Below are 119,682 nucleotides of genomic sequence, written 5' to 3' on the forward strand. Positions count from 1 at the left end.
ATTGTTCCCTCTGCACCTGGAGCAGTAATTTAGGCAGCCCACACAGAAGTAAGACCCTCTGCAGCCACATTAGGGCTAACTACTTTTACTCAACACCGCATTATGGGCAAATTCATGGCCCCAATGCACAGCCCAAATATCATTAATGGAAAAGAGGAGTCTTTGTGGCGGCTGCAGTAATACTATGTATGGGTATCTATATCTGGTGGGGGCATGAAATCATGACCTTTCTTTTCCATCACTGAAAAACCTCCTTCTCTGGAAGCCCCAGCAGAGTGTTGCTATATAATATATATTGGGTATAGGCCTCTGCTCCCTATGTCTCTTATCAGCTTTTGTTCCTATGTTACATCCTAATTGTAGAGAAGCACCTAGGTATTGAATATTACCAAGTGTGGTGAGACCCTCTGTCTAGACAAGGGGTGGGCAAACTATGGCCCAGGGGCCGCATCCGGCCCTTCAGACGTTTTAATCCGGCCCTCGAGCTCCCGCTGGGGAGCGGGGTCCATGGCTTGTCCCACTCCAGCGCTCCAGACAGGGAGCAGTGTTGGTGGCTTGCTCCACTCTGCACGTGCCATGGCTCCGCACAGCTCCCGGAAGCAGCGTCATGTCCCTCCCTCCGGCTCCTATGCATAGGGGCAGCCAGGGGGCTCTGCACAGTGCCCCCACCCCAAGTGCTGCCCCCGCAGCTCCCATTGGCTGGGAACTGCGGCCAATGGAAGCTGCAGGGGAGGCACCTGTGGACAGGGCAATGCGCAGAGCCGCCTGGCTGTGCCTCCGCATAGGAGCCGGAGGGGGGGGGGGACATGACGCTGCTTCCGGGAACTGCTTGAGGTAAGCACCACCCCGAGCCTGCACCCTGACTCCCTCCCATGCTCCAACCGCTGCCCCAGTCCTGATCCCCCTCCTGCCCTCCGAACCCCTTGGTCCCAGCCGGGAGTACCCCCCTGCACCCCAACCCCTCATCCCCAGCCCCATTCCACCGCCAACACCCACAGCCAGAGCTCTCAACCCCCCTTGCACCCCAAACCTCTGCCCGGAGCCCCCTCCCACATCCAGAACTCCTTATTTCTGGCCCCACCCCCGAGCCCGCTCCCCCAGACAGAACCCTCACCCCCTCCCATACCCCAACCTCCAATTTTGTGAGCGTTCATGGCCCGCCATACAATTTCCATACCCAGATGTGGCCCTCGGGCCAAAATGTTTGTCTAGACTCTAGGCCAGGGGTGGGCAAACTTTTTGGCCCAGGGCCACATTGAGGTTGCAAAACTGTATGGAGGGCCGGGTAGGGAAGGCTGTGCCTCCCCAAACAGCCTGGCCCCTGCCCCCTATCCGCCCCCACCCCCTGACTGCCCCCCTCAGAACCCCCGACCCATCCAACCCCCCCTGCTCCTTGTCTCCTAACCACCCCTCCCAGGACCCCCCACCCCTAACCCCATCCCCTATCCAACCCCTCCTGCTCCCTGTCCCCTGACTGCCCTGACCCCTATCCACACCCCTGCCCCAACAGGCCCCCTGGGACCCCACCCCCATCCAACCTCCCTGCTCCCAGTCCCCTGACTGCCCTGACCCCTATCCACACCCCCTGCCCCCTGACAGGGCCCCCGGGACTCCCACGCCTATCCAATGCCCCCGGTTCCCTGACCCCTATCCACACTCCCACCCCCTGACAGCCCCCACCCCTGGGACTCCCACGCTTATCCAACCCCCCCCATTCCCCGTCCCCTGACCGCTCCCCCGAACCTCCGCCCCATCCAACCGTCCCCTACTCCCTGTCCCGACTGCCCCCCGGGATCCCCCACCCCTTATCCAACCTCCCGGCCCCCTTACCATGCCGCTCAGAGCAGCATGTCTAGCAGCCACGCTGCCCCGCCGGGGCCAGACATGCTGCCGCGCTGCTCAGCAGGAGCGCGCAACCCCGCCGCCCAGAGCGCTGCCCACGCGGCGGCGTAGCTGCAGGGGAGTGGGGACAGCGAGGGAGGGGCCAGGGGCTAGCCTTTCCAGCCGGGAGCTCAAGGGCCGAGCAGGATGGTCCCGCAGGCCGGATGTGGCCCGTGCCAGTAGTTTGCCCACCTCTGGTCTAGGCTGTGCTCTGGGTTTTTTGTGTATGCAAAATTCCCACTTACTTTATATAGGCAACAAACAAATGTTCAGACCATATAAGTACTGTAAATACATAGGTGCAACGGGAGCTGGTCTATCTGAACTAAAGATGTTGTGCAGGTAGATTGAACATGTTTTATTGGTCTAACTTGTAATTATTTTGATTATTGAAAGATGATTGACTCTACCATGCATTAAAGTCTGCAATAGACTTACAACTGTAAGAGTAAATTACAGACATGCACCATAGCCTTTCAAAAAGGTGTGGTAGTTGTGAGCTATTCAGGCAAAATAGATCATGATAGGCAGAGGATTATTGTTCTGGGGATTATTGCATAACTAACTTGTGTTTTGAGAAATACTTGTAAAATGGGACAGAGAAAGCAAATTGGTTGGCTGAGGACAAATCCAAGTCATGAACCTAACCAGAGTATAAATCCTTAGGTGTGTATGGTCCAGAAATATCAGTAATACACTTGCATTTATTTACTATGTATTCATAGCCAAAGGTGTGTGAGTGCCTTAACAAAAGATTAACTAAAAATAATGAGGAAAAAAGCAAAATGGCCCCAAACAAATCCTAGAACTCCTGTCAAGTCTACACTAAATTGTAGCACAGCCAACGAGTGAAGCTTGTGAAACCTTGATTTTTGCACTTCCCACCTTGTTGTGATTTGAATTGTGCATTTTCAATGTTGCGCTTATATGTATATATATATTTGCATTTTATTTATATTAATTTAAAACTGATTATGAGGTCAAATGACAAGGGTTCAAACCATTTTAGTTTAAAATATGACAAAATATAGCATTATTTAATATACTGTTAAAAGTAAAATATGCCATTCAATAAATGGGTCAGCATTCTCCAAACAAATATTCCTGCACTTGTTAAGTCAGTCAAAGCATGTGGCTATGCTATGTCTTTCTGATTTCACTGTAACTTTATTCCAACACCACTTCCATTAACTATGTATTGCCCAACACTTATCCTGTGAAGAGACAGTGGTTTCCTTTTTAAAAAACTAACACCTAACCCAAACCTTGGCATGTTTGCAAATGCTATAGTAAAGGGCAGCCAGCTACCTCCCTGTTGCTGACTCAGATCATGTTTTTATGGGAACCACCCACAAGATCAGAGCGGATTATTAAAGAACAATGGGCTAATCCTTCTCTCCCTTACACATATTACCCTGGTGTAACTCCACTGAAGTTAATGAAGTTACTCCTGATTTGCAAGGATGTGAAAGGAGAATCAGGCCTGCTGGACTTGATTCATCCCTGCACTAGCACAGGCTTGACCAGTTGAAAGGGAATGTATTCTGGGAATACCAGGAGTTGGTACAACACCATGTACAGGCCGGAGCTCTGTGGGCTGCCCTAACTTGCATCCCTGCTTCAATGGCTCCTGTCGGATATCAGGAACTCAGAATTACCAGGATACAGTATGCCCCAAATCCACCCTTGCTCTGTACTTATGTCTCTGCTGTCCTCTTGTGCATGCCAGCCTGTCCTGGAATACCCCTCCACTGGAGTGGGTGCTGTAGAGGTCGCACAGAGCCTCCTCTACGCACAGTATACCAGCCTCCTCACTGGTGATTCACTGTGGGAGGAGGGCTTGTGCCCGTCCTATGGCCTATATTTGCCCTGTTAGCTATTATAAAAAGTGTGTCTGTGCTTTGAGCTGGAGGTGTAAATTCCAGCTTAAGGAGACACACCTGCACTAGCTCTCATCAAGCTAGCATACTAAAAATAGCATAGCCATGGGAAAGGCTAGCTGCCCTATGTATCGATGGTCCAGATGGGATTGTACAGGGGTGGCTAGTCCTTCCCACTACTCACACCATCAAGGCTACCCTCTATTCAGAACTAACACAGGTATATCTCCTTAAACTGGAATTTTCACCTCCAGCTCAAAGTGTAGAAAATACCCAAAGGGGCTATTGAGCATTGATTAATCAGGCCTGATGTCTCTAATCAACAATACTTACTGATGGGTTACCAACAGCTGAGAGTGTCTCCGTTATCAGTAAAGGCCCAGGCATGGGAGCCAGGAATTCCTGCATTCTGGTCACACTGCTGACACTAACTCCATCTGTGACCCTAAGCAAGCTCCTTATCTATGTTTCATTTGTAAAATGGGTATAACAACACTTACAGAATTTATATTCCTGGATGTGCATTTGAGGATCAAGGCCCCAGTCCTGTAAAGTGCTATACACCTCCAAGGTTTTACAAACATATTGATTAGCACCTTATGCCACTGATGTTAGTAGGGCTATTTGAGGAGTAAGGTAATACTCAACACAAGTAAGAGTATCAGAATGTGGCCATTGTAAAGAGCTTAGAAAATTTTAATGACAGTTATATAAATCTTCAATGATATGATATTATATTTGTATAGTATACAGTACTCTCACCAGGGTGGCATAACGTGCTACTATTAAATCAGGCAGTAACCAGTCAGAGCAAAAATAGTCTTAGAACTGTGTAGTTCAAATGTTACTGGTGGAGTAAAACCCTCTTTGATGTATAATCTTACTGGGCACTTTTTTCTTGAAGCACAGTTTAGTTTGGTATTCATGGTACAGATTAATGGAACAAATCTGTTCCCAGTGTGTTTAATGTTCCCTTTTGGTGCACTGGACATCTATTCTTTTGACAGGTTTTATCCTAATGAGCATGGATTACAAACTCATTCTCTGAAGACTGGAGAGGACTGAATTATATTTTCAATTAGGATCCATAGATCTAGGCCAGTGGCTTTCAATCTTTTTTCATTTGTGGATCCCTAAAAAATTTCAAATGGAGGTTCTAACCCCTTTGGAAATCTTAGACATAGTCTGTGGACTGCCAGGGTCCACCATTAATTCAAAGATAAAGTGTAAAATATAGCCCGGAGATGGTAAACAACATGTTAACTAATAATATTATACTGTTCTATTCAGCATCATTCAATAAAAGCAGTGGTACTGGACACCTTTAGAACTATCCTGAAGGGAAGCCCAGCTGTGGTTTGTTTCTTTCCTCCCGGCTGATGGGGAACTCATTTGGAGGGTGAGCTCAAGCTGAGTCAGAAAGAGAAAAAATATTAACAGTTCTACTGTTTACAACTGAATTAAAATGTGACAAATGTATGTTGGGGGGAGGGAGGGGGAAGCAGGGTGCTGGTTGCTGTATGCACTACTGCATCCAGCTACAGTAGATAGGGACAACAGCTAGATATTTCTGCTCAAATGATCAACAATGAGATGTCTAGCATTGTTGGCATTTAGATCATACTCGTTATGCTTCAGAGTAAACTCCCAGTTGGAAAAGATGGAGACACTTTACACCTGTGAGAGGTATTCTTAGAGGCTATCCGTCTACAAACCCAGGAAGATATCACAGCTTTGATTTCACATTTGAAAGGATCATTTTGCAATCAGAGGTTTACAAGCTTGGCTTAACACAAAGAAATCACACCTGGCCCTACTCCCTGCAAGCCCATGTTTGCTGAGGTCAGGATGTTGCACCAGAGCTGAGTTGCACACCACACAAGATATGCATACTTGCTGCTCAAATCCCAGTCCCCATTGCTGTACATTGGCACATCTCTCATTTTGCTGCCAGGGACTCCTCTGGGCAGGGGCAGGATTTGCCCTTCCATACAGCTTGCATTACTCTAATTTAGTGATCAATACAGGCAGGAGCGGCCCCAGGGTTTTTGCCGCCCTAGGCAGCAGCGCTTCTCCTCTGAGCATTCGGTGGCGGGTGTCCTTCCGCTCCGCGTCTTCGGGGCACTTTGGCGGAGGGTCCCGGAGCGAGTGAAGGACCCGCCGCCGAATTTCCGCTGAAGACCCGGAGCGGAAGGACCCCCCGCCGCCGAATTTCCGCCGAGGACGGCAAAATGCCTCCCCCCAAATCCTGCCGCCCTAGGCGACCACCTAGGGTCGCCTAGCAGAAGCGCCGGCCCTGAATACAGCATTAGTCTCCTTATCCCTTTGCATGATCCCGAATGCCGTCTCAATCAGGACTGTTGTCCTCACTAGAAATTTATGTTGTGATATAACTGGTCAAATGTTTTGATCTACTAAAACTCCATCATCCACTTTGTGGGTTATTATAGAAAATGATAAAAGCTTATGTGAGCAATTTGACTGTGATTTATAACCAAAGGTTTTAAGATAGAAATTGCATAGGCAGTGTACATCAGTTATTAACACCAAGTTTTCACCAAGTATCACAGGTGTGTGCTCCCCTTGTGGGATAAAAATACCCACTCTACAGATAATTATGCAATAAATTTCCCTGCCTCATGTAATCGTGACATTCTCTCTTTCCATATAGATCTATTTGCATGCCAACAGTCACTAAATACTTAGAATTCCAGCTAAAGCAGCAACCCAACAGGAACACTTACCATGCACTCACTCCCTCAAATTCAAACTTCCAAGCAAGACCTTGTGCACTACCCAGCAGCAAGGTAGCTTGGTTTCTGTGGCACACCAGTTCTAAATGCTGCAACATCCTGAAAATCAAGAGACAACCCCCCACCCCCACCCCCCCGAATGGAGCATTTAAGTTAATATGAAAATGACTGCTAGCCAGTGCATTATTCCTTCTGCTATCTATTTTTATAATAAACTAAACTTAGATTATCCCCAACTTTTCAGTATTGCAGATTTTCACTTTAACAACAAGTTAAAGATGCTCTGGGGAAGCTGGAGGTTTTGACAGCTGAGTAGGGGATAACTGGGGCTTTTGGAACCTGGGAGGTTTGCTTTTTCCTCATCCAGGAAAGAGTGGACATTCTTGACATTGGTGAGCAGGCACATCATCTTCCCTGCCCCTCTGGAGCAGGGCAAGATGACATGACATTTTTATTTCATAGATAGCTAACGATATAAAATTTAAGCCCATAGCATAGTTACCCCTACAAAGAAGAGGCATACTCAATGTAAGTTACATTTTATCAACTGAGTTCTAATTGAATTTATCCTTTTAAATGCATAGAGTTCGAATCGATCTAAAACATTTATTATCCTGTCTGTTCAAGTATGGAGAACATGAATAGCTTGTGATAATGAGGTCTTACTGTAGGTCAAATCAAATAATTTCTGGCAAATTAAAGGAAAATTACCTTTTGGCTGACATATGATTTAATCTTTGGCTCCCAACAGTTTCAAAATAATTAATGTCTGATCATTTATATGTTCAGAATACCCAAATTTTATGTAGTGTGCATATTTTATATATGATATATAACTCACATAGACAAATAATTCAGTGAGGGAATTTCAGTAGCAAGTCACCACATCATTTAAATCTAAGATTAAAAAAAAGAAAGTTAGGCTTCTGGTTTTTGTTTTATTTTAGGGAAAGGAAAACCAAGATATAGTGGAAGAACTCTAACTTGTGCCAGTTCTCATTGCTAGGGAAGATTTCATTGTCATTTCATTCTTAAAACAAGCAAACAAACAAAACCCCAGTTGGTAGGATGTTTTCTCTAGTGGCAATAATATAGTATATTTGAAAACACTGAAAAGTTGCATGATTGTGACCAGTTAGTTGTTCCCTTCTTAAAATTCTTCTAAAATCTCTGCATATTAATGGAGGAATATGGAATATTATAGGATTTCTGCATTGACAAGATGTCTTAAAGACATCTAGAGTGTAACAAATGCACATGAAAACTTCACTGAAATCAATTAAGTTGCACCAATGTACATGGGGGTAGAATTTGGCTCACTAGTTAGAAATCAGAGGTAAAATCCTGGCCCCACTGAGAAAATTCTCATTGATTTCAAGGGGGGCAGGATTTCACCCTAGATTTCTATGTTAGTTTTAGCTGATGAGTAATTAGGTTTGTAGTTAATTGATTTCATACTAAAATACATTTAAGAATAAATGTTTAAAGGAGACTTGCAAACTCTCTTTTAAAACCCCAGCAACTTCAGTAGCTAGATTCTGAATATACTCAAAAATCCAGGCTAAGTGAAATAGCACATTATTAGTTTAATACATGATTTTTGGTCCCTTGCTATACCTGACCACACTGACCACTGACTTTCCCCACTCCAACTGAAGCCCCAGCATGCACTATTTTATGATGTCACACTGATCATTAAACCCTGCTGCATGACGGAGCCAGCATACACAGGTAAGGAAATGCCTATGCTTTAAGTATAAAATCGTGTTTTTAAAGAGATCTTCTAGATGTGTAGTTTCAGCTGGATACAGGATTCTTCCACTTCATGTTTTAAATGTGTGTGTGCTGTTGAACGCTAGCCTTGCTTTGTCTTCAGAGGTTGCTCAATACTTCAGTAGAGAGCAGATGATATACAGGGGTGGCCTATCTTTGAAAAATTAAACAAAGTTCATAGAATGTTTTGCATTCATACACAAATGGATTACAAGTGGTCCAATAACCAGTTAGAAAAACCTACTTTCATCAGGTTTAATAACTATTTAAGGTTTAACCAGTTCTTTATGAACTTACTTTATGAACTTGTTTTTTGCCAATGTCGATGTAGACAAGCTGAAATGGTTCAACTGGTCCTGTCATTACTGTATGACAATGCGCTAGAGCAGGGGTTCTCAAACTTCATTGCATCGACAATAAAAATTACTACATGACCCCAGGAGGGGGGACCAAAGCCTGAGCCAGACCAAGCCCCAAATGGGGGGAGGCCAAAGCCGAAGCCCAAGGGCTTCAGTCCCAGGCAGGGGCCTGTAATCTGAGTCCCGATAACCAGGGCTAAAGCCCTCAGGCTTCGTCCCCGGACGGTGGTGCTTGGGCTTCAGCTTTGGCCCTAGCAAATCTAAGCCAGCCCTGGTGACCCCATTAACATGGGGTCCCGACCCACAGTTTGAGAACCACTGTACTAGAGGCTTTTAAAAATCTCCCAGAATGCACTGTTCCAGCAGACAACCCAGGAATTTTGGGATAGATGTCCAGACACATTGCAAATGAAAAGATTTAAGATGGGATCACTGTGAATGCAAAACTTAAACTCATTCAGCCTGGCTAGCATGGACAATTAACTGTTTGTGCTTATTCCAGTACAGTTACAAGCAATTCAATTCTCTAATTAAACAACTAATACTTAACACACCCCTTATATATTCGTACATAGTTTTCTAGAATAGACAGGGTCATACTGTGTATGAGTCCATTCCAAAAACCCTGACTTACCTGAGTAGTCTTTATTTACGGGGAATAGTTTGCAGAATACATTAGACAAGTGCTTAGAATCCATTTGGATGAAAAAGAGGCTAAATGAAAATTGATTCAGAAGAAGTGAAAATGATCTAAACTCATTCAGTCCAAACTATTACACATTTTCTGGATGATGTAATTGGACTTCACTTGACATACAGAATCATGTATCGTTGTGGGACCTTCTGGTAATGTACAAGGAGAATAATTGCAATTACTGCACTCAAGGAGTCTTACTTCAAAAATTAACAGAAGCCATCTTTCTATACAGAACTTGTAGACAACTATTTTTTTTACAGCTGTTTGATATTAAAAGTCCCTGAATACATATCAGTTTATCTCCTAAATGTGACATATGAAGAGGAATAAAAATAATTAGGCAGAAATCTCAGATTCAGTACTATTAACCTGCTAATAGAAGCATAGTAAAATGTTATGTTTGCTTACACTACATATAGCTAAAAGAGAAAAAAACACATGCTAATTATACAAAATTAAAAAGTAACAGGACCATGCCTTATGACTTTTTATTTTGATGTTTAACTTCTAAATTATGGTACCATAAAAAAATTTCTGCAAATATCAGCTGCTGTCTACTGTCAACAGTTTATATACAGGTACAAAATACGGAAACTATATTTATCAATGTAAATATTAAACATACAGATACATCTTGCATCCTTAGCTTTCCACTATTTTTTCATCCTCAGAGAAACATATATCTTATAAACACATCAAAATGATCACATTTCAACACATTTGTAGACTCTAGTAGTAACAAGAGGGAGTATTTCACCATTTACATTCTGTTTAGATTTTACTAACACATGAAAATAGTAGAAAACTAATCTCTAAAATGTATATCAACATATTTGGTTTTTAAAATTTTTTTTACAAGAGCTTTTGCTCGTGGCCTCTTAAGGGGAAAAAAACCAGAATTCTTGCAAACTCAGTAGTAATTCCCCTCCTCTATCCCCCAAAATATGTATGCAATTTTTCTGAATTTAAAAATCAGAGTGGCTAACTTTGTCAAAAAATCACTATAAAGTAAATTAAACATTTCTTTCCAATTTATAATTCCATTTAATAAAAATAAAAATCCAAAGTGGTCTGCTATTTTCTACAGTCTATACACAAAGCCTATAATGACTTCTGTTCTTTTCCCCCCAAAGGCGTTCAAAATTAGGCTTCCTTCCACTACGTGGTGGGGGAAAATATATTTGACTAAAATTAATTTGATTGTGGTATCTATAACTTCAAGACTCAGTTAAGATTAGCAGGATTGTACAGCAAATTTATAAGTAATAAAACACTAATGTTAGTTTGCAATGGATTCATCAATCCATATTTGAAAATGACTGTTTGTTAAGAGTCAAGGGTGAAATCCTGGCCTCACTGAATTCATTGGGAATTTTGCCATTGATTTCAATGGAGGCAGGAATTCACCCAAATCTTTAGTCCTGCACACAGTAATAGGCTGTGACTTGTCCAGTCACCTCACTGTAGAGCTCAGCTTTGCTGCACATAGCAGGTGAAAACCTCCTGCCTGCCATCCAATCAAACCTCCTGCCTGCCATCCAATCAAACCTCCTGCCTGGTGTCCAGGCATCCAGGCTGTGCTTCTTTCTGCAATGGAACTGCACAAACCCCACTGAGACAGGGTCCTCCACACCTGCAGGTGGTGGGGCAGGATTTGCTCTTAAATGATGCTATCTAATTTGACCCAAGTGTTTTTAAACTTCCAAAGAATGGGGCAACTGTAAGAATTTTGCTTTCAGTACAATCCAAGGCACAATCTATACAAATCTTCTGTAGTTGTTTCTATGCTTTCAGATCATTCACACACTTTTTAGAATTAACTAAGATCCTTGTGACATTTTGAGCTTGTGGCATTCACTTTGAGTTTAGCAGAAAAATTACAGTGAAAAATAGCTGAAGAGCTTTACATTAGTAGAAATAAAGCTCCATCATAAATACTGGTGTAGGTATCTGCCTCATTCTATTGTTTTGTACCACAGTTATGAAGTGTGCTGGATTCTGCTGCCAATGATTACATTTAAATATGATTAAACTACTCAGATACCTGTTGAGAATCATATCAAAACCCAGCAGTTAAGATTAAAATGAACAAACACAGAACTGAGAAAGTTCCACTTACAGAAAGGTTTTTGACAGCTATGGACAGCTAGAACTATTATTACACCCTGATTAACACCCAATGCAACCCCAAATCAATGGGATCGGACAGAGTGCAGTTTAGACTCCAGATTAGTAAATTTGGCACAGGTAGCCAAACAGGACCTCCTTTGTTATTATTTACAGTGGCAAGCTTTGGAGGTATTCAAATTTTATTTTGCTTATGAGGAATTGCTGTCTGGAAGCAGTAGGGGTCTCTCACATGAAGATATACCTAAATTATCATTGCAAGAGAAGGAACTTCATGCTGTTTGTCTTCAGACAAATGTGGCCAGATGCATTATAGGGTGTCTGTAGTTAGAATTATGCTTAATATAACATGAGGTTAAAATGAATATTTATCCCATTCACTAGGATTTTCAGTACTGGGAACTTCAAAATAACCAATACACATTTGTCTTGTGGCTGCCCAATACAAAGATGTGCAGATGGCCAGTCACTCACTGCCTACTGTAACTTTCTATACTCCAAATGGATGTGAAGCACATTTTTATGGGGAAACTTGGAGTTTACATACTTTCTACAACAAGCACAAACTCTATTAGGGCTGTCCTCAGGCCCAATAGTGCCCTACACAAAGACAAGATTTGGTGACCCTTTCTCCATCACTCTCTACATCCTTTCTCCCACCAACCCATCCAGGAAGATGATAGGAGATTCATTTTCCACTGCATCATTCTATAGAGGTATATAGGATTTTTAAAAATTATATAAGTGATATGGTTCACCATGGCCTTATTTGTGAGACATCGTAGCCTGCTTGTCAAGGATAGAATTAAAAAAAAATAGAAATAATTACCCTAGCTCTGGATAGGCTAGCAAGAAGCTTCACTTACTGCATCTGTTGCAATGTTCACCCCTCACAGGCTGCAGCATTCTAAAACAGAGTATTCCTAAATCAAGTTCCTGACACTGCAATGAACTCAATGTGGGAAACACGTAGGGAACAGGAATTTTATCTTCCACAAAATCAGACAGAACTAAGACCATTTAAAAGAAACTAAGTCTGAAGACAGGTTTCCACAAAAAACTATTAACCTTGAAATGGACATCAGGAAATCCAAAAAACATATGTGTCCTATAGCCTTGCATTGTACCATCCTGGAGTTGAAATGACAGAATGGCACAATATGTTTCCCTTACATGGGTGTCAAAATATGGATAGAGATGGAGCTGTGCGGGATAGGACACATGCTTTTACCTTCCACTGGAATGCACTGGACTAGATAAACTTTTTGGAGGGACAGGGTTGAAAAAAATGCTTAAATGTTTGCTAAAGGAATATTTGTCTAATGGAGATTTACTAGGTCTGGCCTTTGGCATTTTATGACCATGACTCCTGTCACAAAAATCCCACTGATCATCACTAAAATACTCATACTATCAAATATTTCAGCATTTAAAACCAGAATTTCTGCTGCAAAACATGCTGTGCCATTGAGATGGTTAACGATCCAAGCCAAAAGTGACTAGTTATTGTATGTTCAGTCAAAAATATTTCTAATAAAAACATCAGAAGTGATTTTTGATTTTGATATCTGTAAAGAGTATAATTTCAACATGCAATTTAAGATGGTAATTTCAAAGTGTATCTTCATCTTTTTCAATGCTACATTTTCAGATCAGAAAAGAGTCTATAAAGAGATTTACAGGTAATCGTCTACTGGCCACAAATTCCCTTAGGAATAACAGATATCCTTCAAGGAAGCATTTGTTCCTTCAAGAAGTTTTAGCAGTTGGGGTGATGTGATGGTTAACACACAAACAGAGCCTATTGATAAAGTGGCAATGCTTAACAATCTTGTAAGACATTATAAAGGTGCAATTGCCTGTAGTTCATCGGTATGGATGTGGCAATGAAGTTCTGCTTTACATATTCCAGGGACTAGGCATTTTGTAGCAGTGAGCACAGGGGGTTCTTCTTCTCCTGGGAAAGAAAAAAAAAAGGGCATTTTATTTTTTGAACAGTGATTATTTTATTTGTACAACGGTCAACTGTATGTTGAAAAGAACACAACCAGATGATATCATAATGCATTATCCTCAGGCCATATCACTATGATCAGAAATAAAGAACTAATGCAAACCTTTCCTCATGGTGGTCTACTCAGAGAAGTTCTCACTGATGAATGGGCTAACATTATGTCAGGCCCAATGAAGGAGGTTAGAGAGCTAAGTGAGTTTGAAGCTTAGTGCATCCACCCTAATTCAATGGCCTGTTTGAGAGGCTACTCTTGCGGAACAGTATTCTGTCAGGATGAAAAGTGTTATCAGATCAAACTACTATGAGATGAAAGTGGATACTACTTTAAAGGAGAAAGGAAAGGTTTGTCCTGAAATATGCACAGACATTTGATAACTGCATGAAGATTTACCATTAGTCTCAACTTATGTGACTTAAAAATCTAAGTATCCAGGATAGAAACCTTATACAGATTATGTAGTCTCCTCATATGATGATGATAACATTCTTTCCATTCTAGTAGTATCTCTGGAGAATGTTAAACAGCAGCTACTAAAGTTAGACATTTTAAAATCAGCAGGTCCAGATAACTTGCATCTAAGAGTTTTAAAAAAGCTGGAAGAGAAGCTCACTGGATCATCAATGTTGATTTTCAGGAAGTCTTGGAGCACTGAGGAAGTTCTAGAAGACTTGAAGAAAGCTAATGTTGTGCCAATTTTTAAAAAGGGTGAACAGGATAACCTGGGTAATAACAGGCCTGACCGCCTGACATTGATCCTGGACAATATAATGGAGGGGCTCTTACGGGTCTCGATTAATAAAGAACTAAAGGAGGATAATGTAATTATTTAATGCAAATTAACACGTGTTTATGGAAAATATGTCCTATCAAACTAATTTTATATATTTTGATGATGTTACAAGTTTAATTGATAAAGGTAATTGTGTTGACGTAATATACTTAGACTTCTGTAAGGCATTTGACTTGGTACTGCACAACATTTGTGATAAAAAAAACAGAGTGATATAAAATTAACATATTAAATGGATTAAGAACTGGCTAACTGACAGGTCTCAAAATGTGGTTGTTAACGAGGAATCATCAAGCAGGTCTGTTTCCTGTGAATCCTGCAGAGATGAGTTCTTGGTCCTACCCAAGTTAACATTTTTATCAATGACCTTGAAGAAAACATAAAATCATCACTGATAAAGTTTACAGATGACACAAAAATTGGTGGAGTAGTAAATAATGAAGAGGACAGATCACTGATACACAACGATCTGGATCTCTTGGTAAACTGGGCATAAGCAAACAATATGCATCTTAATACAGCTAAAAGTAAATGTATACATCTAGGAATAAAAAATGTAGGACATACTTACAGGATGGGGGACTCTATCCTGGGAAGAAGTGTCTTTAAAAAAATATTTGGGGGTTGTGGTAGATAATCAGCTGAACATGAGCTCCCAGTGTGATGCTGTGGCCAAAAGAGCTAATGAGATCCTGGGATGCATTTCAAGTATGAGTAAAGAGGTTATTTTACCTCTGTTATTTATCACTGGTGTGACTGTTGCTGTGTCCAGTTCTGGTGCCCATAATTCAAGAAGGATGTTGATAAATTCAGAGAAGAGCCATGAGAATGATTAAAGGATTAGACAATATGCCTTATAATGACAGACTTAAGGAGCTCAATCTATTTAGCTTAACAAACACAACGTTAAGGGATGACTTGATTACAGTCTATAAATACCTGCAAGGTGAACAAATATTTAATAATTGGCTCTTCAATCTAGCGGAGAAAGGTATAACACAATCCAATTGCTGGAACATGAAGCTAGACAAATTCAGATTCAAAATAATGTATACATTTTTAACTGTGAGAGTAAATTAACCATTGGAACAGTTCACCAAGGGTCATAGCAGATTCTCCATCACTGACAATTTTAAAATCAAGATTGGATCTTTTTCTAAAAGATATGCTCCGGGTATTATTTTGGGGAAATTCTATGGCCTGTGTTACACAGGAGGTCAGACTAGATGATCATAATGGTCTCTTCTGACCTTAGAATCTATGAACCTAGGTATTTATTGATTCAAAATGTAGAGGTTGTTATAACTGCTCCTAAATCCCATACTCAGTACATGATGTTGGCTTACAATGCATGTATAAATATCATGGGTATGTGGGATAATTAGGAGAAAGTACAAGTTGCAGTGTATTTAGTAGGCACATAATGCTCAACTCTAGATTTCTCTCTTCCAACTTACCCGGGGCCTACTGGAGATTGTGGCTTAGAAGAGGAGAGGTGGCTGAGACCCTAGCCATACATGACCAACGTGGTTTGGGAGAAGTAATTGAAAAAAGTAGCAAGGGTTATTTGGGGTCATTTGATTGGGTGAGTATGCCCATTGTTTGTAACATAACCTTGGAACTCTTCCGTAGGGTTCACCTCTATCAGCTCACACATGTTAAAATACAATTTGCCCGATTGATACTAGAGCTTTAAAATGTGTTAGTTAAAACGTATTAGCTATGTGACTTCAGAACTAAATTACTGGAGAGATTGCCTCTCTCCTCTAGTAATTCCTGGACAGCAGAGATGCTTCAGCTGACAGCCCGGTGGTTCAAACAGGAGGGGGACTGCTGGACAGGCATTCTCCTAGTGGGCTCCTTAACTCTGAAACTGACATCCCAGCTTGGTCTAACAGCCTGAAGTCTAGCAGCATGCAAGGTTTTTCCAGGCCTGTGAGGAAGGGATGGATTAGCAGTGTTGAGGGAGTTAAAGAGAACTACATGTGTGAATTCTGAATGAATGACTGGGTGAGGTGGTGTTCATGGCTTACTCAATAAAACTGGTAAATCTGTATTTTCCCCACGTTTTGCATTTCAGATTTTATATGTTTTCTCCAACAGGTCTGCTACTCAACTCTTCCATATCTACTGTCATCTCCACATCCACCTTGTAGCAAACAGTACCTATGACTTTGGGTATGTCTACACTACGAAATTAGGTCGAATTAATAGAAGCCGGTTTTATAGAAATCGGTTGTATACAGCCGATTGTGTGTGTCCCCACATAAAATGCTCTAAGTGCATTAAGTCAGCGGACCGCGTCCACAGTACCGAGGCTAGCGTCGACTTCCGGTGCATTGCACTATGGGTAGCTATCCCACAGTTCCCGCAGTCTCCGCCGCCCATTGGAATTCTGGGTTGAGATCCCAATGCCCGAATGATGCAAAACAGTGTCGCGGGGGGTTCTGGGTACATGTCGTCAGGCCCCTCCCCCTCCGTCAGAGCAACGGCAGACAATAGATTCGCGCCTTTTTACCTGGGTTACCTGTGCAGACAACATACCACGGCAAGCATGGAGCCCGCTCAGCTCAGCTCACCGTCACCATATGTCATCTGGGTGCCGGCAGACGTGGAACTGCATTGCTACACAGCAGCAGCAGCTAACTGCCTTTTGGCGGTAGACGGTGCAGCATGACTGGTAGCCTTCATCGGCGATCTGGGTGCTGGCAGCTGTGGGGCTGGCAGCCGTAGGGCTGCATTGCACCAGCCCCTTACCTTTTGCCTTTTGGCAGTAGATGGTGTATTACGACTGGTAACCGTCGTCATCGTACAGCAGTGGCTGGAACTCCGTATGTCCCCCAGTCCCCCATCCCCCCAGTCATATTCTGCTGCCTTCACAATGACGATGATGGCTATCAGTCGTAGTATGCCATTTTCTGCCAAGCGCCCTGTTGGATCATCGCACATTAGCAGAGTCTTCCCTGAGCAGCAGATCGTGCAATAGGCCTGAAGGCCATCGTCATCATAACTGCCAAGCGCCCAGTATTTGCTGCCAAGCACCCAGAAGATGCCGAGGGCTATCAGTCATGCTGCACTGTCGTCTTAAGATGTAAAAAATAGATTTGTTCTGTATTCATTTGCTTCCCCCTCCCTCCGTCAAATCAACGGCCTGCTAAACCCAGGCTTTTGAGTTCAATCTTTGGGGGGGGCCATTCTGTGTGACAGTTGTTTGTGTTTCTCCCTGATGCACAGCCACCTTTGTTGATTTTAATTCCCTGTACCTGTACGCCATGTCATCACTCGCCCCTCCCTACCTCCCTCCCTCCCTCCCCTGGTCCGTCAGATACTAGTTTCGCGCTTTTTTCCAGACCAGACGCCATAGCTAGCACTGGGATCATGGAGCCCACTCAGATCACCGCGGCAATTATGAGCACTATGAACACCACGCGCATTGTCCTGGAGTATATGCAGAGCCAGAACATGCCAAAGCAAAACCAGGACCAGCCGAGGAGGCGATTGCAGCGCGACGATGAGAGTGATGAGGAAATTGACATGGACATAGACCTCTCACAAGGCACAGGCCCCAGCAATGTGGAAATCATGGTGTTACTGGGGCAGGTTCATGCTGTGGAACGCCGATTCTGGGCCTGGGAAACAAGCACAGACTGGTGGGACCGCATCGTGCTGCAGGTGTGGGACGATTCCCAGTTGCTGCGAAACTTTCGCATGCGTAAGGGCATTTTCATGGAACTTTCTGACTTGCTTTCCCCTGCCCTGAAGCGCCAGAATACCAGGATGAGAGCAGCCCTCACAGTTGAGAAGTGAGTGGCGATAGCCCTGTGGAAGCTTGCAACGCCAGACAGCTACCGGTCAGTCGGGAATCAATTTGGAGTGGGCAAATCTACTGTGGGGGCTGCTGTGATCCAAGTTGCCAGGGCAATGAAAGACCTGGTGATATCAAGGGTAGTGACTCTGGGAAACGTGCAGGCCATAGTGGATGGCTTTGCTGCAATGGGATTCCCAAACTGTGGTGGGGCCATAGACGGAACCCATATCCCTATCTAGTCACCGGAGGACCAAGCCACCGAGTACATAAACTGCAAGGGGTACTTTTCAATGCTGCTGCAAGCCCTGGTGGATCACAAGGGACATTTCACCAACATCAACGTGGGCTGGCCGGGAAGGGTACATGATGCTCGTGTCTTCAGGCACTCTGCTCTGTTTCGAAAGCTGGAGGAAGGGACTTTCTTCCCGGACCAGAAAATAACCGTTGGGGATGTTGAAATGCCTATCGTGATCCTTGGGGACCCAGCCTACCCCTTAATGCCATGGTTCATGAAGCCGTACACAGGCAGCCTGGACAGGAGTCAGGACCTGTTCAACTACAGGCTGAGCAAGTGCCGAATGGTGGTGGAATGTGCATTTGGACGTTTAAAAGCGCGCTGGCGCAGCTTACTGACTCGCTCAGACCTTAGCGAAAAGAATATCCCCATTGTTATTGCTGCTTGCTGTGCGCTCCACAATATCTGTGAGAGTAAGGGGGAGACATTTATGGCGGGGTGGGAGGTTGAGGCAAATCGCCTGGCCGCTGATTACGCGCAGCCAGACAACAGGGCGTTTAGAGGAGCACAGCAGGGCGCGGTGCGCATCAGAGAAGCTTTGAAAATGAGTTTTGTGACTGGCCAGGCTACGGTGTGAAACTTCTGTTTGTTTCTCCTTGATGAACCCTCCGCCCCCCCCCCCACCCGGTTCACTCTACTTCCCTGTAAGCCAACCACCACACCCTCCTCTTCCCCCTTCGAGCACCGCTTGCAGAGGCAATAAAGTCATTGTTACTTCACATTCATGCATTCTTTATTAATTCATCACACAACTAGGGGGATAATTGCAAAGGTAGCCCGGGATGGGTGGGGGAGGAGGGAAGGAAAAGGACACACTGCAGTTTAAAACTTTAACTCTTATTGAAGGCCAGCCTTCTGATGCTAGGGCAATCATCTGGGGTGGAGTGACTGGGTGGCCGGAGGCCCCCCCACCGTGTTCTTGGGCGTCTGGGTGAGGAGGCTATGGAACTTGGGGAGGAGGGCTGTTGGTTACACAGGGGCTGTAGCGGCGGTCTCTGCTCCTGCTGCCTTTCCTGCAGCTCAACCATACGCTGGAGCATATCAGTTTGATGCTCCAGCAGCCGGAGCATCGACTCTTGCCTTCTGTTTGCAAGCTGACGCCATCTATCATCTTCAGCCCGTAACTTGCTCTGTTCATCCCGCGATTCAGCACGCCACCTCTCCTCTCGTTCATATTGGGCTTTTCTGTAATCAGTCATTGACTGCCTCCACGCATTCTGCTGTGCTCTGTCAGCGTGGGAGGACATCTGTAACTCTGTAAACATGTCATCACACGTCCTACGTTTTCTCTTTCTAATCTTCACTAGCCTCTGTGAAGGAGAAACATTTGCAGCTGGTGGAGGAGAAGGGAGAGGTGGTTAAAAAAGACACATTTTAGAGAACAATGGGTACACTCTTTCACGTTAAATTTTGCTGTTCACATTACACAGCACATGTGCTTTCGTTACAAGGTCGCATTTTTCCTCTTATATTGAGGGCCTGCCGGTTTGGTGTGAGAGATCACTCACGCAGTGCCAGGCCACAGATTTCAGCTTGCAGGCAGCCATGGTAAGACACAGTCTTTTGGCTTTTTTAACCTTCTTAACATGTGGGAATGGTTTCAAACAGTAGTGCTCTCATTTCCCATACCAAGCACCCGTTGGGTTGGCCATTTAAAATGGGTTTGCAATGTAAAAGGAGGGGCTGCGGTTTCAGGGTTAACATGCAGCACAAACCCAACTAACTCCCCTCCCCCACACACCCAATTCTCTGGGATGATCACTTCACCCCTCCCCCCCCCCACCGCGTGGCTAACAGCGGGGAATATTTCTGTTCAGCAGAGCAGGAACGGGCACCTCTGAATGTCCCCTTAATAAAATTGCCCCATTTCAACCAGGTGACCGTGAATGATATCACTCTCCTGAGGATAACAAAGAGCGATAAGGAATGGATGTTGTCTGCATGCCAGCAAACACCGGGACCATACACTGCCATGCTTTGTTATGCAATGATTCCAGACTACGTGCTACTGGCCTGGCGTGGTAAAGTGTCCTACCATGGCAGACGGGATAAGGCAGCCCTCCCCAGAAACCTTTTGCAAAGGCTTTGGGAGTACATGAAGGAGAGCTTTCTGGAGATGTCCCTGGAGGATTTCCGCTCCATCCCCATACACGTTAACAGACTTTTCCAGTAGCTGTACTGGCCGCGATTGCCAGGGCAAATTAATCATTAATCATTAAACACGCTTGCTTTTAAACCATGTGTAATATTTACAAAGGTACACTCACCAGAGGTCCCCTGTGTGCCCTCAGGGTCTTCGGTGAGTTCGGGGATTACTGGTTCCAGGTCCAGGGTGACAAACATACCCTGGCTGTTGGGGAAACCGGTTTCTCCGCTTCCTTGCGGCTGTGAGCTTTCTACATTTTCTCCATCCTCCTCTTCCGAACCCTCTTCCCTGTGTGTTTCTCCAGTGAGGGAGTCATAGCACACGGTTGGGGTAGTGGTGGCTGCACCCCCTAGAATGGCATGGAGCTCCGCGTAGAAGCGGCATGTTTGCGGCTCAGCCCCGGACCTTCCGTTTGCTTCTCTGGCTTTGTGGTAGGCTTGCCTTAGCTCCTTAATTTTCACGCGGCACTGCTGTGCGTCCCTGTTATGGCCTCTGTCCTTCATGGCCTTGGAGACCTTTTCTAATATTTTGCCATTTCGTTTACTGCTTCGGAGTTCAGCCAGCACTGATTCATCTCCCCATATGGCGAGCAGATCCCGTACCTCCCGTTCTGTCCATGCTGGAGCTCTTTTGCGATCCTGGGACTCCATCACGGTTACCTGTGCTGATGAGCTCTGCGTGGTCACCTGTGCTCTCCACGCTGAGCAAACAGGAAATGAAATTCAAACGTTCGCGGGGCTTTTCCTGTCTACCTGGCCAGTGCATCTGAGTTGAGAGTGCTGTCCAGAGCGGTCACAATAAAGCACTGTGGGATAGCTCCCGGAGGCCAATAACGTCGAATTCCGTCCACACTACCCCAATTCCGACCCCCTAAGGCCGATTTTATCGCTAATCCCCTCGTCGGAGGTGGAGTAAAGAAACCGGTTTAAAGGGCCCTTTAAGTCGAAAGAAAGGGCTTCGTCGTGTGAACGTGTCCAGGCTTAATTTGATTTAACGCGGCTAAAGTCGACCTAAACTCGTAGTGTAGACCAGGCCTAAGAGTCTGAACTTTAATATCCACCAAGGTAAATTCAGTTTCTTAAAAGACAAGACTTAAAAGACTCAGCATATATTGAGCAAACAGTGAATCATTCAACCTTATGACCCTCTAAATAGAAAGTTTGACTGTTCAGTTTGCTTAGGGAAGAGCTGAAAGTCAGTAGATCACACTTTAATTACAATAAATACAATGCTGAATAGTATTTTTCCCCAGTTCTTAAACCACATTCAATACATCATGGTCACTAAGACAACAGCAGCAGGTAATGTTTATATAGCATATGTTATAAAAAGTCTAATATCTTGTGTGTGTTTGAGCTTTTAATTACCTGCAGTACAGTAATGACTCTCGATCAGCTAGGGGAAGACACCATTTTATATTCTATTAGAGCTACATGCAAATTGAAACATTTTTAAAAAGTTTCAAGACTTTTTAAAAAAATTTCAATAAGCTTAGAGAATGATCAAAATTTAAAACTTTGATGAATATTTTTTACCACCAACTAAAAAAATAAATTTTTTTTGCCTTTTTTGACTAGCTCTATATTTTAACTAGCTTTCTCTCCAGCTTCTTATATGGTCCCTTATTCCATGGTACTTATGTACTCAATGTTTAGTTTTATGTTGCTAAAGGTATTACAGCAACATGTGAATATTTTGTATTAATGCAATTTAGAAAAACTACTGCATCTTACCTAAACCCGAAGATGAAGAGACACTCTCCGTAATGGAAGAGGTTTCAGTTTGGTCTGTCAAAAGTCCTTCCATTAAAGGTAGAGATAACTCAGATGAAGGAACAGAAGAATCATAGATTCCTGAATCCCGGGGCATATCTGGAAGATTGGCAGCTTTTACAACATGCAACAATGGCTGAAGAACAGAGCTACCAACTTGAATGTCCTGAGTCTCTGCATCTTCTCCAAGGTTAAAGTGCTGAATTATACAGTGAGAGTCTGAATTTACAGCAGGGATAATATTTACATCTGTTTTCAGGTAGAAATCCCCATCAGTCACCTGTTTACTCACTAAGTCATTTAAAACCAAGCCTGAGTCAAATTTTTCCATCACAGGTTCTTGGTAATGTAAAGGAGGTTGAGGAAAAGGAATGAGTTGTTTCTCAAACCAGTCAGGCTCCTGATCAATGAATTGGTGCATATTGCAAATGGCAACATAAAGGGACCGGCCAGATTTGCTCCTGAAGTAGTTTCTTTTGCTAATATTTACAGGGTACAACTTTGAATCCTGAAGGCTCAGATCTCTGGAGTGTAAGTGAGAGTAAAGCTGAGGGAGGTTATCCATGAGCTTGTACTTTGTACTTAGATCCACAATGCCAGGAATGTCACCCTCACAGGAGTAGTCAAAGTAGACTGCAATGAACTTGCAGAGGTCATCTGAATTCTGCTTTGCCTGACGCAGCTTCTCTGCGATGATAGATATGGCAAGCAGAAAGAGTTCTCCTTTCTCAGCATCTCTGGTTGCTCCCTTGTGCTTCCAGTTCTTTTTTTCCACAAAGTATTTCATTCCCTTGGAACATACAATGATGATAAATTGGGACTCGTTGATTTTTTGAATAAGCCACTCTTTCTGCCCTTCCTTACAATTTTTTAAATCTTCCCATATATCCAGTGCAACCTGGAAAAGAAGAGAGCATCTTGGTTAACATTCAATGCTGGATTTAGCAACTGAACAAAGGCTAGATGTGTTGTAAATGCTCAATGAACCCACTTGTATTTATTAAGCAGATCTGAATCAAAGATACGGAAGACTAAGGTCCGTCCATGCTGTGAATGGAAACTATTTTCAAACAGAAATAAGTAATACATTTTAAGAGTAGTTAACAAAGAGGTAAACTGTGTGACTCTTGCTCACTTGGGTAAGCACTTACTGACATGAAGAGTCATACTGAAGTCAATGGAACTACTTGTGTCGGTAAGTGCTCGTCAAAGTGAGTAAGGGTTGTACATTTGGCATGGGAACTACGTATTTTCAATGGGTTACAGAAACCTGCAAGCCCTGTGGGCAAGAAGGCTAACTTTCACAACTGTTCTATTGAAAATGTTAGTTATAATGTGCTTTTGGTGCCTAAGTATTGTTTAAGAAACAATATACCTACATTCCTGTATTACTTGTACATAGGGCCCTATCAATTTCACAGCCATGAAAAACGCGACTGTGAAATAAGCCCCTCCCCATGAAATCCGATCTCCCCTTGTTCCTAGGACTGCCCCAGTAAAGGGGGCTCCTAGCTCCATCCCCCTGCACAGCTGCTCTGGGACAGGGGGAGGGGAGAAAGAGACCAGACCCACCTCCGGGTGCCTCCCCCTGCTGCAGGTTGCTCTGCCCCCGAGGTTCCTGCAGCTGGAGGAGACTTGAGGAGTTGGGTCCAATCTTCCCTGTGCTGCTGGGAGTGCCTCAGCAGGGGGCTCCTAGCTACTAGTCCGGGCATGGCTGGGACAGGACAGGACTTGCTCTTTCCCTGCAGAGCTGCTCTTGGTTATCTCTCCCAGCTGCAGATAGCTCCACACCCCCTCCTCCCAACTCGCTTCCTGTCCCCCTCCCTTTGCAGCTGCCAGGGGAGGGGACATTGTACAGGGAACTGCCCCCCCTTCCACATGCAATTATTAGCTTATTTCAATAAAAATAAAAAGGTGAAGCACTTGACAGAATTTTTTGATTGACACTTTACAGCAGCAAATCACACTCAGAGCTCAACTCACTGATGTGGTAGATATAGACATTGGGGAGGTTTTGTAGTGTAGTGATCTCAATTGACTGCCTACAAGAAGACATGTGTAATTACTGTAAAATGAGTGTCCAAAATAAATAAAAATCTCAAAAATGATTACTGCAGCGGATTGTGTGAAAGAATTTGGAAGCCTAATTCTACACGCCAATGGTGACAAACTATTTTGTACAAGCTGCAATGTTTCATTGGATCACACATGTCAGGCAACAGTTGAGTGCCACTTAGACTCGGAAATCCATCAAAGCAGAAAGAAGGATGCAGATACTGCGTTGCTGGTAAACAAAAAGTTAAAAAAACAAAAAACAATTTATTCTCTTTTTCAGAAGATGACAGCGAGCTCTGAAACCAGTCATTTAGCTAGAATGGAACTTGTGGATGCATTTGTAAGTGCTAATATACCACTGGAAAAACTTGATCACCCAAAGCTGCATGAGTTCATTCGACAGAATGTACAAAATGCCGGTTGCTTACTAAGTGCAAATAAGCTATGACAGGCCTACCTTCTAAAGGTTTTTGCTACACATTTTGAGGAGATCAAGTCTCAAATTAACTCATGTGAGTCTTCTGAAATTATTTAGGATGAGTCCACAGATGAGCAAGACAACTATGTACTGTATGTTCTGTTTGATTTCATTACTGACAAGGCCAAAGATGGGACAGACAGGAAACTAACAACAGTGTTCCTGTTGCTTAACGCAATTCCTGGCTCTGATAATTGTAGGCTGGAGATACCTGCTTACAAAAATATTGCAAAAGAAGTGGACAGTAGTTTGCCCAGGCTGCAGTTTTGGAACTCAGTGGAAGGCTGAATTCCCTATCTTGCAAGGCTAGCTCGCCGCTGCCTGACAATTCCAACAAACTCCATGGATGCAGAGAGAGCAGTTTCTAAACACGGACAGGTGTCTTCAGCACAGAGACAGGAAATGAAGAAAGACACAGTTGCTGGATGCTCCATGCTGACATTTAATTAATGACATTTGAAACCAGAACATTTTTTTCACTTGTTTTTGTTAACTTAGGGCTTTGGTTCTCAAGTTTGAGGCTACCAATTGTAGGCTACCCTACAAAACTGTCTCAGATGCCCATATCTACCAATCAGGGAGTTGAGCCCTGAGTGTTATTTGCTGCTGTAAAGTGTCAATCAATAAATCCTGTCAAGTTCACATGATCTTTTTTATTTTACTGAAACAAGCTAATAATTGCATCTTGAAGGGGGCGCACCCTGTACAGTGACCCCTCCTCTTGCAGCTGTGGAGCGATGGGGGCAAAAGTGAGTGTGTGGGGTAGGGGTGGAGCGTTGCGGAGCTTTCTGAAGCCAGGAGAGGTACCCAAGAGCAGCCATGCAGAGGAAGAGCAAGCCAGGACTAGCAGCTAGGAGCCCCTGGCTGGGGCGCTCCCAGCAGCACAGGGGCAATCAGACCGACTTCCACCTCCACCTCTGGGAACCTCCTGGGGCTGCAGGAAGCTTCGCGGTTGCTGCCTTCAGAGTCCAGCTCTGAAGGCAGCACATAAGTGAGGGTGGCAATCCCATGACCCCCCTACAACAGGTTTGTGATCCCAACCCCCTCCCATTTTGGGTCAGGACTCCCATGGTTACAACACCATGAAATTTCAGATTTAAACATCCGAAAACGTGAAATTTACCAATTTTCAAATCCTATGGCCATGAAATTGACCATGATGGACCTTGAATTTGGTAGGACCCTACTTATAAAGCACCAAATCTACAAATAACAGTACAAGGCCAAACAATTATGTGTTTGCTGGGTAGCTGCTTCCAAAGCAGGGGGTAAAAAACACTGCAGTGTCGGTGCTTGTGAAGAAGAAACAAAGCCGGAAAATTTTTCAAGAGTGGTCCCAAGTGACTGAGCATTTATCTACCTAGTTAAAGAGGGAAATGAACCCACTCTGAACACTCCACTCTATGTGCTACATGCAATTCTTAGTTATTGTACACTTGTGTGATTAACATGTTGAATCTGCTGTAAATACACATATCTCCCAGTATGATTCTACTATGGTAGCAACAATGTGCATGTCTAAAACTAAATATTTTATATATATATAATATATAGGAAGCTACTGCACAGAATCATGATCCCAAGGATGCATAAGAACTTTGAAGATAGGTGGTGAGTCCAGTGTCATTTTACAGCTGGGATATATGTTGCCTTGATAAATGTGGGGGGGCAGTTGTCAGTGAGAGTCCAGGAATTGTGTTTTCACTATGTGTACTTATGAACAAGGCTTTTTAATTTTAGCATAATTAGGTTAGCATTTTAAACAGCAATAAATCCCATTGCCCCTTTGCTTTATAAGACAATAATCCAATTCCGTAGGCCAAAGATACAGATACCTTCATTGTCATCTTTTGAACTTTGTTTTTTATATTAAACATGACTGCTACATATTCTATCTTTATCTAGGTCTCGTTGTCCTTTGTTTACCAAATAATGAATGACCCTGGAGGTGTTATGCAAAAAGCACTTGGCTTTAACTCCATTCCACGTAGCTGTGGAGATGCTGTGCTATCATCACAACTGAAAAAAAAGGAATTCAGACAAGCTAAATATAAGACATCTTATTCTGACTGTTTTAAGTCTGAGTAAATTAATAATATAAAAATAAAATAACAGAAGCACAATAATGAAAACAAGCAATGATTTTAAATAATGTATTCTACCACTAGGGGACACACTTGCTATATGACTGAATACTAATATTTGAATTCATACATAATACTAACTGGACTTTGATTGGATTAAAGTTTAACAAAAGAAATAAATGTTTTCTGTAAACTAATAATTGTTTTGCCTTTTAAAAAGTGAACTATTGGTTACATTTTCTCTCAGGTTTAGAAAAAAGCCAGAGAACTTGAACCTAGTCAATCAAATTGTCATTTTGATATTTTTCTGATATCATTTTGAATCGAAGTAAGACAGTAAAAAAAAAAAAGATACAGGCCTAGGCCATGCTTTTATATGCCATTAAAAATGCTGTTTGATGTTTTCATATAGCATCAAAAGAATGAAAAATTTACTGAATAAGCCATCGAGGATGATAAAGAATTTCAGGGGTTAATCCAAATTAGCAAGGTTTTATTATGTATAATGTGTGTGTTGCACAAATCCTTCTTCTGGACAAGATTTATGATTGATTCAAATGTGCATGCATGAGATCACTGCTTCAATACCATGGCATAAGAGGTGCCTTAGAAATACTAAACTAGATTAGATAGATTGTAGAGCTTCTTTGTGTCTGTAATCTACAGAAGATATAAATTCTGATAACTAGACAAGCATAATGTGTGCATATGCTTCTGGTAGTTAATATATAAAGAGCTAAGGATGACTGAATGAGAGAATTAGGACTGACACAAATTATCTACAATACTGTGTCATGCATTATTTGGTTTGCTTTTTTTCTCTAAATGGAGAAAATTCACATAGGTAAAATTAATGTAGGCAGTTTCCACTAACACTAATGGAAGCTACTCTCTTTAGCAAAGAGAGATTAGAATATCTCTGTCTAGGTGAAATATTTTCAAGGGCTAGGCTATCACGAGTTTTGGGGGCAATGTTTTGAATAAGGTAATTCCAAACATTAAAAGAAGAAGTGGTGATCTTACCTCACAGCCACAGAAGTCCTGAAGGAAATAAGCGAAGCACTGAATGACATTTATGTGTTTCTGGCAATCTTTACTGGAATAGCAGATGAACACTTTTGGCCGGGGATGGAGCCTTTCCACATGGAGTGCTGCAGCATATGTAGAAGATTCCGAGCTCTCCTCATCTAAATGGGAATATATATTTTCTAAATTGGAAGGGAAAAAAAACAAAAACACAAAAATCTTCACTCTATCCAAGATCAAAAATTTTCTTTAACATTGACAGATTCATTATTCAAGTACATAGTAAAAGGCTCTTCATCCCAAGACATTCCTTTTTCCCTCCCTTCTTCCTCTTCTATTTTATCAGCCTGTGAGGTGAAAGATGTTACTGATTGGATAGTTACTGCCTGTGCAAAGACATGTCTAGAAAGGTTTGCTCTGTGAACAGAAGAAATTAGACAGTTTCACCTCCATCCACCCTACGAAATTACCACAGTACTGTTATAGGAACCTCACCTCTTTGTTCAGAAATCAGAAACTTCAAACATACTTCTCTGTGAGAGTTTCCTGCTTAGCAATGCAATGGGCTCCTTTTAAAACAGTGATACTGGTAGGGAAGAGAATGAAACTCCAGGGGGCCTGATACCCTTCAGAAACATGTGCAATCTCTCTGTGGCATGCCCATATTCTTTAGTGTTCATCTGAGTTTTTGCTGGAGTCATGCTATGATGTCATAAAGGGCCAGAAGGGAAAAGGACTCAGCCCAGATAACTTCTGCAAGCTGTAGAATCCCTCATCCCCAAGATCCAGGGAGATATCACAGATCTGTGAGGCTTGGGGGCTGAAACCCCATCTTCTATAGGGGAGAAACCCAATCACTCCCTGGAACCGTAGTATTGACTAATTCCTGATAAATCAGTGTGGCAGGTATGGCTTGCAAGCTCCACCCTAGATATAAGGGAGGCAGAAGTGAACAGTGGTTGCTTGAATCTAAGTTAGGAAGTGTCTGCAGGGAAACCTTATGAATAGTCAAATGTAAGGAGAAGGATTAGGCTGAGATTTAAGGGATTTTGTTGTTATCTGAATTCTGAATAAAGCCAACCAGGAAGGGGGAGTAAGTTTGGACTAATTCTAGTGGGTGCAGATTCATGGAGACTGGGAATTACACCTGCTTACATGCACGCTTCAGGGTTTTACTTTCCTTCCACTATGATTCATCAGTTAAATAATTCTGTATTGAAAGAGGAAATAGTCTAAAATATATCATCTTCAGGATCTCTTCACTCTCTGCATAGTCTTATCATCTCCCCTCTACTACTTTCACTAATAGACATTAAAAAAATAAAATAAAATAAGTTTTCACCTCACACAACCCATCTTGTCCTTCTGCTGGATTTTGCAGTGAAGTCATAATGCAGGACATATGACACAATATTTTCCAGGGTAACAAATTAACACCAAACACTGGATTTTAAGATTTTGCTGCAAGTTCCAGCAGATGCAGAGGTTTGGGGGTGGGTTCGGGGGTAGGGAGAGTGAAAAGGAAAGCTCTTATGATAAAGAAATTTGTGTTTTGAATAAATCTATTTTCCTTTCAGATTTGCTCTGACAAGCAAACTCTCCTTCAAATGAAACAACATGCCAAATAAACACCATACCTTGTTGTTTTTTACGGCACATCACTGTGAAAAGCGTTGCAAATGCTGAGATGACAACTAAGGGAACGGTAATGGCAATGGCCCTTATTGGTCCAGCCCACGGGGAATGTACTTGAAAAAATAAAGCAGAATTAGCACTGTGCAAGTAAGTTATGGTATCATTATCTAATCTCATCTTCATATTTGGTACTGACAACCACTGCAGCACAATATCATCAAGTAATTCTCAAATATACAAAATGTAAAGCTAAGATCTGAGCGCCTTCCAATAATGCATTAAGTGAGGTGACTAACATCTCTTGCCTGTGGTTTGTTCCATCTCATTCTCTCCCCAGGGAAAGAATTATGTGTGTAGTGCAGTTTTGTTTTGGTTGGGTTCTGTTTATTTTTTAAATGTACTGCTCTGTGTTTATGTTAGAGAAGGCAGGTTGAAGAAATGCGCCTTGCACTTGGAACGAAGTTGGTGAGGTTTCTGATGGTCCTTGGTGCCTGGGGGAATTTGGTCCGCGGTCTCAAACTGCCCCCAGAGAAAGCTCTGTCTCCTGCACAGATAAGTCTACCCTTATGGTCAAAAGTTCCATAGTGCTTGAGGAGCAAGTTGTCACTCACAGTCTTCATCCCATCATGGGATCTTTGTGATAATCGATTGAAAGGTAACTACTGTAGAACTTTATTTAGGGTGTGATTACATTAGTGTAACATTAGGCTGCTTACATATTTGCATTACATTATTTCCACACTCTGCTTGCAGGCTACTACTTGAATGTGACTAAGATGCAGTCTCAACAATTTTTAAACTGATTTTTCACATTAGTGTATATAGCAAAAATTAGTTTCCGGTAAGGATTCTTAGTTCTACAATATTTTGATGTAAAACCACTAACAGTCAAAATCATCTTTATACTTAATTTTATCTTGCACAATTTGCCTTTGCAATTCTTTACAAGCACAAAATGGAAGTAAAAATCACAGATGTACAAAAGCAATATTATTTTTTGTCAAAAAGATCACAAGACTGCATTTAAAAGCATGGTCAAACCCCATTAGTCCTGTCATTATTATTCTGGCAAATGATCTTCAACACAAATTATCACTACAAATGAGTACATGTTGACTTTAAAAGGAAAATTCTTACCTGGTTTTAGTGCATAGTGCATTGTTTTCCTTGTTGTGTTAGTGTCATCAACCAGCTTTAAAAAAGAAAATTCTCATTTTAAATACTGAAAAAGATACAGAAAAATCATTTTTGCAATGTGAAAAACACTTCAATTACCCCGAGGACCAGAACTGAAGGAAGCTACCATTACAAATGACTGATGAGAAGTACCTAGAATTAGTCATTTCTCGATAGGATCAGGGATGAGTAGAATACAAATCATATTGCGGTAAAACTGGAATACTATCCTCAAACAAAACCTGCCTATTAAAAAAAGGAAACAATCCAACCTAATTGATGTCCAAGACAAAGGAAAAGGGGGGTAAGAGGGAGGGAGGAGGAATGGGAGTGGGATGTAGGAGATAAAATTCTCGTGAATAGGCTCTATATTCTTTGAATCCTCTCTATTAATAAAAAGTGAAGATGGTCAAATTTTTTCACAATCAGCAAAAATACACAAAACATTTTCAATGAAAATTTTCATGAACATTTTTTGCCTTTTCTTCCCCAACTCAAATAAAAGCACCTAATAGACTTTTACTCAATGGGTCCAAAGTCCCCAACACCATTATTTTATGTTGTTGGATAATCATAATACAGCAGTAACTCAGTCAGTTTTTTGTCATTTGCATCTGAGCAGGAGGTTGCAACTTTTTCTTTTGGATGCCGACCTCTCTACTCTTATCCATGCCTTTGTTACCTTAAGATTAGAATATTAAAAGGCGCTCTACATGGGGCTACACCTTAAAGCCATTTGAAGACTGAGTTGGTGCAGAACGCAGCAGCTTGCTTACTGAGTAGGGGATCTCGCTGGTAGCATATTGTACAAGGTATTCCAGAATCTGCATTGGCTGCTTACTGGTCCCTGGGTAGAGTTTAAGATGTTGGTTATGATCTCTAAAGTCCTAAATGGTCTGGGACCTGCCTGCCTGAGAAGCCAACCACAAAAGATCCCCTGACATACTGCAAAGTTGTGGTCAGCAGAGATGCTTGAGCTGGATCCCCCTTGTTATAAAAGACAGGGAGAAACTGGCAGGACAAGGCATTCCCTGTGAGCGGCCCAGGACTCTGCAACCCACTCCCTTCCCTGGTCTAAAGTAGCCAGAATTTAGGGACTTTCCAGGCATGCTGCAAAAGCCATCTGTCTGACAGGATTTAGCAGAGGATTGAGGGTTTGTTAGTGGAATGATGGCATGGTGGGGTAAGAAGGAGCTTTTTTTTAAGCTGCCTGCCTGAGTGAGCTGGGCTGGCTGAGTTGCACTATTTTTCCTTGTCTGAATGTTTGTTTTTTTTAATGCTGCCTGGGTAGTTTGTTATGTCAAGCCACCTAGAGTCTTTGTATAGGAGTTTTCTTTACAGTAGAATCTCAGAATTAAGAACACCTGGGTAATGCAGGTTGTTCTGAACTCTGAAATGTTCGTAAGTCTGAACAAAACGTTATGGTTGTTCTTTCAAAAGTTTACAACTGAACATTAACTTAATACAGCTTTGAAATTTTACTATGCAGAAGAAAAATTCTTCTTTCCCTTTTTTTTTTTTAGTAGTTTACATTTAACACAGTACTGTACTGTATTTGGTTCTTTTTTTGGGGGGGGGGGGGGGAGGGGTGTCTCTGCTGCTGCCTGATAGTGTACTTCTGGTTCCAAATGAGGTGTGTGGTTGACTGGTCAGTTTATAACTACTGTATTATTATTTAAATCTAAATAAATAAGCAACATTTACAATATAATTAAGATGGGTCCAAGCGCCAAAATTCTGAATAGGATTTTGGTTTGGCGCACAGCAGGGGATGCAGCAGTGAGCAGTGCTTGGGAAAGCAGAGAGATTGCAATTGTGCTTGGCTTCTGCATGAGGGAGGTGCAAGACAGGGAGGCTTTTTGCTCTTTTTCCACTACTGCACAGCCATGCAAGGCCCAAGTATGATCTGACCTAAAAATGCTAATTTGCCCCCACTGAATTCAGTGAGGGTGTACAAGGCTGTAAATTACAGCAGAATGTGGCCCACAGTATTTTATTTGCAATTAATTTATTTATCATACTTCTTTAGCTGCATTTAATTAACTCTTCACAAATATTACCTCAATGATGTAATCCCCTGGAGCTATATTCTGAAGAACACAACTTGTGATATCCGTGTTTTGTTCCTGCAAAGAAAAGGAAGGAAATTATTGTACAAGTAGTTCACATGCTTTACAAAGCTAACGGTAAATGCATTTACAGCTAATGTTATTGAGTTGAAACTTCACATTTCCACCATGTACTCAGGCACCTTCCATCAAACAAAATCCAATTCAATACTGATAAAGAAATACAACCTCTCTACTCAAATATCCAAGGACTGGAATCTCCGGCCACCAAAGGCCTATGAAAGTTTGAGATAACAAGTAAGTTTTACACTATACCCTGACGCTCCTTAATCTCAAGCTCTGGTGGACTGAACAACCTGTCAGCTGCCATGGAGTATTTAACTCAACAAAACGAAAATGAAAAACACCCCCTGAGCGACGTAAGTTACATCGACAGAAGCGCCAGCGTAGACAGTGCTATGTTGGCAGGAGAGCTTCTCCTGCTGGCCTAGCTACCCACCGCTGGTGGAGGTGGTTTTATTATGTCAACAGAACAGGGCTCTCCCGTTGACATACAGTGGCTACATGAGCAATCTTACAGCGGCGCAGCTGCATCGGTACAGCTGGGCTGCTGTAAGCTCCCTAGTGTAGACCAGCCCTAAATAATAGTTACTAGCAGTACCAGTAGGAAAGATGAAACATTACCCAAATGTATGGAGTTGTTGTGTTCAGCAAAATAAACCCATATTATTGCCACCAGTCTATGGTACACACTTCCCGTAAAGCGTTGGCCTTTATTATTTTATTTTTGGTTAACTCTGATTTTAGCATTTAGATTTCTCACCAGAACTCTAAAGGGCATAGCTCACAGTATTTTAAGTTTGTCCTCATACATTCCTTTCCCCGAAAGCTTCCAGCACAGTCAGACTTTTTTTCTAACAATATCAGAAGCTATTTACTAAACACTGCATTATTTTTGAACATCCAAACTTTTCCCATTTCAGGTGAATTGCTCAGGACAAGACCCCCCTGGGTTTGGATGGGCATTGTACTGGGCCCACAGAGAGCACTAGCTATAATTTTCCCACTCACCACTGCCATCTCATCCCTCTTTTAAACACGAAGGGAAGTTTAACTAAATGCTCAAAGAAAGGACTACCTTGGGGAGTTATTTCAGATGGACAAAATTTAAGGAGTTGAAATTCTGTTCAGAAGGAGCATATGAAAAGAGGAAAATATTAATTATAATTATAAATAAAAATACAATTAAAACTACTAATGAGAGCGTAGCCCCTTTGGGGCAAGGACAATATCTTGCTATGTATTTATACAGTACCTAGCACAATGGGGCCCCAATCCTGGTTTGGGCCTTTGTTTACTACCAAAATAGAAATAATATAAAAGTCCTTTACATTTTTTAAACATGTGAAAAGCTAAGGTCATCTAGAATTTTTAACGGTTACCACAAATCTTTAAAACAACGGTCGCGAAACCCAGTAACGTACTTGTCTGCAGGTCTTTTGTTTAAAGGATCCTTCATCCTTAAGTTTGTAGTGAAGATAGTAATATTTAAAGCCAAAGTTGTGAGGTGCGTGATCAAAAGACACTTGCATGTTAAAACCTTGCTGGGTAATATTCAGATTCCTGGGCTTCCAGACTGTCAGAGGAGAGATATTTATGAATTGGAAAATTACTATTTCAAGAACAATGATATTTTTGTAACATGAATGAATGGAAAATACTATATTTTACTTACAAGGTTTGCAGGCAAGGTTTTCTGGCTGTAGCAACAATTCACACGCTACGAACACATACACAAAAGGAACATTAATAATAAAGATTAGGTTTTCCAACTGCTATACTCCATAAAGAGAAAGAAGGGGGAAAAGAAGGCAGAAAAATGCAAGCTATTTCACCATTTTTGTTTATCCAGGGCCTCCCCAAATAGTACAGAATGAACAGATTTTGCCATATTTAGCAAGCTCAGCATCCTTGTCATTGCTCATATCACTCTCCACCTCTACACACGAAAAACAGCCTACTCAGTTTGTTTGAAATAATGTTACTTATTGAAATAAGCAATATGTGAGTAAGGATGACAGAAGCTAACTTATAACAAACACATTTATATGACTATATTTAAAATGTTACTTTAGTCAGCATTACCAGAGTGGACTGGAAATACCAAATCAATTCAGAAAAATTATTTACTCTAAACTATTTTTAAAACATTTTAGAGAGAAGAAAATCCCGAAGAGTGGAGGTTCTTAGCGGGGGTGGGGGTGGGGTGGGGAAAGAAGATTGATTGCCAAAATTTAAAAAAAACAGCGTACCTAAAGTTATGTGCCTGTGCCCATATATAGGCACCTAGGGCTTATCCTCATACGGAAAATGGACCATCATGGCTATTCCAGAATAGGTATTCTGGAATAACTCCCTATGTGTACATTCTATTCTAGAATAAAAATGACTTGATTCTGGAATAATAAATAATTGTAGATTTAGGAGTCTATCTTTAGGAATCCATTTTAAAATCTTGACCTTGAGACAAACTGCCTTGGAAGGTTGTGGAAGCTCCTTCACTGCAGGTTTTCAAAAGGAGGCTAGATAGCCATCTGTCTTGGATGATTTAGACACAACAAAACCTGTATCTTGGCCGGGGTTAGACTAGATGACCCTTGTGGTCCCTTCTAACCCTATGATTCTATGGTCTGTGTAAGCTTTCCCATACTGTCCTGCCACTGACACTATTCATTAAGAAGGAAGATGTAGTTCAGTCTCCATAGGAACATGATTGTCAGGCTAGATCAGACCTGAGTCTGTCTAATCCAGTATTCTGCCTCCAACAGTGGCCAACACCAAATGGTTCAGGGGAAAATGCAAGAAACCCCACAGTAGGCAGATGTGGGGTAATCTGCTGTCCATGGTGGCCAGCCCTAGGCCTCTGCTACACAGAGACTATTACTTTTGCCAATTTCTCTGTAGTGGTTAGGGGTGCTGGAATAATTTTTATAGTGGGGGTATTGAGAGTCATTGACCCAAGCTGTAAATCTTGTATATAATGGAAACCACTTCAAGCTAGGAGGTGCTGCAGCACCCCTAGTTCAAGCACCTATGGTAGTGGTTTTATAATTTGAAGTTTTGTCCACTACAGACCAATCTGTGGTCTATAAACTAATTTCATTTAGGACTCTGCCTGGATGTGAACCTCATCCCTAAGATCACAGCAGGTGCTTCCTCTCCTCAGCCACCCATCCCCTTAAACTCTGCCTTTTCTGTTTTCCTGACTGAGGCCAGATCTACAATAGGAAATTAGGTCAGTATAACTACGTCGCTCAGGGGTGTGAAAAATCCACACCCCTGAGAGATGCAGAGAAACCAACCTAACCCCTGCTGTAGACAGTGCTAGGCCAATGGGAGAATTCTTCTGTCAACCTAGCTACCGCCTCTTGGGGAGGTGGAGAACCTACACTAATGGGAGAAGCATGCGCCGCCGCTGCAGCATTTTAAGCGTAGACAAGTCCTAAGGAAAGAAAAAAAAAGGAGGGGGAGGTAAGGAGGGAGAAGATAATATGTACGATACTTACGTCGAGTTCTGAAGAAAAATGGGTGGTAATTACTTTCATTTTTAATGGAAGGAAAAGGAACAATCTTTACAAAATAATCAGTTTCAAATTTCAGATTCAAAAAAGGCTGAGATTCCATTCCCTAAAAACATAAACATAAATAAAGAGATTTTGATATACTCTTAAGTCATCTGCCATGTCCATTTAAGAGTATATTGTTTTAAAAGAAGCCCACAATTCTCCTGGACATGAACAAAAATTAAGTGCTTTAGGAATCCTATGGCCTCATCCCTCTCTTGCCACCTGTGCACTACCATGCAGGGAGCCCCATAGAGACGGGTTCTGCACTGCTAAAGGGATGCTCAACTGCTGCACAGTTCCTCAGATTAACGTCCCGTCATTGCAGTGAAGTTGCTGGTTCCACCAAGAAGGGAGCCTCAGTAGACAGGGAGTGAGGGCTAGATTTGCCCCTAAATTAAAAATATTATAACTAAAAATGTTTAATTATTTAGCAAGCAAATTGCTGGCTAGTCAGCAGCACGTTTTAAAAAAAAGTTTAATAAAACATAAATGTCTCTTTCAAGCCCACATGCAGGATCAAACCAATAATGAATTTTTCCCTAAAGCATATCACTTACAGTTCTTTTAAAACCAGAGTTGAGCTGCTTTGGGTCTTTTAAAACCATTTGCTGACACTGTCTTCCCTCTGATTTTAACTCCTCAAGTATTACTCGAAATCCTTTCAGGAATTCAATCCCTGCAAACATTTAATTAAAATCCAGACAAATATTTCAAAAACACATTTCACTGTGTGTGATGCAGTTTTAAAGCACTACACTTGTTAAAAAATAATGCCTAACCACCATTGTTATCCCCGCTGCATAAGATGTTTGTTAGCTGGGTGTCAGTAATAATTCTTCCTTTCTCTCAACATTTTTCTGACTTGTTAAATTCTATCTAGAATTTAAGTTCCTCTGCTCAGACCATCACTCTTTATCTGTACAGTGCTTAGCTCAATGGGGGCTTCACCCCAATTGGTCCTTTGGGTTTTACCATACTACAAATAAATAAAATAATCATAAGCAGCAGCTTTGGTAATACACTGTATTTGTTCAATTTTGCCACTATTAGCGGTAAACAATTTTGTAACATTTTTGTTCACAAAGAATGGAAACACTGCATCCATATTGTGTTCCTGTCATTTATGAGACCACTGGACTACAGTGGCTGGATGCAGTAGTTATGATTTTGTTTAGTTCTAATATTGCAGAACAGCAGAAGAATTAGGTTAAGTAGAATTATTCCTTAACTATAGTTATGTATAAGTGAGACTGAAATTACACCCATTTTGCTCAAGAGACTCACACAATAGACTCTCAGCAAAATGTTGTGACATTGCTTGCTAATGTTCTCACCATGGTATTGCACCAGGACATTACACTGAGTCATGATGACGCAAATGTCACAATGCTAGAGTTGTGCTTCGATTATGTTGTGGATCAGATGTCAAAGATGCTGCCCAGTTCTTCAAGCCCCACTACCATCACCACTGAGCTATCTAATTACAAGTTTTCTACATATGTCAGAATATAATGTTTACCAAAGTCACCACTGCAGTTAACATAAGCTAACGATTACATAAACCAAAATGGATTAATGCCACTTAACATTATATGTTTATCTAGATTTGTGTGTTTCCATGAGCCTCTTCTATTTCTCCAGTTTTAAAAAATGTTTTATAATCTTGTAGAAGAGAAAGAGCCATGACCTGCCCAATGTGTTCTTAATAATAAGTGGAACAAAAGCACTGTTTGTGCTAACATGCAGACCATGAAAGAGAAGTGTCAGTCTCCCTGTCACCTGAGACCCTTCAACTGCAGTTCTGTACTGATACTTTCAAAAGGATTAACCTCTGATCATTACAAGAGAGAATACCAAGTTTTGAATCCCCTGGAGATTTGATTTATCCAATCTGCAGCTGTAGATTACCAAATTCACTAACAGTATGCTACTGAAAGCATTAGGTATCATCCACATTCTCTCTTAATATCCAATAACAAACTTAATCACTATTTTCTGTTACAAATTTAGCTGTTATCAAATGTGATTATGCAAACATTATTTACAAATGGACCAAATGTGACAGAGAAGCTCTAGGAAATTTTTCTTCTCTTTCTAGAACATTTTCAGGGAACATTTTCGCGGCTCCGGGAGCGGGGAATGCTGGGGCCACAGCTGGGGGCAGGCATGGGGCCGGCCCCACGCCCAGGACTCCACTCCTGGCCGCCGGCCCCATGCCCGCACCCAGCTGTGGCCCCAGCATTCCCCCCTCCCAGAGCCGCAGTCCCCTCTCCCAGCCCTGGCTCCTGGGGTTGGGGGGGCATGAACGGGGTGTGAGGTAAAAAGTTTGGGGACCACTGCTTTACATAAAGAAAACAAATATTCAACTTTTCAAGAGATTGGTTGTTTTTAAATTGCACATGTTCAAGAATAGAAGTTTAAGTGTTCTGAATGCTTTGTACTCAGTTTGCAAAATCTTTATCCATAATGAAGAGTGCATTTCTTTTAAAAGAAAACAGTGTTAAGTGGCTGAGATATCAATGTCTGAACTGTAGCATTGCAAACGTGGAGTAACTACTATCCTAACGTTTTGAATAGACCTGATCTACACTGGAAAATGAAGTCAGCTTAACTATGTCGCTCGGGGGTGTGAAAAATCCACACCTCTGAGTGGTATAGTTAAGCTGACCAGTGTAGACAGTGTTAGGTCAACAGAAGAATTTTTCTGTCCACCTAGCTACCATCTTTCAGGGAGGTGGATTACCTATGGTAATGGGAGAACCCCTCAGATTGCCGTAGGTGGTGTCTACACTGAAGCCCTGCAGGAGTGAAGCTGTGCCACTGTGGCATTTCAAGTGTAAACAAACCTATACATATTTATATTAACACTGCAGCAATTCATTATATGGACAAAATACCAAATACCTATTCACTCTACAGAACTAAATTACACCAAAAGGAACTGTAGTTCATTTTTTTCTGTATAAAATCTATAAATATTTATTTATGTTATTACTCCAATCTGCATTTAGGGTCTAGTCCTTAAGTAGATAAACAGCTTCAGTTCTAAATGTTTAAAATTGTGAGAAATAAACTTTTTCTAGCAGTGACAATATGAGGCAGTATAAACTAATAAATGCAAAGAAATTCAAAGTTGAGACTCTGATGGAAGAGCAGAGGGATAATTTTTCTTTGTGTGTATAACAACCTTCATATTTTTTTAAACTATAATTGTTTAAAAGGTACAGAACGGTTTTTAATGCTATGTTTTGTGTGTTGGAGTGTGAGAATATTTAAAAAAATAAAACTGTAGCCTTTTTGTTTCCTGAATATAGATTCCAATAAAATATATGCTTCGGTGTATAACGAAGTTACTTTGATCAGGCCTTAATTAGTATGAGAGGAAAAGACAAGTTATTTTAAATTAATATGATCATTGAGAGATTGTTACAAAAGACAAGATGATTTAAACCAGACGTGGGCAAACTACGGCCTGCGGGCAACATCCGGCCTGTGGGACCGTCCTGCCCGGCCCCTGAGCTCCCGGCCAGGGAGCCTAGTCCCCGGCCCCTCTCCTGCTCTCCCCCCTTCCCCGCAGCCACGCCGCCGCGCGGGCTGCACTCTGGCCCACCGCTCCCGCTGGGCAGCGTGGGGAGCGCAGCTGGCTCTGGCCGGGTGTCGCAGCTGCGAGCTCCTGCTGCTGGTAAGGGGGTGGGGAGTAGGGGGGTTGGGTAAGGGAGCGGGGGTCCTGGGGGGCAGTCAGGGAGGAGGGGGCGGTTGGATGGGGCGGAGGTTCTGGGGGGGCCGTCGGGCGATGGGGAACAGGGAGGGTTGGGAGTGGGAGTCCTGGGGGGCCTGTCGGGGGCGGGGATGTGGATAGGGGTCGGGAGGGCAGTCAGGGGACAGGGAGCAGGGGATGGGATCCTGGGGTGCAGTTAGGGGTGGGGGGTCCCAGGAGGGGATGGTCAGGGGACGAGGAGCAGAGGGCAGTTGGATAGGGGGTGGAAGTCCCGGGAGGGTTGTCAAGAGGTGGGGGTGTGGATAGGGGTCGGGGCAGTCAGGGGACAGGGAGCAGGGGGGTTGGATAGGGACGAGGGTCCCGGGAGGGGGCAGTCAGGGGACAAGGAGTGGGGGGGGGGTTGGAGGGGTTGAGGTTCTGAGGGAGGCAGTCAGTGGGGCGGGAAGTGGGAGGGGGCGGATAGGGGGCAGGGGCCAGGCTGTTTTGGGAGGCACAGCCTTCCCTACCCGGCCTTCCATACAGTTGCGCAACCCTGATGTGGCCCTCGGGCCAAAAAGTTTGCCCACCCCTGATTTAAACTGTTTTGTTCTCTAATACTTACCAAGTAGATTTGCTGTCCAAATTATTGTCACTGCAACTTGTTCGGAACATGCATACTGGCTGATTGTTATATTTTGCACATCTCCAATCACGTGTTTTCCCACTGAATTCAAATAAGGAGTGCAATCTAAAACATTGAGAAACAAATCACTTAAATAAAACATAAAAATTGTCTTGTGCAGGACCAAATAAGTCACAAACTGACACAAGACAAAATCTGGAAAGCCTTGTTCATGCTAGTAGTGCCAATAATGCTATTCATGTGAGTAAAGTGAGCAAGATTTAGTTTATTCCTTAACATTTTTAGAAAAATAATCAAATTTAAAAATAGGTACTTCAAATACCTCAATTATTGTATTGTTATATCTACTGCACATTAAGTCTACAATGGGGCTTTAGTGCCAGGATAATTAAAAACAATGCAGGCACTGTAATCCCTGTTTGGATGAATGTACTACTGAACCATTCCAGGAGATCAAACTTTAATTTATTAATTTACATAAAGCAGCCTGGTTTCATTTTCTTTTTTCATTATTGTTTTTATGTGCAATTATTAATATCAATCCCACTACTTCTCAGTTATCCAGCTACCAGGCCTACAGATAGCTTGCTCCCACCACCTCAGACAAAGAGAGACAGACAGACACACAGAAAACGGCTTACTTTCACAAAATGAGATTCAATAACACTAGTAATTAAACCACAAAATAAATCACACCTGACTGATTCCTTAACACACCAAATATTTTGGTCATCTGGTAATAATACCACATACAGTACAGGTGAACCGGATGGCTCCAGAGGGCAGGACATCTATAATGGAGGCTGCAGTTTCCAAAGGGAAGCAAAATTCTTTACTCCCCAGTACAGCAAGAGCACAAGAAAAGGGTTTGTTTTTTTAATTTTTTTTTCAAATCTTCTTCCGTGTCCCCTCTACATATTCTCCTAAAACATCACACGCAAACAGACTGCAAATCATGGATTCTAGACACCATTAACTACAACTACTTTCACCAGGTCTGTGATAACATCCTTGGACCTAGTCCATGTTGTTCAAACAGCTCAGCAAGTTGTACCGCCATGGCACCATGTACCACAGGAATATCAGTACAAACGACAAACTTCCGAAGATCCCAACAGCCACTGTTCTCACTAGTTACCAAGACCTCAGTCCAGATACATAACACTGTCTGCTAACTTACCATAGTGCAGCTCATCTTCTGAAATAAAGATACAGATTGATTCCAGTCCATAAAGCAGACTTGGCCATTGCAGCATTCACTCACTAAATCCATCTCCTCTCACCTCTGTTGTGAAGACCTTTAGTCTCCAATCTATTCAACAACCACACAGCTCCAATACCCCATCTATCTGCCACTAGGGCCCACTGAGAACTCTAATGTCGATAAATCTCATTATTTTATTGTGAGTTTCACAATATTTGATGTTATTAAAGCCTCAGCTCCTAGAATCATATGATTATGTGAGATCTCAGTTTTCATTTAAAAAAAATATATATAGTTACTGAGAAAAGCCTGAGAATGTGAACCATAAAGACTCAAAAATCAGAAGTCAAATAAAACTATTCCAAAGTTTATTTTTTAACCTCTCACGATTTTTAGGCCAATCTCATTAAATTTGTGTGTGTGTGTGTGTGTGTGTGTGTGTGTGTGTGTGTGTGTGTGTGTGTGTGTGTGTAATCATGATTTTTGAATGCTTGGATTTGGTAATACCTGCACTGTGTGTGGGTGGCATAGTACTATAATTCTCTACTTGCAAAATCTACTAAATTTACAAAAAAAAAATGTTGGACTGATGTTCTAAGTGTATAGTGCCAAATTTTAATAATCAGTTATTCAAAATCTGATGCTAGGTACTAGGCTGTACTATGCTTGCAAATGAAGTTGACTGATATTATCAAGCCAATGCAGAAAATAAGAATTTAAATCAAATACACTCCCTTGAAAACTACAAATGAAAAATTATTAATCACACAAACTGAATCTTTGAAATGGGCGTTTTACCATAAATGACAAGGGTGAGCTGTTTGGCTCCTTTAGGTAACTGTTGCACAATTCAGAACAATATATTTTGTACTATATTAAGTTTTATGAAAATTGAGCAATTAGTCCTCAGTTATTGTAAGTGGAATTTGTTGCTAAAAGTCAACCGAGTGACAGCATGAATTTCCTCTTAGGAGAATAGAAATATCTCTTTCAATGGAAAGTTTGGAGTAACAGCTTCTTGCAAGGTCTGGATCCAATTAACAGCCTTGCCTAAGATTTTGGATCCTAGTTACTAAAATGCTATGTTGAAATAACAATTTGCCAAAATGCAATACACAAAATGTCTCAGGGTTGAATGTGAGTTCCTGATTTAAAATGTTTAAAAAGAACACAGCAGTGAAGAATTTGCAGGCTTTACAGGGAGGCATTTCTTCTGTTAAATCCAAGTTAAATACGAAACTGGATAAACATTTATTTTCTCACTTTGAACAAATTATTTAACCCCTACTATGAAGTGTCTTAGCCCATGGACAGGCTATGCAACAAAATAAATGCCTTTTAAATCAGAGCCAGGTAGCCAAATTTTTATTTCTATTGGCTCTTCTTTATCAGTATATGTTTCTGTATTATGTAAAATCTTCAGCCTTGGTATAAGGGACCTCCTTGCAGTACTGCCAAACTTAAATAACCCCCTTAGGCAGGGAGTTTGGAGCAGCATTTTAAATTAACATTTGTCATTGGTTAACCCCAGCTCCTGATGCAAGAATTAATGGTAAAAAACATGACAGTTATTAGGGTTTAAACAGGCTCCACTGTGTGAACCTACCAGTGGGTATCACTGCTCTGATTGCTATTTCCTGCTTTTCTTTATTCAGGTAAGAAATTATTACCCTCTTCTAGTGACCATTTATTCCATGTAGGATTTGATAGGCATAAATTATGCTGGCGTTCTTTAAATACTAATGTGAGGTTAGACATAGAACAGGAATTCACAATAAAGGATTGATATTTCAGAAATTATCATATAAACAGTGGGCTCATATGAAATTGTGACCAAGGATAAACTAAGATACATCAGAATGAAACAAAAGGATTTCCTTCAGTGTTTCCAGTAAGTATACTAGGTTTTAATACATAAGGACTTTACTCCAACTCCAGCAACCAGTCAGTGATGTAGTTGTAAAGGTGCACACACCAAATGTAGACAAGGAAAGCTGTTATTTGCACTGATGCAATTTATTTTAGCTCCACTGCTGCAAAATCGGGGCTTTCCTAGTCTACACATTAAGTTTACACTGGTGCAACTATACTGGTGGCAGACCCCTGATTGCCAAAACAGGGTAAATTCCCAATGCAGATATGGCCCTCGTATACCCAACAGATATCTGAGTATGTGTTAGCATATCCTGAGCCAAGATATGCAAGTCAGATTATAGTTCATGAGAGAACAAACTAAAACTCAGATATTTAACATTAATCATTGGAAAGAAACCTATTTCTAGTATATTCCCTTTACATGAGAGCAAATTAAATTTATTTTCTACTTAAAGGAACACAACTCCGTTTACCCTCAAAATTTAGCTTTCAGAAAAACAAGCTTCTACAAAGCTGAAAACAAACACATTTTTTCTCATGAATTTAGAAGCTGGGAACGGGCGACGGGATGGATCACTTGATGATTACCTGATCTGTTCATTCCCTCTGGGGCACCTGGCTTTGGCCACTGTCGGAAGACAGGATACTGGGCTAGATGGACCTTTGGTCTGACCCAGTATGGCTGTTCTTATGTTCTTAAGTAAATGAAACACACAAAGGATAGAAACTATACTAGATTTTTAAACTTTTTTGGTATTAAATAATCTACATTGTTATTACTAGTATATGTAAGGAAAACCTTTTAAAACCATATAAACCTTACAGACAATTTCCTTTTAAAATCAACATTAGCTAATTTTAGAATGTAAATATGTCTTCCTTTTAAAGAGACCAAAGAAAAATTAAGCAATGTAAAACTTGGCATAATGGAATCCTGCTTTACATGGCATAAATTTTGGTAAGCGTGAGTGAAGTGACTGCCTATTTTTGGCAGCTGCTGCCTCCTGTATGGAGGTTTACTTTTGAATGACAGACATTGGATGGGCTCAGAATGCATAACAGACAGTAGAAATGTGGGGAAGATTATTATTTAGTAAAAATATCTCACCAAAAGCATTTTTCAATCATCTTTGTTTACATAAACCTGCAGTTCACAAACTTACAAGAATTGTGAGAATTATTTTTTTTTAAAAGTCATGTTGCTATATAAGAGTAAGAGTTGGGCTTTTTGTTTTTGAGAGAAGTTGAGTTTTTTATCTGTTGTAGGTGATTAACTTACTGTCATATTTAAAGGTGATATTAAGCATTCCACCGTTCTTGCTGACTGGTGGCAGCACCTACAGAGAAACAACAGAAAAATATAGTGAATAAAAATGACTTTGCTTTGAGTTTACACAAACATTTTAATTTTAGGTGTTTCAATTTGGCATCACACACTAAAAGAAAAGTCTCACATGGAAATCCGTGGTGAGTTATATTGTCTTCAACCTGTCAGGCAGGCAATGTGAATACAACCAATGCAAGAACAGATTGCAGCATTCCTGAAATTCTATATTTTCTCCTGCCAGTAGCTTTCAAATACACACAGGCATCAAATCACAAAGAAACAAATTTCAACACCAAGGAAAAATCTGCAGTTTTAAGGAGGATGACCTGATCAGTATATCTGAATAATAAAAAAATATTATGTTTTTTTGTGTTGGAAGGTACTGGTGTCCCCAAATCCATTATTCTGAACTGATTGGATCTGTACAGATATACTCCATCAGCCCAGGGATTGGAAAGTCAAAAAGTGACTCAAACTTATCTTTAGAGAGGAAATAAAGTGTGACTGCAAGCAGCATCTAATAAGGCTCAAAACCACTAAGCTACAAGCTGTCAAACAAACGTACATGAGCAAGAAAATGCCAGTCTCTTCTGAGGCTGAGCCCATTTCCTCAGACCTAATGACAAGGAAGCCTGAACAACTAAGAAGAAAAAAAATGTCATTCCTAAATATAAAGGGAAATACAGAAGAGCACCAGGGCATTGCACAGAAGAGTGATCATGGCACCTTAGTTCTGTTTTCTTAGCAACTTCCAGGACAGAAATCAAAACCACAAAAGAGAAAAACCATCAAAACCACAAAAGAGAAATTCCCCATTGTGCTAATCAACTGAGGGTGAGTAGGTGCATGAAGGGCGAGATGGATTTTGTCCATCTGCTTGACCATCAGGCACATATGGCCAAGTTTTCAGCATGTTCAGAATTTGCCTGCAGATAAATCAGACTGCCTTTTAAAAATGTTTAACTCTATTCAGTGCTTATGAAAGGTGTTGGAGTCATACCTACAGAGATCAAAGTGTAACCAAAGAACAGGTATAACAGGATACCAGGAGGCCTCGGGAGTAGCTCACTCCCCCGTCCCCGTGACCCTAGGGCTGGGAGGAGTTCTGTGCCCCTGACGATTATTGGGGGGGGGGGGCCGTGCCCTTGTTTGCCCCTCCTTGTGCACAACCCTGTGTCCACTGAAGGCAGGACAAGGAGCAAGCAGATTAATCTGCAGCAAAGAAGATTTAGGTTACATATTAGGAAAAACGTTCTAGCTATAAGGATAGTTAAGCACTGGTAAAGGTTACCCGGTGAGGATGTGGAATCTCCGTCATTGGGAGGTTTCTAATAATAGGTAAGATAAACACTTGGGATGGTCTAGGTATACTTGGTCCTGCCTCAGCACAAGGGGATCGACTCACTAGATGACCTCTCAAGGTCTCTTCCAGTCTACATTTCTGTGATTTTATGTTTAGCCTTAACATAGGTTTTTGCATCTGACATCAGAATTGTGTAGATTTCATACTTGTAAGTGCTTTATGGATTTAAGAGTGATTTATCGTTTTCATTATCTGTTTATATTACAGTAACATCTTATTTGCTTATATTACAGTAACACCTAGAGGCCCCAATCAATATTGAGGGTCCATCATGCTATGCTCTGTACAAACACATATTAAGAGGCAGTCTTCGCCAAGAAGAACATACACTCTTATTAGACAAGAAAAACAGCACAGAAAGTTCATTTAAATTCTCCGCTCTTTATTGGTTGGTTGGCTAAAATCAACAAACAGTTAGCAAGGTTGCCAACTGGAGCAACTCCAGTTGGAACAGGTTTTGTATCCTAAAACTTTTCTACTAGAGGAACAAGTTGTAAATATACAGTAAAGTACATTAGATACCAATTTTTAAAATGCAAGAATCTATAGTTTCTCATTCTGTTTCAGAGTGTGTTATATTTCAACAGAAATCATGTTTACTTTTATGCTTGAGACACCTATAATTGTTCATTAAAATGTTTTAAGACTTAATAATTGCCTTTAGGCTATGTTACCAGTTAGCCATCTCTACTCCTAACACAGGAACTATTTCTTCAGCAAATTGCTGCTTTAATTATTGAGTTAACAATTGTACAGATTTACCTTCAAGTTCACTGCCTTTTTGCCTAGTATGTTGCACTTTGGCTTTATATATGGCAGCTAAAAAGCAGCTTTTACTTTCAAATATTAATGTTTTTTCCACAAGTAGTACAAATGATTGTTACATTTGTCTCTTGATATTTTAGAGTTGTATTACATTTTATGGGATAAATCTATCTGCATTCAAATATACATTTAAAGTATCCCCCAAAACTACTGAGGGAAGGATCAAAGCGATGAGGTCTGATCCTACTATTGCTAAAGACAACAAGAGTTTTGCCACTGATTTCAAAGGGAGCAGCCCCATGTGTTATCATATATGTCACAGGAGCTATTTAATCCAAGATTACAAAATTGAGTTGCAATATAATACATCGATGTTGTTCACATTATATGACTATCTCTGTGCAGGGGTAAATGACTGCAAAAGGTGCAAAGCAGTGGAGAAGCAGGCTCTATGGTATCTATAGGGAGTCTATATGGACACACACACCTATGTATACATATGTATTTATAAATTATATCTACAATATATCATATATTCATGATCATGCACCTGCAGTAGTATGTTATCAGTGTCTTTAAGCACTTGGCTTGCATGCAACATTAAAGCAGCACTGTCAAACAGCACTAAAATTTGACTTATTTGCAGGGCCGGCTCCAGGGTTTTGGCAGCCCCAAGAAGCCAAACAAAAAACAAAAACAAAAGCCGCGATCGCGATCTGCGGCGGCAATTAGGCGGGAGGTCCTTCGCTCCGAGTAGGAGTGAGGGACTGTCCGCCGAATTGCCGCCGAACAGCTGGACGTGCCGCCCCTCTCCGAAGTGGCCGCCCCAAGCACCTGCTTGGTAAGCTGGTGCCTGGAGCCGGCCCTGCTTATTTGAATATGGTATAATCTGGTTCAGGGATAGGGAAAGATCTTACAGATTCTGAACAAACATTTAAGAAACTCACCTTTGTATTGCAAAGGAGCTAGTGGAACAAGGTTGATTTACAGTTATCTAAATAGGTATGGCCTACACAAAAAAGGTGCAGTTAATTACCTGACACTTTTCTCAGAGCTGTGCTAATATCATTGATGATACTGTGGAATGAACAAGGAAATAACTAAAATGAATTCAGTACAGTTTATTATTTCGTATTTGCCTTTTTCAAAACTTGCCTGGAGGGTTTTTCTAAAGCTCACAGCTCTAATATTGATCTAATAATTGAGGAAAAATAAATCAATGTATTGTTTTCTATTTTATTGGTAAAATTTACCCACTCTCTCCTAAGGGGTTACACCACAATTGAACTCGGTCCTGTAACTCAATTATTAAAATCAGGTTTCTTGTTTGTTACAGGTGGCTTTACATTATGTGTGAATTTATTCCTGAAACATCTGTTGCTTTCATTCACTCTTCCCAGAAATTACCTCATTTTTTGACATTGTAGAAGGATTATCTAATAACAGTAGATGCACTGCTAACAATGCCTAAAGCAACAGGAGATGGCTAAGACCTGTAAGCATCATGTTTGAAATATCTAGACTCCTTGGAGACACATCATCAAATCACACTGTGCGTGATTCTTCAGCAGCTGACCAACTCTTACCATGCAATTGGCTGTGTGGCAGTCTTGTGGATGAGACCGTTACAAGTAAAGTCCTATCTTTTCAGGGTCCTATTTAAGGCCCTATTATACATTTGGGGGGGAAAAAGCAAGGATTTGCCCCTTCCCTCAGTTTTCTTGGCTAAAATGTTTCTTTTCCATCACTGTTGGGCATTTTGTTGTGAGTCAATTGTTGCCCCAATCCAACTCTGAGATATAGAACAATCCACTTGAATGTTTTCAACCAGGAAGCATCAATGAACTGCTAAAAAAATATATCCATATTTTAGGTTCCTATTTCTCTAGCGTGATCAGTCCCTTACAACCTGTAATTTATAGCTAATAACCAGAGCTATCAGCAGGGCCGGCTCTAGGTTTTTTGCTGCCCCAAGCAAAAAAATTTTTGGCTGCCCCCCACCCCAGCCCTGGGCTCTCCCCCTCCCCCCCTAACTGCACCCTCCTGCTGCTCCAGCCCTGGGTCACGGGTAACTGTCTCCCAGGGCGGGTCATTCAGCAGGAATTTTGGATGTGCACAGAACACAGACAGGATTGGTTCCCATATGGTTACAGGACTGCAGTAAAGTGGAACAATTTTCAGCTTGTGTGACTGGAGGATATCTGAATGCATATTATAAGACTGTCCTACATAAATGAGGAAAAGTTGAGGTGCTTTTAATATACTTTTGTTCCATTCTTTGTTTCTATGGGGAATTTGCCAATGCAATATCACGGTCTTCCTTTTAAACAAATAAAACTAAAACTAAAAAAAAAAAAATTGCTGTTGAAAATAGCAATTCCAGTCCTAATAACCACTGGGAAGCATTTCTTGCTCAATTTATTCTACTTTTTCTACAGCAAGTTACAGTGGATCAGTATATTTGATTTGGGAGAAATGAAGTAACAACTGCCCAAATTGAGCTTGAGCACTCCTGAATTTTGAGGGTGTTCAAATCTGGAAAAGAAAAGTCAATTTCTGCTTCCATGGCTCAGAAGTGGAAATCCTCCTACGTGCCTGGTACTGTATCTAAAGCAGCCCAGTCTAGTAGAGCCTCCCCTCCCTTACTTTTCATTTTAAATTCTAGTGGGATCCACGTACCTCCCTTGCTAGGCTTCAGATAGAGAGGTGCACTGTCCATTTAGTCCACCCAATTCTTTCTTTGGGGCAGAGCCCAGGGCTGGGGTGGCAGGAGGTGCGGGTGGGGGGAGAGCCCAGGGCTGGGGCGGCAGGAGGTGCGGGTGGGGGCCAGAGCTGGGGTGGCAGGGGGTGCGGGTGTGTGTGTGGGGGGAAGAGCCCAGGGCTGGGGTGGCAGGAGGTGCGGGTGGGGGGAGAGCCCAGGGCTGGGGCAGCAGGGGAGTGCAGGTGGGGGGCCAGAGCTGGGGCGGCAGGGGGTGTGAGCGGGGGAGAGTCCAGGGCTGGGGCAACACAGGGGTGAGGGAGGAGCCCAGGGCTGGGGTGGGGGGCGGCAAAAAACCTAGAGCTGGCTCTGTCCCTACCATTCACAGCAAGCTGCAGATTTCAGTTCCATACTCCTTCCCCCTCCCTTTCCTGTTACTAGCGGCCGAGGGAATGCTGGGAAATGTAGTTCTTTCCCTGCTCCAGGGCTGGCTCTATAGGCAGGGAGCTAACGAAGGAACTACAGCTCCCAGGGCCCCCTGTTGGTTCTCAGCTCCCATGCTGGATTCTTTCACCCCTGCAAATATGCCACCCCAAGCAACTGCTTGCTTTGCTGGTGCCTAGAGCCGGCCCTGGCTATCAGAATTGAGGATAAGATACACTATTTAATAGGCTTTTAAAATCCTAACTCTCATGTATTCATATACTTGGCCTATTGATTTATATTCTCACTTACAGTTGTAATAAAACTCATTAGGCAGGTGGTAAACTGAGAATACATTATGCTCAACATATTCATTTTGCTATTAATGTGGCTTTCCACCTCCTCCTTTTACCTATTTCATCCACATTTTGCATTTGTCATAACCCTACCTTCTGAACTCTTTGGGTCAAGGTTTGTCTTTATTGTGTTCATATAACCCTTAGTACAATGTAGGGATGCAAATACCGTTTTAAAAGTTAACAGTTTAAACTATTTAAAATGTTTTGTTTAAACGGTTATAATATATGGAGATATACCTATCTCATAGAACTGGAAGGGATGCTGAAAGGTCATCGAGTCCAGCCCCCTGCCTTCACTAGCAGGACCAAGTACTGATTTTGCCCCAGAACCCTAAGTGGCCCCCTCAAGGATTGAGCTTATAACCCTGGGTTTAGCAGGCCAATGCTCAAACCACTGAGCTATCCTTCCCTAACCGATTAAAGGGCCAGACGGCTGTTGTGGCTAGGGCCACTCTGGCCGGCCCAGGGCCGCTGGGGTCGGCCGACCGGCCCAGAGGTTAACGGTTAACTGGTTTACATTTTGCATCCCTAGTACAAGGAAGCTCTGATCCCTGAATGTTCACTTTGGTTGCTGCTGTAATGATGATGATGATATCATCATCATAATATTGAACCAGAAGAAAGGATCAGGAAACACTCACTCTTTGCACGCATTCACCTTAACTGCAGCTCCCCAGTTAAACGCAACAGCTCTGCTGTGTTTAACAAGAATGAGCAGCACAAAAAAACACACAATTATCTTGAAGTTATCATCAGAGTTTTATAGAACACTTCAGAATTTACCAGCAACATCAAATGAAATCCAGGAAACAAACAAAACAAAACAAAAAATATGCATGGAAAAACAAAGCCACAATTGGCACAACTCACAGGAATGAACAGAATATTTACTCACTGTGTATCCAAACAAAGCAACTTTCTTAAATATCCTTACCATTTTGAACAAACGAATGGGCTCTAAAAATAAATATTTCTTTAAAATATACGTACTAATAGCTCTTATACTCACAACTCTGCAACTTTCACTTAACAATTCAAATTGAACAGATGAAATATAAAATTCTCCATTTGAAAGAGAAACACCACCTTTCTATTAAACCTCTAATCTTAAAAAAAATCCCCTTGGTTTTCCCAAGCAGACCAGCACCATCATCCACCAAATGAACAAAATCATGAAATGAATATACATTAAATGATCAAAATTTACATTACAGACCTTAATTTCATATACAACCACTGGTATTGCAGGCACATTTTTGTAATGTAAGCAGTAAACATTCCAGAGTTAGTGACAGATATTAAAACAAATAGGGAAAAAAATCTCAAAGTTGTGTGAAAAGAAATTTTCATATTCAACAGATGCTACACCATGGCTCCACACAATACTATATAGGTATGAGAGCTACTTAAACACATAAGCTTCAGAAGATACAACTATGATACAGTTTTTAAAACCAGACAAGCAGGAAATAGTGATTTGATACTTAAAGGAAAACTGCAGTGTAATATAAAAGATACTCTAATCACTACCTCCAATTAAAAAAGAATAAATCATCACTGTAAATCCAAACCATTAAAGATGAGGCACTGTCAAAAACAGATATCAAAACAAGTGGTGCCAAAACAAGTTGATAAATTAAAGAGCAATAAGTCTTCAGAACAATATGACATCCATCCAAAAGTTCTAAAGGAATTTAAGAATGAAGCAACAGAGCTGCTATCAGGGGGTAGCCGTGTTAGTCTGTATCCACAAAAACAACAAGGAGTCCGGTGGCACCTTAAAGACTAACAGATTTATTTGGGCATAAGCTTTCGTGGGTAAAAAACCTCACTTCTTCAGAGCTGCTAACAAAACTATTCAATCTCACATTAAAATCACTTCCTATATCAGAGGATTGGAAGGTAGTAAAATTGTAGCTATCTTTGAAAAAAGTAGCTGGGTGGTGCTGGGAATTACAGCCATCATGCCTTCTTTCAAATACCAGTAAAACTGGCTGAAATAACAGTTACAATTAGAATTATAAAACATTTAGTTGACCATGATGTGAAAGGGACAAACCAGCACAATTTCTCTACTCTATATTAATTCTTAGTGCATTTCAGCAAAATAGCAACTAAAGGAGAACTTGGTTGTTATGATCTATATGAACTCTCCAAAAGTCTTTCAAAACTTTTTCATAAGAAGCTATTAAGGAAACTAAGTATTCATAGGGTGAGAGGTAAAGTACTGTCAGGGATGAGAAACATGCTAAATAGAAACAGAAAACAAAGAGCAGGAATAAAATGGTCAGGTTTCGACATGGCAAAAGATCAATAGAAGGGCAACCCAAGGATATGTATTAAGACTGGTATTGTTAATTCAGTTACAAAGGATCTGGAAAAGGGTGAGTGTGACCTGAGAAGTGGCAACATTTCCAGATGACATAAAATTATCTAGGTTAGTGAAGACTGAGGAACTTCTGAGGGACCTAGCAAAGCTAGGTGAGCCTGCAGCACAAAATTGACAACTGTAAAGTAAAGCATATTGAAAGGTATGAAGTGAAATACTCATACACATTGTTGGGTTCTAACTTAACTGTCAGCACTTGGGGAAAAGGCTTGTGGACTGCTGTGAACTGCTCCGTGGAAACTTCTTCTCACTCAGTGTGCAGCAGCAGTCAAAAAAAGCAAACAATGTGCTGAAAATATTATAATGCAAGTCAATTTCTGCTAAATCTTTGTAAAGAAAGGATGACCAAAACTGAACACCTATTATAAGTAGATGGCACAACCTCACCTGGTGGTCACCCTTTCTTTACAAAGATTTAGCAGAAACAGAAGATGTCCAGAGATGGGGTACAAAAACATTTAGAGCAAAGGAAAGACTTCCATTAAAGTAGAGATTCAAAAGATTGAGACCGTTTAGATTAGAGAGGAGATATGACAGTTATAAAAAGTAGTGGATGGTTTAGAGGAGGTACCCAGATGCTCCTGTTTATTCTTTCTCATAATACAAGAACAAGAGGATATTCAAGGAAAGTTGAAGTCAACAAATTTAAACTTAATTAAATAGCATACTTTTTCACACCCACATGTACTCAACCTCTGGAACTCTGCCGCAAAATATCACTCAAAGTTTCAAAAAAGAGATTAGACCACTATACGGATAACAAGACTAGCCACATTTACATTAGATAGGATATTAACAAAACACAAAAGCTATAAGTCCTCATGATGCACGGCGCAAGACAATCACTAGCTGGCAGGAATTAGGAAGAAACTTCCCCCATAGTAGCTAATTGTCTATTAAAGAGTCTTGTCCCTTTTGGTGAAGCATCTGGTACTGGCCAATGTCAGAGATAGGTTGCTGAGCTAATCTCCTGCGGTAATTTCAATGTTCCAGTGTGTTCCAGAGCAGTAACTCCAAGGGAAATGAAACCCGGGGTCAGCCCAGCATAAATCCACTTCAAAGGACTGACCGGTTCCACATTTTTGCATTTTATTTTTCCAGAGCTGGTGTTAAAACTTTGAATTCCAGGATTACATTACAATTTTATAAATACTTGAAACAAAAAAACAAAACAAAAAAACATGTTCCAGTACTCTAATTTGAAAATGCAAAGGTTAAAATCAGCTTCCCTCTCCTCCCTCCCTTCTCCACCAACACTTTATTAGAAATGCCAACAAGCCCTATAAATGTGAATACCTCTTAGGTTCTGTCTACATTAAGGAAATTCTCACTGGTGTAACTACTTCAATGTAGTTACACAGGTGTGAACTTCTAATGCTGACATGCTGCATAAGCCCAAAGTAGGACCTATTCCGAGACAGTTTACTTCACCATGTTACCACTCTTTCACTGGTGCAGAACTTCAACATTAGAGGATTGCACTAGAGTGATTACACTAATGTAGTTATACCAGTGTGAATTTCCTTAATGTAATAGCATCTTACTGTGCTCAATCCTACAGAAGAGGCAGCTCTAGATAAGATCCTGGAGGATAGGTCCATCAATGGCTATTAGCCAGGATGAGCAGGGATGGTGTCCCTAGCCTCTGTTTGCCAGGAGTTGGGAATGGGGCTAAATGGACCTTTGGTCTGACCCAGTATGGCCGTTCTTATGTTCTCTTACTGCTTTGATAGAACCCTCATTTAACAAACATACTTTCTGCTAACTTCGTATGGGGCTGCGTGACTCAGAGGGTTAGTAAAGGCTTAGAGAACTTTTCACATCTAGATACAGATTTCAATTAGCCTAGGATAGCAGTGACCAAAATCTGTTCAGTGGCTCATGTGAAATGTGCGGTTCCCATACATAGGGCCCTATCAAATTCACGGTCCATTTTGGTCAATTTCATGGTATAGGATTTTAAAAATCATAAATTTCATGATTTCAGCTATTTCAATCTGAAATTTCCCAGTATTGTGATTGTAGGAGTCCTGACCCAAAAAGGAGTTGTGGGGGGGTCACAAGATTATTGTAGGGGGGGTTACAGTACTGTTACCCTTACTTCTGCGCTGCTGCTGGCGATACCACTGCCTTCAGAACTGGGCAGCTGGAGAGTGGCAGCTGCTGGCCAGGAGCCCAGCTCTGAAGACAGAGCAGCCACCAGCAGCAGCGCAGAAGTAAGGATGGCATGGTATGGTATTGCCATCCTTACTTCTGCGTTGATGCCTGCAGAGCTGGGCCCTCAATCAGCACCCGCCACTCTCCAGCTGCCCAACTCTGAAGGCAGCGCCGTCACCAGCAGCAGCGCAGAAGTAAGGATGGCATAGTATGGTATTGCCACTCTTACTTCTGCGCTGCTGCTGGTGGGGTGCTGCCTTCAGAGCTGGGCACCCAGCCAACAGCAGCTGCTCTCCGGCCACCCAGTTCTGAAGGCAGTGCAGAAGTAAGGGTGACAATACCGTAACTCCCCTAAAATAACCTTGCAACTCCATTTTGGGTCAGGACCCCCAATTTGAGAAACGCTGGTCCCATGAACTCTGTATAGTATAGGGTAAAAGCACACAGAAGACCAGATTTCACAGCCTGTGATGCGTTTTTCATGGCTGTGAATTTGGTACACAGACAGTTTTAAGTGAACAGGTATCCACACCACAAAAGATGCCATTGAAACAGACACTAACTGGCATCTTTGTTGAAGTTTTCATAGAGGGCAAGAACCAACTAGGGCAGAGACATGAAAATATTATTTTGCTCCTAAAAGTTGTCCCTGTAGTTTGGAGTTCAAGCACATTTGCAAGATGCAGAGTTTGAGGTCTGTAGCAAACCTGAATAAGAGGATTTTGGGCTCCAGAGATATCAATTCAATGCCTTTCATAGCATTAAACTAACTTTTAAATGAGAACATGCACTATATACCCTAACCTGTTCCTAGTCATCAATGAAAGCTTTGACACTGGTTTCAGTGCTTGTATTGAAATCCCATGGTATCTGTGAGTATGATGTTAATTAACACTGTCTAGTAAAGCACAAGGACATTTACAGAAGCATGGACTTTCATTAAATGTTATCTTTGTTTTCACCTGTGTGCTCAGCCAAGTGGCCTGTTAGGTAGGCTGAGAGCTTATTACCAAGGCTCTAACCTGCTATCTTTGATCCCTAGCCCCTTTAGGATTCCTTGACAAGGAGGCGGGGCTAACTCAGGAGAATAGGGGTTTAAAAAGCCAGCTCCTAAGCAAACAGAGGAGCTAGCAAACAGGAGCAGCAAATAGGGGAGTTTTGTGAAGGAGTGTGAGAGGCAGATACACCTACCAAACATAGTCTAAACTCAGACCAATAACTGCCCCCCACCCTCCAAAAAACCCAAACAAACACACACAATCCTGCAAAAGTAAAAATAATCCAGGCAGAAGTCCAGCAGCAGAGTGGGGGCTATCCAGTTTATTGCACTGAATGCAGCATCTATCATTACTTGCCTCGCAGGCAGGTGGCATATGTGTGCATTTGGTGCAAGCAACTCATGGCTGTCAGAGACCGGGCTCTTGAGACCAGAGTCACTGAACTGGAGGGGCTAAGGGAGACAAAGAGGACTTAGAGGAGACTTTCAGGGTCACAGTAGAGTGGTTCCACCCCTGTACTGACAGCCCCTGTGCTATTGAGGAGGATGAAAATCTTGGGGAAAGAGAACATCAAGCTGGAGTGCAGGGAAATGATCCCATAGTTGGGACCTGCCTTCCAGATGATGTCACAGTACCCTCTTGCACTGAGGATACCCCTGTAGGGGAGGGACCCTAGTTACTAGGAAGAGTAAGATAATAGTAATGGGAGATTTAATCATTAGAAATATAGATTGGATTTATGATGACTGCGAGAACTACATGGCAAATTGCCTGCCATTTGCGAAGGTTGCAGATCTCTGGAGACATCTTGTGATAAATGAAGGGTGGGGGGGTAGCTCCCTTTTATGGACACCCAGCCAGCCAGTTAGCTATAAAGTCCATCTTGGTGGCTGTTCTCTGCTTGCTTTACCTGTAAAGGGTTAACAAAATCCCCCAGGTAAAGGAAAAGGAGTGGGCACCTGACCAAAAGAGCCAATGGGAAGGCTAGAACTTTTTTAAATGGGGGGAAAAAACTTCCCCTTTGGGTCTGTTGTGTTCTCCGGGAAAGAGGGGAACAGGGAGAGTTATGCTATGAGAAGCTTTAAGCCAGGTATGATCATAAATCATCAGATCATACCTAGAAATTTCAAAATACATCTGGAACTTAGGTTTTTTAAATCTAGCAAAAGCCTAAGTTCCAGATGTATTTTCTTTCTTTTTGTTTTTAATATAGTTTGCCTTTTTTAAGAACAGGATTGGATTTTTGGTGTCCTAAGAGGTTTGTGCATATGTTGTTTATTTAGCTGGTGGCAACAGCTGATTTCCTTTGTTTTTCTTTCTCAGCTCTTCCCTGTGGGAGGGGGGAGGAGGAGGAGGAGGGCTTGAGGGTACCCCACAGGAAGGAATTCCCAAGTGCGCCTTTCTGGTTTCAAAGGTTTATTTTGTCTTTGGGTGGTGGCAGCATCTACCCATCCAAGGTCAGAGAGAAACTGTAACCTTGGGAGTTTAATACAAGCCTGGAGTGGCCAGTATTAATTTTTAGAATACTTGTGGGCCCCCACATTCTGCACTGAAGTGCCAGAGTGGGGAATCAGACAGACTTATGTGCAGTGCTGGGGAGGAGCCGGTGATTGTGGTACACATAGGTACCAGTGACACAGGCAGAGGTGAAAGTAAGCCAGTACGGTACGATACGGTGTACTGGCAAGAGCCGGTACACAGCCAACCGTACCGGCCGGGGGCAGCTTCCTCAGGTCAGTGATTTAAGGGGCCCGGGGCTCCAGCAGTGATTTAAAGGGCCAGGGGCTCCCGGCTGCCGCTACCACAGCAGAGCCCCTGGGCCTTTAAATTGCTGCCAGAGCCCCGCTGCTGGAGCCCCGGGGTAGCAGCGGCAGCCGGAAGCCCCAGGGCTCCAACGGCAATTTAAAGGGCCCGGGGCTCTGCCGCGGTAGCAGCGGCCAGAGCCCCGGGCCCTTTAAATCTTGATTTAAAAGGCCTGGGGATTTAAAGCCCCGCCCCCTCCGGTTGAGGCCCCGCCCCTTCCAACTAAGGCCCCGCCCCCTGCTCAGGACTCCGGCATACCGATAAATCCTTTAAGTTACTTTCACCCTGCCTTCTTCCTATTTGTGAGTCTTGGTATGTTTATAGCTAAACTATGCAGGGGTGTCATACCCTCCCCCCAAGTCATCTCTTTTCTAAATTGAATAGTTAAAGTTTTTAAAATCTCTTTTCATATGGAAGCTGTTGTATTCCCCTAATCATTTTTGTTGCCCTTCTCTATATCTTTTCCAATACTAATATATCTTTTTTGAGATGAGGTGACCAGAACTTCACACAGTATTCACGAGGTGGACATAGCGGATTTATTCAGTGGTATTATGATATGTTCTGTCTTATTTTCTATCCCTTTCCTAATGATCTGTTCGCTCTTTTGAATGCCATAGCACATTGAGCAGATGTTTTCAGAGAGCTTTCCACAATGACTCCAAGATCTTTCTTGAGTGGTCACAGCTAATTTAGAACCCATCAATTTGTATATATATAGTTGGGATTCGTTTTTCCAATGTGCATTACTTTACACTTATCAACATTGCATTTCATCTGCCGTTTTGTGGTTTAGTCACTCCTTTTTGTGAGTTCCCTTTGTACCTCTGTGTAGTTAGCTTTGGATTTAACTATGATGAGTGATTTAGTATCATCTGCAAACATTGCCTCTTCACTGTTTACCATCTTTTCCAGATCATTTATGAATTTGTTGAACAGCACAGGTCCCAGTACAGATCCCTGAGGGACCCCACAATTTACCTCTTTTCATTATGAAAACTGACCATTTATTCCTACCTTTTGTTTTATATCTTTTTAACCAGTTACTGATGAATGAGAGGACTTCCTTCCATCCCATGATTGCTTAGTTTGCTTAGGAGCTTTTGGTGTGGGACCTTGTCAAAGGCTTTCTGAAAGGCCAAATGCTCTATATCAGCTGGATATCTATATCATGCTTGTTGACACCTTCAGAGAATTCTGATAGATTGGTGAGGCATGATTTCCGTTTACAAAAGCCGTGTTGACTCTACCTCAACATACCATGTTCATCTATGTGTCTGATAATTCTATTCTTTACTATAGTTTCAACCAACTTGCCTGGTACTGAAGTTAGGCTTCCTGTCCTGTAATTGCTAGAATTGTCTCAGCTTTACATTAGCTTTACATCAGCTTTACATTAGCTACCTTCCAATCATCTGGCACAGAGGCTGATTTCAGCAAAAATCAGAGTAACATACCACAGTTAGTATTTCTGCAATTTCGTATTTGAGTTCCTTGAGAACTTTTAAATGAACACCATCTGGTCTTGTTGATGTGTTACTGTTTAATTTATCAGTGTGTTCCAAAACCACCTCTGCTGAAACCTCAGTCTGGGACAGTTCCTCAGATTTGTCACCTGAAAAGAATGTGGGAATCTTCCTAATATCCTGTGCAGTGAAGGTCGATACCAAGAATTCATTTAGCTTATCCACAATGGCCTTGTCTTCCTTGAGATCGCCTTTAGCACCTCAATTGTCCAGTGGCACCACTGATTGTTTGGCAGGCTTCCTCTTTCTGATGTACTAAAAAAAAATTTTTGCTCTGAGTTTTATGTCTTTTGCTAGTTGCTCTTCAAATTCTTTTTTTGGCTTGCCTAATTATATTTTTATGTTTGACTTGTTAGAGTTTAAGCTCCTTTCTAGTTTCCTTAGTAGGAGTTTACTTCCAATTTTTAAAGGATGTATCTATAAAGATCTATAAAATCATGAACGGTGTGGAGAAAGTGAATAAGGAAGTATTATTTACTCCTTCACACAACTTAAGAACCAGGGGTCATTCAATCAAATTAATAGGCTGCAGATTTTAAAAAAGTATATAAAAGTACTTCTTCAAGCAACGCACAGTCAACCTGAGGTACTCATGGCCAGGGATGCTGTGAAGGCCAAACGTATAACAGAATTAAAAAAAGAATTAGATAAGTTCATGAAGGATAGGTCCATCAATAGCTATTAGCCAAGACGGTCAGGGATGAAACCCCATGCTCTGGGTGTCCGTAAACATCTGTCTGTCAGAAGGTGGGACTGGATGACAGTGGATGGATCACTCGATAATTGCCCTCTTCTGTTCATTCCCCCTGAAGCATCTGACATTGGCCACTGTTGGAAGACAGGCTACTGGGCTAGAGGGACCATTGGTCTGACCCAGTATGGACATTCTTATGATCTTATGTACCGCTAGACTGTAAAAGAGAACAGTATTTAACATTTTAAAGGGATTGTCAAAAACGTGTGGAAACATGCAGCATATCTCACCAAATCTTAATAGTCAAACACTGGTGCAGGGGAGGAAAAACTATGAATGCGTGAAGCTAACTTTTAAAGACATGTAACTACAGTAGAACCGCAGAGTTATGAACACCAGAGTTATGAACTGACCAGTCACCACACATCTCATTTAGAACCAGAAATAGGCAATCGGGCAGTAACAGAGCCCCCGCTGCCAAAAAAAAAAGACAAATACAGTACAGTACTGTGTTAAATGTAAACTACTAAAAAAATAAAGGGAAAGTTTAAAAAAAGATTTGACAAGGTAAGAAAACTATTTCTGCGCTTGTTTCATTCAAATTAAGATGGTTAAAATGCATTTTTCTTCTGCATGACAAAGTTTCAAAGCTGTATTCAGTCAAGGTTCAGTTGTAAACTTTTGAAAGAACAACCATAATGTTTTGTTCAGAGGTACGAACATTTCAGAGTTACAAACAACCTCCATTCCCGAGGTGTTCGTAACTCTGAGGTTCTACTGTGCTACTTAACAGACGGATCAAAGCAAGGCAGATCTTTTTAGTGCTGTCAGAAGCACAGCTTGTAATCTCCTTTCCTAGATGGTTTTTTATTTGTTTAGCTTTGATTTAGTTTAGCTATAAACATACCAAGACTCACAAATAGGAAGAAGGCAAATGATCTTTTTGGTAGTCTTAACTTATACAATTTTTGTATTATGACTCATTCGCTGTTTCTCTAATGCAGGGGTGGGCAAACTACGGCCTGCAGGCCGCATCCAGCCCGTCAGACATTTTAATCCTGCCCTTGAGCTCCTGGGGAGTGGAGTCTGGGGCTTGCCCCGCTCTGCGTGTGCCATGGCTCTGCGCGGCTTCCAGAAGCAGCAGCATATCCCTCCTCCAGCTCCTATGCGTTGGGGCAGCCAGGGGGCTCTGCACGCTGCCCCCACCCCAAGCGCCAGGGCTGGCTCCAGGCACCAGCTGAGCAAGCTGGTGCTTGGGGCGGCAGATTGAACGAGGCGGCATTCCGCCCAATCCTAGGGCAGCACGGCCGCTTTTTTTTTTTTGTTCCGCTCCGGCCGCCCTGTAGGGGGCGGCGGCGCGGAGTACGGGAGCGCCCTGCAGCAAGCCCGGCAGGGCAGTCCTCGTCCTTCCCTCTCCGCCGACCGGAGCGGAGCCCTCCTGGCAGGTGGCGCGGCGGGAGGGGCCGCATGGCAGCGCCCCGCTGTAGCCCTGGCCGCCCCCCTTCTCTCTCTCTCCCACCCACTCCCTCTCCCTCCCCCCCGCTAGCTGGTCCCCCTGCACCCGTGCTCCGGCACACAGATCACTGGGGGTTTTTTTTTGCTTTGCCGTTCTGGTCGCCCCGTTTTTTTGTTGTTTTTTTTTGCTTGGGGCGGCCAAAAAGCCAGAGCCGGCCCTGCCAAGTGCTACCCCTGCAACTCCCATTGGCCGGGAATTTTAGAATATTTTCTAAACATACTAAAATATACATAATGAGCATAAGTTAACATACTGCAGACACTAATTAAAACAATAGCTACTAAAACCAAGTATGATCATGGACCAAATCCAACTGATCCTATATGTGAACAGTGAATGGGACTAACTGCATGGGTAAGATAAGCAGAATTTGGCCTCAAGTGTAAAAAAGACACTTAAATTGTTAAACAAGAAAAATATAATTTTGAAAGCCATACATTTTATAAATTAAAAGGCATAAACAGATCACAGCAAATTTAGGCCCCAGTCCTCCAAACACTTATACACATGAGTTCAATAAAATGCTTTACCAGGAAACAGTCCCTTGTATTTAAGCCACTAAGCACTTGTGCTATTTAATTAGCTTACAATTAAGAAGACTTGTTTAGAGTATTTTACTCAAAACTATAAATACTAATGTTATGACCTCAGGGTTATATGTTCTTAGTTAATTAACCACTAACATTTGTTGAACTTATGTGCAGCTTTTAATTTGTTCTGACCTTTGCTAAAAAGTAAGTCTCCATTCCCTGGAGCTTTTTCTATAAAATTCCTTTGGTCTACACACTGCTATGAACAATGACTGAGAAACAACATATAACGAAAGGTAATGGTCAAAACATCTTTTAAAAAGAAATACAACCTAAAGAACTTTAAATGGATTCTAGGATAACCAAAATTGAAATTTTAACACAGAAAATAACAAATAATTATATACTTGATAAAAGGTAATTTTTTATTTCTAGTGACAACACAGCCCTCACGTTATGTGGTTAGGAAGTGCAGAATTTTGGCAACTTGAAACATGCAGGTCACAGGGCTTTCATCACAAAGATTCAGTTGTCAGATCTATCCCTCAAATTGCAAAACTTCAAGAGCCACTGAAAAGAATACTCACATATACTTCTTTGTAGAATCTTAAGAAATTCAACAGACTCCAAATCACAGGCTACTAGGATTATGGTTTTGAAACACCTTAAATCAGAATAACTATGAGTCTCAGATCTCAGGGTTCTAAGTGTCTTCTGCAGAGTGACCTCAACTCAGCTCATTGAGAGTTGAGTATGCTCAACCTCTTGCAGGATGGTGCCCTAGGACATTTCAGTTGATTCAAATGTCCATCTTTCAATATGAAGAATATGGCTTTGGTTGAGAGGGACAGATTTACAACATACAATTTGTCCCAATAGTTGTACTTTGCAATAGCTCCACTTATGAAGTTTCAATGGTGAAAACTTATTTATGCAAAACATTCGTGGAAGTCACTGCAAAGCTTGGATTTAATTTCAAGAGACAGAGCTAACAATAAAATCTTCAGCTCCAATCCTGCTCCCAATGAAGTCAATGGTGCTGTTACCAATACCTATGATGGGAGCAGGTCCCAACTGTGTTAATTAGAAAGGAACATAAAAACTATTTATTGTTTGTTGTTGCTATTCTCCACTGTTGTCAGCACCCTTTTAGAAGCCTGTAAAGAAAAATGTCCTTTTTCTGATAATTGTGTCCTTTTTCATTGGGCACATATGGTGTTCTATGTTTTCAGTGGAAATGAAAGTAACATATCTACTTCTCTTTTATTTGATACTTCCTACCAGCATCAGAAATTACATTAGTGTTGTCAGAACAGTTCTGCAAATCATGGTAATCGACTTATACTCCCTCCGCTAAGGGGCCCTTCTTCCTGTGTCACCAAGACATTTAAACTCCCAGCACCCAATTCTGATCTCTCTAGTACTAGCTAAGCACTGCATAATTTGACTGAGATCATCCAAGTTACTGCTAATTTTTAATTATGTGAGATCAGAGGCAGGCCCCCAATCTTTACAAGTGATTCTACTGCAATATATTGGTACTGCAGAACCAATGGCCACTCAGCAGAGAGAGTCCACATTAAAGAACATGCAGCCAAATCTCGTTTGCCTCACTCACATGATTAAATATAATAGAGCTATGTTGGCAGCAATTTTGTCAGCTAAATAAAGATGTATTTACTGAGTTTTAAGCATTTAGAAATTTACTTATAGAAATAATGCTGAAATGTACGTCAATATTCAGCTTTTGTTCAATAAAGGCAAAACAACAGTGTGAATTAGCCCTCTCAGCCAACGACTTTAACATCAATACTAGGGAACCAGAGATCTTTGTTTGCACTAATTACAGATATCTGGTAATGGAGTTAGGAAATCGCTATCCCCCTTCCCCAAGCATTGACTTGTGCACCAGACCAAAACAATAATCATGATTCATCTTTCACATGTTGTTAATCAATACACATATGTTCCTAATTTCATGCTCCCGCAAGGCAAGCTGAAGGGACAATTGTTTCTGAACTCTAACATCAAGATGAATAATCAGGGTTTATCAAACACATTGGTTAGTAAACTAAAGTTTTATATCTGACAGCTGCTCTTTTCATTTTTAAACTCTATCACTATTTTCTACTAAGTTGAACTATTTTCTATATTTAAAGTTATCACCAATTTCAACAAAAAGGTTAAATACCAGGTATTTTCTACATGCTTCCTTTTGGAGTGCTTCTACCAGAATATATAACTAGCATCTGTACAAGCTGTAAAAATTGGGATTTAATGACAGAATTAAACTTTAAAACCTGAATGGTTGATTTTTTTTTCTTTTTCTGGTAAGTTTTATATTTTGTTAAACAAATTATTCCAAAATTTAACTTCATCAAAATTTATTTTTAGTAACCCACAACCCGGCCAAGCGGTAGGGAGAGAGGCAGTTGAGGAAAAGGCGGCTAGGATCCAGTCGACTGACTGGGATGTCGCTCTCGGGCCCACCCTCAAAATGATTGTTTCTGGTCCCTTGGGTATTTAGCAGCCCCAGGCTGGGCTGGCAAGTGGGAGGAAGAAGGGTGACAACAACTAAAACTAGCATCCCTTCTCCTTGTAGGTCCCTGGCGAGGCTGCCTGGGTCTTGGCGGTGGCCAGAAGAGCTTTCTGGCTGATTGCGGCGTGTGCATGCCCAACGAGCGAAAGGTAGCTCTAGTGTCCTTCAACCTGTGCAGCCTGACGTCCGTTTGATCCGAGAACAGACCAACTCCATCAAAGGGGAGGTCCCGGATCGAGGCCTGCATCTCCTGGGAGAGGCCCGCCATCTGGAGCCAGGAGCTGCGTCGCATGACCATCACCGATGCGACCACCCTTGCCACCGAGTCCACCGTGTCCCATGCCATCTGCAGGGAACATCTGGCCACCGCAGTACCCTGCTTCACAAGAGTGCCAAACTCCTGGGCCAAACCCTGAGGGAGGGTTTCCTGGAACTTTTTGAGACCGTCCCAGAGATTAAAATTGTACCGTCCCAGCAGGGCCTGATGGTTCACCACCCGAAATTGCAGGCTGGCAGTTGAATAATTTTTTCTCCCAAATAAATCGAGTTTCTTAGCCTCTTTCTTTTTTTGGGAGTTGAGGAGGTGGAGACCTGCTTGCCTTTTTTGTTGGCCACAGATATAACCAGCCAGCCCGGGGGGTGGGTGGATATAAAGGTATTCAGTACCTTTGGCTGGCACAAAATACTTTTTCTTGGCCCGTTTTGAGGTGGGCAGGATGGAAGAGGGGGTCTGCCACAAGGCTGTGGCTATCTTGAGGAATCCCTCATGTACAAGCAGGTTGACCCGGGCGGGAGAAGAGGCCGAGAGGACGTTGAAGAGGGTATCCTCCTGCTCCGCCATCTCCTGTACCTCGAGCCCCAAGTTCTCGGCCACGGGTCGGAGAAGGGCTTGATGTTCCCTAAAGTCATCCGGCGGGCTAGCTCTGGAAGGTCCCGCGACCGCCTCATCGGGGATGACGAGGAAGACTGGACTGCCAGTGTGTCTGCTGGGGTCTTGACCACTGTCGGAAAAAAAGGCTTTGAGGTGGGCACAGGTTCCTCTGCCCCAACCTTGGAACAGGCTTCCAGTACCAGGTCCGGTGAGGCCGCCGCCTGATGCGCCGCCTCGGCCACCGAAGAGTGATGCGAAGGAGACCACTGGCCATGTTGCCATTGTGGTGCTGCAGACGAGGGAGCGGGCTCCGGTGCTCAATCACACCGATGAGACCTTGGCGATAGGCTGAACTGGCCTTCCGTCCTGGAGGAACTTGTCGATGCCTGCATTTTTTTACTGGTCGCGGCTACTGGTGACCGTTGCCCAGGCGTAACTGCCCGGTAACTGTAGTGTGGAGAGCAGTACCGGTGCTGGGGAGATTGGTACTGGGACGGGGAACATTCCCACTGCGCTGGTGATTGGGACCGACAGCTAGAGGAGAGAGTGAGAAAGTCCGGAACCGCCCGAGAGTAGCGCCAAGGGGATCTTGAAGTCCGCCTGGGCAACCGAAGATGTGATTGGGATCTGCCCTGGGATTCCCGATGCAGCGGAGATCGACATTTTCTGTCCAGTGACCGGCATTGTTCCCCTATCTCCTAAGGCAGAGGTTCTCAAACTGTGGTCTGTGGATAGTTCCCTCTAAGGTGCACACCTGGGCAGCCGCACAAGAGAGAATGAAGGGCCACCCACCTAATTAGTGGAACCGCGCAGGTGTGGCTCCACTAATTAGGTGCCTGGACCCTGGAGAAGACGCACATGTAAGGTGAGGTGGTGGTCTTGGGGGGAATAAGGGGTAGGTGGGAGGGGACAGTGGGATGAGAAAAAGGGGAGGAGGGAATTTGGGATGTGCAGGGCTGCGGCAGCCAGAGAAAGAGGCGACTTTCTGCGGCTGCTGGGGAAAGACGGCCCTCCTTCCCAGCCTCAGCTCTGTGGCTGCTGTGGCGGGGGAGAGACCCCCCCTCCTTCCCAGCCCCAGCTCCGGGGCTGCTGTGGTGGGGAGAGAGAGGGCACATCTATTGCAATAGAAAGGTAAGACTACTGATATTAAAATAGGAGTTGTGTGCCTTTATTTGTAGAACAAAAAAACTTTAATTATTATTAAGGTTTTTTTTATATAGTGCTTTTATCCAAAGTGCTTTACACTTTGTAGCTAACGGTGCAAACAACATTTGGAAAGATCATTGAGTGGTCCGCCGAGGCCCTCAGCAATTTTCAAGGGGCCCACGAAAAAAAGATTGAGAACCACTGCCTTACGGGGTCTTAACAGTGGGCTTGCCCTCTTGGGAAGCCATAGCCATGTCCTGAAGCATCAGGGTCGTCATCGGAGCATGTGGAGACCTGTGCTCTCTCTGCGCCGGGGGAGCCTGGGATGATGAAGGTGCAGGCAGGAGTGTGGCTCCCATACCGCTCCCAGGAATCGATGGTGGACCTTTAAGGGGGCTGGGCATCCCTACCGGGGAGGCACAATTGCATGGCTCCAGAGTAGCCTGGCGGGCAGGCCTGGGTCCCTTGATACGTGACCCGTGGGCCTTCTTGCTCGGTGCTGGGGAACGCTTCTTGGCCTTCTTCTTAGGCAATGGCAAACGGTGCCAGGAGGAGGCCAAGGTGCTGGCGGTGCGCTGTGCACGGAGGCCAAGGCGCTCGGTGCAACCTGTCTGGACAGCTCAGAAGCTGGGAGGAAGGCAGACTCCACCAGAAGAGCCCTGAGGCAGGTATCCCATTTCTTTTGGGTAGGGGGGCCGAAAGTTTTTGCAGATCTGATACTGCTCCTTAACGTGAGACTTCCCCAAGCACTTAAGGCAGCTGCCGTGGGGGGTCACTCACAGGCATTGGCCTGCTGCAATCAGAGTAGGGCTTAAACCCAGGAAACTGGGGCATGCCCTGCCTGGGGGCAAAGTCCAGCTGGGACCCTAACTACTAATTAACATTTAACAACTACTTAACACTATCAACTGCGAACTATGTACAATGGCCTTAAGGCATGAAGTTCAGAATGGTAGAAACCCGCTAGCTCTTGCTAAGCAAGAAAGGCACTCCGACTGACCACTGCGGGCGGTAGGAAGGAACAGAGAGGGCATAGGGCCGTCGGTATGAGCACGGCACTCCAGAGGGTGGCACAGCCGGCCGTATGGGTACCGCTAAGGCAAAAATCTCCAACGGCTGCTCACGTGGGCGCGTGCACATCTAGAATGGAATCGGCATGAGCAAGCACTCGAAGAAGAAATGGAAGTTGTTTGTGTCTTGGAAATGTTCGTAACTCTGAATAAAACATTATGGTTGTTCTTTCAAAAGTTTGCAACTGAACATTAACTGAATACAGCTTTGAAACTTTACTATGCAGAAGAAAAATGCTGCTTTTAATCATCTTCATTTAAATGAAAGAAGCACAGAAACAGTTTCCTTACCTTGTCAAACTTTTTTTTTTTTTTGGTCTCTACCGCTGCCTGTTTGCGTACTTCTGGTTCCAAATGAGGTGTGTGGTTTACTTGTCAGTTCATAACTCTGGTGTCCATAATTCTGAGGTTCTACTGTAGTAGTTACCACGGTTTGGCCATTCTGAAGAAATTATTACTATTACCTTTGAATTGAATTATTGAATTGAATTATTTTGAATTGAATATCTACACTGATCCATAAAAGTAAGCTTTGTACTGTATAGAAACAAAATAGAAACCCTGAATTGAAGAACCTGCAACTGAAACAAGACAAACTGAGGAGATGATAGCAACAGAAAGGAAAGGATGAACATATTGACAAATAAAATGTGAAACAAATATGGAATGAAAAAGTGTACTAGAGTTTAAACTATAAAAATAAGATAAAGGGGGGAGAAATAGATAGCACTACAGCAGAAATCACTAGAGTATTATTCAACAGAGAGTCCTGTGGCACCTTTAAGACTAACAGATGTATTGGAGCATAAGCTTTCATGTGTGTATAACCCCACGAAAGCTTATGCTCCAATACATCTGTTAGTCTTAAAGGTGCCACAGGACTCTCTGTTGCTTTTTACAGATCCAGACTAACACGGCTGCCCCTCTGATACTAGAGTATTATTATTATTTGTATTACAGTAAAACCTAGGGGACCCACTCAAAGATCAGGGCCCCATTGTCCTGGGTGTATAATAAAAGACAGTCCCTCCCCAAGAACAGTTTACATCCCTAAATGAGGACAAGATGCAAGGAAATGTCAGGATCAAAACAAAATTAACCAAAAGCTTTAAAGACCACACAGAAAGATGCCTGGTGAACTATACAGTAACTCCTCACTTAACGTTGTAGTTATGTTCCTGAAAAATGCAACTTTAAGTGAAACGATGTTAAACGAATCCAATTTCCCCATAAGATTTAATGTAAATGCGTGGGGTTAGGTTCCAAGGAAATTTTTGGGGGGCAGACAAAAGGCATTATATACTGTACAGTACTGTACTGTACTGTGGTTTGGAAGTGCCCCTGGCTTACCCCACACAGGCACAGCCCGCTGCAGGCAAGGACGCTAGGAAGCACCTTTGCAGCAGCAACGGCAGCTTCCCTGGAGAAGCACAGGTGCCGACTTTGCCGGGGGATGCTCCAGGCCCACCTCTTCCCACCCCCACTCCACCTTCTCTCCGGAGCAGCTGCATCCCCGCTCCTCCCCCTCCCTCCCAGAAAGTCCTAAGACCCGCCAAACAGCTGTTTGGCAGTGGGGGAAGCGATGGGAGGGAGCAGGAGGAGGTGGAGAAGAGGAACTTGTGCAATACTCCCTTGTAAAGTCGCTGCTCTTCCACAGAATTTTACAAGCAGTGGACAGAGCAGGCAGCCAAATGACATTATAAGGGAGCATTGCACAACTTTAAACAAGCATGTTCCCTAATTGAGCAGCAACGTAACTTTGAAACAACATTAAGCAGGGGGACGATAAGTGAGGAGTTACTGTACTTACTTTAAATACAAAGTAGTATGGCTCAGAAACCTGTTCTGCTAAGGCAGGTTATATCCTTTTACTTTTTTTAAAATTTTATTTATTTATTTATATATTTTTTTAAAAGCAGTGTCTGCTTCAAGGTGGATTTTACATATTTATGCATTGTGAAAACACATGCTTTCATGTGGGAGTTTTCTATGAAAACTAATTGGACTCCATGAATAAATCTACCAAGAAACTCCTCATGAAGAAGTGCTTACAAAATTCAGTATTATTAAAACCTCAAAGATTCAGTGCCAAATTCAGCCTTGTGTTAAACAGATGAAATTCTACTGAAGTCAGTGTCCTTTTGACCACTTACATCTGGCCTAAATTTGGCCCTTATTCTTTTCTGCTAATGTTTTCACATCTTTTTCAACAATGCCTCGCATTGTCAAATCTAGCTCTCTGCCTCCCCGTTTTCAGGAAGACACCAGCTCCCCAAATCTACCTTAAGAATCCAGCATCCTGGAATCCTCAGCTCCCATAGCCTGGGATTTGCAAACATTCTTCTTATCAGGCAGAAGCATAGATATGGCTTTAAAACTAGTGCCTGTAACTTTAAGCTCTCCAACCCACTGCTGCTGGGTCGCTTTTTGCCCCCTCGCCTCCAATCCCTTTCCTGGAGAAAGCTTATAGCCAGGCATTTAATTTGAAATCAATAAATCAAACAAGAGAACTTCTCTAAGATTGTGTGTGTGTGTGTGTGTATGTGTGTGTGTGTGTGTGTGTAAGATATCTAAGACAAGCACTTGTAGGAAACAGGAGTTTAAGATAAACACTTGCTAGACTTGGATGAAGTCTGATGCCTAATCTCAGAAACATACAAATTAAAAGACTTTACCAATAATGCCTGGAATCATACCATCTCTGCCAACTTCCCTGATATTACCCCTAATGATCCCTTTCTGTTACTCTGTCATTTTTCTCTCTCACTACACTCTGCCTTTTGGCTCTCCCAAGGTACATCATCTGTAGGATAGTTTCCCATGTAGTACTATCCTGTTTGGTTCTCTCTGGTTACTAGGGAAAACTCAGTGTTCGGTGTCAAATATTAACACATTACTCTTACACAATTGTCCCTTTCAGCTACTGCACTGGATTGTCTGGACATCAATTAGGCTCTTCCTATGAGCTGGAAGAACCTTTGTTTTCATGTTAACAGAGTTAATGTTTTGACTTCCTGATCACAGTACAACCTTCAGGGAGTAATATGCCTGGTGACCTGGTCTGGTCACAATACACTTCCCTTTGTTTCAGGTTCTCAAATATGGACAATTTAAAGTGTTTCTCTCAGTATCTCGGGTCTGGCCACACCAGAGCTTTTTCCTTAAATTACTCTAGGGCCTGGTCTACACTACGACTTTCATTCGGATTTAGCTGCCTTAATTCGAATTAACGCTTGACCCGTCCACACAACGAAGCCATTTAATTCGAATTAAAGGGCCCTTTAATTCGATTTCTGTACTCCACCCCGACGAGCGGAGTAGCGCCAAAATCGAATTTGTCAATTCGAATTAGCGTTAGTGTGGCCGCAATTCGATGTTATTGGCCTCCAGGAGCTATCCCACAGTGCACCATTGTGACCGCTCTGGCCAGCAATCTGAACTCGCATGCACTGGCCAGGTGGACAGGAAAAGCCCCGGGAACATTTGAATTTCATTTCCTGTTTGCACAGCGTGGAGAGCACAGGTGACCACAGAGAGCTCATCAGCACAGGTAACCATGCAGGCTGATAATCGAAAAAGAGCACCAGCATGGACCGTACAGGAGGTACTGGATTTGATCTCTATATGGGGAGAGGATTCAGTGCTAGCTGAACTGCGTTCGAAAAGACGAAATGCCAAAACTTATGAAAAAATTTCCAAGGGCATGATGGAGAGAGGCCACAATAGGGACACAGATCAGTGCCGCGTGAAAGTCAAGGAGCTCAGACAAGCCTATCAAAAAGCAAAGGAGGCAAACGGTCGCTCCGGGTCAGAGCCGCGGACATGCCGCTTCTACGCTGAGCTAAATGCATTTCTAGGGGGGGCCGCCACCACTACCCCACCTCTGACTGTGGATTCCGAGCTGGGGATAATCTCATCAGGTACACCTGATGATTCCGCGGAAGGGGAAGAGGAGGAGGAGGAGGACGAGCTGGCAGAGAGCACCCAGCTCTCCGTTCTCCCCAACAGCCAGGAACTGTTTCTCACCCTGACTGAAGTACTCTCCCAAGCCTCCCAAGCCAGCACCCAAGACCATGACCCCATGGAAGGGACCTCAGGTGAGTTTACCTTTTAAAATATAAAACATGGTTTAAAAGCAAGCATTTTTAATGATTAATTTGCCCTGAGCACTTGGGATGCATTCGCAGCCAGTACAGCTACTGGAAAAGTCTGTTAACATGTCTGGGGATGGAGCGGAAATCCTCCAGGGACATCTCCATGAAGCTCTCCTGGAGGTACTCCAAAAGCCTTGCCACAAGGTTTCTGGGCAGTGCAGCCTTATTCCGTCCTCCATGGTAGGACACTTGACCACGCCATGCTAGTAGCAAGTAATCTGGTATCATTGCCTGACAGAGCCTGGCAGCGTATGGTCCCGGTGTTTGCTGGCATTCAAGCAACATCCGTTCTTTATCTTGCTGTGTAATCCTCAGGAGAGTGATATCGCTTAGGGTAACCTGGTTGAAATAAGGGAATTTAATTAAGGGGACTGAGGTGGCCGTTCCTACTGGGCTGTTTGCCTGTGGCTGAAAAGAAATCCTTCCCTGCATTTAGCCAAGTGCAAGGGGGGGGGGGGGGGAGGATTGGCCCAGAGCTTTTCGCGTTTTGCTAGCAGGGATCTTCCCTGATACCAGCCAGGCGGTGGGGGGAGGGAGAAAGCACTCATCCCAGAGAATTCATGGCGGGTGGGGGGGGGGTGTGTTAGTTTGGTTCCTGCAGGGATCTTCCCTGATACCAGCCACGCGGTGGGGGGAGGGAGAAAGCACTCATCCCAGAGAATTCATGGCGGGTGGGGGGGGGTGTGTGTTAGTTTGGTTCCTGCAGGGATCTTCCCTGATACCAGCCACGCGGTGGGGGGAGGGAGAAAGCACTCATCCCAGAGAATTCATGGCGGGTGGGGGGGGGGGGTGTTAGTTTGGTTCCTGCAGGGATCTTCCCTGATACCAGCCACGCGGTGGGGGGAGGGAGAAAGCACTCATCCCAGAGAATTCATGGCGGGTGGGGGGGGGGGGTTGTTAGTTTGGTTCCTGCAGGGATCTTCCCTGATACCAGCCACGCGGTGGGGGGAGGGAGAAAGCACTCATCCCAGAGAATTCATGGCGGGTGGGGGGGGGGGTGTTAGTTTGGTTCCTGCAGGGATCTTCCCTGATACCAGCCACGCGGTGGGGGGAGGGAGAAAGCACTCATCCCAGAGAATTGGATGGGGGGGGGGGTGTTAACCTTCAGCAGCAGAAAACAAGCTAACAGGAAAACTGCAGCACAACGGGCTTTGCTTGGTATGTGGGAAAGCAGGGCGCAGAAGCCTAAAGACAGTGGCTTACCATGGCAGCATGCAAGGTGAATTCTGTTGCCCCGACCTGCGTCTGTGATCTCTAGCAGCAAAGCCACAGGCACTCAATATTAAGAGGCAAAATGCGACCTTGCACAGAAATCACATGTGCTATGTAATGTGAATAGTATACACCGTGAAAGAGTATAAGCATTGTTCTGAAAAATGTATCTTTTAAAAAAATTCTCTCCTTTTTTCACTCCCTCCAGCAGGTGCAAATGTTTCAAGCCTCCCTCCTCCTTCCCGAAGGCTATCCCAGATAAGGCGTCGTAAAAAAAAGACGAGAGAAGAGATGTTTTCCGAAATCATGCAATCCACCAGGAATGAAAGAGCTCATCTGAATGAGTGGAAGGAGACGGTTTGCAAGTATAGGAAAGAAGCCAGTGACCGTGAGGACAGGAGGGACCAACGTGAGGACATGAGGGACCAACGTGAGGACATGAGGGACCAACGTGAGGACAGAAGGGACCAACGTGAGGAGAGGAGAGACGCTCGAGATGAGAGGTGGCGGCAGGAAGATCAGAGGAGTCGGGAAGCAACGCTGGGGCTGCTGCGTGAGCAAACAGACATGCTCCGGCGTCTGGTGGAGCTTCAGGAACGGCTGCTGGAGAACCGAGTGCCGCTACAGCCCCTGTATAACCCCCCTACCTCCTCACCATGTTCCATAGCCTCCACACCCAGACGTGTAAGAACACGGGGGGGGAGGCTCCGTACACCCTCCCATTCCACCCCAGTGGACAGCCCAAGCAAAAGGCTGCCATTTTTTTAACCTTTTTTTACTGGGCTTTTCCTTCCCGCAGATCCTCCTCCCAAACCCCACTCAGGTTCTGTGCCGCTACAGCCCCTGTATAACCCCCCTACCTCCTCACCATGTTCCATAGCCTCCACACCCAGATGTGTAAGAACACGGGGGGGGAGGCTCCGTACACCCTCCCATTCCACCCCAGTGGACAGCCCAAGCAAAAGGCTGCCATTTTCTTAACCTTTTTTTACTGGGCTTTTCCTTCCCGCTGATCCTCCTCCCAAACCCCACTCAGGTTCTCTCCCTCTTTTTATAATCAATTAATAAAGAATAAATGATTTTTAAACAATGGTGACTTTATTTCCTTTGAAAGCAAGCTGGGGGAAGGGGGAGGGTGGGTTCCTTACAGAGAATGAGTCAATAAAGGGGGCGGGTTTTCAGGAAGGATAAACAAACATAAATTTCACACTGTAGCCTGGCCAGTCATGAAACTGGTTTTCAAAGCTTCCCTAATGCGCAGCGCTTCATCGTGTGCTCTTCTAATCGCCCTGGTGTCTGGCTGCGAGTAATCAGCAGCCAGGCGATTTGCCTCAGCCTCCCACCCTGCCATAAAGGTCTCCCCCTTGCTCTCACAGAGATTGTGAAGCACACAGCAAGCAGTAATAACAATGGGGATATTGGTTTGGCTGAGGTCTGAGCGAGTCAATAAGGATCGCCAGCGACCTTTTAAACGGCCAAATGCACATTCTACCACCATTCTGCACTTGCTCAGCCTGTAGTTGAACAACTCCTGACTCCTGTCCAGGCTGCCTGTGTATGGCTTCATGAGCCATGGCATTAAGGGGTAGGCTGGGTCCCCAAGAATAACAATTGGCATTTCAACATCCCCCACGGTTATTTTCTGGTCCGGAAAGTAAGTCCCTTGCTGCAGCCGTTTAAACAGATTGGTGTTCCTGAAGACGCGAGCGTCATGAACCCTTCCCGGCCAGCCCACATGGATGTTGGTGAAACGTCCCTTGTGATCCACAAGTGCTTGCAGCACCATTGAGAAGTACCCCTTGCGGTTTATGTACTGGGTACCCTGGTGCTCCGGTGCCAAGATAGGAATATGGGTTCCATCTATTGCCCCACCACAGTTAGGGAATCCCATTGCAGCAAAGCCATCCACTATGACCTGCACATTTCCCAGAGTCACTACCTTTCGTAGCAGCACCTCCGTGATTGCTTTGGCTACTTGCATCACAGCAGCCCCCACAGTAGATTTGCCCACTCCAAATTGATTCCCGACTGACCGGTAGCTGTCTGGCGTTGCAAGCTTCCACAGGGCTATCGCCACTCGCTTCTCAACTGTGAGGGCTGCTCTCATCTTGGTATTCTGGCGCTTCAGGGCAGGGGAAAGCAAGTCACAAAGTTCCATGAAAGTGCCCTTACGCATGCGAAAGTTTCTCAGCCACTGGGAATCGTCCCACACCTGCAACACTATGCGGTCCCACCAGTCTGTGCTTGTTTCCCGGGCCCAGAATCGGCGTTCAAAGCCTATAACCTGGCCCATTAACATCATAATCTCCAAAGCACCGGGGCCCGCGGTCTCAGAGAATTCTGTGTCCGTGTCCATGTCCTCATCACGCTGGTCGCTGCGCTGCAATCGCCGCCTCCTCCTCCTCCTCGCCTCTTTTTTCTGGTCCTGTGTAAGCATAAACTCCACGAGAAAGCGCGAGGTGTTTACAATGTTCAAGACTGCGTTCTGGAGCACAACGGGATCCATGCTTGATGCAGAATGGAGTCTGCAGAGTTCACTCAGGAAAAAAGGCGCGAAATGGTTGTCTGCCGTTGCTTTCAGGGAGGGAGGGGGAGGCTGTACCCAGAACTACCTGCGACAATGTTTTTTGCCCCATCATGCACTGGGGTCTCAACCCAGAATTCCAAGGGGGGTGGAGACTGCGGGAACTATGGGATAGCTATGTAAAAGCTACCCACAATGCAACGCTCTGGAAATCGATGCTACTATGGTAGCTTGGACGCAAACCACCGAATTAATGGTGCCTAGTGTGGCCGAATACATTCGAATTTATAAAATCGGTTTCCTAAATTCGAATTATATAAATTCGAATTAATCCTGTAGTGTAGACATACCCTAGGATAAAGAACAAATGTTTATGTGCTGGAACGTTTGTGGTGTGTCCACATAAGCCTTTACAAATACTGGAAATTATTTAACTCAAAGTGAAACACTCAAGTGTAGACAAGCCCCAAAAGATGACACAATTGTCCTGAAGCCTCACATTCTATCTAACAATAATCTGGAAAATGCTACTTTACTGAGGATTCTGGTAAATATTCCATCCTCCTAAAACAGTCTTCTGTAAGAACATTTCATATGTATTTCCCTAACCCAAGATTCAGGGAGATAATCTCTTATCCAGTGCTCTTTTGCATAAATTTAAAATTGAGGTACTGGCCATTTGTGATCATTAAAGATCTCACAGCACTTTTCACACGAGTAGGGTGTTATCTTTGATGTTATGGTCGACTTCCCACTTGGGTAATTACATTCCAGCTGCCTAAATTCTCCTGCCATTTCAACTGGATACGGTATTCTTCAGCTGCTCCTATTATGTAATGCTTTGTTAAACCACTGCTGAGTTTCACCCCAAACATAGCTGTATTTTAGTGGAGGATAAAGTAGTCTTGATATAGATAGATACAGATATAAAATTATTTGCCAGTTAAGCTTCTGAGGTATTTTATGATCCTTTGGAATGAAAGATATTATATAAAAATTAACTACTCCTATAAAATTATGCAAAGTATGACAGGAGATAGTCTTTTAGTAGGCCTCACCACTCATTATTTTAATCTCTTTAAAAAATACAATATGTACTGTCAGTTTACAGTATATCAGTGAAACAAGTGGAAGGTAAAAAATCATTGCAAACCACAAATAAAGTAAGTGCACTGTGCATCTTCAGAACACAATATATCTTTTATGTAGCTGTTCGCAGGATGTGTTCCAACTGGTTCACCTTAAGGAAGAGAGAGTTCTTAAAGCCACAATTTACCAACAGTAGGAGAGAGTTTAATCTATACAGTTTGCCTTCTACTGTGAAAATCTTAAATCTCTTCAGTCAAGCCCAGGAATTCAATGCAGCCAGGCATGGCAAAAGGAGGATCCCCGTTCTTATTTCTTTCAATCATTTGCAAGTTCTTTAAAGTCTGACCTGCCCTGTTTAATTGTTTCAAGTGTTTTGTGTGGATAATCATAATCATGGCAAAATGTATTATTTTTAACTGCATTTCACCTAAAAAAAAAAAAAAGTAGACAAGAGCAAACAGTTCAGACTCCCACTAATGTTGCCTAAGTGCTGTAGTCTAAGGATTCTTGGACAGAAACCAAAATTCTGCACTTAAACTATAAAAAACAAATAAAGAGAATTCATTCCTAAGATTTCCCAAGATAAAAGCATTTAATGCATCTTGTTTTGACTCTACTGCACCAATTATACTTCACAAAATGGGCAGCAACCTGTTATTCCAAGCAAGTCAAACAAAATGTAGTACTTATTGTCACTGTAAGATGCTATTCAGGATCTAAATAAATATCAGTATCTCTGCTGACCGTCCATTAAAGTATAAATGTAGACAGCCACAGGCATAAGAAGCAGGGTCTCCACCCACCACTGATTTTAGGAGAAATTTGGGAACTAGTCAACAGGTGGTTTCAATAGATGCCCGGGAACTGTGGGAGAACTATGCTCATTTCTAAAATCATACAGCTTCAGTCATTCATTTCGCTAATACGTCTACCATGTTAAGAGGCAGGATAGCTTCCAGAATACAGAATGTGTAGTGGAAAGAAAGCATAGGGGGCTCACAACCTTCTAAGATTATGGGGAAAGCATGGATGATCTGGTGATTTTCATGGATCTATGCACACAAATCCATCTTGAGATGTCTACTAAATTCCAGACACAGCTACATTGCAAATACAAAAATTATGTGGAACCACAGGCCAAACCTCCGCATCCGCCACAAATAAAAGTCCTGTTGCCTCAGAGAATATTTGGGAAAGTGAGCCATAAAGGTCAACAAGTTCAGTGGGAGAAGAGCAGGGCGTGATTTCCAGAATCAACATCCCTTCACTGAAAATGCCTCCTGTGCACCGAGGAGGCAGTATATAAACCCTGCCCCTCCAGCAGGAGCCCTCTCTCATGTCCAATAAAGGGAGGCAGCCAAGCTAATTGCTGGTACCTCCTCATGGCAGGTGTCCAGTGCAGGTACTTGTTCCACAGCGGAACCTAAAAAACCAGAATTAGAAATGGACTTAAGGGCAACGTATCTTCTAAGGACACTGGGAAAGGGGGAACTGGGGCTCCAAATGGCTGGTACAGTGAGGAGACAACACCCTTTCCCCAGCTCCTTAACCCTCAAAAGAGGGAGGGCAGTGTAGTCCCAGCAGAGGCTGGAACCAGGTATGGAGAAGTGGGGACCTTTGTGGATCAACCTTAAACTTCAACTGGAGACCAACTGCAAGGCTGTGCAGAGTACAGAGTACAAGTGTAATAGGCTCCCTACATAAACGCTGCTTAATAAGCAAGTAAACACAGCCTGCACCAGCTGAAATTCCTGCGCCGTCTCAAGTTGACAAAGCATGGATAACTGTGGAGCACTCCATAGACAAAAGAAATGTCCGTTATTTCCTGTCCATCCACAGCTATCTGGGGTCTCCAGGATGGCAACTAGGAATTCACAAAGACTCCAGTGCTGTGGATTGTCTTAATAACTGAAGGACAGAGGCAGTGAGTGAAGTGCGCTTTTTCGATGTGGAGAGTGTTTTAAAGCACTTCCTTCTCACCCCACCCTCCCGGCATAACCTACATCTTGTGCAGGTTCAATGTCAGCCAAATACCTTCATTCAGGTGCTTATGGCTTCCAGACACTGGGGTGGCCAGGAGATGGCGATGCTAGTGTTTGACGTTAACAAAATGAAGAGCTGGGCATCATTTACATATTGCTGCCACTTGAGCCTATGCAGTTGCAGCCCAAGGTCCAGTGTGCTTCAACAGCATCTGTGGGAACTACAAACTGTGGACTACAAACTGAGGCATGTTAGGAGAACTTCCTGGTTCCTGTCAGACAGGGCCGGCTCCAGGCACCAGCGAACCAAGCAGGTGCTTGGGGCGGCCAATGGAAAGGGGGGCGGCACGTCCGGGTCTTCAGCGGCAATTCGGCGACGGGTCCCTCAGTCCCTCTCCTCCTCATTGAGCTGCCGCCGAAGTGCCGCCAAAAAGGAAGAGAAGGAGCGAATGAGCTGCCGCCGAAGTGCCACTGATCGGCTTTTTTTTTTCGCTTCGCGGCTTGGGGCGGCGAAAAAGCTGGAGCCAGCCCTGCTGCCAGAATATATCTCCTGCCCCCCGAGCAGGAGGTTTCAGCACTGACTGAGCTGGGAGCAAGTAGCAGGCAAGCAGAAAGGAGGCTGCTGGACTGTAATCCTATTCTATGTTCTTTACAGAATAAAGCCTTCTTCCTGGTGGTTTGTCTGAGTGGGTCTGGTCTGAGGTGAACACACACTGACACAACGCAGAGCACACAAAGGAGCCTCAGGCCCAGTTTCCCAAAGTTGTGTAAAAAGTTGCAAGGCAGGCTTCCCCTATCTTGAATAACCTCACACTGGGTCAGTGAACAGGAGGGGGGCTACACTGTCATACAAACTCCCCTAATAGCTTCATACAGATGTCTTTGCTATCATTTTCACATAGAACTCTTTAACTCAGTCTTTCAAGTCATCACATTAATATCTAGTCATTTTTTTAAAAAATGAATTTAAAAAGCAGGGGCAGGTGTAGTATTGACACTTAGTCCACTGCCAATTTTAGTTGTTTTACAATCACATTTTTTTCAAATGACATTCTTTCCACTGTTGCACTGTGCAACCCACAAGAACAACTGAGGAAACTGACTGACTTTACAGGGGGAAAGGTGGGGATGACGATATCCAAAATGCTGTCAAATACAAAGTAAACAAATGCACAAAGTAAGCAAACTAAAAAAAACAGAGTGAAATGTTCTTTTCACTGATCTTTATCAATTACGGGAATCTTAGGTGTAACTTGCAACACAAATAAATAAAACAGACTTCCTACGTGAAGCTGGGGAAGTCACTTAATCTCAACATGCCTCAGTTCCCCATGTCTAATATGGGCATAATACTTCTTTTCTACCACCCTTTGTTTTGTCTCTTTAGGGCAAGCATTGTCTATTACTATGTATATATACAGTGCCTAATATAATGGGGTCTCAATCTGGGTTGGGGACTCCAGGTGCTTTATTAATACAATTAATGAATAATCATAATAATAAAGGGCACGTCTGATTCTGCAGCAAAAGGTACACTTTGAAGACTATGATTAAACAGCCCATTTTTCTTTTTTTTAAGGGAAACGACTACATAATAAGCTGAAAACTCAGCCTCTGGTGGACAATAATGCCATAATCCGATCAGATCATTAACATTTATAACCAGAAAGTGTCAGCCACTTACCATTACATTTTATATTTAAGTTTAACTCAACAACTCAAAGGTTTAATATGGATCCCAGTACCTAAACATTTGTGATGTTAATGAAATCAAATCCTTCACTGTAAGTGCTATCATTTTCCAAATATGAAGACATTTTTTTCAAAGATACATTAAATGTTGAGATTTAATAATAGATTATAACTGAGTATGATCATCATTCTGTTTATACTGGATGGACTGTTTATACTGTTTTGCAAATAAAATGAAGTTTTATCATCTTAAAATGCAGAACATATTGAAATGTTTGAATCTTTGGAATCTGATGCATGTAAGTTTAGTACAGGATCCCTATCTATCAGAATAACTGTGCTCCCAGATAAATTCTATGAATGCATGCCTCGCTTCAATAAATTATACCTTGGGGAAAACTCTGCACTATTAAGCAGTTGCAATATCTAAGTTTGAATCCTCCTGATTTTGCCATTTTAATTAACGAAGCTCAAAAAAGGCAAAGGGAAAAAAACTGAAATAAAAGACCCCAATGAATAGCAATCTGCAAATCTTCCCCATAAATTTTTTTAAGAAGAAGACTGTACATTCAACACTACTGATTAAAGGTTGAAAAACCTTTCATTGTAACATACTTTTCTTATGCTTGCATGGGGAGTTACAGGCATTCTTCCTCATGTTTCAATATGAGAATAACCCTTTATGTCCAAATAACCACCTGTGGAGCTCTTAAAAGCTCAGGCTTAAGCCTGGCAGACAAGGGAAAAGATCAGAGTCTGATTTTTAAATCGTTATGGTTTGGTGGACTGCTTTCTGCATGCTGTAACAAGACGTATACATTGTTAATAGCTTGAATCGTGGATACGTGCTGATCAGATAACATCAAAAGCTTTTATTTTAAAGGAATATTTATTTAAAATAAAATGAAGAGGCAAAAGTCCGCCAACTCTGAGCATATAAACAGAAGCCAACATGTTCTTTATGGGTATACAGTATAAGAATGTTATACAATCATTCAATAACCAGATGTCTGCCAGTTAAAAGCTGTGTGTTTTCTCATTTATTTTATAGGTTTTATTAGAAATTATAATGATGCTTGCATTTTGCTATTACCCTATATATTGTATTGCTCTCTAGTTTATAGTCTGACTAATGCTAGAATGCACAAAACATAAACTACCAGTTTTTAGAGTAAATCTTTCATTACTTGGGATTTAACTGCTTTTTTAAAAAATGTTCTCCCTGACCCGTTTCAAACCTGAAATGTACTTTATGAAGTTGGAATCTGAATTGATTGTAACCGGATATGTACAAGCTGAGAGGAGCTACTACCAAATTCTCCAAACAGAAGTTGTGCAGAGAGCTCCTGACTGGAGTTTATAGTTCTGAGGAGAGTTTATCTTACAAGCCATAGATTTTGAAAATGGAAGGAACAGCTGCTTGCACTGCAGCTGTGAAAGGGTTAGCATTATGCAAAGGCTGGTATGTCAAAAATGTGACATACTCTGTCCATTGAGAGAGAGAGAGAGAAAGAGAGAGAGAGAGAGAGAGAGAGAGAGAGAGAGAGTGTGTGTGTGTGTGTGTGTGTGCGTGCGTGTGCGTGTGCGTGTGTGTGTGTGTGTGTGTGATATCTCTTCCCCCAACCCCAGCCTGTCTGCTACATTCTTTGGAGGGAGGCTGTTAAGAGCTCTGCTGTTGGAACACGACAAAGAGGGATTCTTGTAAAGTTCAATATATTCCCCATTCACAGTCATGAAACACACAGGCACAGATGGGAAAAGCATTATGTACACACTTAAGCTCATTATTGTGCACAACGCTTTGTTTTGGTATGGTCATGGTCTTCTTTTCTGAGGATGTGGGAGGAGGGTAGATTAGAGATTACATGATTGTATAGATCAGGACAATATGAAATTTTATATGTAATTTTTAAGGTAGACAAGATTTGGAACTTCTCAACCTTGAGGACTGTTTCTTTCAAGTTATGTAATTATTTCCAACACTTTTTGAAAGGATTTAGAAACACACAACTGTTCTTCTCCACATAAATGATTTCTGGACTGAAAGTTACTAGACAAGGTAGTATCATTCCATGCACAGAGTCAAAACCTTGATTTTACACATACAAGCCGTCGAGCCTGGACACTACTGTGACGCCTTGGGGCTGCTAATCCCCAAAAGTATCAGCCACCAAAAATTCAGCCAAACTCAATAGCCTCCAAACTGTTGGAGAACACAAAAGGACCACTCGATAAACACATGAAAAGAGAAGTGTATCAACAACTTTACCGGACACTTGCATCAATCCAAGCAAAACCTTCCACTGTCAGCTTTGAGGAAGTAAAAGAAGGACTTGCCGCAATGAAAAAAAGGGAAGTCTGCAGGCCCCGATGGTATTCTGCCAGAATTCCTCCATCATCTCAGCCCCAAAGGACTTCATTGGCTAGCAACATTGTACTACGCTACCTTAAGGACAGTACGGACCCCTGAAATATGGCGTGAGGCAATGGTAATTGTCATTCGAAAGCCTGGGAACCCACTGATGAAGCTGGGAAGCTACAGGCCAATTTCTCTACTATGGGCAACCTATAAACTTCTTGAATGTATCATCCTTAAAAGAATACCCTCAGGCAGGCTTCCGGTCAAAACATAGTTGTTGCAACCAAGTTCTGGCACTCACAACTCACACTGAGGCTGGCTATCAGAAAAAAACCTAAAGACTGGTGCAGTATTTGAAACCTGTCATCTGCGTATGACACTGTATGGATTAAGGGCCTGATGCAGAAACTTACAAAATTATACCTTACTACCAAATACTTTGCCTGCTGTGGACCATGCTGAGTAACAGATGCCTACAGGTGTACCTGGGTAATAAGATCAGCTCACCCGTACCATAAACAATGGGCTACCACAAGCCTCTGAACTCACGCCAACCCTTTTTAATATTTACATAAGTGACATGCCTTCAGCTGAATCATAAAAATGTGGATATGCAGGTGATCTTGCCATGACAATCCAAGCACCAAACCTCCATGACATTGAGAGAGCATTAACTGAGGACCTCCAAACTATACTTCCGGAAATGGAGGCTCACACCACACCCTGGAAAAACAATAGTAAGTGCATTTCATCTTGATAATAGGCGTGCCAAAACCACACTGAAAGTAGCATCCTGTGGTAAAAATGTGCGACATGATTACACCCCAACATACCTTGGAGTGAAACTCAACCACACCCTCATCTTCCATGTTCACCTTGAGAAGGCAGCTGCACAGATTAAAACGAAAGCCAACATAATTCAGAAACTAGCAGGTACAACCTGAGGTGCAATGGCATCAGTGTTGCGAACATCTGCAATGGCACTTGTATATTCAGTAGCTAAATATTGTGCATTGGTATGTAGCAGATGCAGCCACACGCAACTTGTTGACATCCAGCTGAAGTTGACTCCAACACCAAAGCTACTTGTTCTAACATCGCTCCCCTGCCAATACGCCGAATAGCTGTGACACTCTGCGAAGCTCAGCGAATCCAGGAAAACAGATGTTTTCCTTTCTACCAAGACCTCAACAATGTCTCACCCCCCCACACACACATCTCAAGCCCCACAAGTCTTTCTGGGAATATTCGCTTAATCTCATGCAAGCAAACTATGAGCAGAAGGAGGCTTGGAAAGCAGATTGGGCTAAACAAAACTTAAAAAATAAGCATCTTGTGCTGGATCCCATGCAGAAGGTTCCTGGGTTTGACCTTCCACACACATCTTGATCAACTCTGAACCAAATCCGAACCAACCACGATAGATGTGGACATCTAATGCACAAATGGAAAATCAAGGACCCCTCGGTGTGCAAGTGTGGCTCCCCACAACAGACCATCAAACATATTACTACCTACCGCCCAATTGATAAATATGAAGGAGACATGACTGCAATAAATTCTGCCACTCCTTAGGTAGCCATCTGCCTCAATCAACTTCAAGTGAAATTGTAGTTGCTGCTCTACACCAGCCATACAAAAGACGAAGAAGCTGACTGCAAAGGGGGTCTTTTTTGCAGTTTAGATGTATCCTTAGTAGCATCAAGAGGCAGCGCTTCCTTTCAAATCCACTACAGTCAGCAAGGACTTCTATATGTATTGACACTAAGTACTCCCCCTTCCTGAAGGGCTAAATGTGCTGCCTTCATAGCATTCAGAGTTTAATTGCTCATGGAATGAGAAACTAGATTTGATATCTAGATATCTTCTACATGGAAATGCAAAGGTGCTGTGGATCAGAAGGAAGAAAGAGTCTGTGACTATAGACTCAGTATCTTTAGCATTGTGGAAAGATGGATAAAATACCAAATAACAGTTCCTCATACCTCTCCCCTAGAAGGCAGTCAGATATTTTCCTGTTTCCTCATTTTACAAACAAGTTAATGGAGACACTGTATAAGATGATTTCAGGCAGCATCAGGGATAGAACAATTTCAGCCATACTGCCTTTCAGATTGCCTACGCTAATGTAAAAGCTTTAGTTCCTTTATCTCTGGGCACTATGTTACAGTCTCATCCCACAGCAAGGGATAGAATCCAAGATTCTTGCTTCAGCAAATAGTTGCACTTATATAACTCAAGTGGCTGCATGTGATAGAATTTGTTTTTTCCAGTTTTTTAAAAAAACATGGTTTATTTACCAAATAAAAAAATCCTTTAAAACATATTCTATAGTTAATAACCATAATCATATATCCATTATGGTGCATTCAACAACAAAATACAGGTGTTCCACACTTTGGTCATTTTGATTGCTGGTGACAGGTTTGAACTTCAAGAGACATAAGCCCCACTGATGACCCTCTGGTTGCAGCTTTGGAACTTGCAATTGTCAGGGAGTATAGTACTGGTAGAAGCTACTACAGTTCCCCCAGTGACCCTGGCCTTCATGTTAGCAGGCAAACAAAATCTGCTGCCAGTTTCAATGGTCAGCAATGCACACTCCACAGACCCCCAAAAGGACAGCTTGAAGGAACTGGTCCCTCTCTACCAGTGCTCTGCAGCCCTCCCATTTCCAATCTCTTGAAGTACCCAAAGCTATGCCAAGTGATAATAATAAGAATCTGGAATTGTGATGTGTCACGGAGTGTGGGGGAGACAAGGCCCTGCATCCCCGGCTTCCTGCGATTCACCATGAATCTCAACCAGCCAGTAAAGCAGAGGTTTATTTAGATGACAGGAACACAGTCCAAGACAGGTCTTGCAGGTACAGACAACAGGACCCCCTTAGTTAGGTCCATCTTGGGGCCCCAGGGACACCACAGAGCTAACTTTGATTCCATTAGGAGTCTAGTTACAAGCTGCTGAGCTGAATTCACTTTGAGCCAATGGTGCACCAGCACTGGGGCTCCCCTACAACAAGCTGAAATCACTAAGAGCTGAAATCACAAAAGAGCTAAAGTTACTAAGAGCTGAGATCACTGAGTGCTGTGTTAACTAGTGGGGGAGCCTGAAGGTATATTGCTAAGCGGCTGGCGGAGCAGTTTGCGGGGACGGCTGGAGGAGCGGCTGGCAGAGCGGAGCAGTTTGTGGGACGGTTGGAGCGGCCCACGGAACGGCAAGCTGAGCACCACAGCCCCGTTGGGAAGCCTGAGCCACGTCTGGGCTCCCCTCCATTTCCCCAGCCAGCTCCAAACTGAAAACTCCCTCCAGGTCTCACTCAGCCTCTCTCCGGCTCCTCCCCCAGCCTTTTGTCCAGTTTCCTGGGCAAAGATGTCACCTGGCCTCCAACCCCCTTCCTGGGTTCTCATGTTACGTGCTCAAGTATCCTCCCTCAAGGCCAGTCTCCCATCCCCCAATGCAGACCGTCCCAGCAAAACTCCCCTGCAACCTTTCCCAGCCAACACTCCCCACTCAGAATTCAAAGAACGTATTAAGAACATTCCCACTTCGTCACATGATGTCAATCAAAATGTAGCCATCTAGTAACCAAAGAAGAACAATTCACAAGATCAGCTACCAGTATTGAATAAGAAACATCCACACTTCACCTGACAGAGGAGCAGACAAAGAGAATTGATTGTCAAAGCTGAGTGTCTCTCTCAGGAGTTTTGTTTTCATTCTAACTAAGTCTTTATTTTGAGTCTATCACCATGTTATCCAAGCACCTATTTAGATGTTCATAGCTGTGTCTGCCTTCAAGATTGTGGCTTATCATTATGACTTCAAAAGTTATAGTGGGAAGAGGAAAGAAGAACAATGTATTCAGATACTGCTATGTACTCATCTAGTTCACAAACAATTGAATTTAAAAAAAAATATTGCTAAGTCCTATCAGAGTTAGAACAATAAAGTAAATAATGTGTGTTTTTTAAATACATCTGTAATGGCAAACTCATAGACTCAGAAGATTAGGGTTGAAAGAGACCTCAGGAGGTCAACTAGTCCAACCCCCTGCTCAAAGCAGGACTAATCTCAACTAAATCATCCCAGCCAGGGCTTTGTCAAGCCGGGCCTTAAAAACCTCCAAGGATGGAGATTCCATCACCTCCCTAGGTAACCCATTCCAGTGCTTCACCACCCTCCTACTGAAATAGTTTTTCCTAATATCCAATCTAGACCTCCCTCACTGCAACTTGAGACCATTGCTTCTTGTTCTGTCATCTGCCACCACTGAGAACAGCCTAGCTCCATCCTCTTTGGAACCCCTCCTTCAGGTAGTTGAAGGCTGCTATCAAATCCCCCCTCACTCTTCTCTTCTGCAGACTAAATAACCCCAGTTCCCTCAGCCTCTCCTTGTAAGTCATGTGCCCCAGCCCCCTAATAATTTTTGTTGCCCTCCGTTGGACTCTCTCCAATTTGTCCACATCCTTTCTGTAGGGGGGGGCCCAAAACTGGACGTAATATTCCAGATGTGGTCTCACCAGTGCCGAATAGAGGAGAATAATCACTTCCCTCGATCTGCTCCTACTAATGCAGCCCAATATGCCATTAGCCTTCTTGGCAACAAGTGCACACTGTTGACTCATATCCAGCTTCTCGTCCACTGTAAGCCCCAGGTCCTTTTATGCAGAACTGCTGCTTAGCCAGTCGGTCCCCAGCCTGTAGCAGTGCATGGGATTCTTCTGTCCTAAGTGCAGGACTCTGCACTTGTCCTTGTTGAACCTCATCAGATTTCTTTTGGCCCAATCCTCCAATTTGTCTAGGTCACTCTGGACCCTATACCTACCCTCCAACATATCTACCTCTCCCCCATCTTAGTGTCATCCGCGAACTTGCTGAGGGTGCAATCCATCCCATCATCCAGATCATTAATGAAGATGTTGAACAAAACCGGCCCCAGGACCAACACCTGGGGCACTCCGCTTGATACCGGCTGCCAACTAGACATTGAGCCGTTGATCACTATCCGTTGAGCCCTGACGATCTAGCCAGTTTTCTATGCACCTTATAGTCCATTCATCTAATCCATATTTTTTTAACTTGCTGGCAAGAATATTGTGGGAGACTGTATCAAAAGCTTTGCTAAAGTAAAGGAATATCACGTCCACCACTTTCCCCATATCCACAGAGACAGTTATCTCATCATAGAAGGCAATCAGGTTGGCCAGGCATGACTTGCCCTTGGTGAATCCATGTTGACTGTTCCTGATCACCTTCCTCTCCTCCAAGTGCTTAAAAATGGATTCCTTGAGGACCTGCTCCATGATTTTTCCAGGGACTGAGGTGAGGCTGACCAGTCTGTAGTTCCCCGGCTACTCCTTCTTCCCTTTTTTAAAGATGGGCACTATATTTGCCTTTTTCCAATCGTCCGGGACCTCCCCCGAGCGCCACGAGTTTTCAAAGATAATGGCCAATGGCTCTGCAATCACATCAGCCAACTCCCTGAGCACTGTCAGATGCATTAGATCCAGCCCCATGGACTTGTGCATGTCCAGCTTTTCTAAATAGTTCTTAACCTGTTCTTTCACCACTGAGGGCTGTTCACCTCCTCCCCATAATATGTTGTCCAGTGCAGCAGTCTGGGAACTGACCTTATCTGTGAAGACCAAGGCAAAAAAAGCATTGAGTACTTCACCTTTTTCCACATCGTCTGTCACTAGGTTGCCTCCCCCATTCAGTAAGGGTCCCACACTTTTCCTGACCTTCTTCTTGTTGCTAACAATCTTGTAGAAACCCTTCTTGTTACCCTTCACATCCCTTGCTAGCTGCAACTCCAATTGTGCTTTGACCTTCCTAATTACATCCCTGCATGCTTGAGCAATATTTTATACTCCTCCCATGTCATCTGTCCAAGTTTCCACTTCTTGTAAGCTTCCTTTTGTGTGTTTAAGCCCACAGAAGATTTCTCTGTTAAGCCAAGCTGGTCACCTGCCATATTTACTATTCTTTCTGCAAATCAGGATGGTTTGTTCCTGTGCCCTCAATAAGCAGGATTTGGAGCAATCAAATTTTTGAATTGCTCCGCTCTGGCTCCGCTCCAGCTCGGGACAAAAACCTACTGGTCCGGGCTCCAGCTCCGGGCTCCGCTCCAAAGCCCTGTCAATAAGGCTTCTTTAAAATACAGCCAGCTCTCCTGGAGTCCTTTCCCCCTCATATTAGCCTCCCAGGGGATTCTGCCCATCAGTTCCCTAAGGGAGTCAAAGTCTGCTTTTCTGAAGTTCAGGGGCCGAATTCTGCTGCTCTTTCTTCCTTTTGTTGGGATCCTGAACTCAACCATCTCATGGTCACTGCTGCCCAGATTGCCACCCACTTCTACTTCCCCTACCAATTCTTCCCTGTTTGTGAGCAGCAGGTCAAGAGGAGCATGGCCCCTTGTTGGTTCCTCCAGCACTTGCACCAGGAAGTTGTCCCAAACACTCTCCAAAAACTTCCTGGATTGTCTGTGTACAGCTACACTGCTCTCCCAGGAGATGTCAGGGTGATTGAAGTCCCCCATAAAAAACAGGGCCTGTGATCTGGAAACTGTTGTTAGTTGTCCAAAGAAAGCTTCATTTACTTCATCCTCCTGGTCTGGTGGTCTACAGCAGACGCCCACCATGACATCACCCTTGTTGCTCTCGCATCTAATCTTAACCCAAAGACTCTCAACAGGTTTTTCTCCAGTTTTATACTGAAGCTCTGAGCAATCATACTGCTCTCTTACATACAGTGCAACTCCTCCACATTTTCTCCCTTGCCTGTTCTTCCTGACCAGTTTATACCCATCCATGACATTGCTTCAGTCTTGTGAGTTACCCCACCAAGTCTCTGTTATTCCAATCATATCATAGTTCCTTGACTGTGCCAGGACTTCCAATTCTTCCTGCTTGTTTCCCAGGCTTCTTGGGTTCGTGTACAGGCACTTAAGATAACTAGCCGATTGCCCTACTTTTTCAGTATGAATCAGGAGGCCTCCCCTGTTGCACCCTCCTCCTTGTGTTTCCTCCGGTATCCCAATTCTCCACTTACCTCTGGGCTTAGGTCACCATCCCCCGGTGAACCTAGTTTAAAGCCCTCCTCACTAGGTTAGCAAGCCTGCCTGCGAAGATGCTCTTCCCTCTCCTAGTTAGTTGGATCCCATCTCTTCCTAGCAATCATTCTTCCTGGAACAACATCCCATGGTCAGAGAATCCAAAGCCCTCTCTCCGACACCATCTGCGTAATCACGCATTTACCTCCACAATTCGATGGTCCCTACCTGGGCCTTTTCCTTCAACAGGGAGGATGGACGAGAACACGACTTGCGCCTCAAACTCATTTATCCTTCCTCCCAGAGCCACGTCGTCTGCAGTGACCCGCTCAAGGTCATTCTTGGCAGTATCATTGGTGCCCACATGGAGAAGTAGGAAGGGGTAGTGGTCCAAGGGCTCAATCAGTCTTGGCAGACACTCCGTTACATCCTGAATTCTAGCTCCAGGCAAGCAGCATGCTTCTCGAGTCTCCCGGTCTGGACGGCAGATGGATGACTCCGTCCCCCTTAGAAGGGAGTCCCCGACCTCCACTACCCGTCTCCTCTTGGGAGTGGTGGTCGTGGAACCCCCATCCCTAGGACAATGCATCCCATGCCTTCCGGTCGATGGGGTCTCCTTCTGATCCCTTCCCTCAGATGACTCTTCCAAACCATTCTCAGCTGTAGTACCTGTGCAGAGAGCCTGAAAACAGTTTCTTACCTCTATCTGCATTGGGGGTACATGGGTTCTCCTCTTTCTTCTTCTGGAGGTCATATGCTGCCAATTTTCTTCCCCGTTATGCACTGCCCCCTCTGATTCTTCAACATGCTGTGCCTGCAGTATCAAACGCTGACTTCTACTCCTTTAGAGCTGTTATATGCTATCAATTCCTGTGATTTTTTAACTATTACAAACGGAAATCTAAATACAAATATTTATTTTAATGTTTTAAATATTATTTAAACTCTAGTCTGACTGCATTCAGTTTCCACTAATAAAAGTTACACCCTCTGGATATCACACTTTATAATACACTTGAATAAGTGAAACAGTTTAAGAGTTCCATTTTTCCTACAAATGTAATGTTAAGTACATTTGAAAGCAGGCCAAAGCAAAGGTTACATGTTCTATCCATAAAGTAAGATGTTAGTTACTAATTGTTATTTTCGTATCGTTATATTACCTGACATGAAATGTGATATTTGCAGTCAAATTCACCATCTCACACAGGCTGTAACAACTTGCCAGGACCTTACGTTACTATAGTGTTGCCATTTGCGCTGCTATAGTTCAGATCTGGCAGTATTTCCATTGTAAGCCCCTTTTTGACAAAGACTTGCTCTGACCCAAATCTTGGTACATAAAAGTCTCAGCTGGGGAGTAACTTTTTCTTATATTCCACATTTGGTTAAAACTGGATTGGCCAGTTTAAAAACTGAAGTGGTGGGGGGAAAAAAAGTTACAAATGAGATTCAGATTTTCTTTATTCTGAATTAAAAACAGCTTTCATATAAATAATCATTTACCATAAATCTATAATGTGAAATAATCCCTTAAAAGAACAACAAAAGTCTGACCAAACTTCCCAAATGAGGACCGGATTTCATACGTAGGTCCACTTGCTCATTTCCTGGGCTGACAAGGACTGGGTGTGCTGCAAAGAAAACAGTCAGACTCAGGGTGAGAAGTAGAGCTTTGTGGGTTCATTTCCTGACTTGGTCAGAGAGTCCCTGTGTGACTTTGGGCAAATCACTTAGTCTCTAGGTACCTCAGCTCTCCATCTGTAAATTCAGATAATAATATTTCCTTTCTCCAAACCTTTGTCTGTCAGATCTAATTAGACTGTAAACTCTTCAAAACAGGGACTACTACTTATCTTGTGCATGTACAGCTCCTAGCACAATGGGACACACTCTCAGCTGGGGTCTTCAGGTGATACTCTAATACAAGTAATTTGTAACAAACCTATAGTGGAATCTGTATACTGTATTATTTCACAGCAATTATTTTTTCAAAGGAGCAGATTGTTCTTAAACAAAACATTTTATTTCCCTGTTTAGGAATGTATTCCTTAGAACTAGCTTATTAAATTAGGTCTTACCTATCTGTGTTAGGTTTTTATTTAGTGCTTATTGCTAAGTGTCCTACACAAAACCCTGCATAAAACAGTTCTTAACAACACAAGTAGGATACTCGTCTACTTTTTCAAACACCTGTTTTGCTAGTGATAACTGATTTCCCTGTATTCTATATGGCAGTGTGACAAAAGGGCACTAACATGCAGACTTCTTCCAAAGGATAGCAACCCCTTCTAGCTTTTATTTTGTATATTATCATGAATTCCCTTTTCTGAAAAGGCTCTCTCACCTTCAACTGAGGAGGAAGCGAGGTCTGAAGTGACAAACATTATCCACATGGACACCATCTGATGGGAGTCCTTTCTTCTGTACCCTCTCCCTGCCCCGCCTCCCCCCCAAATTTTCCTTAATATAATGGGAAGCAACCTGGTCTGCAATGAAAAGTAGAGAGTTAAACTGTCACCCTTACTTCAAAACACTTCTGGTTTTTTTTGTTTTGTTTTGTTTTATTTTACTTTTCCCAATAAGATGATAATAAAGTCAGTATGAATCTGCAAGAAGCTTGTTGTGCATTTTTGTCTTTGTTATAAGAATTAAATACAAAATTAATCAGACTAGCAGGCACTACATTTTTGCAACCACATTTTGCAACGTACATATTCACAGGCAACAATGAAAAGATGTTTTAGGAGGATAATTTATTTGTTAACTTTTTAAAGTAAGAGAACAAAAGTGTCCTTTCCCCTGGTCACCATCTTTCTCAAAATATACATTTCCGTTTTATTATTTGCACAGCTTTATGTTCTAAACTACTGAAAACATTTTTAAAACTATTTAATGTGTGAATATGTATAGAAACTCAAATCTGACAGCAGGCAGTTTCCATTAATAAAAGTCACACCCTATAGATATCACACTTCAACATAAACTGTTTAACTTTTTCAAGTGTAAGAAATCCATTAAGCTAGAAGGACCTAATCACCAGACAGGAGCTTTTTCTTTATTCAGAAAGTAGCTGATTACAAATAGAAAGGGCTGAAACTTTGAAGTAGCTTGGCCATGGTACACTAACTCATCTTACTGCTGTTCTCTTGGCATATACAGACATTTACCTGGAAACACACAATTACTATTCCTTCTGCCAATAAAAAAGGTTTTAAATAATCAATACTGAAATACTGCAAATATAAGACATGTAATCATTTAAATAATACATTTATGTTAAATACCATAATCAAAAAGAAACTAATATTGTTTGAAAAGATATAATACACATTTAATCAACTAAAAGTGCTTAATTACATTGCTATTTACAGTGACTTTGCTGAAATCAGAAACTTTTGCCCTAGACCATACGATTGAAGCGATTTGAACTGGAAATATTTCCTGTCCACTCACTGCCAGTTTCTGCTCCCAGAGTGATATAACAGATGACATTGAGTACAATAAATTCTTTTATTAACCATAAATTTGAGACTGCTTTAGGGATTTGAAGTGTTCAGTTTCATGCTGAAAAAATGTAATGTTATCCACAGACCTTCAGTGTGTGCAACAAAAACAGAGGCACAGGTTATGCTACTTTGATCAAATTTTGAAGAAGAAAAAAGCCTTTTGATTTTGACAATATGTTAAAAAGATTTACAAACTTTTTTTTAATATGAGCCCCAAATAGTACACTGAGCATTTTACTATATGAAACAATTACTCCTAACAAACAAGACTTTGGACAAAAAGTTAATGCTATGCACAGGTTTTCTCCTGCCAGCCATTTTAGTTAAACAACACACAGGAAGTCAGAATTGCAGCATAAGATTTAAGAGTTTAAACATTTAATTGTAAAGATTAGCAAGTTAAATCAAGGCAGTAGTTCTTACAATCTTTACCAGGCTTCCTTTTGTCAGAGCTAACATGAATGTCTAAAAAGCTAATCTTTGAACACTTAACAGGAAGATAAATATGGTATATAAAACACTTCCAGTTAAAGCCTTCATCTACTACACAGAAAATGTCCTGTTATTGTACTAACTTGAGAAGTGGGTCCTAAAACTGCTGTAAGCTTCCACTTCCACTGTAAATAATAACTCACAACAACAACAAAGCTACTTGGAATAAATATGAAACATAAATATTGAAACAATTATTTTCTCTGTTGTAACCAAAACTCATCAAGCCAAAAGAAAAGCAAACTACTAAACTATCACACCGAATTTGCAAAAGTGAAGTTCTGCATGTGAGTGGAACACAATAACCACCAACCAAAATGTTCATATCAAATATAATACAGCTAACCTGAAAAATAATTATTCATACCTATCAGCATTGTTGGATTATACTGGGTTTATTTTGTGGCTTCTATTCTTGCATTTACTGCCAAAAGAGTAATAAAAAGAAAATTCTGTCTTTGCAGCTCATTCTTTAGTGAGCTGAATGTCCCATTTTAAAATCTCTGCATGACATTTCACGGCTAGCGGTCCTTACTCGAAAAGAACCCCAAAAGTGAATGGCATGATTAGTGAATTACTCTTACAAATGCAACTATATGGAAAAACCTAAGCTATACCGACTTGTATTATCCCCAACTTATGAATAAAAGATACAGGTTTTGTTTCCATTGCTGTTCTGGAACAGCATAGAATAATAACTTGACACCTGTTAAGGGTCAAGTTTTGTTGATATTTTAACTTGTGTGTGTGTGTGTGTGTGTGTGTGTGTGTGTGTGTGTGTGTGTGTGTGTGTGTGTGTGTGTGTGTGTGAGAGAGAGAGAGAGAGAGAGAGACAGAGACAGAGACAGAGACTGAATAACATTTAATTTTAGTCAAAAGAAAGATAAACCACAAAATTAATTACAGAATATTAACAACTCACCCTTTAATCTAGGGATATACTAACTGACAGAATTGTAATAATAGAGCTTTAACTATGATGGTACGGCTTATACAATCCTGATAGTCTTCAACATTTATTTCACTTATTAAACATTTTTCTATTATTAAACAAAAAAAAGATCTGACACTGAAAACTAATTCATGACAAAAACATCAAGGATAAGGGCCAGACTCTCAACTGGCATAAATCAATGTAGTTTCATTGACTTCAGTGGAGCTACACTAATTTACACAGCTGAGGATCTTCCCCCCATGTTGTCTTGAGCTGTTAATACACGTCCTGTGTAATGACACAGAGAGGCTTCAGAAAAAGATTTGATGCTGTAAACAAAATCAAAGATCTTAGCAATTCAGAAGGCCCCTTAAATCCAAATCAGTAGGGTACCAGCACTCCAGCACATTTGTTATGTGCTGACGGAGTTGTTGTCTTTAGGATGAGATGTGAAACAGAGATCCTTGACCACTTATGGTCATAAAAGACCCTATGGTTCTGTTTTGTAATTTTAGTATGATTTTTGAAATTATAGTCTGTCTGTCTAAATTCCCCTTAGAGTTACAACTGGATACACTATTCTTCATTTCCTGTCAGAAAATGTACAGCATTACAATGCACTGTTAAATAATTGCTGCGTTCCACCACAGAGGCAGTTGCTTTTCAGTGGACACTGAAATGGTTCCTATATATCCTTTGTCTTCTTCACAAGATTGTAAATCTTAGTTAATGCTTGTGAAGTACTCACCATTTTGAAATCCTCAGATGAAAAGCACAATCAAAACATTAAATATTGTAAATCTTTTAGAATGGTGCTGTTTTATACGTGGTGCATTTCATAATCTAGTGAGAGATTTTCACAGGCACAAATGGAAATTTTCCTCCGCCTTTTTTGGCCAGATTGTAAAAAAACAGGTGCCTAAAATTACATTCTTTGGGTGGAATTTTCAGAAGAGCTAAGTGACTTATGAGTGCAAGCCCCATTGAAAATTAATGGGAGCTAAGTGCCTAACTTGTTAGGCACTTTGAAAGTCCCGTCCTGTACTCCGAAGTCATTTAGGTGCTTTTGAAAATCCCATCACTAAGTCCTTATTTAGATGCAGGCCTAAATAAGTGGCCTGATTTCCAAAAATGCTGAGAATCCAGTGCTCCCACTAAAGCCAAGATGAGCTGCTACATGCTAGGCACTTCTGAAAATCAGGCCTCTTATTTAGGCACCTACATATGGACGTAGAAGCCAAACTCTAGGCACACAAAGAGAAATTCAATTAAGTAAATGAATTTTACCACTGACTTCAGGGAGACAGGCTTTTGACCCCCTTTTTAAAAATCTTTACCCTTGCTTCTAACTCATGGGCTATGTCTACACTACAGAGCCTATGCCAGCATACCTTTGCCTCCTACTGTAGATGCAGCATGCACCGACAGAAGGAAAAGCTTTCTCTACTGGTACAGGAACCCCACCTCCCCAAACAACATTAGCTCAACAGAAGTCTTCTTCTGTTGGCATAACTGCATCTACACTTGGAGTTTTGTGACCATAGCTATGTTGCTAGAGGGTATGTTTTTTTCACACCCCTGACCAATATAGCTATGCCAGTATTAGGTGCAGACCAGGGCACTTATAAGTGATAAGCACAGGCCCTGACTGTTAATTTGAATCACTTTATAAAACCAAAACATATTTTTCAAAAACAGATAAGATATTGTAAATATACCTCTCCCCCAATATAACGCTGTCTTCGGGAGCCAAAAAATCTTACCGCGTTATAGGTGAAACCGCGTTATATCGAACTTGCTTTGATCCACCGAAGTGCGCAGCCCCGCCACCCCAGAGCGCTGCTTTACCGCGTTATATCCGAATTCGTGTTATATCAGGTCGCGTTATATCGGGGTAGAGGTGTATGTTACTGTTAAAAACTGTACATATTTCCTATTATATTTTCTGATAGCCATATAAACCATGCACAGAATACCCACTTGTGATTGTAAATGAACAGCCAGCAGTTTCTAGCCTAATCATTTATAATATTGGCTGTTTGGATCAAAACATTTACAGGACAGGCTTTTCAACTTATCAAACATGGTTAAGTGAAAGATAACAAAGAACCCCCAGATAAAAGTATTATTATCCAAAATTGTTATTATATATTAACTACATTAATATATATTAATGCATATTATATATTAATATGTATATATAAATTATAAAAAGGTTATTTCAAAAACTCAAACTACTTTATAATCAAGTAGTCAAAAATAGCTATCTATATGGATATAAACTCTGAAAGCAAAACTTCCATCAATTTCATTAGGGTCACCCAAGATCTTTTTTTAATGTTGGACTCAAAACCTTTAGGAAAAGCAATAGGAACATAACTGAGTTAAGCAAAAGAATATTTGATAGAGAAGAAAATAAAATTAAGGTATATATTTAGGTGAAAATATTACAAATTTAGGATTTCAAAAGTGTCCTGGTTAACAGAAAAAAACAGTATTTCAAAATACAGAGTAAAAGCAATTAGAAAACACAGTTTGAGTGAAATGTATTCTTGCAAGAAATCAAGGATCACCTTGAATGCGTTTGATGCTGAGGAGACTCCATAACTTTTCTTTACACAAAAGCAGTCATCAGCAGAGCACAACCAGATGTTACGCTTTCTTTTCTTAGTTTCTGTAAACCCCCATGACCTCCTTCAAATTAAAAAAGGGAATAGCATTTTTTTAAAGCCACAGGAGCTATCATTAGTGAAGCATTCTAAGGATTTTCATTAATTCATAGCCAGCCAACCAGGAATTTTCCCACAGCCTTATACAAAAAAAGTCAGGGAAGTCACTGATTGCTTGGTTGGATTTGAATATGGTCAGAAGTAAGATCAGAAATATTTAGTTCCTCCCACTGGAGTGTGTGTGGGGGGGGGGGGGATCCAGAAATGAAAATCCAAGTCTGCTCACCAAGAATGATCAAAATTGACTAGTTCACATTGCCATTTAAAACCCCAGTGAAAGTAAAATATGAAGCATAAGTTTAAATCACTTAGGAAAAATCAGATACAAATAAATTAAATGAATTAGAAACATTGATATAGACAATTTTTAGAAATTGTTCTTCAAAAATGTCATAAAAAAGATGCATATCCAGTAAAGAGTACATTTTTAAAATGCAGTGCAATTCATAAATTAAATGTACTCAAATGACTTCTTCCTAAGGAGCTTGGTTTTTGCAAAGTATTTAAAACTATATGCTAGACTAGAATATTATGAGTTTGAGCCTGTCAGGTGCTTACACCCATTGAACTCCATGCGGGTTGAAAGGATTCAACACCTTGGAAGAGCTGGTGCTGAGTACCGCCAGTTTGGAAGCCCTTATAGAATATTCACTACCCAAAAACTTTATTAACACATGGATTAAAGCTGACTAGTTGTGCCAGGTATCCTCCCAGAACATCGAGTGCACCTACTCTTAAATCTCTTGAATCCAGTTGTTACACACAACAGTACTCCTCACAACCTTAACTCTGCCCCCGGAACTAATACGATAAACTGGGGATAGTATGTTTTGGCCAGGGCTGCCCTATAATAAACGGACAAGAGGAGTGTACCATTTTATGTGGTGTGGTGTGACCCACAGAATTGTATTCTCTCATTTATCTGCATGCCCTCCAACTGTCCTTCACTGTGTTAGGGACAGGTATATTGACTAATGTTGGGATTAATTGCAATAAGTAGCTGCAGCTCACACTGTGATACAAAGAGTGATGCATCTGTACCCAATGGATCTGGGACCCCTCATTTCTGTGCTGAATTATGCGGGTTATGCAAATAGAGGAGCACAATATTCTTGTTGAGGGATTTGTAACAGTCTGGCGGTAAACATGACAGTGTACTACGGGGCAGAGATGCAGGTGGTGTTGTAAGGGGAATCCTGAGGACAAGAGTCAAGGGGTGCTAACATTTGGTGTGACAGGGTGCTGTTAGCAGCTATAAATTGAGCCTTTGGAAGCCAGCACCCTAGTCACTTAGAACACCCAGAGCACTGGGTGTAGTTAGAGTAGGAGAGGCTTAGGTAGTTTGGGCTTGGAAGAGTAGAAGGGATCATTTGCACCTGTAGGAAGCCTGATGAACTAATGAGGTAATTAGCTTGCCAGCTGGGTAGCTCTGAGAAGAAAGCAAGTAGTATGAGCAAGGGAGCAGGAAGGGGGTTCCAGATAACTGCTGCTATGTTGTGATATATTTGGAGCATAAACCACAATAAAGACACTTGGTACCCTGCTGGACCGTGTGTGGTGCTTAATTCACAGAGAGTGTTCACTAGTCAGTGTTTCCAGGAGGTGAAGAGGGAGCCCCTTCACAGGTGGTTTATACAGAGTAGGTGAAATAGTCAAGTATAGGCCAGGCCTACCCAGCTGGTATTCATGAAGTGTGCCCCAAATGCAACTTTTGCCTTACTCAGGACATAGTGTGACAGTTTCTCCTACCATAGGCATCCCCACAGTATCCCATATCATATGGAAAAAGAGTGCTATGATGTCTGTCAGAGCAGGTTGGAGCATCATTCAAGGAGGGCAGAGTTAAGGTTACAGAGAGGGGCTGGTATGCACCGTAACTCATCTTTTCCTGGCTTCAGAGATTTAAAGTATAAGTGCACTTGACATTCTGGAAGGGTATGTGGCACTGCCAGTCAACCTTAACTCTGTATTAATAAAGTTTTTGGGCAGTGAATGACCCTTGTTTTTTCAGTAAGTGGTGGTAATGATGGGGGTATGACTAGGGAGTACCTATGCAGGGGCACAAGAAAGTTTCCTGGGAACACATTACTGGCAGTCTGTTACCATCTCTGGCCTCCTCCTGGACTCTGCATGTCCCCAGTATGAGTGGAAGGGCAATGAGGAGGAAGGTAGGTGGTAAACCAATGGGCTGTGAGAAGCACATCTACCAGCTGGAGGCAGCAAAGAGGCATGGATGAAAGACTCAGATACCATACTCCATTCAGGGCTAATGTAGGGGGAAAGTGCCCTGCACAACACTCTGAAGTCTAGGAGGATTGCTGAGGTTTGAAGTGGCCTGTTCATCTCAATGGGTGATCTCCTCACCACCTCCCCAAGTCTACCCCATCCCCTGTTATGAACTATCAGTTTTCAGGACAATCTCACTGTGCATGTAGGTTTTAGAGCAACTTTAATATTAATATCATCTCTTTATTGGGGGCTGAATCTGAAGAACGCATTGACCAAATTACTTCAAATTTGTATGCAGAAGCATACCCCTGTTTCTGTTGTGGTATGCAATATTCAAGATAATCATACTGTTCACACAGATATTAGTGAAAATTAAAAGAAGTTCATAGTACGGGAGGGGCCTTATATTGAGAATCCCTTGTTCAAATGACCCCAAATTTGCACTGCAAACGCTATCCCAACCTCTGTTACAGCATACCGATTTTCAAGACAATCCCCCTATGTGTGTGTACTTTAGAACACTTTGATTATTAAAATCGGCTCCTTATTTGGGGACTGTATCTGAGGCTTGGTCTACACTTACCCCCCAAGTCGAAGTAAGGTACGCAACTTCAGCTACGTGAATAACGTAGCTGAATTCGACATACCTTACTTCGAACTTACCGCGGTTCAGACGCGGTCCACACGCGGCAGGCAGGCTCCCCCGTCGACTCCGCGGTACTCCTCTCGTCTAGCTGGAGTACCGCAGTCGACGGCGAGCGCTTCCTGGTTCGATTTATCGCGTCCACACCAGACGCGATAAATCGAACCCGGAACTTCGATTGCCAGCCGCCGAACTACCGCGGTAGTGTAGACCTACCCTGAGAAACCCTTGAGCAAATGATCCCACTTGCACCACGATATCTACCTCTGGCTCTAATGTGGCAGAGCAGCAGTGCCACCGCAGTTAAAACTGCACCAGATTTTCATTTTAATGGGATGAGAAAGGTTCTACAAAAATTCTGGCTTTTAGGTTAGACTATCATTTACAATATGTATTGCTATTTGTGGATTGCTTGATTTTTTTATAACCCTTTGTGAAGGGAGAATGTCATTTGAGGATTGTTCTGCCTTTTTTTTTTTTAAAGAACTACAATTTTTCTAAGGAACCTCAACATTTTGAAGGGGAAAATCAAGAGGTCTGAACCCTTAGTTTGTGTAGATGGATTAATTATTGTAGAAAGTTTAAATGTGTTTATTTTTAATGAAAAATATGGGTTACTGATTTGATTTATACAATATTCTGACAGTGCATTAGTCAATGTTGACAACACATAAGTTTTTAGAACAGAGCTCTCTACTATGGGTAGTTTCCTGATACTTAATAATCACTTTGATCATACTGACATTGATGAGAGTCACAGCTACTTTCTTTGCTATACATACCTCACACTCAGACCCACTGTTCAGAAAATGAGTCAGGAGCATGTGGCATGGTTACATTATCCTAATGCTGCTGCTTACTAGAATCTTTAACCTTCCCTCTATTTAATTAATGCTATTATTCTTGACAATTCCTCTAAAGTAAAATCTGAGTATGCATAACGATTGCAGGCAAAACTTCCAGAAGACGACCCTGCACGATGCAATTAATGTGCACAAGACAGCCTCAGAAAACTCCCAAGTGTAGGTAGGACTTGAGCTAATTCACAGTACATGGGTAGTGCTCAGGTTCAAAAGCCACAGTATGTCATCTTTTAGCCCCCAATTAATCTGATGTCAGGCTGTCTGCAACCATTCTGGATTGCAACTAAACTCTAGTCCTGATGCACATGGGCAAATTTCTTCCTCTGACATGTCAACTTGGTTCAAGCCATATTGTAGATCCAATTTTTACCTTGAATAATTTTTTTAATCTTGCTTTCTCAAAGTAGGAGTGGGTACCAGACACTAGCCCAGATCAATCTTGAGTGGATGATATTAATTTGGGGAGGATCAGAGCCACAATAGGCAAAATAAAGTTACAAGAACTGTAACATTTTGATTCCATTTTGAGGGGGAGAGGAATGGGCTGTATCTTGGAAACCCCTTGCTCAAACAACCACAAATTTTGATCACTAATTTTACCCTAGGTCCCGGCAGGCACAGCAATTTTCAAGACAACCCAAATAAGCATGTGGATTTTAGAGAACTTTTTAAAAATCATCTGTTAAATAGTAAGCCATTATAGTGGTACTATCAACTCCTTCTATCAGAGTGTTTGTCAGACCATTTATTTCTAAGCGTTTTACAAAGCAATACCTACAATTTGAAAACTGGTTATTAGAAATGGGTCCAGTGGAGTTTAAAGATCAGTCAGATTTACTAAGAAACATCTGTAACATGGAAACTTGTTATAGCTAATGTTAAACAATATGCACTTGACTTCCCTACATTGCTCAATATCCGCTGTCCACATTCATGCATGTTCATGGCATACTTCCAAGAATTAACTTTTGGAAGTACATTTTGTATTGTTATATACACTTGATACAGGTGCCGCATTCAATTGCAGAAATAAACAACATTAAATAGATTATTTTATAATTTCAACTGATAGTACTGGTTTATTTTTAATATTTTTTCTATTTTTATCCATTTAAATGTTCAATTTTCTGGGAAATTATGGGAGGGGTCAGACAATAATTATTTAATAACAGTAGACATTGACATTCAAAAAGTTAAAGCTATACAACTGTTAAAACACAAATTGCCAATATCAAATGTGAAAATATTCAAAGTAACTATCCCTAAATCAAAGTCTAATAAGTGCTCCAGCAGCATTTTTCTTACTTTGTCTATCTGTAAATTTCAATTATCCACGGATATATTTTTTCAGATATTTTTGGGTGTGTATCGTGAAACTGACTTTACCGAATTGACTGATAAAAAACTAATCCTTCCAAGACTATTTATCATTTTTTTTAAAAAGAGACCCCTTAGATTATATGGGTCAATATTACACTTTTCACACCACTGTGGAATTCTGGGGTCACTCATTCTACACAGTCTGATGACAGTTATTGTGAAACCCAGGAAGAGATGTTTTCAGTATGCTATTGAATGCACAACATATTGCTAAAGTAGCATAAGGCCTAACATGCTGGAAAAGGAAGCATACAGAAGATGTTTAAATATATGGCTCAGCTAACAGGATTTAGGATAGTCACTAAAGTGACAAAGGGGTTCAAAACCATATATTTTTGTTAAATAAATATTGCACATCAGAACAGCTGCAGGAAACCATCCATTACTGTAGCAAACTGCTATATGCTGTAAAGTAATCATTATTCTCTGATTTTAATCTCTTGTGGAAACTCATACAGAGGCACAAGTACAAGTGTAAACAATGGTGACTATAATTGTCAAAGCTTGGAAAGGTAAATAGCTGGATGAATTTACAATTGCAAAAAACATGTGATAGGATAAAATCTTTTTTCCCAGTTTAACAGTTTATATCTAATCTCGAAACAGGGTTTCAAAAATATATGCATTTAAAATAAATCAAGCTGAATGTCCATTTGAAAGTAATAAAAAGTAGCTTAATTAGAATAGCTCCTATGACTTGCCCTTCTTTCACAAAATTGTTTGTCAAAATTAATATAGTTTTATGGGGAGGGAAGAACAAGGGAACATCACAAAATTAATGGAGATATATAACCTGAGATATAAATTATATGTATTTTTTCAAATTGTGCTATGCTTTATATATCAGTTTTTACACATAATGTTCAGTTTTATGTTAAACAGATAAACAAAGCATAAATACAGCATAAAACTTCAAGGTAAATTGTTAACTTTCAGAAAAATAAAAATAAAACTTTTGGAGTTTCCTCCTTCAAGCACCATTGAACATTATTGGGAGCATTACATTTCATATTTTACAAGCACAAGTAAAGTCAAGAGAAATTATTTTCACATTTAAAAACTGAAGACCAATTTTAGTCTTATTGTTCACCAATAAAACTTTGCACTCCTGTCATTTTTATAGTACCCTAATAAAATGCCAAATTAATTGGCAAACTTCAGCCTTTGAGCAGAATTAAATGGGCAAATTCACATCAAAGCTTTGTTTCATCATCTTTGGACGGATCTGTTGGAAAAGACAGCTGGTCCTTATTAAACACCCATTTAAAATGTTGCAGCTTTAATGAACTAACATCCACATTACACTAACATTATCAAGTAATTAACTAAAGAAAAGCTAGAGTCATCTAATGATGGCTTAACTTTTTTCCACCAGTGGACAAGAAAATATTTAAATCTATTAAATGAATTAAGTATTTGTTTTGCCCCTCAAATAAATTATCTAGATTTTGAAATTAGTCTGACTGATGCATTTGTTTCAAGTTGTTAAGAGGCAACTTTTGTTTGTTGAAATCTAAACCATGGCATGCATTATAAAGAGGAAACAAATCCAGTCCATAATATTGCTGGGGGGCCTTCAACTACAGAAATGCTTGTTAGGTCATGAGCCTTTTGAATGGCCTGAATAGTCAAAGTACACAATTACACAATAAAATGCATGTAAAAGATTAAAGATGCATTTTTATTGTCAATATTCAGAACAAGTTTATTATAAGTAAACTGGAATAAGTTTTCATCATTTTTCTTCTCTGAATGTTTTGTGCATTTGAAAGCCAACTCTGAAAATACATTACTTGCACTATTTAGACTAAATGCTTTTTATGGAAGAAAGGCTCAGACCCAATATAAAACAATTGTAATGAAGAGACATCTTCCTGTTCGAGTAGTGTATATACTTAAATTGTGTTGTTGGTTTTTAAATAAACATAAAGCAGTAGGCATGCTGTAGTTAGCATGTTTTTTATGGAAATTTAGTTAAGTGATCTAGGCTATGTCTACAATACAGATCCTAAGCCAGAATAGTTATGTTGGCATAGCTACGCCACCACAGCCCCCATGTCTGGACGCAAACTTCTTCTGTTGGTGTAGAACAGGGGTAGGCAACCTTTCAGAAGTGGTGTGCCGAGTCTTCATTTATTCACTCTAATTTAAGGTTTCACGTGCCAGTAATACATTTTAACGTTTTTAGAAGGTCTCTTTCTATAAGTCTATAATATATAACTAAACTATTGTTGTATGAAAAGTAAATAAGGTTTTTAAAATGCTTAAGAAGTTTCATTTAAAATTAAATTAAAATGCAGAGCCCCCCGGGCCACTGGCCAGGACCCGGGCAGTGTGAGTGCCACTGAAAATCAGCTCGAAAATCAAACTTTCTGAAGATCAGAAAGTTTGGGGGGGAGGCATGGGTAGAATGGATTGCACACATAGCACCTGGCATGGGGAAGGGAATCAGGAACCCTAGCATGGGAGAGCAGGGGGACACACAGGAGCTCATGGCATGAGGGACGGGATGATGAAGACTGCAGAAAATCCCTGAAATAGAAGCGGATGGGAGGATGGCACATAGGAAGCTTCTGGGGGAGAATAGAGGAATGCAAGGAGCCCCTATTGTGGGCAACGTACAATACTCTTTTTGTTTTTTTGCTTTAAAATATGCCAAATACTATATTCTCTCTCAGTCAATAGTCTCATTAATCTTATGCTTTAGTCTGAACACAGTCAAGGGCCTGATCCTGCACAGTTAAGAATGTGGAAAACTTTACTCACATGAGTAGTCCCATTGGAGTCAACAAAATTAGTTATGTGAGTAAAGTTACCCATGTGCTTAACTCTTTGCAGGACTGGGCCCCAAATATGTACAACTAAATTTTAAAGCTCAGTCCTTCATTCCTTACAATACCTACATGGGGAAATTAACGGAAATAGCTATTTCAGAATAAGTGTCCACACAGGAGGAGCTATTCCAGAATAGCTATTGTGCTTTAAATTTCCATCCTAACTCAAACTTGTACAACTTGCAAATGTAGATAAGCCTTAAAATTCTCACTGAAGTAAATGTGTGAAACCCTGACCCCACTGAAATCAAAGGAAGTTCTGCCACTGACGTTAGTGAGGCCAGGAGGATTTCACTCAGTGAGACTACTCATGTGCTCGTAAGTTACACATATGCTTAACTGTTTTGCTTGTTCAGAGCCATGTTGGTCTTGCAGGACTGGGACCAAACTACTACAAAAGAATGCACTGCAAGAATTCACATATTTTGCAACTAAAGTTGTCAGGACCTGTTCCATAACCTTTAGATTTTGCAAATTCAAATGATCTTTAAGAATAAGCTGAGGGTCTCTGAATTGAAACAGCAAATATTTGCAAATATAAATTCTTACCAACACAAATCTACACTATTCCTTTACCAAATGAAGTTTTTACTACAATAAAACAAAGACAAATTTCAAATATTTACATTAGATTAAAAGCAAAAAGATTATAGTATTTCTTAGACAAGCTCAGATTTTTTTGTTCTAATAAATTAAGCAAACCTAAGCAGAATGTGACATGAAAATTTCACATATGAGGAAAATGAGCATGAATTTGGGGAAAATAAATAAAAGTGCTCAAATTGGGGGGGGGAGCCAGGTTTTCCCCCCAATGTAGTTGTGAGAAAAGTGTGACATATCCACACAATTCTACCAGTGGTAAGAAAAATAACACACACATAGATAAGTCACATTCTATCTCTTGTTTAATTACTCAAATATCAACAGTTAAGCAATATTTTTTTCAATACTATACTAGTGAAAATTAGCTTAACAAGCATTGTTTTACTCAAAACACATTAGATATGCTTGCTATTCATCTCTCTATATATAAAGTTTTTAGATTTGTTCCTGCCCTTAACCTACAGATTAGAAACCATTTATAAATAAGCTACAATAAGAATATCTCTTTGAATAAGGTACAATTACTTCAGGGCTTATGTCTTTTCAATCAGTCAGTGTCCCTGCAGTGTTTAGAGTGGCAGAGGGGAAGTGGCCTGTGGTTAAACAGAGGAAATACCAAGGAATTTTAATAGAGCAAATAGTCTCTTTACTTCCTACAGGGTAGCACTTCAAAGGCAGCCCTGCCCCAGAGCAGACAATGTGTTACAGGGGCCATCAGTCATTTAATAGTATGTCAAGTCTATTCAAAACTTACATGCAGTCCAAGATAAATACCACACAACCAAGACAATGGGTCCCTTCCTGCAGTCATTCCTCTGGCAAAACTCCCACTTAAGTCAATACGAGTTTTCTCAATTAAGAATTGTACTACAGAATAAGATTCATTATCTAAAAAACTGGTCAGGCAAATTTGCTAACTGGAAATAAAAAATATATTGGTAACACAGTCTAACTGATTGGAATGTTTGTTTAGGAAATTAAAACCTTAAATTTGTTGTATGTGATACAAAAATAAAGGTTTTCTTCACAGTAACTTGAAAGGTTGTGTTTTTAGCAGATTTATTAGAGGGGAGCATTTTAAAAGCTTTACATTAAACAGACCCAGATATAATCAGTTTAATATATACAATATAATTCATTATGTAAGGAAAAATCAATTAAATATATATTGCACATTCCTCTAGATGTCAAGATAAGCAAAATTAATCAAGCATTATAACTCCTAATAGGTAATGACAGTATATTTAATAGCTGCTGCTGAACCTGACAGAAGTATGTATGCTGGTAGTTTGAAATATGTGGCGCACACGGCTTACATCTTGTGAAACATGAATATTATAGTAAAATATATTTTGCTAGTAAACCATGACTTAAGATGCAATATGTGAATTTTTTCTCTCTCTTACATAGTTTCCAGTGTTTTCTAACTTCCAGTGAATTACACTATTCCCTCCATATCCCTGATTTGTGCCTTGCAGGAACTTTTTCAAATGTTATGATCTGAAACTAATGAAATCATTAGTGAGAATCTAACAAAAAAGAAAGGCAATGAAAGTCAGTCTTTTCCTTCCTATGGTCCTTGGAACTCCACAATTTAACTAGAATTCTCGCTAGCCTTTGTGGGGAGAAAACACTGAAAGGTGATTTTTGAAAAACAAACAGGAAAACGCAGCAAGAAAAGTCTGAAGCTAACGCACCAGGAGCCGGAACAAAAGGTAAAGACCAATAACGGAATGTTTCACCTTCCAGCTCGCCACCTCCCCGCCCCCCGCCAATTTACTTTTCCTACATCCTCTGTCTAATGATCAGGCCTGAAGCTAAGACCCCAAGCCGGCCTCCAATCATTAAAATAACAAAGCCCAAATGATCGCCTTTTTATCCTGCTGGCAGGGCAGGTCGAGTTAAGGAAGGAGAGAGCTGCGGATAAAGGACCTGTTGAGTGACTTCTTCACACTCGCTGGTTAAACGATGCCTCGCACCCCCAGGGCGAGAAACCAGTAACTATCCCTTCTCTGGAAATGCCACCTTTCCTCCTGGCCGCAAATTACCAGCTGCAGAGCCTTGGAGCAGCAGCGAAGGAGTTGCAGAAGAGGCTCCCCACTCCCCCCCGCACACTGCCCAGCGAGCTCTCCTTGCATATTCGGGAGAAGCAGCAAGTCGGACAGGCAGGTAGGCACCACACCTGCATTGCTCAGATGGGCTGGGCTGCAAAGAGTCCGCTGCCCACGGGACAGCGCTTGCGAGGCTTAGCTGGGAAACTCTGGCATCTCCCCACGCCACTCCGCCAAATCCTGCAAGTTTGGAAAACCCAACTCAGCGCATGAATCTGCCCGACTGTGCGGAGAAAAGAGAAACAGCTTCAGTCCACTCACCCTCCATCCACACGTGTCGGCCGCAGGCTCCCGCCTGCTGCTGGGTCCTCCCGCAGGCCCAGCCAGCTGGTGACCCTTGAAGCAGGCGATCAGAGTGAAGAAAAAGGAGCTGAACTGGAGCCAAGGTGCCATGGTCTGCAGCGGCAGTGCACGGAGACTGGAGTCTGAGCAGAAGCAACAGCAGGAGGGGGGGTTAGCTGCGTGCATGCGCGAGAGAATGTGCAGCTGCTGCCCCCCCCCCCCCCCCACCCATCCCTGCTGGTGGCAGGGGGGCTGTTCCTTGCGAAGAGAACTACAATAACTGTGTCTGGCGCAGAATGCAATCGTTGTCCCTCCTCCCCAGCCCCTAGTCATGTACTATTTTTTGGCAATGAAAAGAGATGCTTCTTCAAAGTCTTTGCCTCTAAGGAAGGCGAGATTACTCAGGAACACCATAGCTCCAAAAAGGAAAGTTAGCAAGACTTGCATGCAAGTGTCTGTGTGCACGTCTTTCCCATGGGCCTTTAACTGTCCGTGTCCTGTCCCCTCTGCACGGACATTAAAGATCATATAGTATTTTTTTGAGAATAGGGGGTTTGCTCCGGTGGCTAACCGTTTTTCCCTATCTTCACCCCATCTGTTGTTCACCTATCTGCTACACTTTGTCCAGAGGTGGGTATATTTCAATATATGGATTTTGTCCCCACTCTTGCAAACATGTAAGCACATGTGTAACTTTACTCAGGGGAGCAGTCCCGGTGATGTCATGAGTAAAGTTACTCACATCTACACATAGGACTGGGGCTATCGTTTGAAAAACACTGAGAATTTTGCAATGAAATAATAAATCATAACATTTCAAAAAAGACAAACTGAAGGTAAATGCTATCCAATAAATTTAAAAGTAGAAAAAGCAATAGAAATTACTTGTATTTATGTTTATTTTACTTTTTTTGTATTGACCTCTATACTGCAAACTTTGACCAAAACTAAATTTATTTAAAAAAAAAAACATAGTGTTTCTAATAAATATAAATTACAACAGCATCGTATTTTGATGTATTCTTGTCATGACAACTAACACAAACTTTTTGAGCAGAAGAAACACACACCCTTAAGGACACACTGGAGATTGTTGTTCCTACAACAGCTCACCTAAAACAGACAAATGCACTGTGGGTAAAATTTTCAAAAGCATCTAAAGTGACATAGGAGCCTAAGTTTTATTGAACATAAAATGGAACTTAGGCTTCTAAGTCACTTAGTTCCAATGACTTTTGATAATTTTACTATTGTTAACACTGCCCAAAAAAGCAATCCTGATGATGGCATGAATGAAACCAGCAGGATCCATAAAGGACTACATGGCTCAACCTGATCAGAATAAAACTGTAATGGAGCAAGTCGCAGCAAAAATGACCCAGGATTTGGATGAGTTTGAAAGGATATGTGAAACAGAAATCACTTATTTCAAAAATAAATAACAGACTTAGCCTTATCATATGGCTTTATCTGCATTTAATATTATATAGGATAAGGCCACTCACTTATATTTAAGTATGTTATTGAAAACAAAAGGAAAGTATTCTGCAGATGTATATTCTTGTAATATTTACAACAGTGTTTTTTTTAATAAAGTATAATTAGCAAGCAGAGAGTTTCTCATTTTCCTTAATCTTTTTACAGTCCTCTTTCTTATTTTATTTCCCTCTTACACAATTAATTTAAGTTTTTATACTCAAAATATTCTTGTCCACATATTATCTATGGGGATTTGGTTGGAGTAAATGGAATACTTCATGGTAGAAGAAAGTGCAACTCCATCTAGCATGTCTCTCTAGATTAGAGCATGTGATTGAACACTCCCAAGAAAAAGGGGACTACTTCAACTTCCAATAGCAAACTTAACTCTGTCACCTTGCATGGAAGCATTACAGTTGAGTCTCCCCTTACATGACCACATGACATATTTGCAACAATATAAAATAATATTACAATGGGCTGCCTAGAATATAAGTGTATCACTGCCCTCTAATCAACAGAACCAGAAATGCTCAAGTATGTTTCAGAGGCCCTATATGGCTAACAGCAAACAGAATCTCTTCTTTGGCTCAAGCAATAGGAGTCTGTGCCTTTGGAGTAGAATTAAATAGCCATGGCGTACAGCATAGTGACACCTGTGAAGTCCTACATGGCCATCGATTCTGTCGCTGAGAATACAGATGTCTTTAAAATTTCATGTCAGCTTACTCTTGTCTGAATTCTTATGTTTAATGCAGTATTAATTGAATGCTGCAGTGCTAGACATCACTTTAAGCAGACTAACACAGATACAGGGACAAAGTCAGACCTGATGTAAGAGGGCTTAATTCCACAGACTTTATGCAATATTTTAGTTTATCCCAGAAACTTCCATGAGAGGGGTGGCCAAACTGTGGCTTGCAGCTCTTTTACAGTTAAAGTATGGCTCGCGGAGCCCCCCACCTACTCCCCATTCTCCACCTACCAGGCTGGGGGTGGGGAGGGGCGGGGAGCTCGGGGCTTCTGCCAAAGACAACTGGTGACTGCTGAGAGTTGGTGGCACAATTTAAAGGTTCATCCCCCCCCCAACAGCTTGAGTCACATACCCCAGGCATGCCCCCCTTACCCTCAGCGACCCCTTCCCACAGCTCCCAGGTGTTAGCTCCACATGGAGAGGCAGTAGTAAACAGCTGGGAGCTGCAGGGAGGGGCTGCTGCTTTAGCTCCGGGAGAAGAGGCAGCAGCAAAAACAGCAGCACTCCCTGCAGCTCCCAGCTGTTTGCCACTGCTTCTCCTCTCAGGCCACAGCTCCCAGCTTGTTGGCTCCAGCAGCTGCCGTACAAGCAGGAAGCCTGGCGGCACCATGTGACTAAGCGGGGCCAGCAAACCCTGGCAAAAATCGGTGGGGGTGGGTACATGATCCCACATGCCCAGCTTCTGCCCAGCGGGGAGGGGTTCTTGGGACTTCAGACCCATAGGGTGCGCCTGCCAGGGCTTGGTGCTTAAACAGGAGCGGGGCTGAAGCCCCAACCCCCGGCAGGTGCCTGCTGCACGGTTGAAGCCCTGTCAGGTGTGCCCTGGCTCTCGAACTTCTGAAGATTGTCACATGTGGCTCGGAGCGTCAATAAATTTGGCCACCCCTGGTATATAGCACACATCCTTTGTTAGCAGTACATTTCCAAGCCATAAGGACTTGCAGTTATAGTACTTTCCATATGAGGGCACTCTTGTTATTATGTATTCCTCTTTGTTTCACATTTCTTCTTTTCCACTCCAGGATGAGGTTGGCCTTTTTTCCAAGACACCCCCCACCCCCCCCACCCCACCCCCCGCCCATACACCCCTTTTTTTACTTACCTTTGCCCACCGTAAAGGTCTGTTGTTATAACAACATTCTTTTTGGCCACATATGGTTGGATACATCTCCCTTTGGAGCCCATCAGCCAAAGGAGGCAGAGGCATGCTTTCTACTCCAAGGGCTCTGCACTGTCTCTACAATGCTCTCAACTGCTATCATTCTACAAGTGAGGGGCTAAATTTAGTTCCCCAACATTGTAGAAAGTTATGCTCTTAATAGATAACTGGACTAGCCCCACACTATTTCTACAGATAGACGAACACTGTTAACTGGTGTAAATTGGCATAGATCCACTGCCTTCAATGGAGCTATGAAGATTTATACCAGCTGAGGATTCAGCCTGTGTAAATCTGCATAGTTCTACTGTATTTAATGGAGTTCATTTACACCAGGAGTAGGCAACCTATGGCATGTGTGCTGAAGGCAGCACGCAAGCTGATTTTCAATGGCACTCACACTGCCCGGGTCCTGGCCCCCAGTCCGGGGGGCTCTGTATTTTAAATTAATTTTAAATGAAGCTTCTTAAACATTTTAAAAACCTTATTTACTTTGCATACAACAATAGTTCAGTTATATATTATAGACTTATAGAAAGAGACCTTCTAAAAACGTTAAAATGTATTACTGGCACGCGAAACCTTACATTAGAGTGAATAAATGAAGACTTGGCACACCACTTCTGAAAGTTGCCGACCCCTGATTTACACTAAGGGTCTAGCTAGCTCAACATCCAATAAGTTTGATGCTCTGCAAGCTTTGGACAACTCTTTAAGGTAAATTTGCAGGAAAGACAAGATCAGAAATTAGAATGTTGTAGAAAGACAGACTGGAAATCTAGCACTGCCTTTTGCTTTGTCAGTTTTTAGCATATAAGTATGTGTTGTGTCCATTTTCCATTTCACAAAATTTGGATGCCTCTTTTAATGATGCCATCAAATCACTGAGACAGTACAGACTCCCTCTCTTTTGGCAGGGTATAAATCAGGAACATACATTATGTCAGTAAAATATTGCAAAAAATAAATGCTCCCATGAGATTTAACCTGCAAGAATACCTATCGTCTTGAAATTTTTGTGAATGGCAAACCCCTGCATTTTCAACAGCGTAAATGTATTATTGTATTTTTATTTTATTTATATATGATCTAAGAGTCAACTACATGATTTACAAAAGTTTAAAGATAGGTCACTACCCCAAAGAGCTTACAGTCTTAAAAAAACAGTGAGATACAAACAAAGGAGTGGGAGAAAGCCTGGAACATGTATTTGAGGGGATTATTATTAATAGGGAATGAGAAGGTCCTTGTTTTATAGAATCATAAAATCACAGAAATGTAGGGCTGGAAGGAACCCGAAGAAGTCATCTAATCCATCTTCCCACAAAGATGCAGGACCAAGTTTACCTTGACCATCCCTAACAGGTTCTTAAAAACCTCCAATGACGGGTATTCCACAAGCTACCTTGGTATCCTACTCCAGTAGTTAATTATCCTTGTTGTTAGTAAGTTTTTCCTAATATCTAACCTATATCACCCCTGTTGCAGATTCAGCCAATTACTTCTTCTCCTACCTTCACTGGACATGGAGAACAACTGATCACCATCCTCTTTATAATAGCCCTTAACAGGGGCTGTAACTAGGGCAAGGTGGAAAAATGGGGCAGAAAAAATATCTGTGGGGGTGCAAATCTGTTTGCTTGCCTTGAGTGCTAAAATGCCTAGTTATGGCACTGCCTTCATATATTTTCAGGCAGAGGCGACTGATGGGGGGGCACAAAAGATCAAGTGACCCTCCCCATGGTCAAGTGCCCCCGCCGGCCTGGGCGGGGAGAGGAAGAGGCGGGGCCAGAGACAGAAGGGAAAAGGCAGGGTCAGAGCCCCTCCTCTTCCAGCCATGCTGCCTGGGATGCTGCCCGGTTCAGCGTAGCAGCTGCCTGGGACAGCCAGGCACTCTCCCAGGCAGCTACTGTGCTGCACTGGGCAGCATCCAGGAGTGGCTCTGGGGCCTGGCTGCCAAACATGCCAGGAGGAGCCGGTGCAGCCATAGGACAGAGCCCGCCCGCCCCAGGTAACGTGGGATGAGGAGGGGACGGGGAGAGCATGGGGGTTCTGGGCTGGGAGCAGGACCGGCTCTAGGCACCAGCAAACCAAGCACGTGCTTGGGGCAGCACAATTCCAGGGGCCATTCCGGGAGGTTTTTGCTTCGGCAGATGCGCTCTCAGAGGTTTTTTGTTTTTTTTTGGCTTGGGGCAGCAAAAGACCTAGAGCTGGCCCTGGCTGGGGGAGGGGCACGTGGGGGGTCACATACCCCCTTTAGCTGGTGCTCCCCTTTATGTCCCTCCTACCAGTCGCCTATGTTTGCAGGTCCCCCCTCAGCTTTATTCTCTCAAGACTAAATATACCCAACGTTTTTAAGCTTTCCTCATAGGTCAGATTTTCTAAACCTTTTATCCTTGCTTTCCTCTGGACTCTGTCTAATTTATCTATATTTCTTAAAGTGTGGAGCCCAAAACTGGACTGAATACTCCAGTTGAGGCTTCACCAATACCAAGTATAGTACAGAAGAAACTCAAAGATACAAACACCAGATACGGACTGACCAGTCAACCAGACACCATGTGAAACCATAAATAACCAATCAGGCAGCAGCAGAGACCAAAAAAAAAAATAAAAAGGCAAATACTGTACTGTGAGAGTATTGTATTTTAAAGGTAGGCACATCTGGGCTGCCTGTCCCCACCCCCGTGCCCACCAGCGGGGCAGCCACTTACAGCTAGTAGGTGAAGAGCCCAAGGCATTCAGAACCAGCAGAGCAGGAGCAGTACTGGAGTCTGTGCCACTTTCATCCCTCTCCCCCGACCACCCCCAACCCTGCTGGGAGGGGTCGAGCTGTTTTCAGCCCCCTCCCCTGGCCGGAAGGGGGACACACTGTTTTTACTCTCCCCCCCTCTGGCTGGCAGGGGGATGTGCTGTTTTTACACACACACACACACACACGGCCGGGAGGGGGATGCGATGTTTTCAGACACACTCCCAGCCAGGAGGGGGACAAGCTTGCAAACTCAGTCCGACCCAGGGAAAGAAGCTGCCTGCAAGGAAGCTGCTGGCGCAGCTGGAGCCCAGGAGGGGAAGCGCCCAGCCGGGGGCGCAGGGTCTGGAGGCTGCCCGGCAAACCGTGAAGCCGGTAGCGCTCGGGCTTCGGGCAGCCCCCATGCCTCCGGACCCTGCGCCCCCGGCCGGGCACTTCCCCTCCTGGGCTCCGGCGGCTGTTGTGCTCCCTGAACTCCTGGGCTCTGTAAGCGCCGAGCTGCCCGAGCGCTACCGGCTTCGGGCAGCCCCCTTGCCTCTGGACTCTGCGCCCCCGGAGCCCGGGAGGGGAAGTGCCCAGCTGGCGGCGCAGGGTCCGGAGGCATGGGGGCTGCCTGAAGCCGGTAGCGCTCGGCTCTTACAGAGCCCAGGAGTTCAGGGAGCACAGCAGCCGCCAGAGCCCAGGAGGGGAAGTGCCCGGCCGGGGGCGCAGGGTCTGGAGGCATGGGGGCTGCCTGAAGCCGGTAGCGCTCGGGCAGCTCGGTGCTTACAGAGCCCAGGAGTCAGGGAGCACAGCAGCCCCCGGCACCCGCTCTAAGGTAAGCCAGGGGGTATTTTTCCCGGACATGTTCGGCTTTTTGGAAATTCCCCCCGGACGGGGGTTTGATTACCAAAAAGCCGGACATGTCCGGGAAAAACCGGACGTATGGTAACCCTACTGTATAACAATTGCCTCCCCTGTACTACATTTAACACTACTGTCTCATGTTGGCTCATATTCATGGACTGCGGGTGGAGCCCCCCTTTGGGGAGCCTAGACCCCGGCTCCGCCCCTTCCGCCCGCGCCCTCCCCACGCCCGGAGCCCTGAGACCCACTGACCTCCCCTCGCAGCCGGTACCACAAGGCCCCTCCACCCCAGAGTGCACACACCCCACTCAGCACAGGAGCCCCGGGCAGGCCGAAGCCCTGAGCACCCCACCTGCTCGGCCAGAGGAGCCCCGGGTTGGCCGAAGCCCCGACCTTTTCCCCCATGCCCAGAGGAGCCCCGGGCTGGCCGAAGCCCCGAGCACCCTCCCCAGCACCTGGAAGAGCCCCGTGCCAGCTGTAGCTGTGCTGTGCCGTGCCTCCCCTCCCCAGACTCAACTTGCCCAGGGGAAAAGCATCTGTTAGAAGATGCTTTTGATATGCCCCATGCAGGTTCCGGGGCATCTGAAGAGGCATTATGTGCCTCCTCCGCCGCCCCGGAACCTGCATGGTGCATAATAAAGCAAAAACTTCGCCGCCAAACCTCACAACCGGGGGTCCGGCAGTCGTGGCCACGCTGGGGGAGGTAGAGCCTTCCCTGGCCTATTATACCCGCTGCCTATGCTCATATTCAATTTGTGGTACACTATAACCCCCAGATCCTTTTCTGCAGTACTACAGCCTATTCAGTTATTCCCCATTTTGTATGTGTACATTTGATTTTTCCTTCCTAAGTGCAGTCTTTATTGAAGTGTACTTGTCTTTATTGAATTTCATCTTGTTGATTTCATATTAATTCTCCACTTTATCAAGTTCCTTTTGAATTCTAAGCCCATCCTCCAAAGTGCTTGCAACCCCTCCCAGCTTGGTGTCATCCACAAATTTTATAAGCATACTCTCCACCTCATTATCCAAGTCATTAATGAAACTATTGAATATTACTTGAACAAGGACAGACCCCTGCAGATCCCCACAAGATAAGTCTTCCCTATTTGACAGCAAACTACTCATAACTCTACAAGTAAGGTTTTTCAAACAGTTGTGCACTCACTTACAGTAATTTAATTTAGACCACATTTCCTCAGTTTATTTATGAGCATATCATGTGGGACTGTGTCAAAAGCGTTGCTAAAATCAAGATACATGATGTTTGAAGGACTGTGGGGAGAAAGTAAGTTTTGAAAAGGGATTTAAAAATGGAGAACAAGTCTGGCATATAGTACCAGAGAAGATATATCAAGTGGAGCAGTATGGGCGAAGGTACAGAGAGGCGTTTGTGAGAGAATAGAACTAAAGATACATAGAGGGAGAGAGAAATAGCAGAATGCAGGGTTTCAACAGGAAAGTGATGTATGGCCAGTGATGGGGAGTAGGGTGGTGCAAAGCTGTGCAGGGCCCTGAAAGTGAGGACAAAGTTTTTCTCTCTAGCTGTAATCTCATTGATCTCAAGATGTGACAGTGTTTCTCTAGGGTCCATTACATCCCAGGGCAGAACTGTGAGTTTTTGTATATTTTTCTTCAATATATGCACTATACTTCCAGCCAGATGTTTTAGTCCTCTCATTGTATTGTTTGGAAGTGACCGAAGAACACAGAAAGACATCTACCTACCATTACATCAAGTCAGAACAACTTCATGTCTAATACACTACAAAACATACAGAATTCAGGAACATAGTGGCAGGGCTAGTGAAAGGAAGACTTATTCATACCTCATTTATAGGCTAACAACGCCGCAGCCCATGGTCACTCATGATCAACAGTGATTCTATTGAACATCTCTCCAGTGACCTGAGAACTGATCTATCTTTAGACCTCTGGGAAACCAAACCACTATACAGTTCAGAGTTATAACAAAATATCTGAGGCACATGGAAAAGCTGGATATTGTATGTGGGAAGAGAAAGGAAACATGCATTGCCTACTACATCAGCTAGAATAGTGGCTGTCAGAAAAGTTCTGCTGTGATCTCAGATAGAAATAAAAGAATAGACTATAATAAACACTTACATTGGCTAGATGGCAGAATACCAAAAAAGGGTCGTCCAGCAGCAGCTGGCTACAACGGTGACATGCAGAAAGCAGAAGGGACTGTGCAGCACGAACCGGCTCACTTACTGGGACCTGGAACCTAGTGGTACTGTCCATTAGAAAGAGTCATCTGAGCCACAGAGTTACTCATATACAAACCAAACAGAGCTACCCATAAACAGAAGATACTATTGCATGCTGGATTAGTAGTATGAGTGACAGGCTGCAGAGAAGGGAATGTTGTAGGGCTGCAAAAGACCTGCTAACTAAGCTAGATGATTTCAAGGAACAACCAAAGAGAAAAGAGGGAGATAGGAGCACCGCTTCCTTATTTCTTTTGTTTTTTAAAGCTCAGGCCTCCATCAAATTGGCCAAACAGATACAGCCCTGCAAATCCACGGATATCTGCTTTATATCCACGGATAATTTTTGAGGAGCAGATGTGGATATAAATTTTCACCATGCCCCCAAAGCACCATTTATGATACTTATATGCCTGACTAACATATTGTAGTAATGCCCATAGTTTCAAAATAGGATTTAGCAGCAGAGCTTCTACGGAAGTCAAAGGGAGTTGCAAGTGTTCTACAACTCTGGAAATCAGGACAGCTATATTTAGGTGTCTAAATATGGACTCATAACTTAAGGCATCCGCATTTGCAAGCCTTTGCCTTACTTTCCATGCCTCTGTTTTCTCATCTGTAAAACTGAGATAATACTTCCCTTTCTCACAAGGATATTGTGATGGTTAATTACAGTGATTAATGTTTGAAAGCACTTTGGGAACTTTATATAAATGACACTACACAAGGGCAAGATTTTTGCCTCAAGTATTAAGTATTATTACCATTTATGAGGAAATCCTTAAAGCGTATTCCACCTTCTAAATCTTATGCACATTTGCTTCTCCCTAATTAAACTGTACTAAAACAATTTTGGACACTTGGAGCTGGCTCTGCCTTGTTATTTAGTTAGGTGCCCAGGCCATTGTTCATCATTGTTTGCAAATGGTAAGTGAGTAGCTGGGCTCAGGCTTCTTAGAGAAAAGTGGATTTATGATGGACAGAAAATTATAAATTTCATAGAGGGAAATACTTTTTGTTACAGAATTGTTGTGTTACTAATAACCCCACAAATCTGTCAGTGTTCTCACAATTATATGTCTTTCAATATTTGGCCATTTTTGCATCAAAATTTTTGAATACTGCATCTTATAAAAAGAAAAAGAAAAGAAAGAATTTTTTTCTAAACTTAAGTGTGCTCTCTTCATCATTGATTAAAAGTGCAAAACAAAGTGCCAAAATGTAGCCTGAACACACCTATGAAACTTAAAGAAAACTAGGATATTTCACAAACTCTTCCCAGCTCCAAACAACACTTCTCATTCCATCGTGCCCACTTCTTCCTCTACCCAGCCTCCCTGTCAACCAATCAAACAACTCACAACCTGCCCTCCTCAGAAAGGCCCTAAGTTAATAGTATTTGGGAGGAAAATAAATAGATTTTTTTGGAATTTGAAGAAAATAAATTCACAGAAGATGAGAGGTTGACCAAGCACAAACAGAGGTAACAAATACAAGTTATGAATAAAATTTGTTAATACTTTGAAAGTTCATGCATGTTAATAATAATAAAATAAAAAGTTAGAAACCTAGAGAAATTAACTACTAATGAATAGTTAGATAATAATAGTAATAATCACTGGAAAATCCCTGAGCACTATTAAAACTCCACTTCATTCGGGGATATGTTTTCACAAGGGCATCTAGCCACTGCCAGCTGCATTCTGATGGTGAGGCTGATGCCCTATTAGAGTGTTTCCACTTGCTCATTT

The 119,682-nt window shown here is 42.5% G+C and overlaps 1 protein-coding gene across 1 annotated transcript; it reads right to left on the minus strand.

The window, feature by feature from the left end:
• Positions 1-13,311: 13,311 nt before the first annotated feature.
• IL17RD (interleukin 17 receptor D) lies at positions 13,312-108,896 on the minus strand. Its single transcript, XM_065408470.1, has 13 exons — positions 108,690-108,896; positions 45,144-45,201; positions 40,765-40,890; positions 37,003-37,121; positions 36,386-36,506; positions 34,555-34,599; positions 34,304-34,455; positions 32,811-32,876; positions 30,712-30,766; positions 29,577-29,687; positions 27,937-28,121; positions 22,258-23,194; positions 13,312-13,427 (listed from the first exon to the last, which is right to left on the minus strand). Exons 1-13 carry the CDS (start codon positions 108,894-108,896, stop codon positions 13,312-13,314), a joined length of 2,298 nt encoding a protein of 765 aa, XP_065264542.1.
• Positions 108,897-119,682: the final 10,786 nt, after the last annotated feature.

The sequence above is a fragment of the Emys orbicularis genome, chromosome 7, assembly GCF_028017835.1.
Source record: "Emys orbicularis isolate rEmyOrb1 chromosome 7, rEmyOrb1.hap1, whole genome shotgun sequence".
In the NCBI taxonomy this organism is placed as follows: Eukaryota; Metazoa; Chordata; order Testudines; family Emydidae; genus Emys; species Emys orbicularis.

Coding starts and splice junctions, on each gene's coding strand:
- IL17RD (XM_065408470.1), bottom strand. CDS start 108,896: ATGCACGCAGCTAACCCCCCCTCCTGCTGTTGCTTCTGCTCAGACTCC. Junction 37,122..40,764: donor TTGGACAGCAAATCTACTTG/GTAAGTATTAGA, acceptor AAATGTTTGCAG/GGATTGAATTCCTGAAAGGA. Junction 32,877..34,303: donor AACAAAAGACCTGCAGACAA/GTACGTTACTGG, acceptor TTTTCTTTGCAG/GAACAAAACACGGATATCAC.